Below are 144,179 nucleotides of genomic sequence, written 5' to 3'. Positions count from 1 at the left end.
TGACAAATATACACGTGAAATAAATAATATGGAAATCCAACTCCCACAAAAATATGGTTATGAAATAAATCACACATATTGCTCTAGAATCAACAAGCAGGATTCCAATGTTCTTCTCACTTTCATTCCTCCTATCGCCCTCCCCCTCCCCCCCACCTCATCCTAAGAAACATGTTGGTAGGGAACCTAATCTTGTTGAACAACTTCATGCAATGTCAGCTAATATATCCATTTAAGACTTGATTCAAACTTCACCTTCATACCATGGGTTGATCCAAGAAACCTCACAAAAGGTAGTTTCCCTACTTCTAAACCAAGTGATATGTTACATTCTCACAAGATGAATTGCCTTCTTTAGAGATTGAAAATAGAAATGGTCCTCTCGTGATTACACTTGCATTCATGATCATAAGATAAGTTGTACCTTAATTGATAATGGGTCAACACTTAACATTTGTCGTGTTGACTTATTAGATGAGATAAAATGGGATTATTCTTCCTTTTGACCTAATTCTCTCTATGTTTGTGGCTTTGATAATGTTTATAGATAGTCACTTGGTATATTAATATTACCTATCAAATTAGGACCAGTGACTCTACCTACTCCTAACCATGTCATGCCCAATGATCTCAATTATAACCTTCTTCTAGGTAGACCATGGATTTATGCTAAGAAATAAGTCCCTTCTACTCTTCATCGCATAATCAAATTCATATATAACATTGAACTTCACATAATCAAGGTTAATCCTAAACCTTATGAGGTTCTTCAAGATGAATTAGGATGCATATTCCACTTGAATGATATGATTCCTTCAACAACATAGTCTCCTATCAATGATGTTTTAGAAAAGAATTCCAGGTTACATTAAAATTTACACCTTCCTTCAATGAATATAAGGTTCCTCAATCCAAGTACAAATACTTGAACATAGGGCTTCACTAAATAGGCAATATCATATCACGTGCATTCATATTGGGAGGTTTAATATCCCAAAAATGAGGGTGCAATATTTTGTGCAAATATTGGGGTTTTTAATTTAGGTTGTGTATTGGGAGGGGGTGGAAAAAAAGGAGTTTAGGGCAATATTTTTTAAAAATAGGGGAATTCTTTAGTATGCCATGAATGCAAGTGATATAGCCCAAGTTCACTAAGTGAAGCCCACGTGGCCTTGAAGGAGCATTGTGTGTCATTTATCCAAGCTTCTTTTGAGTCAATTCCCACCTATTCTTCTGAAACATGTCTTGATGATGTTTGGGGCTCTTTAGAAAGTGAACCTTCTCCTCTAGACATCCCAACACACACATTTGATTCTAAACATGGATGCAATGGACATGATTTGGGATGTGTGCAACAATGTTTTGAAAGTCATAAGAAATCACACTTTTCTAAGAAAAGTTTTGGTTTTCAATCTCCTCCTTCATTGTCATCCCCTCCTCCATTATCTAATGCATCCATGTCTTATCACAATTTTTCATTACAACAAGATGGTATTTTGTCTGATCTTCTTCAAGCCAACTTGATTGCCCCTCTTCAACCCAAAAAAAGAAGGAAATGTAGATAAGATCTTTCTTTTTTATATGTATATCATCAACTCCATGACCATTCTAGTAATGCATGTCAAGATTTGGATACTAAATTTCAATAATTAATTGATTATGATGTCATTCATGTAACCAATGACAATAAGTGGTATCTTTGTCAAGTACCAAACCAAATAACATCTTAATTCCTATTATGTTGCTCCTCACTATGTGACACTGGATGCTTACCTCTTGGGGGCTCATTATCATTCATGGTGTTACAATTTTAGGTTCAGTAATACTCAGTGAGTGACATAATAGTCAATTTATTCTTGTTTCCATGCTTGGGAGACAAGAATAATTTTTCAATCATTCCTTCTTTCTAAGGATTTACTCTTTCTTTATTTAGATGCAACCTTCATAAGTGGATATCTTTTCTTACATAGAGATATCCTCTATGCAAGTGCTTGTATGTCCCTTGACTGGACTTATTCTTTGATAGAAATTGTACTTCTTTTATGAATGCTCTCTCCTTAGAAACTATGAATCTTTAAAAATTATCTCTTTACACTTGTTGCAAGATATCTCTTTTCCAACTATTTCTTCCTTGCCCATATATGTATACCTCTTTATCTTGGATTGCACAAACATTGTTGCTCAAAGGATATCTCCTTGATGATGAAGGTGTTTTTCAAATTTATGTTGCAAATTTCCTTACAAATAATGCTTTGTTTAGTTATCCTTTTGCAATCAAATTTTAGGATGGGTTGATTAGCATAACACAAGTTGGTAGACTTTTCAACTAGATCCTTTCCTTTTTCATGGGTCACCTAGCATAACACAATTTACTAGCCTATGGAATCCATATTCCTTTCTCCATCTCCCATGGACCCATAGCATAACACACTTTGTTAGTGTTGGATCATGGTCTTTTCTCCTTTCAATTGGCTCATGTCCTTGTTCTTTCCATAAATCCTCTTTTGTTGTTGCAATAACATATCGGGAATGATATTAGTAGATGATACATTTTGATTATCAAGGTCTCTTCAACTAGTTGATTTGGAATCTTTTGTTTTAGTAATAACGTTGTTTACTTTTATGTATATTTGAAGGTTACTTGCATGGATTGATAAGATCCTATGCTTAGGGGCTTGATCACCCCTCAAATATGTGTTCTGATATCCATAGCTTGTCTTGCTCTCAGATGCTCTATCTCTTCAATTCTACTTTACTGAGAGTATGACCATAAGATCGTACTCTGCTAAAGCGGCAGGTAGATGTAGTGTCGTAAATTGTACACCTTTATTAAGGTACCCAATTTCACATTCTCCTAGCATTCATTTTAGTATTTTACATTCCTCTATGCATTATAGGACCTTTATTGATTTATATTAATATTTAATTCAATATTATGAGTTTTAATACACTTTAATACATCATCACACTCTTATTTGGGCCCTTATTTCTAGGTGTGCCCTTTATCTTTTATTATCCTAATTTATTATAAATGCTACTCCATTTCAAATCTCAAGACACGTTTCCCCCATATAAACATCATATATTTTCATACAAATCTATTTTTGACATTAGGACTCTATTATCTTGCATCCCTAAAAAAGTCAGACTGAAATTGTCAGGACCAGGATGCCTCGGGCATCCCAATCTAATGCTTTTTTTTTTTCAAATTGCGGGAGGATAATGAGGTGGTTCTATCCTATTCAAATATAACTTCCTACAAAAAAATAATAATCCTACATTAGCCTAAAGGTGATTTTATTATAAAATCCCTATATAAGGTATCTCTCTCAATTCATTTCATTATCACATTTGTATCTCATTATTGTATCCCAATTCAAGAGCAATTATTCTTCTTCAAGAGTAGATATAATCCAAGGAGTAGAAAACTTCATCACTTGAGGCATCTTCAATTATGTTCCAATTATGATTTCATGATAAATTTTATGTAATTTATCATGTTATTGCATCACCACATGGAGGACTTATCCTAAGGACATTGCTTCATCAATTAAAATTATAATCATTTCAATTCAAGCATTTCCAATTTAATTCAAGGATTGGTTCCAAACTTGGGGTTTGACTTAAGCAAACCCCTATAAACCACCCAAACACGACTTTTCTCCTCTTATGTGTAGCTATATGTTTTTGGCAGAGAAAAAAAGATCTAGAGACACTCAAGACACAAAGACAGGTCACCATAATAAATTTGGTCTAAAACCTAGGCTAGACCAGGGCACTCTCAGCAACCTTGTTCGGACAAAGACATCTTGGGTGCCCCTATGCTAAAAAATCTGGTTCAAATTTGATAGGAACAAAATATAGTTTCTCAAGAAGCTACATTCGAGTTGGTGTGCATAAGTCAAAAGACCAAGATGCTCTAAGTGACCTAAGCAGTCCAATGGAGTCAACCTCATATTTCAGTCACAAGTGCACCTCTATATTTTCTGCTCACCTCTTTACCTACTATGATGAGGAAATTTTAACAAAATATAAACTGATAGTATGCTACAACAAATTATAAAATCCTACAAAGTATCCAAATAACCAATGAAAGAAATAAAATAGGTAAACTAAACAGTAAACCTTCACATATGTCCCATTGTGTCCTATCAACTTCTGATCTTGTTGGCGTAATTATTTCTCTCAGAATGCACTTGTGTTTTCTTCAAGATGAAAAAATATGAATGGACTATTGTGGTACAAGAAATCCAATGAAACTACAATGCAACTATGGTGAGGATAGTGAAAATGGAATGGATGTGTGATATGGTAATCTGCTATAATGATACTATGCTAAAGTCGAAGGCACACTTTTGAAATGCTCTATTTGCTGGAATGCTAGGATGCCTGAATGCTTGATTTCTCTAAAGGTGACTAGCCTCAAATGTTGGAAAAAGGCTTCCTTTTATAGATTTTCCATGGTTGAAATCCAAGGTGGCAAATATGAATGACTGAGAGTGAATCTTGAGAGAATGAATGGCTGAGAAGAATTGTTGAGATGTGAGAGATAAAGGGGGAAGATTTTCCTCCTACAATGACAAGGTGGACGACAAGGTGGAAAGAGAAGCCACATGGCAACATGGTCACCTTTACCAAGGATGAAGACTCCAAAGATATAGGATAGTTAAAGAGAATATAGGTTTCCTGGAGACATGAAGGAGTCAATAATCTAGGGAGGTTGGATAAGATTTAGGCTTCCTAGGACAAGTGGACAGTGAGTCATTTGACTAGGTTGATGTGGACGAAACCCCCTTCTAGGATGTAGGGATGTGAGAGAGAATATAGGAAATGGGAGAACACAAAAGTCTCCTCATCCTATTTACTAGGGATGATGTTGAGGATAATTGAGTAATTAAATATTAAAACTATTAAATTTGTTTAGCCACATGGAGATGAAATGGCATGATGATATGGAATTAAAATTGAAGACTTAGGTTAGATGATCAATTAAATAATTAAAAATTATTTAATCAAGATAGACTTTAGAAGAATTATGACAAATTATAATTAAATAATAAATATTTATTTAATAAATTGATTTAGAGGAATAAGGCTAGTGAATCAAATAAATTTAAATTATTTAATTTATTTATTAATAGAAGAATAAAGCCATCAAATAAATAATCAATATTTATTTAATTATCTCTAGTCATTTTTAGGTGTATACACCTACTATGAAGTTTCTATTTATACATCAATCTCTTATAATGTTTCAAGGTTTTATTGTCTCACACTTAGATCCTAGTTCAATTTCATTCCAAAGTTATTCACTTTTCAAAGCAGCAAAGGAATAGAAGCCCCTAGCACATTGTTTGAGTCTCTTTGACAAGGGTTAGTCCAACATATTCATCCTTTGGTGACTTCATATTCCAATGTTCAAGTGAAAGTGGGTCTTGGTCCAAGTATCTACTTGTCTCATTTTCATGACAAAACAAGTACCTTTTGAACAATTATGACCTCATCAACATCTTCACCAAGCCCTTTGATTTTATTCACAATCTCCTCAATACGAACCAAATAGGAAGCTATGTTCTTTTCTTGTTTCATCTTTAGGCTTTCAAATTATTTTTGATGAGTTTGAAGCTTCACCTTCATCACCCTAGTATCTCAGGTTTATATATATTCTTCAACTTATCCCACATGTCCTTAGTTTATTTGCAATGCATAGCTTTCACGAACTGAAATTCAAATAATCCACACAAAATTGCATGCTTGGATTTTGCATTGTTCACACATTCCTTCTTTTCAACTTCATCCATCAGGGGAGTTGACGAGGGTGTGTAGTCATTTACCACTTATTTCCAAACATTATATCCTAGGGCATTCAAGTAGATCTCTATCCTTATCCTCTAAAAGACATAGTTTGTCGCATAAAAGAATGGTGCTTTGTTTGGTAAGAAATTGTGTCCAAATTGCCCAATCATTAGTTCTCTTCTAGATCTACGAAGGAATCCCCTTTGATACTAATTGAAGAGCACATGAATATAGTGAAAGGGGGGTAAATTAGTATATAAACATACTTTTACTTTTAAAAACTTGATTAGATGCTATAACAATATTTTAAATCATGACCAGGGAAAACTTTAAGAAACCCCCCCCTTGGACAAGGTGTAAAAACCTGGCGACAGTTGTATAATTCTAAGGAAAATTTTAATTTTACTGGCGAATTTTTGTGGTTTACGGAGAAAAATAATAATCTTCGTTGGTGAATTAGCCGTGATCGCTCAAAGTTTGTGAAAAATCCTAGCGAATTGTACTATTTTTAAAACAAAAAAAATAATTGCATGGGCGAATGGTAATGTTTTTAAAACCAGAAAAATATTTGCATTGGCAATTTCAACCTATTTTCAAACCATAAAAATAAAATATTGGCGATTTCATGCTATTTTCAAACCATAAAAATAAAATATTGGTGATTTCAAGCTATTTTCAAACCATAAAAATAAAATTTTGGCGATTTTAAGATATTAACTTTAAGTAATTAAAACACGTGGCACACAGTCATCAACTCTCTGCCTCTCATAGTCGTCAACTCTCTCTATCTCCAACTCGCAAGCTGAAAATGCTAAGCCTTCTTAACCTCGAGATCTAGTGACTAAGGGAAACTGAACTGGCACTCACCAATTCTCGACCACAAATGTTAAGTCCTCGTCACCGCAGCGACTTGGAGATAGTGGTAACTTAAAAACTTTAACCCTTGTTGCGTACTTGCCAACATAAAACTGTTTATCTCAAACCAACCCGAGACCTCGCGACCAAAGCAATTTCACTAACAATCTCCAGCTTGGTAACATAAAATGCTAACACCCAAAAAGCTAGAGACCTCGCGATGTAAACCCAAACCAACTTGTCGCCAACTCGCGGCTTGATCATGTCTTCAGACATTTTACCTCATGAGCTGGCGATAACCATAAAACTTAACCACAAACTATCTGGTCGCTAGCTCGCAACCTAAAATTTTTAAGGCTTGGATGCTGACTCATTCCTGAGGGACTAGTTTGAAGGTTTCTCTTGAGTCGAGGTTGATTAGACAAGCGAGGATGACAGTTTCAAAGGCATAAAAGGATTTGATAGCTTCTAAGTTAGAGATAGGAGATCACAAATTTCTCTGAGAAATAAGAGCTCAGGTTGCTTGTTGTCAGCGATTTTGAAGCAGAATTTGTCCAATCAAGGAGGAATAAAATTAGAACAAAATCGTTCACAATAGATGAGCCTTAGCGGGATGCAGTGGATTTGATAGGCATGATGATGACTTCTAGGAATCTAGAGTCTACAGTCATGTTGAAAACCACCAACATGATAATTTTTCACGTGAATGCAGAATGAGCATCACCAAATGAAGTGTGAAAATGTTATAAATACAATGGAGTGGTGACTTAATTGGTAGAAGAGAAAATAAACCTTTTTCATTTTCTGAGAGTGGTTTTTTTCCTCAGAAAGGAAGATTATGTTTGAGCAGGATTGTGCATGGAGTTGTACTTGTTGTGTGCTCTGTGATACCGGATGGGTGTTTTTTTGTTTTCTTTTGTGTGAGTTTGTTTATTGTCAGAGGGGTTGTGAAAGTGAGAAGGATTTCCAGAGGGGGTGTGAAAGCCTTTTTTGTCAAGAAGGGCCAAGCATGGTACATCCTCTGCTTCTACTCTGCCATAGGATCGCAAGGGGTTTGAAGAAGGAGCTTGCAGAGGAATGAAAGAAGGATTTGTTTGGGTGGGGAGTGGTAGCCAGTCATCTTTGTGATGAGATGGAAGTTGCAACCCCCCCCCCCCACAATAGATTACATTTACCCTAAAGCTCATGTTTCCACTTTCCCTGATCGTGGGCATGAAGGCGCAAGTTCCTCTTTCCATTTTCTCTGTTCCTAGGCATGAAGGCTTCCTCTTGAATTTGGAAATGATCTGATGGACTTGGACAAAACGTAACATCTCACATTCCATCAGAAATGAAGGCATTGGGGTGATAATGGCATGGCTCAAGCAGTTTTGCAAGTTGTATAGTCATTGGGGTTCCTTTTTTGGTTCTAGTAGTGATTCTAGAGTCTAGGTGAAGGGAGCAAGTTGCATACTATATAGTCATTTACAGAGCAAATGAAAAGCATTTAGTGTCAAGCTTTGTCTATATATAAATTTATTTTTTGTATAATTCTATCTCTTTCAAATGATCAGAATCATGAGATTTAATTTTTTTCATTTGTTGCATTGTTATGGTGTATGTAATTTTTCATTTAATGCTTCCTAATCCTATTATGCCCAGGAATGCAAAATTTCTGTTAGTCTGGAATCATATTAAATAATTAAGGATTCACCTTATTGTAATTGGTGGGCGGATTATAGACAGTCATAGAACACCTCCATATATATTACATAAACATCAATAGCATATAAAATCATAAGAGTATTAAGAATGAAAGTATTAAACACCACAATAGATTATTAGATAGGAATACAATTATACAACATAATTAGTAAAACATCAAGACAGCAGACCAGTGCCTTATCCTAGGGCATGGAGTCACTTACAATTCAAGACAACCTGATAATAAACTTCAATAAGATTCATTTGCAGATAAATAGGAATGAAATTATGAATAATGCCATTACATACAGTTACACAACCTAGATTCATATGTAAACTAAAAAACCCTTGACCATTCAATTCACAATGAAAACATAAATTCAACACAAAGACAATTATGTGAAGATCGCATTGTTCAAACTGCAAATGATATTGATATTATATTCATAATGATATCAGAAAGTAAATTCACAATGCGATTCAACTATGCACTTATCAAATTCTTGAACAGTTGAGCTATTATAACTATATTAATATAAGAGTTTTCAAGTTCAACATCATTGATCAATAAAAGTGGCAACCTCAACCTGAGGATTCAACAAGCTTAGGATTACTATGAGGAATCTTGGGTAGCAACCTCAACCTAAGATTTCTTCTTTGGCTTTAGCATGGCTTGCCACCTGTCCACCTCTTTGTCTGTTGGCCAACTAAATGCCTTTACCTCTTCCAACTTTGCAACTGAATCTGCCCATCTGGCATCTGTAACTGCCCTGGACTCAACAATAAACTTTGCATGGTCAACCTCAACCTTGAACAGTGAATCAAGCAAACCGTTAAGGAAATCAACATCAACCTGTTCATTTACATGCTTGATTATTTCTTCTTTCTCCATAATCAAATCAAATTCGCTGGTCCAATCAGAAACTGATTTCAAATCTCCATTACTACCATAAATTGAAGGCACCAATTTATTATAACCTTCCCCAAATGTCTGCAATTTTTCATTTATAAGCACATCCTTCCCTGTGAAAAATGCATAAGCTGCATTCATTAGCTCCACCATGTCTTTAGTGTCACTGATCTTGGGAGGGAACTCATCACTATACATCATTGCAATATCTAGGTTATCCATTAATCTGCTTCTTCCTGACCAAACATTGAACAAAGGTCCAAGAAAAGTGACAGCCTCAGAGGATGTTTTGCTTGCCTCTTTCAAAGAAATGTGCATATCATGCACAACCATCAATTTGTCTTTCAATACACTAATCCTGTATTTCAGAATTCCTGACACAACGGAGATAGCCTTGACATTTTGTTCCTTTTCAAGCTTTTCAATTTTCCCTGCGTATTCCTCCATTTTTGCTGTCACATCAGCTGGTATTTCTTGTACTTGTTCTATAATCTGTATTGGAGGGGGCTCATTTGCAATTTTTTCTTTCAACTCCACTAACTCTTCCTCAAGAGCACCCTTCTTCATCATTGTCTCTTCATATTTTTTAGACAATGCAATCAATTGGTTATATGTTTCTGTGTATCTTCTTGACAAATCTATGTTTTTGATAAATTCATGAAAGAAACTTGAGTAAAAAATGAGGCAATCTCTGTGTCAGTTGTGTTCTTCAAGTTCCAAATCATTCTATCAGCTTTCTTTTCTACTTGGATATTTAGAAGGTGGGGCTTTTGAGTGGAAGGGGCCAAAGACCAAGCAGCAAGTGTCTTTGACTTAGGATTAAATCCTGATCCTCTTATTACATCTCCAATTTCAAATTAAGTTCTAAACATTGGGTCCTCTTGCTTCCTAATCTGATCAATAATAAAAATAGACTGGATATCCTAGTCAGGCATCATAATCATACCAGTACTCTTTATCAATTGTCTTGCCTGTTCCACAGATATTTCCTCCCTATCAGGATCATATTCCTGCAGTGCCTTGATGATCTCCTCTTTCTTTTCTTCATTTGCTTCCTCTATGATCAGATTTTGTTTTAATTGATTTTGTTTCAACCTTGTCAAAAAACTTTTAAATTCATTTGACTTAATAAAGTCATCATCTTTCATGAACTCATTTGACAACATCACACGCTCATCAAAGCCTTGAGCAAGGGCTTCATTTGTTTCTCCCTGTTCTTCATTCTGCCCTGCTTCTCTAAGATGTGTCCTTATTTGATGAAAGTAGTGTCCTTGTTCTGTAACAATTTCTCTAGCAGGGTCTCTCCTCACAATTGTACCGACCTCAGTGGTTTTTTGTTTCTTTGCAACTGGCACTCGGGTAGATTGAACTTCATCCCCACTCTCTACATCATCAACAGACACACTAAGTGGCCTCTTGCCATGTGAAGAATGTCCATCTTGGGGGTCTTGCTACTGAGCAGTCACTTTTGGAATTTGAGGCATTTGTTCCATCAGAGTTTCATATAAACTCAGCATTTTGTTAATCCTCTCCAGGTACGAGCTATCAGGGCAAAAACCTGAGAAACTAGGGTCAACAGCCAACAATTCTGCTTCAACTCTCATCAAATTTTTCCATTTTCTTCTCCTTTCTTGTACTTCATCTTTTCTCAGCAAATTTCTAACCATGTCTTCATCATCCAATGGTTCATGGTCCTTTATTGTGGCCCAAGGTGTCATTTTTGGCATTGCAACTTTAATAAATTGTTCTGGATCACAGAATCTAGACACAGCATTAACCAACCTATATTGTTTAAGGAAATTGTTTACTTCATCAAAGGAACTCCTACCAATGGTAAAATCAGATGCAACCCAAAGCCTAGGAAGAAAAGAACCCTTCCTATTTTTATCAAGGTATTCTTTTTCAACTAGGGTCAATTGCCAGATAAACTCCATAAAAGCAATCCTAATTGGAACAAATTTTAGTAAAATATGGGGAGGCTGAGGACACCCATAGACTCTCATCACAGTAAAGTTATCAAAAAAATAAAAGTCCCCCCAGTTATGTGAAATAGGCCAGTTTGGAACATACTGGTAAGGTCTCAAAACTCTCCTAACATTAATTGACAATCGTTCCCTATTTATTCCTAGCATTTCCATAATTGGCGAAACAATCAAATTTTCAAAGAAAAGGAAAGAAGAATGGGGAGAACTACTATCCCAAACCTGGGTCCATCTTTGTATTGGCACTAAGACACCGAATTCTTCTGTGAAAAGCTCCAATTCTTTATCCACGAACTCAACATTATAGAACAAGATTAAATGCATCAGCAATGAATAATGCTTGAATGTAGGGTTGGGTGCACCACTCTGAAGTTCAACTAGAGCATTATGAATGTCTTCAACCACATAGCCCACATAATCATAATCTTTGTTAACATATGGGTGTTGAATGTCCATAGCCATCATCAGTAATTCAGCTGACGCTGTTGAATCTCCATCAAAACCCAACACTCCGCATAATCCATAGATTGTACAATGCATATAATGGTGGAAAGGTGTGATGTCAAATGGTGGTTTGATACTCTCTGGAATTATAACCGGCTTCTTATTCACCCTAGGCATGTATCTGGGCATTGCATGCTTCTTGATAACACCTTTGTATTTGTCATAATCCTCTGCAGTTCGCTCCAAATCTATATCTGTACATGCAGCACCAGTAATCTGGAAAGCTTCAACAAATCTAGCTCTGTTAATTGAAACTAGGGCAAACTGGTTCTTTCTTCTGATTACCCTAGATACTGGGCAATAGCGTTTGCCCAACTCTTTGATCAAATCCACATCAACATACACATCTGGCACAATTAACTTTGCCATATTTAAATCCCAAGGGTTTGACATCGGGACACCCTTAACCCTATTTTTCCAGAAATAATGAAATTGAGCAGAACCAGTCATATTAAGCATGGTAGGGTTTCTGCATTGGCTCCATAAATCTCTCCATGCCAAATGATTTGTATTCAAAGCAACGGAAGTCCCTGGCATCAAATCTACAAATTCATCTTTGTATTTCTTAACCATCGTTTCCTCAGTGGCACTGGGCTTGGAACCTCCAGGTCCACCTGCTCCACTTGTCGTGGCCTTGGACTTGGGCTTGGAACCTTCAGCACCACTCATCGCCTGACTCATTTTAGCTGCAAGAGAAAAACTTAACCAATTTTCTGAAATTTTCTCACACCCAACACTCTGAATTCTCCAATGTTGTTGCAGAGCTCAATTCACTGGATTACCTCGAAGATAGAATGCATTAATGCAATTATACAAAACCTCGGCTCAATCATGCAATTTATGGTATTTACTATTTGAATTTTGGGCGCCGTCACTTCTCTCAAGTCTCAAGTCTCATTAATTGCCACACTTGCATGAACTAACTAGTAGCTAATGTGGCATAATGACATTAATTCAAACTTCAAACTGAAGTACTCGAGCGAAATTTGAATTCATGCCCTTCTATTTGATTGGCGATTGGCATTCAAAACTTTTACAGAACCCGGCAAACAAGTCCACATGTTAGCGAGTTAGCAACAATGCTACCAAATCCTCTTAATCGCAAGCTCGCAACCCCTTTTATGAATCCTCAAATAATCTCGCGAGTGAGTGACAACCGTTGATCTAACAAGACAACTTATTTCATCACAAGCTCGCAACTAGAAACTTAACTTGACTTAAACCCTTGCGATCCCGCAACAACAAGACACTTAACCGCCTTCGCATGCTCGCAACACTTTTTGACTTAAGACTTCCAAACCCATGAGCATGCGATGACCACAAAATCGGACCAAAACTTACCTGTCGCCAGATCGCAACTTAAAATGCTAAACAACTTCAAAAACTGCGAGTAAGCGACTTAACCGCATCGCATGATCGCAAATTAAAATGACTTAACCGTGAACACCTCGAGACCTTACGATAACATAAAATCACACCCAGATGCAACCTCGCAACATAAAATGGTATTTGGGCACTGTCACTTCTCTCAAGTGACCAAGTCTCATTAACTGCCACACTTGCATGAACTAGCTAGTGTGGCATTAATTCAATTAAACTGATAGAATGCATTAATGCAATTGTACACAGTACAAATGTCAAAATCTCGGCTCGATCGTGTCAAAACTTTTACAAAACCCGACAAACAAGTCCACGTGTCAATCCCCATCTTTAATCGCACACTCTCAACCGGTTATAACAATCAGGAAAGGAACCGACGAGTTAGCGACAATGCTACCAATCTGCTTAATCGCAAGCTCGCAACCCCTTTTACGAATCCTCATAGAATCTCGCGAGTGCACGACAACCGTTGATCTAACAAAATAACTTATTTCATCGCAACTTGAAACTTAACTTGACTTAAACCCTTGCGATCCCGCGATAATAAGGCACTTAACCGCCATCGCATGCTCGCAACACTTTTTGACTTAAGACCTACAAACCCGCGAGGATGCGATGACCACAAAATCAGACCAAAATTTACCTGTCGCCAGATCGCAACTTAAAATGCTAAACAACTTCAAAACCTGCAAGCAAGCGACGAAACCAACTAAGCTGCGATACCAACTACATCGCATGATCGCAAATTAAAATAACTTAACTATGAACACCTCGCGACCGTGCGACAACATAAAATCACACCCAGTCGCAACCTCGTAACATAAAATGGTCAAGTGCAAAACATCTTGCGAGCTAGAAACAACTAAAATCTCTCAGTACTCGCAAGCTCGTGACTTAAACTGACTTGATGATAAAGGACCTATGAGCTAGCGCTAACCATTAAACATGTCTGACCAACCGTTTGACCACACTTGACGTTGACATGGACAAATAAATAGAGGACAACTTAGATTTTCAATGCATGACAACTTCGGTTTACTAGCCAACTAAGACAAAAAACAAACACAAAACCCTAATCGCCATGAACATCATTTTAAGCATTTAATGTAGAATAGTAGAAAGGTTCTAGGAGTAATAGTTATGCAATATGAATAATTTTATGGATCTTGTGACACAAATTTGTTGCATTTCATGTTCAACATGTTACATAATGTGGAACCAAATACCAATTTACTAATAATTCAATTGTTTAGTAATTATTCAAATTCACAATTAAAAATATGAAATAAGTATCCGTTCTACTTCTGATTGACAAATTCAAGGAATACAATATCAAAAATCATCAATGACAACTATAGTATTGCAATTTTGCAAATTGAAATTGTAATATGACTCAAGAATTGTAGTATAATTATAAATACCTATAAACTGATTGCTAATTCACTTCAATGATTCAGTCCGACTGTTTGAGGCTTCTATATCCCAAATGGACTCAAGATCCGGAAACTGACTAGTACTAACAAGTTCATGTTCATTCTGAGTCGGGTATTCAAAAATGTCTTCATCTTCATGCTGACTCTGAGTCTGCGATCCATCATATTCATTTGTCTCAGCACTAGCAGTAGAAGTAGCACCACCAGCTTTTAAAGTGTTGCACACCCTTCGTCTATCACACATGGAATTCTAGATTGCCAGTGCCCTATCATATGGAAAATCTCTAACATTATACTGGAAACAACCTCAAGCAAGTTTCCAAATTCTTGTCTAATTTGTTTATGATCTTTGATTTCAAAAGCCCTAATGCACTGAAAACTCTCTCATCTTCCACCGACCCCAATATCATTGTTTGACATAAATCAACAAGTTTCAAATATTCTGGTATTGCAATACACAATGCTTCACTTTGATCTATCCTTTTCCAAAGCCTTGTGATTGATCCAGGTTCAAATGGATTCTCCAAGTTAACCAACTGCCATTTCATAACCAATGCAAACTGTTTACATTGTTTTCTAAGATGATCTGAATTTAAAATTCATTCTATTGGTTGTCCATTGCAATATACATCTTTTGAAAATGTCAATATCAATTCCTCTAGTTTTTTATGATACATCTTTGCATCATTTGGATTATCTCCAATTGAATGCCAAAATTGAGGATACACACAACCCATGGCTTCAAGTATTTCTTCTCGAGGGAATCTTTCTTGAATCTCAGTTGAAAGTTCATATGCAATAGAATTCAAATTATCACTAACAGATTTAACAATCCTGTCAAAATCTTCCTTTTTAACTGGTAGTGCTCTGCCTCGCTTGCCTGTCTTAGATTGGTGCATTGGTATCTAAAATCCTTTTACAAAGACACATAACTCATTTTTTGTATTGAAATGTAAAAAAATTTCAGCATGATTCAAATCTGTAATTATCTACCACCTAAAAAAATTTGGGCTTCGCCCTATTAGATCTAAATATAGACCATCCAGGCTCAAGCATGTCATTTTACGTAGAGTGCTATACTCATTGATATACATAGTTCTGTCGGGCTTTCTTAACAAGTTTGTTCATTGAATCCAACATGGGGAGAAGACTAGCTAAAGTTAACAAAGTCTCTATATCACTTAACTTATGTAAGAGATCAGGAGCTTTGTCTACTGTGAGGCGTTGCTCATACATTAGTCCAATCAAGGATTGATATTATGTTATAACTCGTTCCCCTGGTCCATGCAAGGAGGTCCATCTGGTCTCAACATCCCTGAGAAGCTTGTTTCCTTCTGTTACTCCCTCAGCAAAAATCCAAAATTCTACAAAATGTTTAGGACTTCGGCAGAAGTATGAGTGGAGCTCATGGACCAGATCTTCAACTTTTGACACTATAGGGAAATTGCTTACAATTCTATATGCTAAATTCATTCGATGGGCCATACAGTGAATGCCAACCATGTATGGTGCAATACTAGTTTGTAATCTTGTGCAAAGATCGGTCCTTTGACCTTGCATTACTGCAGCTCCATCAGCTCCAACACACACCAACTTCTTGGTAATTGTCAAGTCATCCATACCAGCAATTTCATTCAAAGCTTTCTTAACTTCCAAATATAAATTTTCTGCTATTGAATTGCCCCTCATTTTACGAATACAGAGTAGATGAGCTCGATGGACGTGTTCTTTTACGGTATACACATGCATACAAACCCAAGCAGTGTTATCTACTGCAGTAACTTCATCTATGGATAATGAAATGAAATTTGACTCTTTTACACTCTCTTGTAAATTTTCCTTTTCCACCTCAGCGAGATAGTTTGCCATTTCCCATCCAACGTTTATTGACCAATGTGACATAGGATAGTGAGGAACATTCAAAAAAGATAATAAATTACTAAATTCTGGGAAATCTTTCATAGGACGCCCTCTCGACATAATATGAAAAACAACACTCATCTGAACAGTCTTTGCTAGGTTTGCATCTTTCGCTGCATGTTCAAGCCCAGCCTTGATTGTATTTCCAAATCCACTATTACGAATCAATGTCGTTTTGTGGTTATGCTCTTCATATTCCGCGACATACTTAACATGAAGACATTCTTCCTTTGATTTCCATCTTACTACTCATGTTTCCTTTCCGTCTATGATTTGTTTTTCATAAACCTTACCAATATGCTTTTCTATGGTGTCAAGCTTTAGCTGCATCTTCTTCTCTCTTTTAGTTTTCCAGCTACAAATCTTACACCTGCATTCTGTTGGTTGTTCATCATTGTTTGGGACCGGTTCAACGAATGGGTACTTTGCTACCCAATCAATCTTAAAACTCCTTGTCATCTCCCACTCTCACCCTAGTTTTACTTTCCTTTTTCTTTTCTTCCTACCAACATCATCTTCAGTACTAGCATTTGCATTCGCCAATGGTATCTCATTGTGTGTATCCCTTAGAACATCTTCTGCCGTTTCGGCATTGTCATCCTCATTTGATGCATTTAACTCAATGACAATCCCACCTTGTGGTACTGGTGGTGGTGAGCTACTGTGAATGGGTTCTGCAACTACAGAGGTTGATGGACCAGAAACTTTGCCAATTCCAAAAAAAGACTTTATGGTACTATATTTAAGTTTAAGTTTTGGGCATTTTGATGGCCTCCCAATCCCTTCAGTTTCACTGCCCTGAGGAGTCTTACCCTTGTCTGACATCCCAATCCCTTCACCAGCCTGAGGAGTCTCACCCATGTCTGACTGTGACATCTTGAGTCTTGACCTCTCACTACGAATTAAAAGTTAAAACTAATACTATCAAGTATGAAGAAATGATTACTCACCTTTATGCCTTCTCAATTCTCTAAATCAGGAATCGGGAATGAATGCCTGGGCCTGTGTTGCAGGATTGTAACTCTGGCCCTCCACCCTACAATGAACTTCAACTTTCCAACTCAATTTGCAGAATGCGAATTGAGACTCGAGACTCCGAGAGCTCCCAATTTACTAATCAGATATGAACAAATTGTAAGAAAGAGTGTAAGAAATAGTGTATTTATAGCAATCCATGATTGCATTTTTGGCGAATTACGCGAGCGTGCAATGAACATTTAATTTAAGCGGGGCGAAATGGGTCCTTGAATGCTTATAATGTTTTATTTGATATTGGCGAATTTGGCCGACGCATGCAATGAACATGTAATTTACCATTGGCGAATTAGGTCCTGGGTACGTGGTCGTTTAACTATTGTTGGTGAATAGCGGAGGTGATCTAATACCCACATCCAAGTGATTCCAGGCAAATATTACGGGCATGCACGTCGATGGGGTGTGGTCATTGGTGAAGCCAGTTTCAATAGTGTGTCGTTAACCCCGAAATTCTGGGCGATTTGACCATGATGGTGCCCAAGACTATTCATGCGGAATTCGCCAATTGGCGAAGATTCACCACTAAAAAACTCTCTGATCATGACCAACCACAAACATAATATCTAGCAAGTAGAAACAAAAGAAAACACGACTTATGTGGAAACCCTTATAGGAGGAAACCATGAAAAAATATTATTTTTTTATTGAAAACTTCTTACAAATTTCAATAGGTACCAACCCACTAGAGACAACAATCCCCTTTAGATGATTTCACAGGCACCAATCCCCTAGAGACACCAATTCCCACAATTGAGCAACAATTCAATAAGAGACACCAACCTCCAAAAGAATGAAATGATGAATGTTTGACCTTCTTCTCCAATAAGATCTAAAACCCTTCACAATTTTTCTCAAGAATTTCTTCTTATAGGTAGTATTTACTCTTAAGGTCTACATAAAATGTTCTTCAAATCCGCAATAAATAGTCTCTAAATCTATAACAACTTGCCCTTGAAGTTTGCAATAAAGTTATCCTCAAATTTGCAATAATTATCCCTTGAAGATCTACACTTAGGTCTATTATAATTCGCCATTTAGGTCTGCAAAATTTTTCCTCAATGTCTACTCTTATGTTTGCTCGAACTTGCCATTTAGGTTTGCAAAATTTTTCCTTCAAGACTACTCTTAAAATCACCTTAAATTTGCTTCCAAGGTTTGCTCCAAATTTGATATTGATGGAATGATATTCAATTAATTTCTTGCTTACTAACCCTCAAACCATCCTTCATTTATACCTTACAAGACACCTCTTTACCAAAAGTTACAGCTCCCCCAAAACAAGTTGGCCATCATGCATTTAAATTTTTTTAATTTTTTTTTAGTTACATTGCCCAAAGCACGAGTGCTCAATCCTAGGAGGTCGACTAGAATTCGTATCATTTTTTTAATGCCTTTTAACCTAGGTACCAAATAAGGAGGCATTGGCCCAAAATTATGAACCATGGGTCAGCCCTAAATAGATATTGATGCTCTGCAAAATGGGGAAAGATTAGACTAGAACCTGTGGTGGAATAACACACAAAAACCAAGAAACTGTTAATGTTAATCAACCAAAAACTAATCTAAGCAGACATATCAAAAGAGACACTAAAAACATGAAAGAATATTTAACTAGGAAAGCAAATATAATGAGGCATCTCCAAATGCCTCCTAACATGCTCTTAGCTCCTTCTTCTTTGTTCCTCTCCTCTCCAAGTTCCAAACTAGTGTAGCTCTCAGCAGCTTTTTGCACTATGGATGCTTATGGAGGTTCAAGATTGAAATGTTTTAACTATGCTATGCAAGTGTAAATAAAAGCTAAAATGAGATGCTAGATGCTAAAATGATTTATTTTAGACCAAAATAACAAGATATTAATGGTTTACGCTAAATGCTCTCTAAAATTCTCTATAACTTAGATGCATACAAGTTTTCAAGATCTGGATTATGAAGAAATGGGCTCTATTTATAGAAAAAATGGAGCAATGGATGGTTGAGATTGACTAATCTCAACAAGGGTCAGGATTGAATGATATTCAATCTATGTGATGACTTTCAACCCAATCCCAGGATGACAAGTGTCCATATGAGATAGGTTGAGAGGAGAGGGAATAATCATTAAATGCTTGACATGACCTGAGAGTTAACTTGGGAGTTAAGGTCAAGGTTAGGTTGAATGAATAAATTCTTTATTCAAAGAATAAAGCTTTTATCCAATGGATAAACTCTTGTGCAAAGGCAAAAAAGATAACCATGGTTAAAACAATAAATGCTTGAGGATACACATGAGTGCAAGTTGAATTAACCATAAATGGTTATGTAAGAGCCATTAATGGTCACGCAAGAGCCATTAGTGGTTTTGGAAGACTTTAGAGGTTAGATTGTTGAACACACAAATCATTAAATGTTTTTCAAAGACTTTGAAGTCTTTGAGAAGTGACTCCAAGTTGCTTAGGAATGTGACAATAATTAGGGGATGGATTAGGCTAATTAGGAAGGGTTTAGAAGGATCTAGAAGGGGTTTTAGGAATGCAAGTGGATTTGGTGGGTGAGGGAAAATAGGATTTTAATTAAAATAAAATTCATTTATTTCAATAAATGGGTGCAAGTTGCATTTGTAGGAAAATGCAAGTGGGGGGATAAATGATTTAAATAAATGTTTTATTTAATTTATTTAAAGGAGGAAAAGAGGATTAAATGAAATAAATATGTTTTATTCATTTAATTGATTTGTGAATTTGGTTGAATGAATTAATTAAAAGTAAATTGAATAATTTATTTAATTAATAGGAGAATGTTTGAAGATGAATTAATTAAATATTAATTTAATTAACTGATGGCTAGTGGATTTTTAATCAAATAAATATGAATTATTCATTTAATTAAAATGGACAGATTTACGTGACTACAGATATAATTTTAGTTATTTAAATGTAAGTCAAACTTTTCATTTGAGTGCCAATTTAATTTCTTCTTATCTATTGATGTAGTCGGCTATAATTTGCTTTAATACTTCATCTCCTTGGACATGTGCTTTGACATCAATGACAAAAAATTCTAATAGAAAATAATTGGGTTAATATTCATAGGTTTTTTTAATAATAGAATTATAAAAGATATTAAGAAAATAGGCAATTGAATATTGAACTAGTTGTTGTAATGTTGCAAATAATAATAAGACACTATACAATTAATGAGAGAAGATTGTTACATTTTTTTGATATAATATTTTATGCATAAATTGAAGTGTGAATTTGTTTAGTAATTCAAATATGGATTTTTTATAGATACATATTTTCATATAATGCTCAAGAAGTTACAATTATATTTTGTATGTATAATCAATACGTCAAATTTGTTGCTATCAAAAAAATATTAAAGTTTATGTACGATATGTAAAAGTGGTAGGCTAAACAATTTTATGAGTTAAACATTGTTTTTCATAGGTATTTTATTTCTTAGGATTTATTTATTTATTAAAGTTAAAGCCAGTTTTGAAGGGGACCTTGAAACCCTTTAGAAAACATTTTCTAACAAGATAAGCACAACCAATTAACAACAAACCATTTGCCTACATACTCATCCCATAACTTTAAGTTGATACTCCTCCCAATTTGCTTGTACAAGTGAGGGACAATTATTATGAATGCTTACTAAAGTTGTGGGAGTAGTATGAAGGCAAATAAAGAATTATCTTAGTATTGGAGCGAGGGACATTAATTTCACTAAACAAAGTATTACCTTCATACAATAAGTGAGAAGGCTTTAACAAGGTCCCAATTCTCTTCATCATCTTCTATATTAGCCTGCTCTTATTGAGAATCACTTGAAATTTCAATATCTTTAAGTTTGGGATGTTGCACTCTAGCCAACCTGGTAAATCTTCTGACACTCATTTTGAGTAGGGCCCTAATCATCTCCATCTTCTAAGTTGGTGGTCATTTTCTTTGTAAACAAAGTCATACCCACAAATTGACTTGTTCCCTTTTCACCATATCCACTTATTTATTACTCTCATGGTCACACATATCACCATGCACACACTATCCACTATGTTCTAAACTAGTTCACAATTGTGATGTTGACCTTGCAATCTCACAAACAGATTCTACCTAAATTTAATGTTGTAAAATCAGACATGATTAGCTTCTCATCTTTATCCTTCCTACTTAAGCTTGACTAAACACAAACTTGTGAGCTATGCTATTATGTCCCCATATTTAAAGGTATTCAATGCATTCATCCTAATCATCCATAATTTGAGAGCTAAATTCGATTATCATTCTTACTTACACACTTCAATTTCCAAAGGCATTTGCATGGTTGGAGATTGTTATATTCGTTCATTATTCTATTTCCAAAGATTAATCTAAGCAAACATGTCCTTGTGATACATCAACCCTTTAAGATGTTTAAATGCTCATTTACAATAATAAATAATCAATCAATCTATAAAGGCGCTCTATTGAAAAAAATACTATTATGATAAAATAATTAACATTATTAATCAAATGATAACTTTTTCTAATTCAATATGAATACAAAAAATCAAAACACATTACATTCTTCAATGATAATAATGCATATTTCTTACTTGTTGATAAGGGTGTAATTCAATGGTCATGTTATAACATTGTTGTGGTGCCACCAAGGTTCAAACACGTGCTGAGCCATTGAATTCACATGCCATGTGCCTCCATTAGGCTAACATGCTCACAAGATAGTTGTTAGATTGTTGTGCTCACATATTATAAACCTTCATTGATTTGTGTATTCAAAGATTTAAACAAAAGTGATAATGCCTTAAGATTAAGACTTGCTAATTGTAACCTCAACAATAAAACTATTACAAAGAATAAAACCATTACAAAGAGATCTTCCAAAAGTGATCCTTCTAGATTTGAATTAGTCTAAAAACCCAAATAATCTACATGATAAAAAAAAAACATATTTCTTACTGAAGAAAAGTAAACAAATTCTTCAATGTTTCAGTCCTTGTATATGTCTTGTATATGTTGTTATATATAGCTGGTTATGTTTCAGTTTTTGTATTTTTGGATGAGCTGATTGTGGTCATTTATAGCAGCCCTTATTGCTAAAGTTTAGCTGTAATTGTGTCCCTTCTTTTCTTGCAATCCTATTAGATTACAATTTAATTTTATTGTATTCATTTCTGCATTCCACACGTTAATATTATTAAAGTCGTCTTCAAGCGTGTAAATAGAAAAAAACTTTCTTTTGAAGGGAACATTATCGCGTAAAAAACTACATTAATCAAAGAACAGTTTTCGTACGAGGGTTTTTTTTGGTTAATCTAAGTACAAAATTGAGACAGTTATTTACAAGGATCTGTAAACTCTCGAGTCCTCGAGTCAGCATATTCATCCCTGTTACTATTGTTCGTTCTTTCTTATCGGTTTCGAATTCCGGACTAAATAATTAAATTGCATGCTTTCTCTCAACATATAGAAATTCATTTCACTAAATATGAAGAATAATAGTGAAAATTAGAGCGCATAATCGACCTAAGCCAGAGAATTATTGTGGGCTTATTAGCCATGCTTTCTAAGACTGCTCCCTCTCCATACCGAGATAGGACAGCAGAATTCCATAATGTAGTTGGAAGATTACGGAAATCATCTTCTTATAACCCTTCTTTTTCTCTCGAGAATGGAACCCTTAATAATCCAACAGGGCTTCATGGGGTATCTCTACAATCTGAGTTTAACAAAAGAGCATCCAGGATTGGACTTGGCATTCATCAAACTTCACAAATGCTTTCAAGATTGGCTCAATGTAAGTCAGAATTATTCACATGTGTTCTTTCTTCTCTGGTAATACATTAGGTGAGGTTATGATCCACCTAATTCGGTTTGGAGAAAGCTTGGGTGACAGTGGTTTAGATTTTAAATCTCGGATATGCTCAATTGTATGTATTAATCTTTGTAAGACCATTTTTTTAACATTTTAAATTTATACAAATTTATCCTAGAAAGCAATCTAGGACCAGATTTTGAATCTGGGTCGTGCTCAATTGTATGCATTAAACTAATCATAGACAACATTTTTAATATTTTAAACTGTGGATCATGCTTACTGTACATCATTCAACTAGAATTGGGTCAGATTCTGAAGTTCGGTTATGCACAAATGTACCCTATGAAACAGGGTTTATGAGCCTATTCACCTTATCGAAATGAGTTATTCTCCGATATGCCCTCTTAAACATCGATCATTTCTAAAATGTACCTTATTAAACTTAGGTATTGCTTCAATATTCCTTTGTCATTGCGCTACATTTTTGCCCTAAATTCTTTACGTCCTGCACCAGCTTATTGGTGGTCAGAGGGATTTGAATTGAATGATGTGTTACTGGTCTCCCCCTATACAATTTCGCCACAATTCGGTTGGATTTGTTTTTTTCACACCTTTTGCTTGGAGTACTCATTTAAAAAAAATATATGTTAAACATAGGTTATGACTTCACGACTCAGTATCACACACCATCTTTATAGCGGGATATGTTTGGTTGCTATTTTAATTATATTATTTGTGCTATTTTTATTAGTTAGGCTTGAGTTTGTTCAAGTAGGACTCAATTCAATGGAATTGAGGACTCGCAAGTGGTTATCTTCATCTTATTATTACACAATCCTGAAATACAGACACATGGAAGTCATTAATAATTATATATATTAATCATGTGTAGCATCATTAAACCCATACTGCTCTAACCCATCTGTAAACCCATACATAGATGGCTGGCATTGTGGACTATAAAAGATATTATTATTATTATTTTATCAAGACAAGCTTATAAATTGCTAGTTCAACTTGGTTTTTAAAATTTAAATTTTGTAATTCACTGGGTTGCATCATTAGAAACACTTTATTCTTTATAACAATGGGTCTTAAAATTTTGCTTATGTTAGCACCTCTTTTCTGTCTGTTTAGCACTTCCTCAAGCTTTTTGCTACTTTCTGGGTAACTTTTGACAAGATTAGAGTTCAATTTCCATCTCAAAGCATCATACGGCAATAACTGGCTGGTCAGATATCCATGCTTTGCTTTCGTTGGCAATTCAGACAATTAGCTAAAAGATCTGTGTCTTGTTTCTTCCTCCTGAGCCAAAACTCAACACCTTTTCATTTTGGATGCACCTTGTGGGTTCCAAGGTGAGCTTGCCCCACTTGGAGATCTAAATTGTTTAAATTCTGAAATTTCTTGGTACTATGATTCATTATCCTAGTCACAAAATCCCTTTTTGTAATGGGATAGTTGTGATGGAGAATGATTTATTTTTCTTTGCTTCTCATAATTGCTACAGTGTATGTTAAAAAATTATCTTCCCACTTCCGTATTTAGGGATGCTATTATTTTTAATGGGAGGGGATAATATACAAATATCATGCTACATGTGGTAAAACCATGAAGATCATTATCTCAAGGAGACAATTTTTAGCTACTTACTAAATTGTGACTCAAATCTTCCATTCCAATGATCAAGACTTAGGGTTTAAAATCAACCTGTTTATTACTTAGTAACGGATTTTAACACAAGAATTTTCTTCCCAGTTTTAGTAATTCCACATATTCAGATTACTCATCCTACAACATTGTCAATCGCCCAACAAGTAAATTCTATTTCAAACACCAAGAAAAGAACTACGAATCATTTCTCTTATGTACTCCAATTATCACAATTTGCCAGAAAACCCTCATAATTACAAACCACTATCCTTTCTAGCAAATGGACATTCATAATTATAAACATCTTCCTTTGATGCTATAAGTATACAGTATAGACTATCCTCAATTTCATTACTTTAAAAGAGAAGATATAACTTTTGATAATCATGCAGCAGTCAGCCAAATCAAATTTCAGACATAAATAAAGGAAACCAACATTAAAAACATTGAAGCTCTTTTCATTATTTAAGCAAATCTAGTGAACTGATTTTAAGGATTTGTCTACTTGTAACACCAAATGATGACTCAAGTAAACCTCATTTTTCCCATTGTAGATACTAGAAAACAGCCAGTACTGGTAAGTTAACCAGAAATTTATTTATCTATATGATTTTTACAACACAGAAAATTCAGAATGATATAAGAATTTATTATTATTTAAACTCAAGCTCATAGTTATTGAGAATATTCCTAATCAAGGAAACTTTATCTACTAAAAGGAGGCAAAATACCTTCACATTCTTTTCAAGCAAATTTCTCTTCCAGATTAATAAATCTGCCTTTACATTATTCACCCTTTTCAAGACAAAATAGGAAGTTAAGAAAGGCCATCATTTATCTCAAGATCTAATCAAGAAGTAAAGAAACTCTGCAAGCCCTTCATGTTGTACCTCCATTTTGGATTTTGCCTATTACTAACCTTTAAAATAACCATTTGCACTTAAAAAGATATGCCTTCTACGCTTCAAAGTCCCAAAAGCTACATTCAAAATTATTAACAAAGTTCAAACCAAACACATGACTAAGGTTTCCTTGTATATTTTAAAAATGACACATTAAAAGATAAAAAAATTAGATTAAGGTTTTAGGGGTTCTATTGGGGTCTCATCCCAGCTAAAGCTCAATAAATAATGCTACATAAACATGCTGATATCACACCTACACATTCATAAAAAAGCGCAGCCAGCCAGCCATTACAAGCTTTCCATGATACAAAACTAGGCTATAACACAACTACTAACAACATACCTTTACACTGAACCAAAAATCTTTGAAGCAATTTGGCTTTAAACGACCCTTACATTGGGATGGTTGTTTGTAAAGATTGGTAGCTTTTGCTGACCTTTAGTTGTTTCTCTTGGCTGTCCTATTTTGTTGTGTATTGCTTGTTGCTTAATCTTTCTTTCTGTACAAGGGTCTGGGCCCTTTCAATATCCCTGCTTACCTTATAAAAAACAACATATGTTTACACATCAACAAGGCTGAATATAAAGCATAGCATAAACAAACCACTACAATGCTATTACTCTAATTACATGCTGAGCCATAAAACCCTATACCAACTTAAATGATAAAATTTTAAACCACACCAAAACCAGTGCCAAATCCACTGCTGATGCAGACACTGCAATTCTTTTGCTCCCCAATGCTCCATCCCTGCATGTTAAGGCAAAGACTTCCACTGCTGATTAGTCCTGGAAGAGTTCTTGAGACATTCACCAATTCAGTTGGCAGAATCTGAGGCCCCACCACATTTGCAAGCCCTACAAATTTGATGCCTGTATGAACCCCTGCCCTTTGCAAAGCCCTCATGGTTTTACCATCCTCTAACACTGGTAGCGTGAAACCACTGAAAGTCTACAGAGTTCCTTTATTATGACACAAAACAAGTTGCTTCAGCATCGAATTGATATCTTTCCAAAAAGAATCCAGCTCTTGAACATGCTCCATCATAGCCATTAACCTTGAAAATGTGAGACAAATTTCAACGTTCTTCGACCTCACAATTTTTTATTTTTTATTTTGCTCCTGCCCAACAATCTTGGGCACAACATCCTCATTGCGGTTGTCCATCTCATCTCTAATCAGAAGGAACATTTCCAGTAGAATCTCCTTGATCTCCACTTCGTGCAAAACACCTTTTAGCTTGAGCAGAAGTTATTTTTAATGGATTCTCTACTCCTTATCTCTCTTGTGCAAGCTGCCTGCCCTAAAACCTCTTAAATAGCCTTTAGCATACCCTTTGACCTATAATTGAACATCCTCTTCAACCAGATGCCTTCGACTCTTTTGGCCCCTTCCAACATCGGGACTCAAAAAAGTAATCTTTCATAATACAAATCTCAAACTTAAGCAAAACTTCAGGAAAGATTAGCAACAGTGGCAACTCATCACAACCATGATTAATCCATAAACAAGTTGTTCTTCCTAAATTTCCGTAATCAAATTCATAGCTTTCAAACTCAGGAGCAAGGAAAGAGACAACCTGGTGGTTTTCGTGTGTGGGTGGGAATTCATGTGTGTCATCCACTGCTTCATCAGGAGGTCGAAGCTAGTGATGTATCATCCCACTTGCATCTGAAACATGCAACATAGAATTCCAATCCTCAATAGGAACATGGTGGCGAAATTTAGACTCAAATGGAAACTTGGAAACATGAAGTATTTCAACCTTTAGCTCCCTTTGAATCTTTAGTAATGGGTCTAGCCCCGACCCAAATTGCACATTGTACTCTGGTTCCATCTTGGTGACCCTTTGATCATCAAATATTTCTTCTTGCCTTAAGTTGCTCATCATTTCTTCCATCTTGAGCATGCATGGATGAACTTCTTCATCAAGGACTACTCCTCCTTGAAGTGCACTGGAATCACTTCCCTCTTCATGTTTTCCTCCTTGGATAGATGAACTTTGGAAATCTCTTGCACCATCTCTACTTTGAGCTAAGTCCTCCATTTCTGGTTCTTGATGATCTTCAATAACTTGCAATTTTGTATATTCATTCGCTTCCATATGCTGACAATCGCCTTGGGTTGTTCTCCTTGCTTGGATGTATTACATTGCTTCTTTGATCTTTACTCCAACGGCCTCTCATTCTAGTTTGATGTACGAATAATCTTCATCCACTTGAATGCTTGATTCAATTGTACCATCTTCTTCCAATTTTCTTCCTTCACAACCTGATGATGTTGCAAGGCTTTGTTCTTTTGATGCGGGACTAAGATGCTCGTTTTAGATGCATTTCCTTGGTAATTTTGATAATCCCAACCGACATCTAGCTTGGTTGATGGCCTCTTCACATATTGAACAAGTGAATTTTGAGTGAGGTGCATTGTTTCGGCACCAACAAGGAAGCAACACGCTTTCGAGTCGTTCATTGCCCAACTCTATTTGATTTTGAATTCTCAACCTTAACCTTGAGAAAGGATCATTTCCATTGACCTCATCGTCAAGCTTTATGCACAATTCTAGTTTTGGAACATCCCGTAAGAGGAGTTTCCCTTGTAGAACCAAATCTATCCCTGACAATAATGTCAAGAAATTCATCTCATCATGCTTGGTGGTTTCCCGAATCCAACACCTCCCTAGTAAGGTGAATCGAGACAAATTCTTGGGGTGCAGTTGTGCGTTCAAATCTTCTTGAATCTAAGTGATGTCCGCAAGGAGACTGTCCTGATAGCAAGAAATATGAACAATTGCCCATCCATAAGAAATCGTTTTTTTTTTATTTTTTGTTTTTTGATTATTTTGGATTTTCTACTTTTTACTTTTTTTGGATTTTCTGACATATAAGAGATCTAACATATCTCTGATTTGGCACTTGAAAGCTCATACTAGTTCTAGCCAACTTGAATTTTTGCACTTGTGAAAATGAACAATTTGATGTTCAACCCTCCTTCTAGTGCCAGTTCTGTTGACGTGCGTTTTGTGACCACACCAACACAGAATAAAGTTTTCCAACAGTCACTTCACTCTCTCTTGATCAAAGTTCAATTGTATGCCAAGATTGCAATAAGTTCAAACAATTGACTCCAAGGTTCCGGTTATACAATGGATGTGACTCAGTTGGTTTGATGTGATATGCTGGTAATCCAAGGGGATTTATGCTTGAATCATTCTTTCACTTCTTTGTTGTGGCTGGAACTTCATCATCATATATAACAATCCTATGATGCTTCTGCTTCGAATGAAATGAACTGGAATAAATCAAAATTAAAGGGGAAAAGGTTAGAAGGATCTAAATCTACTCTTAAGGACAATGATATCAATGGATAGAGCTCTAATGGACGAATTCCAAATAAACCAAGTTCTGCTTCGCCAAGATTAACTACAACTCCACAAGAACTGGTGCAATCTTCCAAGGATGTTAAAGGATTTTCACATCAAGAAAGTGCATTTGAATACCCAAAACGGCGCAATCCAAACGGCTATCCACAATTGAACTTAGCACAAATTTGGTGGCTCAAGCTAACTTTACACTGCAACTTATAATCAACAAGATGCAAAAAGTATGAACCATAGAAATTCACCAAACACCATAACATTCTCCATTGAAATCAAAGCACTACCCTACTTCTACTCTAAATGAGGAAGCTGAAACCATGCAAGTTTTGAAAAAATAACTTAAGTGGACACCATTAGAGAACAATGTTTCATTGTTTTATCTCAATAACTTATCACAACAATTTCATACAAATCTATCTGCTTACAAATGAAGGGGTCACCCCCTTATATAGGCCTCCAACCTTGATTACATGCAAACCCTAGTTAGGGTTTGATTTAAAAGATTCCACACACAAGATGCAACAAGGTGGGAATAAACATTAATGACCCATCATGCCCATTATCAATTAATTACATTCCTGCCAAAAATGGCGTCCATTGTGCATTAAATGCACCTCCTCTTTCAAATTCATCCAATGTGCAATAAATGGACCATCACCTCCAAAATTGGTTGCATGCAAAAGATGCTCCACTATCTCATATGACGGCTGCCATGCAATGAATTAGCCGCCACCTTGGTTAAATATTTCTAGTAATGAATGCACCACTATGCCTTCATGTACTCAATAGATTCTTGCCATGCAAATGGACCCCGTTGTCATTTATAATTTTCTTGGTTGTGCTTGATTAATGTGGAATATTCTCTTTGCATGTTGCCAACTCATCTTTTACAAGAATCTTTCCATTCCAGGCTCACAAAAGACATTTCGGAAGATTATCCTGCCTTGGTAAAATTTTAACAAATTTATCCGCTCCCGCAGGAATCCTGCTTGTCTAGAATTTAAGGAGAGAGAAAATTCTTGTCAAGAGAATTTTTTCATCTTGAAGGAATTTTTTCGTTCTTATCTCGTTTTGAAGGAGATTTTTTTATCAATCCATCACTTCCTATTTTTTAGGATTTTTTTTGTTTTGAGCTCCGAAATTCAAGAGAGAATTCTCTCCTGGCCCATTTTTCCTTCATCTTGAAATTTCTTCATCTTGGGCGCATTTCTTTCTTGAGGAAGGAATTTTATGAAATTTTAAAATTTTCCTCCCAAATCATGTTTCTGGATTTTCTACTTTGTCCTGGAGAGCATTTGCTAGGAAGTGGAGGAATTTTGGAAAATTAGACTTTTCTTCCTTGATGTCATTTTGGCGCCCAATCTTGACCTTGATTCTACTTCACCCCTGAGGAAGGAATTTCTTCATGCCTTAGCCAAATTTCACATTTTCCAAGAATTTTGTCCTGAAGGAAGGAATTTCCAACACTTAATCAATTTTTCACATTTTCCAAGAAATCTGTCCCAAAGGAAGGAATTTCCAACACTTACTCAATTTTTCACTTTTTCCAAGAATTTTGTCTTGAAGGAAGGAATTTCCAACATTTAGTCAATTTTTCACTTTCCTAGAATTCTGTCTTGAAGGAAGGAATTTCCAACACTTACTCAATTTTTCACTTTTTCCAAGAATTCTATTGTGAAGGAAGGAATTTCCAACATTTATTCAATTTTTTCACTTTCTTGGAATTTTCTTCACCTTCTGTGAAATCTATCGTTGAGAGAGGAATTTTGACTTTTTCCTTTGCCTTGAATTTCCTTCTCAATTTTATGTTTGGGCAAAATTTCATGTTGAGAGGGAAATTTTGAATTTCTTCCTTTGACTTGATTTCTATGCCTTTCTTCCAATGTCAATTCTATGTCTTGGAGGAATTCTTCATCCGGAAGGAAATTTCTTCCTTACCCCTGTCCAGTGCTTCATCTCCAACTTGGGCACTGAAATGACCTTGTGGGTGGAGAATTTTGGTGTTGAAAAGTTTTTCCTGAATGACCCCATTCTAGCGCTCTTACCAGGACTTGGGAGCCATTTGGGCATGCTATAGGAATTTTGATCATGGAGGAAAAATCCTCCATGACCCCATTTTGGCACTCATTGTCTCTTCTTGGGCGCTGATTTGATAGTGTGCAGGAATTTTGGGTTGGCGGAAAATTCCTCCACACCCCCTATTTGGCACTCCACCCCTATGCTTGAGCGCCAAACTCATGTATTGCAGGATTTTTGGTCATGGAGGAAAATTTCTCCATGACCTCACTTTGGCACCCAATCTCCTTTGGGATTTATTTTCTGGGTGAAGGATTCTTGCTTGACTTTTTCTAGACTTAGCCATTTTTGCACTTTCTAGATTGGGATGTGTTGATGTGTTTTTTATGCACATAACAATACAGAATAAATTACCAAAGTAATTTACCCTCTCTTGAACAAAATCACCTCAGATGCTAAGAATGAAATCAACTAAAATGATTCCAAGGTTTCTACATGTCAGGTCTTGACGAGTGGGTAAGTTCAGTGGTTGATGTGAATTGTCGTGTTTCACTTGGGGGCTTACACAAATGTTTGGATTATCATGAATGATGCGTTATAGGTGTGTTGACAACTTAAGATTTATCGATATGGCTCTGGATTTACTTCTTACTAAAAAAAGGACAAAAGGAATAGGGTTCAGGAAATCTATTCTAAAACTAGGAATGTAGGAAATGATGAATGGATAAAGTGGAATCAAACCAGGCAAGATCTCACAATTAGGTATTGACACAAGCTTAGTGCAATCGTCTAAGGTATACTTAAAGATTTTCAGGCTATCACCATCAAACGTTAACACCATCTAAGTTGATGCTTGTCAACGGATGAGTAATAGTTGAAGTTATGCTTACTCAAATTCCAGTTGACCACACAAGGCGCACTTACTAGCGGCAAGAGGCTAGTGGTATGGATTAAGGATTCCACACAAATGAATTCAACAAATCTTTCACTCAATCTAACATACATGAAAATAAATTCTAATCTAAATTCTAGTCTAACTTGGAGGAATTGAGAACCATGAATGCAAATACAACACTTAAAAAGCAAAATCACCAACAATTGAACAATGATTAGGATTCAAATAGCTGTAGCATATACCGACAATTCTACAAAAACTCTCTCTTACAAATGAGAGACAAGGGGGCATATATAGAGTCTCTTACAAAATAGATGGCCCAGATTGATCTAAGATCAACGACCGAGATCATGCCAACAAAACCCTAGAATTGCCCTAATTAGGGTTACATCAAAAATGGCACCACCAACATATGGCCCAATGAAAAGATACCTAGTCATCATATAGGGAATCTTCTAGAAGATTCCTCCATGCGTCCCTCTCTCTCCTAGCATACTCCAAGAATCTAGCCAATACTTAATCTAACTCCTCCATGGAAATGATCACGTCCAGTGAATTCGAGCAAGCATTCAAAGTATTCTCCCATTCTGGCATAAGCTTCTGCGAATTATGAACATGAATCAACAAAGAGACCAAGTCATCTATCTGACTCTTCTTCAAAGAGTCCAACTGGCAAAAATACATAAGTTTCATCTTGTCTCTTAATTTGGCTAAGTGTAAACCACTAGCATCACTAACATCAACGCTCAATAATTCCTCAATCGAGGCAAGGATCTTCATCTGAATGTCCTGAATTAATCCTTCCATCTCCATACAACTCGACTGGGCGTTATCATAAGTTGATTTCTTCACGGCTAATGCACAATACCAGCCATGGAAATTATCTGTCTCCACTGTGCACAATGTTCTCACTGACCAAGGTGAAACTAGGAATCTTCTTCAATGCCTGGAGGCGTGGAATAGTCTTGTCTTGAATAGGCCGGAATTCTTCCCAAACTCCCTCAAAATACTGGATTTTGAATATAAGCTCTGTTGTCCTATCATATGCATGAACAAACTGAGTAAGGAAATCATCTGCTTGCTTTCTTGTGCTTTCAATCCACTTTTCCACCTCTGAGTGTGTACCTCTCGCTACCTCGTAGTGTGAATGTATTCCATGGTCAACTGCAATAGGGGAAATAAGGGTGGGATCTCCACGCCTTGTCCCTGCAATATACTCTCTAAGTCTAATATTTTTTTCTCTGTACTTTTCATTCTCTGCAACCGCTCTGTCTAACCTTGCATTGATTGCCTGGAGGTTGTCACCAATCTCTTGGAATTCCTGTTCTCTGGATGTACGACCAAGGGTGACTGAAGTGATCTGGAAATCCATAGGAGTAGCAATGTCCGCTGTCACTCCTGCAATAGGAACAACAATTTGCACAATCCGCATTCTTGTCTCATCTCTAGCTATGTGCGACAAAATCTCCGCTCTCTTGGGCTCCTTCCCCTTAGCACTCCTAGCTAGGTAGTCATCAATATCATCAATAGGCTGTACCTCTATCATTTGTTTACTTTTCTCCATACTTCTCCTCAGCCATTCAGGAATAACGGCCATCTCCATACCATCATCAAGACATATTTCTCGATCAAGTCCTTTCAGTGCCGAGATAACATCCTCATTGTCATTAGGATTATCCCTGGTTATCCCTGGTCCAATCATATACTTCATTTCCCAAGCTAACTTCCAAAAGGACAGTAGGGGATTCCGGCTGATCATTATTCTCATCAGGTGGTGCAGATGTCGCTGTGGCATGGAATTCCTGAATATTCTCTGGTAGTATCACTGTGTTGGAACACTGCTGAGTCTCCTTGTTCTGTTCTATTACTTCAATCACTTCGATTGATGAGACATTGGGAGGGGGTGAAGGAATGATAAGTGGAATCATAGTTTTCTGTTTCTTCTTCACCTCCTCAATCTTCTTCCCTCTGGCCTTGACTTCTCCTGGCGTGTTCTTCCTTCTCCTGGGAGCTTGACTCTCTTCGTCTGCATGAATCCTGACATCACTGACAATCCTCTAATCATCCTCGAAAGTAGACTCTTCCGGTTTCATCTTTTCATAAGTGAAGGGAACACCCATGTCAACTAACTTATTCATCTGTATATCCACCCATAGGCGGGAGAAATTCAAGACCTCTCTCATCAATATATTCAGGTCAATCTTTTCTGACTTTGACCAATGAGGCAATAGGATTTCCTTCTTCATTTCACTCTCATACTGTGGATGTGTATGATCTCTATCATCTAATACTTGATCAGGAATGAGGAAAAGTCCACACTTCCTCATGAAATCTATTGACATTCTGGACCACATTCTTCTCTTCACTGCTTGCTCGTCCATCAGGTTAGCCCAATAATCTTCTATGTCAATCTTATGAGTGAACTTCTCTCCTCTGATCCTTCCGACCTCCTTGTCTAGATCAAATCTTTCTCTTTTATATGTAGCAAATCGATAGAATGCAAGTTCCTCACTCGCAGTGCTGGCGGTTATGGCGGATTGGCAAACCTCTGACGTCTTCCCAACTGAAATAGGGAATGTCATTCCTGTCCTGTGCTTCTCTCTCTGGATAACCTCGAACTCTAGAAGCTGTCTCACCACTTCCAACAATATCATTCTGTCGGTAGGATACCTAGGAAGTTTGTAAGGTTCAGATTGAAACCCATGAATCCTGAGGTATGTGAAAGTGGGAAACTGTATATACCACGATCCATAATTTTCTATTAACTCTGTTGCCTCTTTGGACAATTTTCTGTGGAATCCGCCTTGCAGCATCCGTGTGTACATAGTGAATGCATAATTCACTCTCTTATAGTCTTCAATTCTATGCATGCTCAGCTGGGGGTAGCATTCATAACTCTTGAACTGTCCTTGCCCATTCCCGACTTCACCTTTGCATATTAATCCTCTGTATGAAACAAACTGTGCAAGCAGGTACACCAGGCAAGAAGTCATGGCGAATGACTTGGACCGCTCTACATTCCTCAGCTGAAAATCCAGATTGTCACTTATAATCTTGGACCAATTCACTAGTGTTCCTCTAAGACAATCCTGGATGAAGTAGAACATCCATCCATCAAATATTGCTCCCTGCGGCATCCCCATCACTCTGTTGAGTAAGAATATCAAATCACTATATTCCTCCTTAAAATCTATGCACATAAGTGTCTTGGGAGCCTTGGAATGATGAAACCTAGGCTCAATCATCCACTCTTTGTTAATTAAATTCTTGCATACACTCATCTTCTTCGTGTATCTTTCTGCATAATCCTCCTTGGTCACATCCTTCATGTCTGTTCCGCGTGGAATTCCGAACACCTCAGCAATGGCATCTTCAACAAGGTAGGCGATGACAACGCCTTTAGGACTCTTGATCATTTTTGTGAGCGGATCATACCATCGTGCACATTCTAGGATCAACTCACTGCACTGTATGGATTGTGGAAATCCAGCGGCATGGAAAATGCCACTCTTCATAATATTCGTATATGCTGGGGAAGGAACCTGATCTCTGACTCCGAACATCCGACGGTGCATCTGGTTGAAGTCCAAGAAATGCATGTTTTTATCAGCGATCTCCTTCCATCTGGATGAAATCTTAAACTCTGGATAAAATCCAGTCTCCAGCGTCTTCAATAGTTCTTTCCTTTTCTTATATCCTGACTTTGACATCACACTTGTACGAAGCTCGAAGTTAGACTTAGGAAAATATTCGTAATAAAATTCCTGACTTTCTAAAGATTTAGTTAATTTACAGCATGGAGTTAGGAAAATAATCCATACACTCGGTAAATTATAGCAATTAAGTTCAAAGTGTGACAACACTAAGGCATGGAAGCCTTCCATAAAATTCATTTATACCTCCTTATGCTTAGAAAATATGCAAGCTAGAATGCAAAAGAGTATACCGGATTGATGATGACTAAGGAAAGGTGTGAAAGGTTGTGTTTTCACACAATGAATGTTTGAAGACACCTTCCGCAGTCAACAATGGAGGTCAAATTTCTGAAGACAACCTGAAAATCAGACTTTCAAAACATGTTGTAATCAAATGTGCATAATCTTGATAAAAATCAGTTCTAATGATCAAAACAATCATTTTCTGGAATGCAAGTATGGCTGGTAAAAATTTTTATTTCTGAGGACAAGTCTGAAAATCGGATACTTCAGACTTACCAGCACCTTGCAAAGTGGTTTAAATCCCTGAAAATGATGAAAAATGGCTAAGGGAACAACCCCAAGCAAATTCGCCAAAAATGGTTAGGTGGTTGGAAATGAAAATTTCTGAAGACAACCGCCTAACAATGGAGTTTCAGACCTGCAACAGCGATAAAATGGTCTAAAAAATGCACAGAAAACTCCATAAAACACCTCCAAATGCTAAATGCCTAAGTTGGAATTGGCTGGGCAATAAAAACTTAAGTCTGAAAATTAATGGCAGCCATTAATGGAGGTCAAAATCTGAAGCAAACCTCAGATCTGAAGCGAATCAGCAGGATGAAAATGATGGCAGCCAACAAGCATGCACGAAAACCATCAAAATGTGGCACCAAATCACCTCCTTAGCAAAATCGAATTTTCCCAACTATGGCGCCAAACTGAAATCTGAAGATTGATGTCAATGGCAGCCTTGATCTGCAGTAGCAAGGATGGCAGCAATCTAAAAAATCGCTCAAGTTGGGATTGGATACCCCAAACACAAAAAATTGCTTTCCTTAGCAAAAATCGAAATTTTCAGAATTCTGAAAAATGTTGTTAATGGCAGCAATCTGTAGTAATGAAGGTTTGAACAACAAGCAAAAATGGTGGAAGGAAAATCGCCCAAGTCTCCAAACATGAAATTGCCAATTTTCACCAAAAAATGCTAAAGTTTGAAAAAATCGCCAAACTTAGCAAAATCGAAATTCTGAAACTGGTCTTTAATGGCAGCCAAGAGGAATAGATCAGCAAGCTGAAAAAAATGGAGGAAAATAAATCCTCAATCCCTCACTTCACAAAAACGCCTTGCTAAAAAAATTCGCCCAACTTGGAGAAAAATCGCTTTCATGGAGACACCTGATAGAAATAATAATAAAATAATGCTAAGTCTTCTCACATATACTTGCTTTCACCTCTCACTTTCACCACACAAGCAATGTGGGATAAAACACTTGTATAAATACTTGCTTGGTGAAAACCTAACTTGCTTCTAGAAGGTTCAAATATTAAATAATTATTGCAAGTTATTAAATTTTGCTTTTAAAATATTAAATAATCGTTAATAATTATTTAAAAACAATTAAAAATGGGGCTTACTTATTAAAAATATTGCAAATTAAATCCAAAATAAGCCTCTAGGGGAAAATCGATATAGGTTGGGATTGAAAAATCCCTTCAAAAATCATTAAAATGCCAAAATTTACCCCATAAGGAAAATTCGACCCATGCTTGGATAAAAATCCATGCTCCATTTCATCAAAATGCACACAAAACCCCCCCCTAGGGGAAAATCGATATTAGCTTGGACAAAAATCCACACTCAAAACTCACTTAACTTGAAAAAAACCTCCCTGGTGGAATTTCGACCTCAGTCTGGATGAAAATCCGGACTCAAAACTCTTCAAAAATATTCCTAGTGGAAAATCGATCCCTGTCTGGATGAAAATCCGGACAAAAATCCTTACAGATGCTCTCAGGGGAAAATCGATCCCTGTTTGGATGAAAATCCGGACAAAAATCCTCACTTAGTTGTCGCAAAAATTCTGGCGGAAAATCGACCCAGGCATGGAATTATCCTCGCACTCCAGTCTGCACTCTAGTCTGCACTCCTGGTGGAAAATCGATGGCAGTTTGGATAAATCCTGACACTTAGCCAAATTTTAGAACTCCCAGGGGAAATTCGACTTGGGTATGGATAAATAGTGGGGGAAAATAGTAGCCAGTATGGATTTCAGGGGAAACCCATGTGTAGTATGGATTTTGAGTGGGGGAATGGGTTGGGTAGTCTGGAATGTGAGGGGAAAAGCACCTCTAGCATGGATTTTGACCCTTTAACCCTTGGAATATGAATTTCCCTTAGGATTTTATCATTTTAACCACTCAAAATCACTTAGGAACATTAAATTTAAACTGGACTTAGGCTAATTTTCCAAAATATGAGCGAAACGCTAGGAAAATATTGGAATAAAGTGCGAAATCAATTTTAATAATACCTTAGGAGCGAGAAAACAACTCCAAAAGATTTGTGAATATCTTGGCACTTTAAAATCACTAATGCGCGTGTTTAAAAACACGTTAACGTTCAATAGGTTTACACTTAGCAAAAACTTAGGATCATTAAAATATCAACTTTTTGCAACTTGATCCTATAACTTCAAAAACCCTAGACGACACTAGGCATAATCAAAACTCTGAGACTCGGGCACGGGAAACGCAAAATTGCCCACTAAGCAGCCAAAACCCTAACCTAACAACGCAGAAAGCCGACAAAGAGGGGGTCCCCGTTAGCAATGGGGCGATGTGTGAAAAGGTCACAACAGGATGCCATCTTGGATTGAAGTGGATTTTCGTGCCTTAGGAGATTTTTCAATGCCTTTCCACTTCTGGAATGAATTCCACACTTAGCCATTCTTGATCAACTGTTTGCTTTTTCAAACTTTTTGGATTTAGGCAAATATTTAGGAATGTTCAGTCTCCAAAAATAGACTTACTAAAAATGGTAAGTACTTCAAAACATCAAAATTAGGGCAAACTGGGGTAGGATGGCACTTACTAAAAATAGAAACTTGCTAAAAATAGGAACTGCTAAATATAGTAATTTGTTGGCATGATCTCGGTCGTTGATCTTAGATCAATCTGGGCCATCCATTTTGTAAGAGACTCTATATATGCCTCCTTGTCTCTCATTTGTAAGAGAGAGTTTTTGTAGAATTGTTGGTATATGCTACAGCTATTTGAATCCTAATCATTGTTCAATTGTTGGTGATTTTTCTCTTCAAATGTTGTATTTGCATTCATGGTTCTCAATTCCTCCAAGTTAGATTAAAATTTATTTTCATTTATGTTAGATTGAGTGGAAGATTTGTTGAATTCATTTGCGTGGAATCCTTAATCCATACCACTAGCCTCTTGCCCCTGGTAAGTGCGCCTTGTGTGGTCAACTGGAATTTGAGTAAGCATAACTTCAACTATTATGCGTCCGTTGACAAGCATCAACTTGGATGGTGTCAACGTTTGATGGTGATAGCCTGAAAATCTTTAAGCATACCTTAGACGATTGCACTAAGCTTGTGTCAATACCTGATTGTGAGACCTTGCCTGGTTTGATTCCACTAAATCCATTAATCATTTCCTACGTTCTTAGGTTTAATAAGAAGTAAATCCAAAGCCATATTGATAAATCTTAAGTTGTCAGCACACCTATTCCGCATCATTCATGATAATCCAAACATTTGCATAAGTCTCCAAGTGAAACACAACAATTCACATCAACCATTGAGTTACCCACTCGTCAAGACCTGACATGTAGAAACCTTGGAATCATTTTAGTTGATCTCATTCTTAGCATCTGAGGTGATTTTGTTCAAGAGAGGGTAAATTACCTTGGTATTTTATTCTGAAATGTTTTGTGCATAAAAAACACATCAACAAACCCCTAACCCTAATAGAAATAATTGGTCTTGTGGATTATATTTCCAATGTTGTCTAACATGATTGTAGGATCAAATAAGGATTTATCTTGCTTAAGATATTTTAATTGTTAAAGCTATAACCCTAACTATATTACATTTCTTAATTTGATTAAATTTGTGATTTTAGGGCAAGATCCAAGATCATACCAAAAGGGGACATTACACTAATTGCACTTGCACCTCACAAATAACCTCAATAGGTGCCTTATTGCATCCCACAACATCATGGGCGGGTATGTGTGCAAGATGGTATTTCAATCTATTAATGCCTCCATGGCAATTTGTTTTGCAATTTGCACATTTCACCTCTCCTTTTTTTTTACCTAGGAAAAATTTCAGCATGTTTCCAAGCTAGGTCCTTTCTAACTGGGGTTCTAGAAGTAGACATTGTGAAAAAAAATGATTTGAAAAGCTCAAGGCTGCTGCAATAACACAATTACAAAAAATGAACATTTGTGAATTATCATTTATAATTATTAAATTAATACAAAAAAATGTAGGTTTTGTTCTTTCTTTGATCTAGTAAAGCAAAATAGGAAAAATAATTGAAATGTAAAAAAACAATGCAATTTTTGGTTAAAAAAAAGAAAGCTTACCTCTTAAATCAAATTTGAAATCAAATGAAAACTCCTTCCAATCGTTGGTATACACCTCTTGATGCACCAAATGTAAGTATGAAGCTGCCCAAATGCGATTGGATGATGGATTTTTGCTCTACCTCCTTGTTAGTTGCCCCACAATGCACTCTTATTCTTTGTCACATCTCTCTTTTCTCCTCCTATTTTGCCAACAAAATGAAATGACAATCCTTTTAGGGTTGTAGAGCAAAGATAAATGAAAAAAAAAGCAACTTAAAACCTTTTTTTTAATGTCTTTTTTTGACTTTTCATTCTGATTTTGCTGGCTGAGTCCAACTGATAGGAGTCGCTCAAACTCGGCGACTCTCACCTAGATTTGGTTGAGTTCGAGTATGAGCCCTAGTGATTGCTGAGTCTTGTTTCTCGAGTTCTAATATTAAATTAAGTGTTAAATATTTCATAAAGTGAATTTTTCCAAGTTGGATGCCTAGGTTGTGGGGACCGAAGTTGTTTTTAAAAGGTGTTAAGGGGGGCTTTTTTAAGTGAAATAAAATATTGAAAAATTATAATGCTGCAATTTCTCTCCAATTTCTATAGATTGGAGTTTGGACTCTTATTTCACCGTGGACAGTTTGCACCCATAGATTTACTGTTGGAATGAGCTTTTGGAGTTCTTCTAGGAGTTGTTGAGGATGAAAATCCCCTTCAGTCTTATTGGTTTTGGTGGTGAGAGACCCAACCTAGTTGGTCGTATTTGCATGCAAGAAACACAAAGGTGCAATGAACTTTTCAAATTTCCAGGGTTTTATGAGATGAATATTTTTAAGATTAATTGATTTGCAATATTTTCAGTGATTTTTGGTGATGGTTTCTTGGTGATTTTATGGGTTTTGTTTGAAAGAGGGTTGCAGATGTTTGCAGCCTAGCCATGCACTCATATTGTGCAGGTTGAACCCTAATTTCTTGGACACCAGGGTCAGAGGAGATAAAGAAAAATTGTGAGTACTGATTCTTTCCATTGGTGATTGTTTTCATGTGTTTTTGAGGGCATATTTTGAAGAGATTATTTTTCCTAGTGAGATTGAACTTCCGGCAGGTCTGCCCTCTAGCTTCTAGCTTGGTGTTGGCTTGGGGATTGAAGGTTTAAATTGCCTCGACTTTCTGGTGTATTTCCTGGCCATAAGGGGACACCTATTTCTGAAGGAGTATTAGAAGTTGCCATATTTCAGTATGGGAGGCAACAGAAGTAATGAAACCTTTCCATAATTAAATAGCCCTTGTGTTTTGGTGCTACTGTCTGTTGTAGCAGAAATTTCTGAGCATATTTTCTTATCACTAAAGGAGTCTTCTGAGTTGGAGTTGACTGATTTAAGGATATGAGTGAGTTGATTGATTTAAGGATCTGAGTGGTTTAAACTTTAAAGTGCTTAGACATACATTGGAGGTGATTTTGGGCTCTATTTCTGCACTAGGGAGGCCTATCGATGGCTATAGAATGATGTTATCCTGGAGCTGCTGTTGACTGTTTCCATTTTTTACCTGCCGTTCAAGTCTGAATCAATCTGCAGTGCCTTATATTCAAGGTATTTAATATTGTGATTGATAGTTCAACATATTGTAATTTCCTGTTGTAATGCCTCATTGAAATGTCACATTTTTCATGAATAAATGTAAGCACATTGTATGTACATTGAAAGGATTCCAACCAGACTTTCTGTCAGCAAGAAACTATTATTTGTTTGGTCTATGTACTGTTCCATTTAGCAAAAAATTCAAAAAAAGATCAGGGTTGTATGTTACAATCTCGTTTATAAATAGTGTTGGCTCAATATTCTGGAGCACCAACTACAAAGGATTAGATTATTCTCATAGACTATTATCTCATTTATGAGGTTCAATGTGAGTAACTTCTTCAGGTTAGCTCCTTACTAGTGCATTATATGCTATAGATTACTGAAAGATGTCTAGGACTAGGTTTCTGTTAGTTATAAACGAGCAAAGAAAGATTAATACAAAACAGCAGAAAGCTAATAACATAAACGCAAAACACAAGTTTAACGTGGTTCACCACTAAGTGGCTACGTCCACCAGAAATGCAGGGAGTTCTTCTATTAATGAATTATGCAAATACAACACTCTACAATACATGACTGTACACGTCTATATATACATTCACATTCAGGTTTGGAATGAAGAGTTAGAGAAGACGAAAGGTCGTGACCATTGGGCTTCACATCCCAACAATCTCCCACTCGAAGCTCAATCGGCACAGCCATGTCTCAACATTCCCTGCATTTCCAATTCTTCACCTCGCAATCACGCGCATCAAAGACTTCAATTTCGTCAGATTTTGCTCACAGACTGTACGAATTAGTCTTTTCCAAAACAAATCGCAGTCAAAGATATCTCCTCCTACTAAAAACTCAGACACAACTCCACTTTTTGGATGTTCAAAAAACACTCCATCATGATCACCTACTCCTGTGCTCCCCTTCTCTGCAATTTTCACAATTGGCAAGGCTTTTATCACCTCTTCATCTGCCGTGACTCTTTGTCTCCATTTTGAGTCCTGCGTCTCCAGTAACTGTAGTTTGAAGACCAATTCTGGGTCTCTGCATGCAAACAAGACTGCACTTAATTCTCTATATAGAGGAGTAACGATGTCTGCGTTTTCTTCCATCAACAGGTAATCCCTGTCATGAATACCATCATATGCAGTGCGACTATCGCCTGGCATGAGTGAGGGACCATTCTGCGCGCCTTCCTGAATCACTATCAATTTTTGCATATCAACTAACATATGTGTGCCCTTCACTAGTCGAGCGTATCCATTCTCTATTGGGCAATCACTTTCAGTTTTGTTGAATAAAACCGGTCTAGCTAGCCTTCGACTTAGAGCATCTTTTTCACCATTGTATCCAACACACCATGGATCCACCATTACCAGATCCATATCACAGTGAACACAGCCACCACTCCTAGAAAGAATATGACTGTTCTTCTTATCCTTTGCAACATCAAATTCGAAATAGGAAAACATTCTCTCCAATCGATTAACATCGAGCATAACAGTTTTGCTGCCAAACGAAAAAGGTTTTATGGGATAATGCCTGCCCATGGCCTCCGACCACTCCATATGCTCCTCATCATCACTACCGTAACGGTCTGCATCATATTCCTCTGGCGCAAAAAAAACCACATTATTACCCTGCGTGGACTGCTGAGACTCTGCCGCAAGAATGTCTCTGCTCTGGTCCACGGTATCGAACCTAGTATCGGTAGCAGCAACTAAGGCTGGAGGCAAACGCTTCTTTTCAGATTTTTCAATGGAATTCGCCACAACAGTGGGACAATCCTCATCCTCTAGGTTGTCTTCACTCGCCCGTTTCTGCTTAAATAAAAGGGACTCCGCAAGGTTTTTGTAAGGAAGAGGGATATAGCCGATTCTCATGGGTGTTTCAGGCTCAGGAGAGGCTTTAGCAGAAGACTCTTTTTTCTTCTCGCTTTCTCTGATTTGTTTTCCTTCTTTATTGATAATTTGGAAGGGCCTTACATCGCCCAACACAGCCTCCACGACGTTGTCGGTCAGAATCCCCTCTTGGTCCTCCTTCAACCAAGGAATCAGTACAAACCGCGACATGGCATCCATGGGTATCTCCTTATGCCACCAGAAACCTGGCCTCTCATCGTTTTGTTCTCGAGAACCTGAAACATTGTATAATGTGATAAAAATGGTATTGAGGGCAGCCAATTCTTTTTTCAGCTCTTCATTTCTTTTTTCTACAGAAAACTCTCACTCTTTGGTAAATTTCTCTTTCAATTCTGCCATTTCATCTTCCATACGACATATTCGCTTTGCGAGAATAAAATTTTCCTCCTGCAGTTTCTCAATTCGTTCGTATAGGTAATCTTTCGAGCTGTAGGCCTCACCTTCTTCAGGGTCATCTTCATTCCCTAGTTCTGAGACTGCATCCTCCTCACCCCGGGAGGCATCTTCCTCATCTTGGAAGGCAAACAAACCAGTCTCTTCTTCTTCAAACAACGAATACAATAAACCCTCTTCTTCTTTAGATGAAGTCTCCTTTTCCTAGCCATCCCACCAATGTCGTTTGGTTTCAACCTCCACTTGGACATCACTCTCGACCGAGTCTAGACTGCCAAGAAATTTTTCGATGACTGATTCGACTTCATCATCTGAATCGTCTTCATCATCTGAATCTTCAGCCTTTTTGTCGATAACATAAAAGCACCCAGCTCCGGGATCAAACACAAAGTAAGGGCACCCAGATCCGGGATCAACTATCCAATCGAATCCCATCTCTGCTCAACATTTCACCGTAGCTCTGATACCAATTGTTAGTTATAAACGAGCAAAGAAAGATTAATACAAAACAGCAGAAAGCTAATAACATAAATGCAAAACACAAGTTTAACGTGGTTCACCACTAAGTGGCTACGTCCACCAGAAACGTAGGGAGTTCTTCTATTAATGAATAATGCAAATACAACACTCTACAATACATGGCTGTACACGTCTATATATACATTCACATTCAGGTTTGGAATGAAGAGTTGGAGAAGACGAAAGGTTGTGACCATTGCGCTTCACATCCCAATAGTTTTGACAACAATTAGTTGATCTTCTAGTATTCTCAAAGGTATTGGGAATCTCAAGCCTATGTACAGAGGTTGTCTAAGGCTTGGGTATTGGAGCTCAAGGCCTTCTCACTTCATTGGACCCTTTATGGGAAATCTAGCTTGGTGAATGACAACTCATTTGTGGATGTTTGAAAACCCCAACACATGTTTTCCAGCCTAAAAAGAAAAAAATACTTGCAAGGGGAAATTTTATTGGCAAATCTCAGGGAAGATATTTAGCGACTTTCTAATCACCAAGATATTGAGAGGGTAAGGTGAGAACATAAGGTGGACAATTGTTAAATCAACTTTGGAAAGAGCTTTGATAACACTTGTAAGGAAACTACAAGAGAAATAAAGAAAATGCACATACATATAAGCAAAAATAAGAACAACAAATTGCCTAATATTATCTTCTTAGAACCACTTCAAGGGGGAAACCTCTCAATAAAGCATACACTCCAACTACAAATATCCAATATACCTTCCACTTGGGAAGTTGATACAATAAATAGAGTCTTGTTAAAAAAACTACTATTACCCCATACACGTGGGATAAATGATTTTATTCTTATTTACCACATGGATGACTTAAAAAGCACATGCCAAATATAATATAGTTAGTCAATTACTAATACCTATAACAAAATTGGGGTTCATACCATGAATAATTCTGTACAATATTTCATTCCATTCATCTCAAGGATCAAAGATTTATAGACATTTTTCTTTGTATTTTATTTTTCTCTTCATGTGAGCTTTATTGCTTAGGGTGAGTTATACCCAAAATATATAATACCATACATAAATATCCTCCTCAAAAGTAACAACCAAATGAACCGTAAAACAAATCTTTTAAGCTGGCAAACTGGTTATGCAAAGGCAACTTCTACATACCGCTCCGTTTGAGAATCTCTTAAAAAAAGGTTCTTACTACTTCCTATTGCAACTCACACATGCCTTCAACCCTGAAGTAAACTTGGTTCCCTTTTTTTTTGTCATCTCTCCTTATATTGTTCTCTTTTTCTTCTCCTTGATCTCCTTTTCAATAATTTCTTTTATATAACTTTAGGCATACTCCACATCCATCATACTTTTGTCTAATCAATGCTGCCCATTCCTTTATAATGAGTAGTCAATTGAAACTTATAATTATTGTGATCAACTCCTATTAAAATTTTTCCATTAATATTAATTTCTAATGCATATATATTTCAAGGTGCTCAAAAGTGCCTAAATTTCCAAATAGTAGGGTCCAAATTCATGCTGGAGAGTTGAGAGTGCATTCCATAGAGCTTGGAGTGAATGTATGATGCAATACAGAGAGGGAGAATTGTCGAATCGTGGATAAAACCCAAGTTGCCTATTGTCCAATCAGGTTGGATTCATACAACAACATATATGTACAAGAAACAAAAGAATTGCAGAGAAAATGAACCTTCAATAGGATACCAGTGATTGCAAAAATTTGAAACTATGTTACAAAATCAGACTTAGAAATTCAAATTCTCAAAAAAAAATACACTTCCGAATCCGTTTTCTAACGTTGCTATACAATTTATACCAAATTTGTACCTTCCCGCCATGATTGTTGGACTGCATGACTGTTCTGCTACCAGATTTGAAAAATCAAATTTTAACACTGACATCGGAATAACAATTCCGAACTGACAAAACACTACTGGACACCGACGTCGAGATAGCAATCCCGAACTGAAGTCTTTTTTTCACCTATCGGAATAACTACTATCGGCGGGACAACCTTTATGTGCAACTCTGATAGAAGAAACTTATCTTGATGTCCCTCTTTCGGCATAGCTATACCGAACGAGGCAGTTGGACAACTATTGGCATAACCTTCCACAGTCGGTCAATCAATATTTGCCAATCCTGATAGACGAAACTACCCCGATGACCTTTTTATCGGGATACTTATCCCGATGACCACTTTGACAGCTTTTTACGACGACACTTTTATGGGATAACTATCCTGATGACAACATTTGACAATTTTTCAACCTTGCAAATTATGACTCCAACTCTGACATATAGACCTGAAAACATGAAATGACATTACAAATGGTCTCCATAGACCTTATTGAATCAAAATGACATGACACCTAACTCCTAAGACTCAATCATCTAACTTACATAGCAACTAAACTCTAGGTGCTCCTGCACCATACACCCGGAGAGGAAAGATTTCATGCTCCTGATGAAATGAGATTTGCAACTGAGACCCCATGTTGTGCTATATCCTCCTCAGACATCTAGGTGACATCTTCATTTGATAGTCCTAGCCACTTGACTAGGTGCTCCTTATAAACTTTCCTCCTTGTCCTCTTCACTTCTCTTGAGTCCAAAATGGCTTCAAGTCGCATAGGCTGAGCAGGTGGAAGGTTCTTGACCCATTCTATATCAGCATCTTCAGCTCCTCCTTCTCCTTGACCTGCAAAGTCAAATTCCTTATAGGGACACAAATATGCTACATTGAATATAGGTGAGATAGCAACCCTCGATGGGAGTTCAATCTCATAAGCATTAGTGCTATACTTGTGAACCACTTTACATGGCCCTATCTTCTTCATCATCAACTTTGTATACTTGCCTTTGGCAATCTCTCCTTCCTCAAATGTGCCAATACTAGATCACCCATCTCGAATTGTACATCTCTCTTCTTCAAGTCTGCCTTCTTATACTTCTCCACATTCTTCTCAAGTGTCTCCTTGACCTGTTTGTGGATGTCATGCAAGGCTACTGCAAAGTCTTCACCTTGGGCACTCCTCCTTTCCATTCCACTCAAATCTCTTAATTCATAGATACCTTTGGGATGCACTCCATAGACAACTTCAAACGGACTCTTCCCTATGCTCCGGTTGATTGAATCATTGTATGCATACTCTGCCTGCGGTAGGATTAGATCCCATGACTGATTGTGCTCCTTAGTCAGACATCTCAGCAGGTTGCCTAATGACCTATTGACAATCTCAGTCTGCCCATCCGTTTGAGGATGATAGGCAGAACTAAAAGTCAGATTTGTTCCTAGTTTTCTCTACAATGTTCTCCAAAAATGTCCAATAAACTTTGAATCTCTGTCAGACACAATGGATAATGGCAATCCATGGATCCTTACAATCTCCTTAAAGAATAAGTTTGCAATGTGGGAGGCATCATTGGTTGTTTTGCATGCAATGAAATGAGCCATCTTGCTGAACCCGTCCACAACTACATACACACTGTCATATCCCCTCGTGGTCCTCGGTAGACCCAAAACAAAGTCCATACTGATGGCTTCCCATGGTCTATTAGGTATGGGCAGAGCTTGATACAACCCTGGATTAGAACTGGACCCCTTTGCTCTCTGACATATACCACCGCCTTCCACGAACTTCTTCGCATCTAGGTGCATCTTAGGCCAGTAGTAAAACCTTTTGACCTGATCCAATGTCTTATCACATCCAAAATGTCCTCCAAGACTGTCACTATGCTTCTCTCTGATCAAATTTTCCCTCATAGAACACTTTGGAACACATAACTGAGCCCCCTTAAACAAAAGACTACCTTGTATTACATAATCTGCATACTCACTGTGAAAAGAACCCCGTGACTGCTCACAAACAGAAAACACTTCATGAAAGTCTGCATCATTATGATACATACCTCTTAAGGAATCAATTCCTATACTTTGAAGCTGCACCTCTTGTATCATCATTGTCTTCCTGCTCAAAGCATCAACTACCTTGTTAGCCTGCCCTTTCTTCTGCTTTATGGTGAAGGTATAGGACTGCAACTCCTCTGTATATGTCATCACATCCATCTCTTTTTGCTTTAGGTTCTGCAGTCTCCTAAAGATTTGAATCTCATAGTCACACGGTAGAAATTGGGCCTTGACCTTTGCTACCATTCTGTCCCAGGTGTTAATCTTGGGCTTTCCTCTTCTCAACCTTTTTGACTGAGTGTAATTCCACCAAGTCAGTGCTGACCCCTTCAACTTAGTATTGGCCAGCTTCACTTTTTGATCCTCTGGGACCTCCTTGAAGTCAAAGTAGTTATCGAGGGCATCTATCCAATCTAGTACCTCCTCATTATCCATCTTGCCACCATACATTGGCAAATCCAATTTCATTTCAGAATGGTCTCCTTTGACAGCATTGATCACCGCTAGGAACTTTTTCTCTTCCGGCCCCAACTGTTCTTCTTGGGGTACATTTTGGGGAGCTTCATTACCCTGCTCACCTACTTCCTCTTCCTCTGAGTTGCTATCCACATTAGCAACTCCAGTTCTCCTCAAAGTTGCTTCTAGTGCTACTATCCTGACCAACATGCCATCTTGGCCCTGCTTGACTGACCTCACCTCTTTTGTGAGGACTGCACTTCCCTTCGGAGGCATCTTGCCCTTCTCGTTCTATGCAATCACTATTTCCGCTCGGACTTCACACACACAAAACTCCCAATCAGAACCTAAGCTCTGATACCACTTTGATGCAATACAGAGAGGGAGAATTGTCAAATCGTGGATAAAACCCAAGTTGCCTATTGTCCAATCAAGTTGAATTCATACAACAACATATATGTACAGGAAACAAAAGAATTGCAAAGAAAATGAACCTTCAATACGATTACAGAATCAGACTCAGAAATTCAAATTGTCAAAAAAAAATACACTTCCGAATCCGTTTTCCAACGTTGCTATACAATTTATACCAAATTTGTACCTTCCCGTCATGACCGTTGGACTGCATGATTGTTCGACTACCAGATTTGAAAAATCAAATTTTAACATTGACATCGGAATAACAATTCCAAACTGACAAAACACTACTGGACACTGACGTCGGGATAGTAATCCCGAACTGAAGTCTTTTTTTCACCTATCAGAATAACTACTATCGACGGGACTGTAATGTCCCCAATTTTAGCCGCTAGGCTAATACGAGGTATAAGGAGGGATTAATTAAATTAATCTCTTATAAAGTCATTAAAATAAATTATTTATAAAAAAGTGACTTTTTATTTAATTAATTTAATTAAAAGTGACTAGAGTATAAATATAAAATATTAATTAAATAGTCACTTATTAAAATGAATAAAGTGTACCTACCCTCTTCTAGAAGGTATCTCATGACGGGTTGTAAAAAGGATAAATAGAAGAGGGTGATTGAAGGAAGGCAGGCTTGGATTATGAATTGTTGATTGAATTGGTTTTGTATAACCAAGTTGGTGTCTACAGACTAAGGGTCTTTGGGAATGAAAACTCCCAATTGATCGCATAACTGAGAAGGTGAAAGATCTCTCGAGGGATTGCATAGAGGAGGTGACATCTCAGTCATCTCACTTGAGCTCATTGAAGTTTTAAACCAGATTGAAGGTGGATTGCTTCAGATTTTCAGATCTTAACGGTTTGGTTCGTAATTGATGGTGAATGCATTCTACTTGTGTTTAGAAGACAGCGATTTCCTTTTGAGCATTAAGGTGATACATATTGATGATTAATGGAGGCAGATTGAAGTCTATTTTCATCTCAGTTGCAGACTTTGGTTACCCTGATTTTGCTCATACCTTTCCAAAGGTGCATCGATTTTCACAAAAGAAGATTCCTAAAATAAAAGGATGTCAAGGCGATGCATTTGGGGCCATTTGTAGGGTGATTGTGTGTCTACTTTTTATTTCTTCAAGAAGCCGAACTGTAACAGGTCCGCCTCCTTGTCATACCTTGATTTTCATTATTGGATGCATTTAAGTCGATCAATATCGCCTAAGGAGAAGCACTGTCCTTCTTGCTTGGAATCGAATTATTGGGGAAGAGTTTTGAGGCACTTGAGTGCAGATTGAAACATGTTCTCAGATTTATCAATGACAGCTACAGGGGCGGAACCTTAGATGGTTCGTTTTGGCTCATAGATTTGGCGTTTTTCCTCCAATCTCCCCGTAAAGCAAGGCGATATACTTCTACATCTTTGGCGACTATTTTGGGGGCAAGTTTAATGAAGATTCGGCTACTATCATTGGAGATCTCTGTCTGAATATTACAACAGCAAGACGGCTTCAGGAGTAATTCAGATTGGAGGCACATTGGAGGATTATTCACTTTATTCTACACATCGCTGTTATCAGGTTCACTTGCTAGTTAATTCTCTTATGTAATGCATGAGTATAATTGCAGTTTGAATGTCCTCAGAATAACTGAGATTTGATCTTTTATGGTAGCCCATAATGTTCGTGAAATGTTTTGAAAATTGTCCATGAAATTAGTCTATCATATGCAATAAGAATAAGGGAGCCTTTTTTTATTGCATCTCACTATGATATCTTCGTATTATGAGGACGAGTGCCAACTGTTTAACAAAATGTCTACTAACTGTTAGATGTTTGATTTGGATGATGGAACAACATACTCTGGTTATAAAAGCTTGCTTGGCTGTCATACTCCATTGAGGAATCAATTGAAGTTATTCCTTCACATCAAATGTAAGATTGTAGATGTCTTTTAACAATCTGAAAAAAAATCTGAGACACGCATCAGCACTTCACACAGTTTGAAAAAAAATCAGATTGTTAGCAAATATCTCTTGTTTTTTCAGTTATACTAGTACAGGGGATATTTCAGGGACAACCTTTTTGTGCAACTTAGACAGAAGAAACTTATCCCGATGTCCCTCTTTCGGCAAAGCTATACCGAACAAGGCAATTGGACAACTATCGGCATAACCTTCCACAGTCGGTTAAACAATATTTGCCAATACCGATAGACGAAACTACCCCGATGTCCCTTTTATTGGGACACTTATACCGATGACCACTTTGACAGCTTTTTACAACAACAACACTTTATTGGGATAACTATCCCGATGACAACATTTGACAATTTTTCAACCTTGCAAATTATGACTCCAACTCTGACATACAGACCTGAAAACATGAAATGACATTACAAATGGTCTCCATAGACCTTATTGAATCAAAATGACATGACCCCTAACTCCTAAGACTCAAACATCTAACTGACATAGCAACTAAACTCTAGGTGCTCCTGCACCAATGTATACTGTCCATTTAATATAAATTTGAGCCACTTTAGGCTATTCCTTTTAGAATAGGATGTCTCATTGCCCAACCCTTTTGTTATATAGATATAATAAAATTTATCAATTAGCAAATAATGATATCATTCTTATTATTATATATTATATATATATATGTATTGTATATTTATTAAGAATAATTATTTAAGATTTGGATTATTGTAATAATAAATAATATAATCACCGTTTAATGTAAACTGAGAATAATATATTCAAAAAAGACCTTTTGGGTACTGAATATACGTGCCAATAGGACTTTTGGACCATAACCATTAGACGTGATCTATGTGAAAATCCATGAGGGCAAACCAATTACATTTTGGTTGAACCTCTAGTTGTGACAAGACACATACTTAAACAATTTTGGAGTGAAGTTGTTATTTGTTTTAGTATTGGTGATATTAACCTTTCAATCCTAGGATTCTATATCTTAATTTCAATATTTTAATTGTCATTTATTGTTTCATGTGACTCCAAGAATCATTGAAGGGAAAATTGGCCGTCCCACATTAGAAGAAACTTTTTTGTCATTAAATTTTAATTTTTAGATACTTGGAATATTCTTTGGAAGGTATAGCATTGAGGTTGGAGACACCAACCTTGGCCACGTAGATTTCAAAGATTTTAAAAGAAGAATGTGCAAGCAGGATGGACCCTTACCCACATCGATTGCTCGTCGAATGATGAGAAATGGCCTTCTCTAGGTAGTTGGATTTCCACCAGCTATTGAATGTGTTGAGCTAATAGTTGAATGTGCCATACAATATAATGCCCAAGAAAGGCAAATCATTGCGCCAAATGGAAGAGTATTGGCTCATCTCGGAGAGTTGGCCATTTAGGAAGCATTTGGGATCCCAAGTTACTTTCGGACTTCATATAAAACTAAGGAAGAAACCAAAAGACTTTATGAAGACTAGCTTGAGCCCTGCACAACAGATGTCAATAAGCTGTGGCCGGAGAAGCCAAGGCCCACCCTCAAGATAGTGCCAAAGAAATTTCTTCGCATTGACTTCAAGGAAGAGTATGGAGACATCACATTGCTGTTAAATAGAGTAATGGGCAGCCCTCAAGGTTCGCCATTTGAAACGATGGATATACTACTTTATCGACGAGATCACATCTAGAGTCAAGATGTTCAATTGGTCTCGGATAATCAACGACAACCTAGATGAGCAGTTAAGAAATTTGGAAAGGGCAAAGTCCTTTTACATGAGCTCCTACATTATCTACCTATTAGCAAGAAACTACAGATGCATAGGGCTGATTTGCAAAGGCATAGTAGGCAATGGCGACAATGAATTTAAGTCCTATGACTGTTATCCACAGCGACAACTTAGCAAGAAGGCCCACTTCAAATGGGTAAATGATGCATTTCGTTATGTACATCACCAAGACATTGTAGGGAGGAACCCATTAGAGGCTCACTCAGGAGGCCAAGAGATTAATAAGAAAGTATGGATCCTGGTTTATCCAGTATCCAAGATTCACATATATAAGAGTCCAGGGATTTACCGGATATCCTTATTGACTTCCAATTTATTCCACCAACAGAATGATCTTGCTAGAAGTTCTGAGGAAATTAGAATCATACGAGGGCATCCAAAGAGCAAAAAAGAAGGTTGCGATTTCCTTTCCGTTTCTCATTGGAAATATGCTAGTCCTGTCCATCGACACAAGCAGCTGAAAGTGCCAGGCTGGAAATGTAGTGGTATCCATTCATTTTCTGCCAATCCAAGGCTAATTTTGACCCTCATATTCACATTAGATCGGTGAATGGAAAGAAGTACAGGCACAAAGTAGACCTTGAGGACTTTTGGGCAAATGTTGCCGATGAATTTGAAGTCAGGAAAAGACTATGGTCTAGATTGCCAGTGAGTTTGATCAAAATAATTGATCTTTTTCGTGTACCTGACCAGTTGGAGGATGATGGAGAGTACACTCAACCACGCTTTGACGAGAATAGACCTCTTCCTCCTGTGAGATGGTCAGATCTAGAACTCGCAGATTTAACCACCTTGATGCGGCCAGTTGTTAAGTATTCACAGTGGTGGATCGATTAGTAGGTCTAGGAGCTGAAGCGAAATAATATGGCTCTCACATATAACTCAATGGGCATCATGGAATCATACTCTTCCAATGAAGGAGCATCTCAAAGTGTCGGGCCAATTGAAAGCATTAATTCTGGGAAAAGGAAGGAAGCAGTTGATGATTCTACAAGGTCAAAGGGGAAGAAAGTTGAGGAACCTATTGAAAAGAGACATAAATAAGGCCCCTCCCATTCTGCTACATCTAGAAATTTGGAGAGCATAATGATTCTTGAGGATGAATCACTGGCCGAGAGAGTGATCCCTTCTCCAATCCATGAGGAGAATATTGAATCGATGCAGTAGGAGGATCAAGAGCCCCCATCTCCTTCAAACACGAAGATACTTGAGTCAGAAAATGAGATGGATATTCTGGGTGAGGAATTTCAAGAGGGAATGATTTCTGCTCTTTGAGGAGTTCAGGATATTCCATGTGAAGAAAGTAATCAGGAAGAGGAAGGCATTGAACAACCTACAATTCCTGATTGGTTGAAAATAAAAGTGCTTATGGATGTCCACGAAGAAGATGACACGACCGATCTCTTGGCCAGATTAGGAAAGGTGGCAGTAAAGAAGCCAAACAAGAGGATTTCCACAATTCAGAGGGATGAAATAAGATGCCATTTAATGCAAATTGGTGTGCCTAAAGTTGATAAGGCAAAGGAAAACATTACTCCTTAGGAGTATGAAAACACTACTCCTTAGGAGTATGAAAACACCACTGTCAACTTAGGACAAACCACCAAGGGTCAAGAAGTTGAGGACCTGGACAATTCAATCACTACCATCAAGGCGAGACTGGACAAAAAAATAGGAAAGAAAAGAGAATATAAGAAGGAAATTGAGCGTCTAAAGAAGTATGTTCAACATTTAACCAAGCCTCTTAATCAAGGTGATACAGTGGCTACTCCACTTTTGAATCCTTCACAGGAAGCAATTGGAGATTTTGAGGAAGAAAAAGTGACAACCAAAGAGGCCAAGGAGTGGATGGCGAGCAAAAGTGAAGAACTAGCCACTTTTGTGGAAAATTTAATATTGGCATATGGACATGTTGGTATACGCTTATCACTCACCAAACACTTAGAATAAAATGTCAAGGACACTCTACCCTCTCTTGAACAAAATCACTACGTATGCCAAGCTTGCAAAGAAAGACCACTTGGCGACTCCAAGGTTTATATGTTCGAATGGGCGACTTTATGTTGGATAGCTTCCTTGGTGATGTTTGCTGAAATACAAGGGGGACTTACGCTTAACTAATACTGATCACAAGTGAAGACTTAGACAAATTTAACAATGTAGGCTCCCTTTTTTTTTTTTTTTTTTTTTAATTTCGGATTTCAAAAAGAAGGTCAAAAGGAAAGGTTTAGAAGCTCTATACTACTCCTTAGAACTTGGGAGACGGTAAAGATTAGGTGAAACCAATCAACAATACTCTGTTTTGCCACACTATGGACAACTAGACAAAGTAGGTGCAATCCTCTAAGGTTGTGCTTGAGATTTTTAGACTACGAATGATACCATCCAACGAACAATATTCACTCAAAATAGAAGTTAAGCATTCACGATATAAGATTAGGCTAACTTTACACATTGAATAAAATCATCTATTCAAAGAAAGTATGAGCAATAGTTCCACCAATCTGTGCTATCAAATCCTTCATTCATTTAACAACTTTAAAAACAAATTTACTTTAAACAAAACTAATCTATGTTGAAGAAATTATGCAACCATGTGATAATAGTAAAAGGCTTCAAAGCAAGCTGCGAATGAACTTATATTATCAAAATAGCTCTAAGCAACAATTTCATAAATCTCTCCACCACAATGAAATGAGAGAATGAGAGTTTATATAGAGTTTCAAAAACAAATAAAAGGTCGAGATCGATCTAAGATCAATGGCTGAGATTAAGACACAACTCTAGATAGAGTTTCCTAAAATAACACTAGAGACAAATGCATGCTAGAAAAGTGGCATGATGAGCTATTTTCTAGGAAGGCCCATCCTTATCCTCGCGAGTGGCAGTGTGTTGAATGAACCTGGACATGATCGATCCGACCTCTTTCATGGTGACATGTGGTAGCATATTGATCCTGTATTCCCATCCGTCCAAGTCATCTGCACAAGTGACAAAAGATATCTCCCATAATAATTATTTTTTTTGGAAGGCATCCCGGATGGATAAAAATTTCAATGCCTTAGTCAAATTTTGCTTCAGGATTGGTCCAGTGACAAAGAAGAAAATTTCCTGAGTTCTGAGTTTGAGATTTTCCAGCCGCATATCACTTTCTCGAATGGTCTCCTTTTCAAGTAAATCAGCAGTTACAAGGAAAATTTTGCTTCGTATTTCTTTAATCTGCTCTTCTGCCTCAATACTATATGCCTTTACTCTCTCCAAAACTTCACTTTGTGCAACCAATGCCCAATGCTATGCGTTAAAATCATATGCTGCCCCTGCTGCAATTATCTTTCCATCAATCAATTCCTTCTTAGGAGTGCCTTTCAATACTCTAAGGCATGGGATAATTCAGTCCTGAACATCATGAAGGTCTGCCCATGCTTCTGCCATGCTTGCAATTCTGGAGAGTAAAAAGGAAGTTTGTCCATATGTCAGCATCAATTTGTCCATGAATGTGGTTGCCTCTCCCCTTTTGCTTGCCATCCATTCTTTAGCTTCTCTTGTTGTCACCTGTTCTTCCTCAAAATTTTTAGTTGCTTCTTGTGAAGGATTCAAAAGTAGAGTTGTTGCATCGCCTTGGTTCAGTGGCTTGGTCAAGTGCTGAATGTATTCCTTTAGGCACTCAATTTCCTTATATTCTCTTTTCTTTCCAATCTCTTTGTCTAATCTCGCAATCATGGAATCAATTGAATTGTATAAGTCTTCCACCTTTTGACCCTTTGTACTTGGTCCCAAGTCAAAAGTGGTGATCTTGTATTCCTGAGGAGAAATATCCTTCATTGCCTTGTCCACCTTGGGTACATCAATCTGGACTATAAGGCAGCCTGTTTCATCTCTCTAGATTGTGGAAAACTTCCTGGCAGGCTTCTTTGCAGCAACCTGCCCTAGTTTGGCCAAGAAATCCGCTGTGTCATCTTCTTCCTGGACTACTTCCATAGGTACTTCAATGTCTTCCTCTTCCTAATTACTCTCTTCACATGGAATATCCTGACCTCCTCGAAGAGTGGAAATCATTCCCTCTTGAAATTCATTGCCCAGAATATCCATTTCATTATCCGATTTGAGTATCTTCGTGCCTGTAGGGGATGGAGGTTCTTCATCTTCTTGATGGACTAACATCGCATTTCCCTAATGGATTGGAGAAGGAATTTTTATTTCATCAAGTGGTTGATCCTTAATAATCATTAGGCTGTCCAATTTCCTAGTTGTAGCAAAATGGGATGGCTCTAATCTCTATTTCTTTTGAGCAAGTTCCTCATTCACGACTTCCTTCCCCCTTGATCTTGAAGGGTTATCAACTGCTTCCTTCCTTTTTCTTGAATTGCTGCTTTCGACTGTTCTAGCACTTTGAGATGCCCCTTCCTTCCCATTTTTCATAGGGAATATGTTGGAGTCTTGTCCAATGATACAGGCAACTGAGAGTGCCCAGTTGGAAATGCAATGGTATCCGTTCACATTTTATAGAGATAGAGAAAGAAATATTTGCTTTGTTCTTTGGAAGCTCTGATATGTCTCCAATTGTCTAAGGAATTCAAGCAAGATCATTCTATTGGTGGGATAAATCGGAAGCCGATATAGACATTTGGTAAATCCCTGAACTCTTATGTATGTGCATCTAGGAAATTGGATAAACCGGGATCGATACTTGCTTATTAAATTTTTGGCCTTTGGAGTGAGCCTCTGATGGGTTCCTCCTTGTAATGTCACAGTGATATACATTAAGAATGCATCATTTACCCGCTTGAAGTGGGCCTTCTTGCTCAACTATGGCTGTGGATAGTAGTCATAGGACTTGAACTCATTTTTGCCATTGCCTACTGTGCCTCTGCAAATCAGTCTTGTATATTTGTAGTTCCTTGCTAGCAGGTAGACTATGTAGGAGCTCATGTAAAAAGACTTCGTCCTTCCCAAATTCTTCAGCTGTTCGTTCAGGTTGTCGCTGATTATTTGAGACCAATTGAACATTTTAACTCCAAAGGTGATCTCATCAATAAAATAATACATCCATGTTTCGAATGGCGCACCCGGAGGGCTGCCCATTACTCTATTCAGCAATAAAATGATATCACCATAGTCTTCTTTGAAGTCAGCACAAAATAGTTTCTTCAACACCTTCTTGAGACTGGGTCTTGGCTTTTGCAGCCATGACTTATTAACATTTGTCGCACAAAGTTCGGGCTGATCTTCATAAAGTCTTCTGGTTTCCTCAGTTTTATATGAAGTCCTGTTGTAGCTCGGAATCCTGAATGCTTCCTAAATGGCTAATTCTCCAAGATGAGCCAAGACTCTTCCATTTGGCGCAACAATTTCTCTCTCTTGGGCATTGTAGTGTATGGCACATTCAACCATAAGTTCTGCACATTCCATAGATGCTGGAAATCTAGCTGCTTGGACGATGCCATTTCCCATCATCCAGCAAGCAATAGGTGTTGGCAAAAATCCATTTTACCCATACATTCTCCTTCTAAAATCTTTGAAGTCTACGTGCCCGAGGTTGGTATCTGTAATGTTTTTCCATTTGGAATTGATTTTTGATTCCAGCTGCAATCCTTTACTGGTGAACTCCATCTGGGCTTTCCTCGAAGGTCCTCCTTTGGTGGTCATTGACCTGCAATACACATGAAAATTTGACATTATTTTTGAGGAAATTGAAGATTCTAACTCTGATTTTTGGACCTTTTACTTGAAAATTTCACTTTCAGCCTGCCAAAAAGCTAAATTTCTGTGAAAAATCAGACTGAAAATGGACGAATTTGGCTAACTTCTTAGCAGATTTTGAGAAATAAATGATTAAGACAAGAATTCAGTCAAAAACATGGATTTTTGAACTTTTGGAATTTACTTTTGACTGAGTTTGGCAAAAATTTGCCTTCAATTCTGAAAATTCTGTCTTTAAGCACTTTATTCTCTGGAAATTATGTCCTCCACTTAGAAAATTTTACTTATTCTCTGTCTTCCACTTCGAAAATTTACTCTTTCTTCAAAAAAATTTCTTCAAAAATCTATCTTTCATAACCTCGAGAGACAAAGAAAAACCCTTTGCAATCAAACTTTCAACCTTCAAACTTGATAATGAATTGAAAGTGACAGGGTGAATAGATATAGAGTTGAAGAGTTCGAGTTTTTAGAAACTTCATGTTTTTTTGTTTTTTCGTTTTAATGTTTTTCTTAGGTTCATCGAATTTGGCTTTGTTTTATTTCTTCCAAAATGGAAAGTTTTTACTCTTCACGCAAGGTGCCATCTTTAGCGAAAATATGAGTTGGCGAGGAATCTTCTAGACTCTTCTCTCGAAATTCCAAAATTTTCTAAGTGAATTGAATTTTTTGAAATTTTTTCTAATTGTTGGATATTTTAAAAAAATTTCTAACTTTTCCAAACCTTTATCTATGGTGAATTTATCCATGTGCTTGAAACACTTTCCCATGTTTTGGCGGATTTGGCACATCATTTTGCTAATTTGTTCTAGGCGAACTTATTATTTTCCAAGCCATTTGCCATTGGTGGCATGGCGAACTTCATTTGAACATTGTTTTTTTTTTCTACTTCCCTTTGTGAACTTCACCTTGTCTAAGCCAATGCCATGGCAGACTTCATGATTATTTTGCCATCTTTCTCTAGTCATGTCGGACTTGACCATCCAAGGCGGACTTCATTGGTTCATGTGCCATGCCAAATCCTTCAAGTGTTTGGGTGGAGTTTAACATTGTTGTGCCACCTTCCAAATGCTTAGGCGGACCTCATGTTTGATTTACAATTCATTAAGTGTCTAGGGTGGACTTCAAGTACTCTTGGACATGGCCGACTTTGCTCTTTATTTGCCATTTATACCTTGGGCGGACTTCAAACCTTTAGCGCTAGACATTGTCTTCTATATGTTGAGTGGACTTGACACATCTTTATGCCATAACCTTTCCTGACCAAGGTGGACTTGAACATAGCTTGGACATTCTTCTTACCCTTCATGTGCCATACTCTCCTTTGCTCGTGAGCGGACTTTAAGGTTGGCCGGACATTCCTTGCTCTAGGTGGGTGGACTTCAAGATCTCTTGGACACTTAGCCTTGGGCAGACTTTATGAGTCTTGGATATTCAACCTTTGGGCAGAGTTTGCAGTTGCTTCGCCGTTTCTTCTTGCCTCCTTCCTTGGGCGGACTTTGCCTTCCTTGTGTCGTTCTCTTCCAAGTTCTTGGGTGGACTTGATTTCTGTTTGGACACTCTGACCAAGGCGGACTTCACCTTGTGTCGGACGTTGTCATCTTTCATGCCATGGCGGACTTTGCAGTTTGCATGTTGCCTTAAGACAGTCTTTGTCTTTGGTCAGCCATCTTCACATTCCTCTTTTAGCAGATTTGTCTTCACGTTGGACATTTTCTCAACTGCCAGGGCGGACTTGGTGAATGGTTTGGACATTGCACATGCCTTGTCTTAGATCATTGGACATAGCCAACTCCATTTAGAAACCCTTTGTGCCACAAACACGTAGACGAATCTTCTTGATTAACCATTCATGTTTATTCGAAACATCTGGAACAAAGCCCCATTTGGAGATTTTACCCTGCTTTTTAGACTTGGAGACATAAATTTTCATTCTAAGGATGGGAACATTATCGCCATGACCGGAGGGACCTCCAATCCTAGGTCAACTTTCAAAAAAGCTGAAAAAAGCAAAAAGAAAAAAAAGAAAAAAACAGGCCAAAAAAGCTACTTCTCGGATTGGTCCCAAAATGCCAAAAATAAAAAAAGCAAAAAAAGCAAAAAAAAAGCAAAATTCATTAAAAATAGGAAGGTGTCAGAATTGGCCCTAAGCAATCGCGATCTTTGTCCTTTGGGCCTTCTGAGTGCTTCTGTGATATCCAGACATGATTTTGAGCATGATTTCTCCACTTGACCCGGGATGACTCTCAAAAACCTTGACTCCAAACTCTCAAAGAACAATGGGCTTATGGAACTACACAGCTAAGACAAAACCCTAAAAAGAAAACTACTGGGGTTCCCCATTTGCAATGGGGCGATGTGTGAAATAGGTCACAATAGAACATACTTCCTTTTTGCTCTCCAGAATTGCGAGCATGGCAGAAGCATGGGACGACCTTCATGATGTTCAGGACAAAATTATTTTGTGCCTTAGGGTGTTGAAAGAAATTCCTAAGAAGGAATTGATTGATGGAAAGGTAATTGCAGCAGGGGCTGCATATGATTTCAACACATGGTACTGGGCATTGGTTGCACGAAGTGAAGTCCTGGAAAAAGTGAAGGCTGATAGTATTAAGGCTGAGGAGCAGATTAGAGAGATTCAAAACAGGATTTTCCTTGTAACTGTTGGTCTACTTGAGAAGGAGACCACTCAAGAAAATGATATGCAGGTGGAAAATCTAAAGCTCAGTACTTAGGAGATTTTCTTCGCCATCACTAGACCAATCTTGAAACAAGATTTGACTAAGGCATCAAATTTCTTGGCCATTCAGGATTCCTTCCAAAACTAGGAGTTGGAATGGGAGATTGCTTTTGCCACGTGTGTAGATGACTTGCACGGATTGGAATTCAAGGTGAATATGTTGCCACATGTCACGATGGAAGAGGTCAGCCCGATCATGTCCAGGTTCATTGAACATACTATCACTCAAGAGGATAAGGATATACCTTCCTAGGAGATAGCTCCTTACACCACTTGTCCTTCATGCATATGTCCTTGATGCTATTTTGGGAAACCCTAATTAGGGTTGTTATGTAGAAGTTGAGAAAGCCAACTTCACAGACCCCGAAGATCACCTGCATGCAAATAACCTGTCACAGAAAGAAGAGATGGAGACAAACAAGCAAGGGTGCTCTGAAAGCTGAAAAATGTATTCATCCGAGAGAGAGATAAATTACAATGATGAATCCTTATAAAAGGATATTGTGCAACCCTAAAAGAAACCCTAATAGGTAGACATTTAATAATTAATATAATTATTAAATGTCACAAATGCAAACTAAAGTGAAATCTTAAGAGAGGAATAAAGGTAATTTAATCAACATGATTAAATTAAAACCTTTACTCTAACACCCCCCCTTAAGATGAGCAAAAGTGCAGTTACAAACATGTGCAAGAAAGCAAAGGTAACTACAATGCAAGAAAGTAAACTTGGGTCCCGGCAACAAGGCCTGATCAGGTACCCAATTACAACCAAATCTCTGTAAAGTGGAGAAACAGAGAAAACCTCATGGGAAAAACTCTACTCCAAAAAGAGATGAAAGAAATAAATGCACTAATAACATAAGGATAGGAGGTGGCAATGCAAGAAAGTAAACTTGGGTCCCGGCAACAAGGCCTGATCAGGTACCCAATTACAACCAAATCTCTATAAAGTGGAGAAACAGAGAAAACCTCATGGGAAAAACTCTACTCCAAAAAGAGATGAAAGAAATAAATGCACTAATAACATAAGGATAGGAGGTGGATAACATGATACCCCCCATAGACAACTTCTATCATATAAGTACATATACAATGGTCTCCATAGGAGAAAAAGAAAGAGACTAGAAGCCCCCCCCACAATGAAGAAACTCCTGTCGCACATATGGATGCCTGAGGTAGAATCCAAAAAGAGATCCTGAAGCGGCATATAATATTCCTCCCCTTGGGAAGAAATGGATCCAAAGGACGAAGATGAAGAAACCCTGTGAAGAGAGAAGAATCAATCTGTCTCAAGATGTGTGCCATAATAGGATGCTGAAGAATCCCTCTGTCTGAACTGAAACAAAAGATGTCAAATCCAAACTGAACTGAAGACTCAAAAACTGCAACCTCTGAATGCACAGATGATGGTGGGCTAACAGCTGGAATATGGCTGTCAACAAAGAGGAGCTGAAAATCCTCAAAGTAATCCTTCAAGTCTGCAATATAGGACTCTACAAACAAAGACGAAATGCCTGCAAGATAAGAATCCCAAGTAGCCATGTCTGAAAGATGTATGATGTCCTGCTTAGCTGAATCAATAGGAGCCAAAGAAGAGGCAATATCAAACTGATCATGAACAAAAGGAGATGATGTTGATGCATATATAATCTCAGTCTGAAGAGTAGGAACTGTGAGACAATCCTCTGATTCATCGGAATATGTAAGGGTGTCTAAATATTGAAGTTCCTTCAAAGTAGCATGATCAAAAGGTGTGTTATCTCTCCAACCAATGGGTACAAGACAATCTGAAGCAGGATCCTTTGGGAATGGAGAAAGACTGGGGTCTCCATAGATCTCCCAAAGACGTGTCCAAAGTGAGTGAGGACAATCAATGCCCGATATAGCCCACACAGTGTCAGAATCAACACTAGACAAAATAACTCCTACTATGTGATTTCTAATGATATCCCAAGCTAGTTTTCCCTCTAAAGTTGCTGGTTCAGGTATGAGATCATACAAATAAGGCAAAATATTAAGCCACCTACAGTGTGTAAGTATGCCCTTTGCCCATGACTCATAATTACCCCGTTCTAGAAATACAACTGAAGGGTGAGTAGAAAAACCCATGATAACTCTTCAAATTAACAAATCTGAGACTAAATGACTTTAATACTGATAAAGCAGATCAAATGAAGCCATCCCATGCAAACAAATTATTTCCAAGTCTGAAACGTCCAAGTAAGTGACAGATGTGTGAAAACACAAAGTACTGAATAAAATGTACCTGGTGCAGATTCTGGAAAAATACATGATAGATCTGGAAAGAGCACAGAACCACCTTTCCGACGCCTATTCGCTTTCGAAAAACGGAGTCCGTATGCAAAAGATATGGCTCCTGGAGTGCAAAAAACTTGTTCTGACTTCGACTGGCAAAAAACACTACAAAACGGAAAAATCAGAAAAAAAGATCTCCATCTTTCAGATCGGGCTCGGAACCAGCTTTCCAACGCCTATTTTCATTCGAAAATCCGAGCTAAAATGCCCGAGTTATACCCGATTTAGTAAAACTGCTCCAAAAAAGCCCAAATAGGCCCTTTAAGCCCTCAAGGGCTTAAAAAAAATAAGCCCCTGGTCCTCTGGGTGACCAGGGGCAGGCGCAGGAGGCGGCGGCGCGGGGGCGGCGCTGGGGCGGCGCGGCTGGTGGCGGCTGAGCGCGGGGCTGCGCGTGGGCGGGTTACCGCCAGCGGAGGTGGCTGCCGGATGGCCGCTGGGCTGGGCAGTGGCTGCGCCCAAAATTTTTTAAAAAACTGCGTTTTTTTGATTTTTTTGATTTTATTTTTTCGCCTCGGTTTTCGTGCCCTAGGGCCGTACGGCCTTGGGGCCAAAAAAAAATTTGCCTCCTGGTGCAACTGTGTCCAAATCGGACGAATTTTATATGGAAATAGGGGTTTTTGGGCGCTACGAGCTCAACGGTGAGGTCCGTTTCGGCTCAAAGTGCACCGAAAAAAAAATACCCCTATTCCAAAATAAAAAACAGAAGACACACAGATCTGATGCAACCAAAACCTGAAAATCAGATCTAACCCTCGTAGCTCCAAATTCTTCAGAAGACAAACAGGAAGCAGCAGGTCTGGAGCTCTGATACCATGTAGAAGTTGAGAAAGCCAACTTCACAGACCCCGAAGATCACCTGCATGCAAATAACCTGTCACAGAAAGAAGAGATGGAGACAAACAAGCAAGGGTGCTCTGAAAGCTGAAAAATGTATTCATCCGAGAGAGAGATAAATTACAATGATGAATCCTTATAAAAGGATATTGTGCAACCCTAAAAGAAACCCTAATAGGTAGACATTTAATAATTAATATAATTATTAAATGTCACAAATGCAAACTAAAGTGAAATCTTAAGAGAGGAATAAAGGTAATTTAATCAACATGATTAAATTAAAACCTTTACTCTAACATGTTATGTTTTAATCTCGACCGTTGATCTAGATCGATCTCGACATTTCATTTGTTTTCCGGAACTCTATATAAACTCCTATTCTATCATCTTTGAAGCCTTATTGTTATCACGTGGTTGCATGGTTGCATATTTTCTTCAACATAGAATAGATTTGCTTAGAGTAAATTTGCTTTTCAAAGTTTTTAGATGAATGAAGGATTTGATAATATAGATTTGTGAAACAATTGCTCATACTTTCTTTGAATAAATGATTTTTATTCAATGTGTAAAGTTAGCCTGAGCTTATATTGTGGATGCTTTAACTTCTACTTTGGATAAATATTGTTCATTGGACGGTATTGTTCACAATATGAAAATCTCAAGCACAACCTTAGAATATTGCACTTGCTTTGTGTAGCTGTCCTTAGTGTGGTGAAGCGAAGTGTTGTTATTGGTTTCACCTAATCTTTATTGTCTCTTGAGTTCTTAGGAGTAGCATAGAACTTCTAAACCCTTCTCCTTTTATCCTTTTTGAAGTCCAAAATTGAAAATCCAAAAAAAAAAGAGATAGCAGTTATTGTCAAATTCGTCTAATTCCTAACTTGTGATTGGTATTAGTTGAGCGTAAGCCCCCCTTGTATTTCAGCATACATAACCAATGAAGCTATCCAACATAAAGTTGCCCGTTTGCACATATAAACCTTGGAGTCGTCGTGTGGTCTTCTTGCAATCTTGGCACACATAGTGATTTTGTTCAAGAGAGGGTAGAGTGTCCTTGACATTTTATTCTAATGTTTGGTGAATGATAAAATGTATACCAATACCACTTGAAAGGAGATCTATAAGAGCACTTATGGCCAGGCAAGAAGGATACGGATTCTCATCAAACAAGGCACCATTCTTTGATGGAACAAATTATGTCTTTTGCAACATAAGGATTGAAACCTACTTGAATGCCCTAGAATATGATATTTGGCAATCAGTGGTGAATGGCTACACACCCCCGTCAACTCCCCCAATGGATCAAGCCGAGAAGAAAGCAATTGAGAACAATGCAAAAGCCAAGCATACAATTTTGTGTGGATTATCCGATTCTAAGATCATAAAAGTTATGCATTGCAAATCAGCTAAGGACATGTGGAATAAGTTGAAGAATATCTATGAAGGAGATGATAAAGTGAAGAAAGCAAAGTTTCAAACCCATCAAAGACAATTTGAAAGCCTTAAGATGAAAGAAGAGAATATAGCCTTGGTGAAGACAATTTGCTTCATGTTGATGAGATCGTGGACACAATTAGAGGACTTGGTGAAGAAGTTTGAATCCATAATTGTTCAAAAGATACTAAGGTTTTTGCCTTTAAGCTTTGATTCCAAAGTTTTCTCAATTGAAGAAATTATTACGATTAGTAATTGGTAAAATATTGGATAATTTATTTACAAAGATCAAAAGATCTTATAGAGCTTACAAAGACGATGTTTCTAAATAAGAAACAATCGTAAAAATAGAAAGAATCTAATATTACAAGATATTTACATAATTAACCATTAACAATAAGAATATAACATGTTCTAACACCCTCCCTTAATGGTCAATCTGTCAACAACACCAAGCTGCCCCCTGAATTTGGCAAACTTATCTGGGTTGAGAGACTCGGTGAGAATGTCTACAGTAACATACTGCAACTGAACTGATCCGTCTTCAACAAGCTTCCGAATAAAATGACAATGAGTGTTCACATGCTTGGTTCGTTCATGGAAGACGTGATTCTTGGAAAGTTTGAGAACTCCTTGATTATCATAGAACAAGGGAGTCGAACCTGCTTGAGATATTTGCATATCCGCAAGCATCCGACGAAGCCAAACTGCCACACAAGCTGCCTTAACTGCTCCTCGATACTCTGCTTCCGTCGAGGAGAAAGCCACTGCCTGTTGCTTTTTGCTAGTCCATGTGACGACACCAGATCCGAAACTGAACACATACCCAGATGTTGAGTTCCTGTCATCAACCGAACCTGCCCAATCTGAATCTGTGAAACCACTGAGTCTAGGATCGTGACTCCTAGTGTAAAGAAGTCGATAATCAGAAGTGCCCTTCACATAATGCAGCACATGCTTCGTTGCTACCCAACGATCAGCCTTGGGGGCTGTCATGAAATGTGAAATGTAGCTCACTGCAAACCTGAGATCAGGTCTAGTGGTAGTGAGATGGATGAGATTTCCCACTAGTTGCTTGAATGTTGTTTCATCTAGAGGAGGAGAATCGGACTTGGCTGACAACTTTAGTCTTGTCTCCACAGGAGTGGAAGCAGGTTTGCAATCCTGCATTAGAAACCTGTTAAGCAAGTTCCTGGCATACTTAGACTGAGAAATAAAAAATGCTACCATCAGTCTACCAAACCTCAACACCTAAACAATAATGGAGAAGCCCCAAATTTGTCATGTCAAGAGCCTTGCACAGGTCTTGTTTGATTTCTGCAATCAAATGTGTTGAACTGCTAGTAATGATCAAGTCATCAACATAGACAACAAGAAAGAGAACATCATTACCAGAGTGTTTGATATACAGATTAGTGTTAGAAGGGCTATGCTGAAAACCATGAGCAACCAAGTACTAATCAATCTTGATGTACCATGCTCGAGGAGCCTGTTTGAGTCCATAGAGTGCTTTCATGAGTCTACATACTTGATGTTCTTTGTTGGCAACCTTGAAACCAAGAGGCTCCGTCATGTAGACTTCTTCCTGCAACTCACCATTGAGGAAGGCACTCTTAACATCCATCTGATGGACTTTCCATCCAAACTGATGAGCTGCAATAGCGAGAAGAAGACGAATTGTACTCATCTTGGCAGTAGGAGCAAAAGTCTCCTCATAATCAATGCCCTCTCGTTGTGTGAATCCTCGAGCAACCAATCTGGCCTTGTATTTATCCAGGGTACCATCTGCATGATACTTGACCTTATTTGCAACTAATGGGCTTCTTCCCTTGAGGAAGATCAGAGAGAACACAGGTGTTGTTCTTCAAAAGGCTCTGGTATTTTGTGTTCATTGCTTGTTCCCATTCTGGAATCTATTTTGCCTCTGCAGATGTCTAAGGCTCATAAATACTATGAATGTTGGCCATGAGAGCAAAATTGACTGTAGACTATTATTTGCTCTTGTTTCTGGACGATCTACCCTCAATGAGCTCATCAGGACGAAGATCACTGATGGTCTTAGCCCACCATTTAGGTTAGAGAGTAGAAGATCCAACATCAGATGCAGGAGGAATAACTGGAACTGGAGGTGGAACATGATTTGAAATAGGTGGAAGATTAGCGTCATCTGGAGGAAATTCAGGTAGTGCATCATCAAATTCAAAATCTGCATCATCCCTCCCATCAGGGGAGCCAAATGGAAGATGGACACCTAAATCAGAAGCTTTCAAAGGTTGATCCTCAGAATTCTACTTAGACGAGGAAAGTTGAAAAGGTCCTCGTTCTTCATCAAAGACAACATCATGACTGAAGATAAGACGATCAGTGTCTACATCAATCAGTCGGTAAGCCTTGTGGTTGTCACTATACTTGTGAACATAAGCTTTTGACTCCTAGAGACCAACTTGGAGCGCTTGGCATTTGGAATCCATACATATCCTAAAGAGCCAAAAACTTTTAGATGACTGATCCTAGGTTTGCGACCAGTCTAGGCTTCCTCAGGTGTGTTCCCCTTAACGACATATGTAGGAGATCGATTAAGAAGATAGACTGCAGTAAACACTACTTCTGCCCAATATTTCTTAAGAACATTCCTGTATTCCAACATTGACCTAGCCATTTTTGTAATGGTGCGGTTGCGACGTTCTACAATGCCGTTTTGTTGAGGGATGTATGGTGTGGTTAACTGACGTTTTATCTCATGTGTATCACAGAAAGTGGAGAAAGCAGTAGAACAAAATTCCCCCCCATTATTGGACCTAAGAGTAATAATAGAACAACTAGACTCTTTTTCTACCAAGGCCTTAAATTTCTAAAATACAGGAAACATATCTGATTTTTGTCTAAGAAAGTACATCCACATTTTATGACTGAAATCATCAACAAAAAGCAAGAAATACTTGCATCCAGTAACAAAAGGTTTATTCATTGGACCACATACATCAATGTGGACCAACTGTAGTACCTTAGAGGCTCGCCATGAGTCACCATCCTTGAACGATGTTTTGTGCTGCTTCCCAGTCTGACAAGCTTCACAAACTCGCTGATTCTGAGTTTGAATTTCAGGTATGCCTGTTAGTGAAAAATAGGTTAAGATATGCTAGTTTTTTACAAAATGAAACAAGTGTGTACTACTTTATTTTGGTGTTCCAACTGCACTAAGGAATGAGCTAAAGATGGTATTTTTAAATGCTTCTAGTCTGTAACAGCAAAAGAGAGAGACATCTCATCAAAAGGAGAAGTATTTTTATTAATATTCAAACATGTGTCCCACACAAAGAGCTGTGAGACTAGCTACATGCATCAGGTGCAGAAAAGAAATACACAGATATGTATGCATAAGTACAAAAAATGAAGGGAGCATGTTGAGAATGGAACCAGTCATTGCCTGAATGACTGGAACGGTTGGAGTAGACTCGATGTTGCCTTTGTCTTGCTGCTTCACCCTGGTCCGTATCTGCTTTCCTTCTGGTATCTGCAAAAGAGTTAAAATATACAATGTGTTAGAACATTTGTTCTAAGCAATGGCTGACTACATTCCTAATGTAATGTCCCCTTTTTATCAAATGCCCTAGTTTGCCTAAAAGTCAAATTTCCAAGGAAGTAGGAGATGGAGTAGGGTTATGTACCAACTTAGATCACCTCAATTGAGGTCCTGCAAACATGTTAGATAATCATTGAAATATAATTAAACAAAACATTGTTAGATATACTAAGTAAAACATAGATCTCATTACTAGGATTTAGGAACATTAACTTGATTATAAGATAAACAAAACTTAATGATGGATCTCAACCATAGGGAGACTAAGACAAAGGGGTAGGTTAGGGTGCCTGAATGTTCCTCTACCCTAGGCCCAAGAGCAGATCTCTGTCCCTCTTGGCCCCATGGGACCATTCAGTCACTACCATGGGGTGGCGTACCTAGTGAGGAATCCTGTAGCCGTTCCCCTCACCATACTACCTTCATCTTCTGCCCTATAATATGAATTCTTTAACTCCCATAGCCAATCATGATAGGGAAGTTCGGATGACTGCAGTAGGGTGTCCTGAGGATCCTTCCCTCCGAAGCCCAAGGGCAACACTCCTTGTGCCCCCTTGGCCTCATGGAACCATTCAGTCACCACCATGAGGTGGCGTACTTCGGAGAGGACCTCACCACTGTTTCCCCTCCACATTTATTTCTTAATTATGGTTGACAGTATTAAACAACATATACAGATTATGCATTATTGCCTTAATTCAGTATAAGAGATTATATGATCACATATAAAGATTATGCATAGTTGCCCCTATTAATACACTCAAAATTATATGAACATATGATTTCTTAACTAACCCATATGCTGTTCAAAGAGTAATTCAAGTAGTCATTATCATATCGTTAACTGATATTCTTTTCATACCAGATCGCAGATAGATTATTAATATATGTTGGCTCTCGATATCTGAAGTTGTCTGGCTTTTTCCGATGATGATTTGAGTCTGATTTCTTTCATCCCCCCTTTTGAATTGCTAAGACGATCTTTTTATATCCTTTTTCCATGCTAGAGAGTCATGCTCTTTGACCGCTGCCTATTCATAGTTGACTTTTGCTAAGAGATGCCTTGTTTGATTGAATTGTTTCTCTTAATTAACTAATAGTTTGTGAATAGGATCGTTGCACCATAGGAAAGGAAAGGTGGATCCCCTAAGGCTGATGATAATTAACAAACCCTACTGTATGTTATAGGTGATCAAAGCACATTGTTTGATTTTATAAAATTGTTAAGTCTTACTTTGTAAGACAATTTTATATTCAGATTTGCTGATAAGGGATGTCAGATCGGGGGGCATGATACCTAACATGTGTACTAATGCATGCATAAATATATATAATCCCTACATGAATCAGATGCGTATAACTAGCGTCACAGAGGGATCTCAAAAGGCAAATATCAAATCAAAGGAAAATCACCATACATATGCATATTTTTGCTAACATGTTTGCTTCATGTGCAGGATTAGGAAAAAGGACAGCTTGCTGGTCATAAAATTCACAAATGAGTGGGGATAAATGAGGCTCTCACAAGGGTTGAGCCCAGCTCATATGAAACAATAGCAAGGTCTCATACAATTAAGTCATGTCAGAGCTGGTGATAGAGAAAGAGTAACAAAACGCAAGTATGCGATCACATGATCAGCAAATAAGCACGAATGAAGGCTGTCCTTTCTAAAGGACGTGGACAAGGTATTTGCGCATGCTAATGAGATATGCAGTGCATACTTAACGATGTACACTAAGTATAGAAAATGCAACATTCAGTTTTTCAGACTCAGTGGGCAGCGAATAGTAAGGATACAATGCATTTTCAGAATCATAACGAAGACATTTTCTAACGCAATGCAAGATACCATTAAACACAATTATAGAAGGGATGCATATAATCAAAGATAAAATCACAATGATCAATTTTTAGAGGCATGCAATCAGTTTTCAGTAATGATACAGTAAGTCCCTATGACTAGATGCAGTTGTAGGATACAGTCATAAGATTTTTATTTTTGAGATAAATCATGAAAGGAACAGTCACAGCAGATTCAGAGATGGCAAAATCAGTCATGTCAAAAAAGAACATCATAGCAGCAATGAATTTTCAGTGTTCTGGGTTAATACTAGTGGCCGAACAATGATGGAAATACATCAAGCATAAGGTGTTATGACATAAGCAACCATCAACGTTGAAGATATGATAATCAAGGATTTTCAACCATTACAATATAAGCCTTTCAGATATGAGCTGAATGTGTAAAGAATTGCTAAATGCCATTATCTTTTCTTTTTTTGAAATCCAAATGAGATAAAAATGAAGAGAAGCATCATCTGCTTTTACTAGAGCTACTGGAGTTTTCAGAAAATGAATATTTTTGTAACAGTTTCAGGCATAGACCAATTTTCGAAAAGCAAAAGGAGGGTTTATAATGCTTTTTCCACCATTTTCAGTCCATAGAGAAAATCAGAACCAAAACAGAACAGATCGAATTAAATGGAAACAGAGGGAAAATCGCCTGAAGCAGCCATTAATGGCCAGCACACAGCAATATTGTTTTCACATTTTTTTTCAGTATTTTTTTTAGAAAAATTTGATTAAACCATTATTTTCGAAAGGAATTATGCTCAGAAAATTATTTTCAGAATTGAGAAAGATCAAATTGCTAAATGAAGACAGAGGGTTTCCAGTATTTTCTCAGAATAGGTGGAATATGCAGAGATCAAGCCACGGTCAAACATAGTGCCCAGCAAGAAGATCACGTTACAGTAGAGATAAAAAACGAAAATGCCCAACAAATGCAGAAATCCAGGAAAAGCAATCTCACGCATTGCTTTGTCAAACAATGGTCTTTTCATATAAACAACTATAAAGGCATAATTTTCGTATAATGAGAATTCACAGGTGATAAGGCTTACCACGGCAGTCTGAAAGTCTGCATTATTTTTTGCAAAAGGCCCATTCGAATCTTTGAAAGCTGTGAAATACGCCTAGTTTCCCCCCTTTAAAAAGTTTTCAAGAAATCAGACATGGCAGCGCCCAGCAGAGAAATGCCAAGGAGGAATCAAGCCCAGCACACAAGAAATATCATAAATATGCCTTCAAATCTGTCGGATAGTCACAGTTCTTTTCAACCTCCAAACCCCTCATGGCGGCACCCCGACATTTCTCAGAAAATCGTGCACAGCAGCAGAGATAAGTGTCGAATGCCAAGGAGGGGCGAAGAAATTCGCAAGTTTAAACTACCAGCGTCAACAAAATGTGCCCAGAATCAACAAATGCAAAGAAAGGAGATCAGGCTGCAAACGCCCCATAGGCCCAGCACTTAGAATTACGCCCAGCAACAGCAAATGACCAATTTTCCTCCTTTCATGCCCAGTCCAAACCCTAGCGGCGCCCAGCAGAGCTTCCAAGTGAAGTTTCCAAAAAATCGAATGCAAAATGAGGAGTGAAATGAGAGTTTTAGGGTTATATTTCCCCTAAAAATATCATCGAATTGCCTTAAGGCATGTTTGCCTTTGCATTTTTATTTTTCTCCTTTCTATGCCACGTGAAATGCAAGAGACCATCTAATAAGCTATTAGCATGCTTATTAAGTGATTTATAATATCACTTAATACTTTATTTCATCTAATATCTTATTAAGTGATATTATAAATCACTTAAGAAATATGTATTTTTTAAAAAAATAAATGTAAATGAATGCATCTTCATTAAAATGGTCTAAAATACCATTACCCAAATTAAACATCTGTTTTTCCCTTTTTATATTTAAAGTAAAAATGTAATAAATATAATAAAGAAAATTATTTATTAAAGTGAAAAAAAATAGAACACTTTATAAAATATATTTTCTAAATTACATTTATTATTTAATAAATAAAGTTAATAAAATTATCTTATTAAAGTGATTTATTTTATTTATCACTTTAATGAAATAATTTTATTGTTTTTATGTTATTAAAATCTTTACTTTAAATATATAAAAATAAAATCAAACAAATGTTCAATTAGGTAATGATTTTTTTTAAATCACTTTAACAGATATTTATTTTCATTTATTAGGAGGTCAAAGAGAGATATTTTTTGCATTTATGAAGGCTTGCAGGCCTGTCAGGGATATTTCAGAGTCATTTATGATGCATTTAAGGGCTATTATGGTTATAGTATGGGTGGCTTGACTTTTTGGCTCAAGTACATTCCCTTTCAGACATGTTTTGGGCCCTAAAAGTGGGTTTTTTGAGTCTGCTCGACCTAAGAGGAGGAGGTGGAGTCTTTTTGACTGCCTTGGCAAAAGCATATATTCTAGAAGACTTCATTTTTTTAGGGGGTTCTTCTTCATTCATCTTTTTAGCAGACTGTAATTTTTGAGTTCTCTCTGCAGGAAGGAATGTTTTTGTAACACATTTTCAGGAATTATAAAGCTTGGTGATACCTTTTTGGCAGGGATAATAGCTTGGCTTACCTCTCTACTTCTCATCTTTTCTGTTATTGTGTCTTTAGTGTTAGTCAGTTCTTTGTGGTTGGCTTTTTGCCCCCCTTAAAATTGCACTTTCTGTTGATGCCTTATACAGAAATACATATGTTCTTGCAGGTCATAAGCTGTGTTTTTTAGTAATTACCAGTCTTAGGTTGTGAAAGGAGTTTTTCCTCTTAGGACTGTGATTATCCAGCCTTCTTATGAAGTATTGATGCAAAGATCATGGGTTGTTGGTTAGTGTAAAAGAGCTTTATTATCACTGTTATACTGTGTATCTTTTGCTTAGTTGGATTTCAACATATCATCTGGTGCAAATCACCTTAGATTTAGATTTCAGTTTTACATGTTCTCCTCCTTACTCTTTTCCCTGAAGAAACTGTTAGTTTAGGTGCAGAATTTAAAAAGAACCAGCTTACTCTGGAGGTTCACTCCAATTTTTAGGCAACCCGCAGGCCTAGGAGGGTTCCCATGTGTCACAAGCCTGCTGAGTTGATAGCTTAGCAAACAGGGGTGCAGGTTCAAGTGATAACAAGGCCATGTACTAAATCTTCCCGAACAAGCTGAGCAAGGTAGTGAGTGTTTAGGTGACCACATCGCTAAAGCCAGAGACTGTTGATAGAGGAGGATTTAGCTACAAAAGCATGCTCAAGAGAATCACTCGTATCCACAAGTTTGTATAGACCATGATCCTCGATGCCAACAACTATAGTAGTGCGAGATGCACGATCAACAATCGAACACTTGTGTGAACTGAAGATCACATCAAGCTAAGGAGAATGTCGCATGATCTGACTCACTCGGAGTAGGTTTAGTTCCATGCTAGGAATGTAGTATACATTGAGGAATATAAGATTCCTCCCACCAGACTGTATCTGAACGTTGTTCTTGCTGACAATGGTATACTCTTCACCTCCTCCAAAAATGACTAAATCAGTATAGGGAGAGAAATCTGTAAACCAATCACACCGATGAGTGAAATGTCGAGATGCACCAAAATCTATATACCAGGCAAAAGACTTCACATGGTTTGCAGGCCTTTTAGCCATGAAGGCGTAAAAGGCAGACTCTTTCTGCTTTGTGTGCTCAGCGACATTGGCTTTAGGCTGAGACCCTCCTTGCTTTCGTTGTTCAGAAGCCGAACGATTGTGACAATCCTTGATCATTAGTAGTTGCATTGAACCTTCTTCGTCTTCGAACCATCCTGAGACTGACTGGAGCCCTCTTACTGAGATGACTGAGATTTGCCTTTATCCTTGTGAAAGGATTTGGCTACAAAGGCTTGTTCTGAGGAGGACAAAGTGGCACTGCTACCAAACTGTTGTTTCCAACGATCCTGTTGTAGAAGTTTGGTGCATAAATTTGGAAATTTCAGATCAACATTCGTTGAGGTAATGTTGAGAGTTTCTATGAAGTGCTCATAGGATTTAGGCAAACTCTTCAAGGTTATAACTACCATATCCTCTTCCTCCATTTTTGACCAATAGCTTCAAGATGATCTTAAATGTCCTTAATCTTCGTGAGATGCTCTCGTACGGACATACATTGATCCATCATGATAGAGAACAACTGGTTCTTCAAGAAGAACGCTAGACTTTTGTCGGACATCTCATGCAATTCCTTTAGGTGCTTCCAGATATCTGATGCTGACTTGCCAGAGGGAATTTGAGGCAATTGGTCATCTGTGACGGAGAGCTTGAGAAGCATGACGGCTTCCCGATTGCGCTCATCAAACTTATCTTGATCTTTTCTGGTTGTGGTAGGACAAGACTCTTTTCCGAAAACAAGATCATCAAGACAAACATATTAAAAAATAGTAAGCATGCGTTGCTTCCAAGTGTTATAATTCTTGTTGTTGAATCTTTGACTACCTTCCAACATTAAGTTGGTCAATGACTCCATTTTGTACGCTTTTCGAGGCACAAAAAACACGAAATTTTGAAAGGTGAAAAGTTGAAGACAAAATCTGAGGCACGGATCCCAATGCAAAAATAGAGGCAAAATCAGGTACAAACTTTGAAAAATACGAAGTATGGATGGCACGAATTTTGAGAAAAAAATTCGGTTGACCCAGAAATCCTCGCAAAAAACCCACAAAGAATATGTAGGTGAAATTTGATTTCGACTACAAAATCTGAGGATTTTGATAAAACCCTAGTTGGTTGGATCCATGAGCAAGGTTGTGAAAAATCATGGAAAAAAGTAGATCATAAAGAGAAATCCGCAAAACAAAGCCGCCGTCAGAAAACACATGCCGCAATTTTATTTTATTTTTAAATCGCACAGAAAAGAATCGCCCCGAAGAGTAGGAGTGGCGGAAATAAAAAATCGCGAAACGTAGATATTGTTGCATGCAGAGACAAAATGGCATCGTAGAGAAATAAAAAGACGACATGGCCGTTGTGCTGGAGGTCACGTAGGTGGATGGAGCCGCAAAACCACGAAAAATGCCCTAAAACACGAAAAAGGTCAGAAAACCGCTAATTTTTTTTCCTTTTGTGTGTCGTTGCAGAATGCTGACCAAAGAGCCCCACGATTTAAATTGTGTCAAACACAGAGGAAGAAATGGATGCAAAAACCTGAAGATCGTGGGAGATGAAAAAAGAGAGCCAAATTGCGGGCAAACAGATCTAGAAATCACACGATGAGGGCTCTAGTTTGCAAAAATGAAGTCACAAAAAGAGAATGGCATTGTGGCTAGTAGAAGAGAAACCCACGAACTAGAAAAATTCACCCAGAAAAATTTGAAACGCAGAAGAAACTTTTTTAAAATTCCTTTCAAAATTTTTGAATTTTTTTTCTTCTGACAATTGGTAAAATATTGCATAATTTATTTACAAAGATTGAAATATCTTATAGAGCTTACAAAGATGATGTTTCTAAATAAGAAACAATCGTAAAAATAGAAAGAATCTAATATTACAAGATATTTACATAATTTACCATTAACAATAAGAATATAACATATTCTAACAGAAATGAAAGATTTGGATACATTGACAAAGGATGAGTTGCATGGGATTCTTATTGCCTATGAAATGAGGATTGAAGGCAAGCTATCAAAAAGGTAGGCAACTTTCAAAGTGTTAAGGAAAAGAATAAAGCATATGAACCAATTGATAGCTCAAGCAATGAAACAAATGAAGAAGATCACTTCATGAGAAAGCTAGAAAAAGGATTTGGGAAGTATCAAGGTAAGTCACCATTCAAATGTTTTAATTGTGGTAGAATTGGTCATTTTTCTTTTAAGTGTCCATAGGGTAAGAGTGAAAGCAGCAACGATGAAGAGGATCACTACATAAAGAAAGGAAGAAGGTATCAACAAAAGAAGGGCTACAAACAAGGTCGATATGAAAAGAAAAAGAAAGATTTTTGTGATTACAAAAAGAATCTTTATTCAAGGAAAGATAATAGCTCATCGAAGGAAAGTAGTGAAAAATATTCAAGCAGTGATGGTGAAGAAATACTTGGCAATGGAAGTAAAGGATGATAAAGATGAAGAGAAAGAAGAAAAGGAGGCGTGCGATGAAGATGAAGAGGAAGTAGATCTTGAGGAAGAACTCGACTATGCTTACAAAGAAAACGAGAAGCTCAAGTAAAAAAATTCAAAAGTTACAAATTCAAGAGGTTAGTGAAAGTTAAAAAAAGTTGGATAAAATGATTGTAGATATGAAAGTTCAATTAGAAGAGGGAAAATATATTGAGGAGTTTATAAGAGATCAACATAAGGCAAAGACGATTGTGAAAAATTGGAGCTTGAAATTGTCTCCTTAAGAAAGGAATTGGAGAAATCTGTTGAACAATTGAATCAAAGCTTGATGTTTGGCAAAAGCACCAAAATATTGGATGGTATCATCAATTTGCAAAGGTCACCGTTTATTAAGACTGGTCTTGGTTTTGTTGAAGATCAAAAGAAGACAAGCTACATCAAGGCTCTCAAGAGTTCCACCAAAAGGGATGACAACAAGGAGAATAAAGTCCCACAATAGAACAATCTACCTCCAAATGGAAACAAGGACAATTTTAGAAGGCCCTTTCATCAAAGACAGCCACATATAACTAGGCTCTATCATCTCTTTTTTTTTCTTTTCATGCAATCAATTTGGTCACAAGGCAAGAGATTTTGGAGTTGAAATAGCCCAATTCGATCCCTAAAGCAAGTCAACCACGGATGGTGCCATCATCGCAAGGCATGACAAATCATGGACATTACACACATTAAATAGTTTAGATCATAGATGGAAGACTCGTAGAGTACTTGGCAAGTCTTGAAAAACTCGCTAGTTTTTCTACTCGACCAGTATTTACGCCATAAACTCGCACAAAAATTCAGCGAGTCTTTGGCAAAAACTTGGCTGCATAAAAAAAAGAGGCCTAAACATGTCGAAAAATCATCTAATTTTATTTAAAGTCAGTCTCATTTTCTTCATCAGAATATATACATGAAATATAACATTTAAGTATAATGTAAGTTATATTTCGTCTATATATTGGTTGTGTTTGAGAGTGGTTTCAGATCTCTAGGAGTTATAATGCAAATTCTAGGTTTTAAAAGGTCTTTTAAATTTTCAGACAGTCAAATTTCAGTAATTAGTAGGCTCCTATCAGCATTCTCTCGCTCTCTTTGATACCATGTTTTGGTAATTGATTGAATTAGCTATGAACTTGAAATGTACATATAAAGAGATTACAAAACGATGTTTCTAAAAGAAACAATTGTAAACAAAAGTGAGATTAGAAACTAAGAAACCTTAAGATTCCTGAATGACCATCAAATAACTAAATATTACTTTAATAACTTTATCTACCCCTAATTCTAGACTTATCTATCTCCCTATCACTCTTCCTCTATCCCCTCTCTCTACCACTTTCTCTCTCCCTCCTCTCTCCCCCAAGATCTAGACCTCTCTCTCACCCTCAGACCCTTGCAAGGGGTGCTACCCTCAACCTTGTTTTGGCGAGGTGGAGGAGCCACATCGGACTCTTAGGACTAGACCCTCTAGTTCTACCTCTCCCTTAGTTTTCACTAGAGATGGGAAGAGGAAGATGTAAAATGTTCTGATTTAGTATTTACTTTTAGTTTTACAAAAGCAATTTGCTATTTCATTTTGTTTTAGACTATTAGCCATCAACATTCCACATGAGGATGCCATTTTGTACCTAGTTTGCATTTAAATCAACAAATATGTCCATACTCAGCTTGTTTCTTTTATGTACTCATTTATTGACTCATTGGGTGCATCTCCTCATTGAATTTCAAAAAAATGCATTTCTAATTAAATTTAAACAAATTTTTAAGTTGCTGAGTTTTTACTGACTTTTTGCTGAGTTTTTTTTCGGGCCTTGGTGAGTTTTTGTGTTTGGCGAGTAGTTCAACAATGGTTTAGATTAAGGTTATTGCTGTCCAAGAAGAAAGAAACAAGTTTGATCAAGGAATAATTAATTCATTAAATGATGTTGTTACTTGTTAGTAAACAAGTAAGACGTCTGATTAGAGACAACCAATTGAGTGTGGGAAGAGACATGGCTGTTGTGAGATACAACTCCTCACATCATGTCCCTTCAATAGCTATGAGAGGAGAATCATAGCTCACAAAGAGGCATCAAAGAATTATTTTATACATTCAATTCAGATTGAGAAGCGGTCAAGAGAGCCATCAATCTGCCAGGTAAATTGATGGTATATTATCATCATTTCCAGGGCTATAGACACAGGAGTAAAGAGAATAATAATCGGAGACAGCGTTAGAAATCACATGAGTTTGAGAAGTCAGTTCAGGGAGAGCGATCAGATATAGATACTTGTATTCTATATACAATCAGATCCATAAATGTGTGGTTATAAGGATATAATTCAGGAAAAGCAGTCAGATCAGGAACTCAGACCATCAATATCAGTTCTGGTGATAATTGGACAGAATATAATGATCCAGTTAACTCTCAGCAGATTTATATACTTTCTAGAGGTCATATCAGACCTCCTTATATTGGTGGACATCATGCAGTATAACAGAATTTTACTCTTTTATGCATAAGGAAAGTTGTTTAATATTGTCTTCATACTGATACATTCATTTAAGTTTGTTCATATTCTTGTTAATCTAATTAAAGAAGGTTTGTAGATTATATACCAACCAGACTAAATCACAATTGACTAAATAATTGACAAAATTTTAAGAAGATCCACAAGGGCTATTACAGAAGCACATTATGGTTGGAACAAAAATAGAAGTTCTTATGGGTTTTCAAGAAGGAACTATAATTCTTTTGTCCTCTTTGTGGATTATAATGTCATATGTTATAAATGTAACAATTATGGGCACAAAGCACAATATTGTAGAAGTGGTTTTGTGAAACCAACTAAACAGGACACCATGAATAATACCATGGATAAACAAAAGAAGAAAATTATATTAGTATGGAGGACATGAGAAAAATAATGAGAAGAATCCATGCTTGTGCAAACTGCACTTCATGCACTTCATTGAGGAGAAGCATGAATTCAGGGGGAGCTATTCATTTTATTATCTTTCAGCTCCATGGAAAAGACAATTCAAAGATAGATCAGCTAATTCATTGCCATTGATTCTAAGTTGAGAGAGAGTTATTGGAAAAGGGAAAATGATGTCACTAATGTCAAGAGGAAGCATTATAGAAAGAGGGAATTTTTTTGAAGAACATTAATTCTCTATGCTGGCTGACATGTAGACGTTTGGCGCCTCTTTTTGGTGTTTTTGAAAATGAAAATGAAATAAAATGTGTTTAATTCTGATAGCGTCGACCTCCTTGATATGTGTGTCCATCTTGGGAAGTAAATTCAAATAAAATAAAATATTTTTCCATAGTTACAAGCCTCGGACTCAGCAAGCTGATTTTTGACTCGGACTCGGACTCGGCGCCCAGACTCGGCAAATTGAAAAACCCAAGAAATTCAAAGATTTTTAACGATTTTAAACTTCTTTTTGTTGGTGTAAATAAATATTCATTATGGATATTATTACACTTTACTTAAGTTAACTTAGGATAATGCATCTCTTCGTAGTTTGGTTTTGAGACACTTAGGGAAGTGTGCACATAGGGATAGAGCTTGTAGGAGAAATTCCACCTTTTGTGGTCTTATTTTGCTGTTACACTCCACATTCGGTGGATCATCCACCTCATGGAATATTATATTATTTCTCCTACCTACCCCTAGTATTTCTTACCTACCCTTGTTTCTCATTGAGCCACATGTCATAATTGTGTGCTCGTACATCCATATGGCCTTGCCTATATAAGCAGGCCTATATTCATTGTATTGGTTAATCCAGTTGATCATTTGCATATTGATGAGAATACAGTTTTGTTCTTGTCATTCTATTGTCTCTCTTTTTATGCTTTTCATTGTGCCCTTGATCTTGGCAAAATCCTACACTTTCATGCATTTTTTAATAAATAAGCATTAAAGACACAATAATCTCATCAAATAGAAGCACATACACAAGTTTACATTGATCACATAAGCATAAATGCAAATTTTAGGCTCGCGCTGAAGGAAATAAGCTAAACTAAATAACACATTAGAAATATAGATAGTGTCAAATGTCTACAAAATTCATGGAATATGAAATCCATGTCATCAAAAGTTCAAAGCATATATCAAATTCAACATAAAAAGCTAGAGCCTAGAAGTCTAAGGCTCAGAGGAGCCAATATCAGTCGACCCCGCAACTATCTTACGTGTGCGCCTAAGATAGGTCCTGGAACGTTTTGTAGCCATGATCTCTGCCTGTGTCTGAGGCTCAGGCTCACACTCAGTGACATCCATATCCTCATCCACATCATCCTCGAGGTCCTCCAATGGGTCTCCTCATGCTCTAGCCTCCTCCTCTGCCATCGCCACTGCCACTGCCTCTGCCATTGCCACTAATGTCATTTTTTTTTAACTTATTATTTTCTCCCTGCGTGGCAGAGTCTGACCCACGAGACTCGGGGAGTCTGCCGAGTTTGACAGACTCGGCGAGTCTGCCAAAACTTGGCCAGACTTGGCTGAGTTCGAGTCCAGAGGCCATGGGCCTCGGCAAGGGCGACTCGCCTCTGGACTCTGCAAACACTGTATATTTCATGCCCTTTGGGCCAACCTTGTGGAGTTGACCGCCCAGTTTTGGAGGCAAATCAAACTTGAATAAAATATTTATCTTGGCCAGCCCATTCTTGAGAGATGCAACCGTTGGTAAAGAGGTGCATGGGTTGTATATATAAGAGATCATTTGAGGTCTTTCACTTGAATATCATTCCCATTAATAGCAGATCTTGTCCAGGCCTTAGAATCAGATCTAAGGAGCATAGATGAGATGTCATTATTGAAGATTGTTGCAGACATATGAGCAGATTATTGCAGACCTTGTGAGCAGAAATAATTGAAGGACGTGAGAAGATTGTTGCAGACCTTATGAGCAGAAGTTTTTGAAGGATTCAGACTAAAGAGAAGACCCTGAAGGTGAATTGATGTGGATCTTAGAGTGGTTTATTTAAGGAGAATGATTGCAAGATCTTGAGCAGAAATGTTGCAGATTTGTTGATATATTTTGACCAGATTTTTTGAGAGAGTTAAGGCAGATCTTGAAGATATTTGGAGCAGCCATCTAAGGCAGATTTGTAGCAGATTTAATAAGACCTAATTCTTGTCTTTAGAGGTTGGTGCTTCTCATAAAAATATATTGGTGTCTCTTGCTAAGTTGGTTCTCAGTTCTTGGGATTGGTATCTCCAGTGGTTTGGTGCCTACGAATCATCTAAAGGGGTTTGGTGCCTTCGAAGAGAGATTTATATATAAGCAATATTTTGCTGTTGTTTTCTCCTGCAAGAGTCTCCACATAAATTGTGTTCTTAATTGCTTGATCTTACATTTATGTAACTACTGTGAATGAATAAGTTTTGAAGTATTGCATTTGTGACTAATCAATTTTTGAAAATTAAAAGATTGTTATTATATCCTGATTCACATCTCCCCCACACCCCTCTCAGTATAATTGTGTGCTCTTCACTGCAGCTAAGAAATTAATTTCTATATTAAAAAAAAGAATGATTCAAGGGTGCATGTTATGTTTGAGAAGAGTGATTACAAGTAGGGAGAATTTCGTGATAGTTAGAGGCACTAGGAGTGGCACCTTGTTTAGGTTTGATGCATCTACATTCTTTAACTTTGTTAGTGTAACTGATAACTCTATTTTGTGTAAGTTGTGGCACCATAGGATGGATTGCATAGCTGAGAAGGGTCTCAAAACCCTCATGAATAAGATGGTTGATGGTTTCTCTAGTTACTCGATTGATTTTTATTTCTATCAATATTGTTTATGTAAACAACATAGAATATCATATAAATATGGAGTACTAGGGATGAACAAATTTATAAGGTTATTCATTGTAATATTTTTGGTCCTATGAATGTGTTGATTGGAAAGTCTTGCTACTATGTTTCCTTTATTGATGATTATTCTAGATATTCATTGGTTCACTAGACAGAAATAACTCCATATATCCCACAGAAAAATTGAGTGGCAGAGAGGATAATTAGGACTTAAATGGATAGGACTATAAGAATGTTTAGTGTTAAGATTAAACAACATTTTTAGGCTAAAGTAGTTTAGGGAACAGGTCACTACTTCTACTCTTGTTGATAATACTCCCTATAAAGTATGGATAGGTAAATGATCATCAGTTTTAGAGTTTTTGGCAATGAGACATGTTCATTTTGAAGAAAAATGTTCTAAGCTTGATTTCAAGGCCAACCGATGTGTTTTTGTGAGTAATGGTGAGACCAAAGTTCCCAGACTCGGACTCGGCAAGGCCGACTTGACTCGTGACTCGGCTATGACTCGGCAACGACTCAGCAATGACTCGGCAAAATTAAAAAAACCTCAAAATTAAGAGATTTTTAACAATTTAAAACTTGTTTCATGCACCCATTATTGAATAAAGCCCAATTATAATGTGTGCTAGCTTGTTATGCCATGAAAGGCATGCTGGTAGAGTATCTACTTGTTTGGGGCTTTTGTTTAGTATTTTCTTTGGCCAAATTGAAATTTTGGGAGCACCAACATGAGACATCATGAACATCTTCACTTGGAAACTGTAAGGAATGCTTGTGTATGGTAGCATTAAATAGTGTGCTTTTTGAACTTAGGTTTTACCTTGGGACTATAGTTGACCTTGGTCTTTCTTGGACCTCTTAGTTTTTAGGCTATATATATGTTGGATGGAAGGGGGAATTGTGAGGCCAGAAGGGTTTGAAATATGCTCCTCAGAGACATGTCCCTTGCCAAAAATAACCTTGTGCCCCATGGGGGGATTTTTTGGGATGTGGGGATAGGTAGGAAATATCCCCAACTCACCCCCTTTTTTCAAAATTTTAAGAAACATCCCTATTGTGAGGTACTCACACATCGCCCCATTGCAAATGAAGACCCCCACTTTTTGCTTTCTAAGGTTAGCTCTTTTAGTTTTGTTGTTGGTCGTTTTAGTGTCTTAGCCTTTGCATTGAAGGGATTGAGTTTCTCAAAGGTCATCAAATCAGATGGATCTCCTCAAGGTGGAGTGAAGGAGTTTAGGTCAGTTGAGTGATTAGGGGTTATTTAGATCATTCCTAGGGTTTTTGTGTACTATCTGGTCACGCTTCAAGTTGCTAAATCAAACCTTGGTTGAATGCATAGTGTCCTCCTAGGTCCCATCCCTTACATCAAGGTCAGAGTGAACTTGCCTTAAAAGTCTGGAATGTCATCCTGATCCTGAAATGGCCTGAAATTTGACTAAGTCTGGAAATTTGAAGGATCCTCCAAAAACTAGATTTTGCATTATAACTCATGGAGGTCCGAAACCACTCTCAAACATCCTGACAATATATATGGAATATAACTTAAAGTATAAGTGACAAAAGACATAAGGAAATGTCACTTATACTTAAATGTTATATTCCATATATGAATCCTGACGAAGATACTAACTTGTCAAACAAGTCAAAACATTGACTTGTGGTGGCCGAGTTTTGGAGCTTGGACTCGGCGAGTTTTGCCATAACTCGCCTGAATCGCGAGTCAGGCGAGTCCCGAGTCAGCAAAACTCGCCGAGTCCGAGTCCCGAGTCAGCAAAACTCGCCGAGCTTGGCTCGACTCGCCAACTTGGCGAACTCGCCTGACTCGCGGTGAATTTGGGAACTCTGGGTGAGACCATTAAATGTGATAAGCTTTGGGATCTTGTAGTAATAAAAATATTATATTCAAAGGATGTTATTTTCAAGTAGCTGAGGGGATGAACAACCTCGTGTGAAGCCAAACATAATAGTGCATTTTGATATTAAAATCAATAAACATGAAGATGGAAAAATAGAATAACAACATGATGGACATGTTGAGGAAGCAGAAGGTTTAAATTCAAGTTGCAATGACAAACCACAAGAGCCTCTTATTACACCTCTTCAAAGATACACAAGGAAAAGTAATCCGGATGAAAGCTATAGCCCTTGTGATTGTGATTACAGTTGAGTAGTTGTTTATCATGTATTGACAATGAACCTATATCTATGAAAGAAGTTGCCTTCAAATGAGCATCAGTCTTTGTTAGAGGCCATGAAAGATGCAATAAAGACCATCGACAAATGTGACATGTGGGATCTAGCTGAGTTGCTCAAGGAAAGGAAAGCCATTGTATGAAAATGGGTATTTAAAAAAAAAAAAAAGAATATAAAGTAAGTTAGAGTGGTAAAAGGACTACTTAATGGCAAACGGTTAGTCCTAGGTTGAGGGAGTGAATTCTTGATGCAAGCTTTGAATATGCATGACGTTACAATGAACTTTACCAACTTTTGTATGTTCTTTGACATTAACATTTTGCCATCTTGAATTTAAAAGTCTCCCATAGTTGAAGGTGTAACATGTTTGCCACATCATGTTGAGTGGACTGGTTCTATTAGCTTGTTTTTTATTATCATATTTCTAGTTCCACTCTCTTGCTTACATTGTTTGGTTTTGTTTACTTTGGAGTAATACATTCAGAAATTGCTATTCTGCATTTTCTATGCTACTTATATCACATATAAATTTTGCACTCTACTCCCCATTTTATACTTAGATATATATTTCTTCCACTCTAAAGTCGAGAATGTACTAGGTTATTCTGATTGCTTTTCCATAGTAGGCTGTAACACTATTTTTCCATCTTTAGGTTGTGTTGTGTGCACTATTTAACATTTATATGTTTTAGACTTTTAGTTGTAAGTATGGTTTTTCACATGGGCATTAGGGTGAAAATGTAACTTTGATTTTCTGAGAAAATTTGACACTTTGTATGTTATGACTACAGTAGCAAAAAGGACATCCATGTTTGATGATCCAGCCATAGAGATTCAAGAGCTTACAGCAATCATCAAACATGATATTAGTGCTTTAAGCTCTGCCATTGCAGATCTGCAAGTTCTCTGCGATTCTCAAAACGTAAGTGGGAACATCTCAAAACAAACGACAGAGCATTCTATTACAGTTGTAGATAACCTAAAGAATCGCTTGATGAATGCTACTAAAGAGTTCAAGGATGTACTGACCATCCGCACTGAGGTATGACTAACAAATTTCACCTTCAATAAATAAGCTTGACCTTTCTTCAAGCTTTGAACCTTTTCTAGGGACAGATTTGATTCATGTTAACCATATGATTGATAAATCCCTTGATTGGGGACATCTGATGGTTCGGATCTTGTGAGCCTGAAAAATTAGTATTGGATGACACTTGTAGAACTTGAAGGTGCATGAAAATAGAAGACAGCTGTTTACTACTACTGCTTCTAAGGATGTGAAAAATTCTTCTTTACGACAACGATATCTGGGGCTGGGTACTTCTAGCAGATTGAGTGTTAACCCTCCATGGGCAAATGGATCTTCTTCACAGTTTCTGAACCAAAGGTGATAACACATTAAGATCTTCTAGTTCAAAAGATTTCCATTGATTGCTTGTCAATGATTCCAAAACAGTTAACCACTGACTGTTAATCAGAATTAGTATATGAGCATTTCAGGATTATTTACAATTGAAGACATTCTTCTTTGTCATAAACAACAAAATTTCATACATTGCTAAATATTTTTAGAACCTTTCATGGGAATATATTATGCAAGCAATGCATCTCTATTCAGATTGAATCTAGAGCCCATTTGCTGGACTGTCATACGTGGCTGAAATTTGATGAGTAAATATAGAAAGGTATGGAAGCAGTCCTATGAAAAAAATTCTAGCAAACACGTATGGTGGAGTTCAACTGCTATACTTGTTATAAATGGACAATATATTTTTGCAAAGAAGCGAGTTAATCTATAGAACCATGACATAGTTACCGTTTCCTGTTGTCGAGGTAAGATTCTATTTGTCATGTTTTCTGGTAGAAGCAAATTATCCTTTGTTTTGATTTTGGTTAGACTGTCGTTGCGATTATCATGTGGCTTCTAACTAATCTACCTACGACTAAGGGAATCTCCCGAGTAAAGAAGAAAACCACCCCATGAAGGATGAGCCTGATGAATCCCATTTGTGAATGTTTATGTTACGATTATCAACTCACATCTAATATTAGCAAGTTAGTGTTAGCATTTTATGTTAGCTTAGCGTTTAAGACTATGCCATTTTCCCACAAATCCATGGTAACTACAATTTTTGGTGAGACTTATATATGTTTTCACATATCTATTGTGATATATATTTGAAATATGCTAGTTCTGTTTTAAGTGGAAGAATTCAAATTGGGCAGTCTTTACTTTTGTTTTTTCCTTCAAAATTCAGGTTTCAAGTGCAAAACTATCTGTGATTTGTGGTTTAAGAGTACCAATCCAGACGTTATCTATAGAGGCAGTACTTTTCTCTATCTTCTTTTGCATGTTTTTCATTGGACAAATGAGCAGCTCAGAAGACTAATACTTGATTAATAAGAGAACAATGTTAGTGCTTTCCTCTATTTTGTTATTTGGGATCAGATTTTGTTAATACTTAATTCTGAAAGGTGCTTTGCTTTCTTATGAAGGCATCATTCAAGTGGAGAGCCTTCTACATTTCCTAGAACACAAACACAAGTTCAACAAGAAATGGTTCCTGAACAGGGCAACTACATGCAAAGCAGGGCTGAAGCTCTCCAGAATGTGGAATCAACTATTATGGAACTGAGTAACATATTTAAGCAGCTTGCTACTATGGTTGCTCAGCAAGGAGAAATAGCGATCAGGTTTTCAATATACTTACACATGCACATTTTGTTAAACAGTCCAGGGAAGCTTTTGCAAAATTAAATGTTGCAATGGATGTTGCCTCTATTTGCAGGATTGATGAGAATATGGATGAAACTTTAGCAAATGTTGAAGGAGCACAAGGAGCATTACTGAATTACCTTAATTGGATATCATCCAACCGGTGGTTAATGGTCAAGATTTTTTTTGTATTAATTATCTTTTTGACAATATTTGTTATTTTTGTTGCCTGAAAAATATATGAAACTAAGAATGTGAAAATAATACCATACAAGAGGCGGCTGTATCAATACCATACCATTTCAGATATCTTACAAAGGTGGTTTTCTACTTGTAATGTTGGAACATACGAAAGAATTGCTTCAATTATGATTTTTCATATTTTGCGTGTAATATTCGTTTGGGAGAGAGAATGGCAGGGATGCAATTATATGTGAGAAACTTTAATTCCTGTTAAAGTTTGAATTTCTGGCATAAATAATATGGCAAAATTGATTGAATATTTTTTAAAATATGGACCCTTTTGTGAGCCAAGTTTAAAGGTAATCCAGCTTGAATCTACAATTTGAGATCCTATCTCTTCTTTTTTTGTTTTTTTGAATAGCATGTGTCTTATATCATGCTATATGACAGAAGATTACATAAAGATTGGTATAAGGGTGATGCAATTATAGTTGGAGGGTTAAATTAAAAGACTATCTAAACATGGGGTGAAAGATAACATTTAGTATGGAGGTGATGCAATTATAGTTGAAAGGTTTGATAAAGATTATCTAAACATGTAGCAAAAGGCAACTAAAGGCAACTAAAGACCTTTGCATGATATATAATTGAAATTTAAACAATACATCTCATATTATTACTTCAAAACACAAATACTTCATTAACTTTACAATTTTCAATACAATTTAGGGATCACATGGCCATTCAATATAAATCTGCAGGGACTGCAAACTACCATTTACTCTGCTGCTTGCTGAAAGTAACCTGTCTTGTCTTCAAAATGAATTAGACACCTTATAGGTAAGAAAAATATAGAAAGATGGTACTAAGAGAAAAAGTAGTTATCACCCTAGGTACATGTGTTAAGGGTCAATGAGCCCAAGTAGATAATTTCAATTTAAATTTCGCTTTGAAATTGGTGCATCCACTTGAAATGTGGTAGAATAACATTTTTTTTATTTACACTGGTATGCGGATCTCAAGACTAGATGTGGCCTTGTTCAAAATCAAGCCCTAGGGGCAAAGCTAGTATAGAAGATGACTAAGGATCCAACAGCCAGATGGGTTAGACTTATGTATGCCACATATGTTGTGGGTGGTGCGTCAAGCAATTTCATGAGAAATAGCAGTTTGCCTAAAGGATCCAGGATATGGAACTTCATTCTTAAATGCAGACCTCTAGTCGCTGACTACCTTTCTTGGGACATTCATGATGCCTCTTCATCTTTATTCTAGGAAGATTCTTGGGGGTTTTATCCAAGCCTTGATAGTCTGATTTCTATACGATCCACAAGGGATTGGCTTAGATCTAATTGGGTTATATATGTTAAAGATAATGTAGCCTTCTCTGAGGAAGAATCAAAATTCGGGCGGTCATGGAGAAGTTTTGAAGGGTTGTCTCTCCCTCTTAATGAAGTCGACCAACTTCTAAATGCCATCAAGCATAGACAGATGTTTTTTAGAGATGGTAGTGATTCCTTAGTGTGGACTCCATCAAAATCAAGTCAATACAATGTTAAGGAAGGCTACAATCTTCTAGCCAATCAATTTGAGTCTAAAGATCTTGGAATTCCTCAAAAACTCTTTTGGAACAACAAACTCATTCCTAAAGTGGGGGTCTTCGCTTGGTTGGCAACCAAAAAGAAAATTCTAACTGTAGAAAGGTTCAAGAAAATGGGTTTCGAAGGCCCCTCAAGATGCATTCTTTGTAAAGCCCAGGAGGAATCGGTGGACCATCTTCTCCTCAATGTCTAAGTGTTGGAGATGGCTTTGTGCTAGGCTGTGTTGGATCACTGCTCTTCCCAATGACATTGTTTCCCTTTTTCAGGGCTGACCAATCAGACCTAAAGATGAGATCCTTAGCCCCTTATGGGAAATTAGTCCTTCTTGCCTCATATGGGAAATCTGGAAAGAAAGAAATAGGAGGATTTTTTATAATAAAGACAAAAAGGTAGACTCAATTCTCAATTCCATTGAATGTTCAATCGTGGAGAATATCAATTGTAAACTTGCCCTTAACCCCAAATTCCAATAAGGAATTCATAGATTGGGATGGCAAAATCAGACTCAACTGGGATGGCATTATAATTCCCCCCTTTACTAGGAATAAGAACGCTGATAGGTTGATAGAAGCTCTTTCGTTTGGTCTCCTCCAAAGCCAGGAAGGTTAAAGTTTAATTTTGATGGGGCTTCAAAAGACAATCCAGGCCCATCAGGCATAGGCTGTGTAATCAGGGACCATAATGGAATTTTCAAAGGTAAGCTCGCAGTTCCTATTCAACCGGATACTAATAATGTGGCAGAATTTAAAGCTCTCTTTTTGGGTCTCATTGAGTGCTCCAAGAGAGGTATCAAAAACATAGAATTTGAAGGTGATTCTGCAATAGTAATTAATGCAATCAAATTTTCAGCAATTCCAAATTGGTGTTTACAAGCTTTATTGGAGAAGACTGTCTGTTTTGAATGTGTTTGAAAACTTCTCCTGTAAACATATATACAAAGAAGCTAATTCAGAGGCTGGTGTGCTCTCGAAAGTAGGGGCAGATGGTTTAGAATTAAATTGGTGGGAGAATGATCTCAGAATCCAACAGAACGACTAAGTTTTAGTAGATTTGTCTTCCTATTCAATGGCAGGAGGTTTAGGTTCAAGTCCAAGGGGGGAGTGTTTATTGGCTTCTACTTTTCAAATTTTATTTTGTCTGATCCAGCAGGCTTTTCTAGTTCAAATTTTATTTTAGTCCAATATTGATTGAATCAAATGTGCCAACCGTTGTAGCCTTGCTCTCTTCCTTTTGTTTGTTGAGGTGACCAGCGCAAATTCGTATTTGAAAATTGGCTGTTGGTTTTGGCGCCATTTTCCAAAATTGCCCCTTTCTTTTCTCTTCTCCTTTCAACGGCCCCTGGGGTAGTGTTGACGTGTCTGAAATCGCATTGCTGCAAACTCCATACGGCCAACGTAGAATAGAATAACCAGCCGAGTATCCTATTCTCTCTTGAGATAAGGAAATCCCTAATGCTATTTTCTGCGTTTTGATCAAAGGGGATAACCTCAAGGTTTCTTTTGTCAAGTCTTGACTGCGCGATATCTAAGTGGTTTGATGTGTTTATTGCTGGAAACACAAGGGGGACTTACGTTGGATGCGTAATTTATAGACAAGTTCCATGGAACTTTTATAATCTTTCTATCAAATGATTTCGGTTAAGTTGATACTGTTTTAATGGGACTGCAGATTTTCTGGATAAAAAAGGGGAAAAAGGAGGGAAGGATAGGGAGAGAGAGAGAGACATGAAATGTAAATTCTAACTAAAATAGCAAATTTAGTCAAGCAGACAGACACCTCCAAGAAACTAGATTAAACATCACCAGCTACTTAAGCACAATGTTTGCATAAATCCAGTGCAATCTTTAAAGGAAAACAAGATTTTCATGTTATCAAGTACAACATTAGAACTTTTACATTCATAGTGAGTGTTCAATAACCGAAATAAGCATGAAAGGTCCAGATTAACAATGCAGAAAGAAAGACAATTAGCCATTCCCCAATGGTGTGGACTGCAAGGATTCTATCAGATGCTTGCCTGAAAATGCTATGTAAAAGAAATAAACATTTGCATGAAAAATGGAACAAAACCTGTCTGGGCTCTTAGGCATATCATGATAAGTTGGGAAAAGAATGGGCGATGGATTGTCTACCAACCAAGTGGCACCATTTAGAGCGGGTGGATTATGCGCCATCTGTGGCTGATTTGCTTGAGTCAAAATAGGAACCGGAGTTGTAACTGTTGGAACTGTAAAAACTGAACTTGCTGGAACAACAAACTGGTGATTTGCAGAGCTGGACTCACTGGGATCTACAGTCCAGCGATAACTCCTATGTCTGTAGAACTGAAATCCAGCAAATCTTTCCTGCTTTGGGCTTGACCTTAGGACTCTTTCGAATCTCTCCGGAGAGAAAGATCTAATTTGTTCCAGCGTGAGTTGTTTTCAATGTCAAATCTGTTGGTGCGGTGCGGGAGCTAAATTAACCTCCTCTTGATCTCTCTGATTCTATGTGTCAATGCGATCAGCAATATCCTGTTCTTCTTCAAGGATCATGCACATTCGGGACCAATCTGGATAGTTTTTTTTACTAACCAAGCCAAGCTATATAAATCAGTAATAAGGCTTTCTTGCTCGTCGTTGAAATCCAAATCTGGCCGTATCATTGGTTGAGGGTCTCTTTCTGGCTGGGGAGGATTAATGGTTACGCCCATTATTCACCATATTAGTGGACCCGAAAGAGAACTGTCGGATTTCCTTAAGAACTTGCTTGCGAAGGGCAGCAATCCGTTGTCTTTCTAGATTTTTCCTGATCACAACCTCTATTTGCGAACCCTTTTCTTCTTCTTGATTGATAGTGCGACTTACTCGTCTGAAAAGAGGATGATCTGCTTCTGATTTCCAAGCCAGGGATCGTAACTGATCTGCAATATACGACTGGTTTATTCCCTGATCAGGCTATTCAAGGGGAAGGTTGAGCGGGAATTCATGCAGCAATACCATACTGCATCATGAGCCGCCCTCCTAGTGTTGTTTCTGTTGCGCGCGGAAGAGGGTAAAAAGCTATAGGGTTACTCTTTACAAATGCAGGTTGATATGATCTTGATTTAGTAGTTTAAAGATTCATCATGACCCTCCTTCTAGCGCCAATTTTGTTGACGTGTCTGAAATCGCATTGCTGCAAACTCCATACAGCCAACGCATAATAGAATAACCAATTGAGTATCCTATCCTCTCTTGAGATAAGGAAATCCTTAATGCTATTTTCTGCGTTTTGATCAAAGGGGATAACCTCAAGGTTTCTTTTGTCAGGTCTTGACTGCGGGATTTCCTAGTGCTTTGATGTGTTTATTGCTGGAAACACAAGGAGGACTTACGTTGGATGGGTAATTTATAGATAAGTTCCCTGGAACTTTTATAATCTTTCTATCAAATGATTTCGGTTAAGTTGATACTGTTTTAATGGGACTGCAGATTTTCTGGATAAAAAAGGGGAAAAATGAGGGAAGGATAGGGAGAGAGAGAGACATGAAATGTAAATTCTAACTAAGATAGCAAATTCAGTCAAACAGACAAACACCTCCAAGAAACTAGATTAAACATCACCAGCTACTTAAGCACAATGTTTGCATAAATCCAGTGCAATCTTCAAAGGAAAACAAGATTTTCATGTTATCAAGTACAACATTAGAACTTTTACATTCATAGTGAGTGTTCAATAACCGAACTAAGCATGAAAGGTCCAGATTAACCATGCAAAAAGAAAGGCAATCAGTCATTCCGTAATGGTGTGGACTGCAAGGATTCTATCAGATGGTTGCCTGAAAATGCTATGTAAAAGAAATAAACATAACTAAAATATTTCTAAATTAAGTGAAGAAGGAGACCATGCACTCACAAGGAAACTTGAAAACACTCTTAATCTTTGCACTAATTCCTGTAAAATTCCGCCAGAGCTTTTGCAACAAGCCAAGAACTTCTTACAAAATGAGGGAAAACCAGTCCCTTAAATAGACTTCAAAAAAGGATGAATGGCCTAGATTTAATCTAAAGAAGTGGCCTAGATTCATCCATAAAGCATGGCTGCCCATACCCATAAATGGGATGCAAATATCAACAACCACCCCAAAATGGGCAATAACTACCCAAAAAGGGATAATTAAATCAATTTGAAATAATCCAAAAAGGTGTATCAGTAAAATTTTACATTCTGTTGACTAGAAGTCAAATGTCACCTTTTGGTGCAAAAGTGCACTTTTAAGATTTAGAGAGAAAAAGGCACTTTTGAGAAATCACTTTCTCTATTTTAGTTTCACACTCGTTTTCTAGAAATTGATCTTCACCATGCAAATATTCCCGCCATAGATCACGACCTGCTGCCCATTCCTCATGAACATATTCCTAGAACCTGATGCATAACTGGAAAAACAGACTGAATGGAGGCATGGGAGGGTGGCGAATTTTGTATTGCATGCCTTCGAGATATTGGTCTAGGTGCTTTAAACCGTCCCTCCAGCTGGAGCGATTACGCTCAAAGCATAATATGTCTGAATGGAACTGACCAACAAAACTCAAGTCCTTAGTGGAATAGGTAATCCTATCCGTTCCCAATCTTTCTTCCCAGTCTGGCTGGATTGCATCATCAGACAAGTCATTTATCCATCCCGAAACCATTGATCGGAGGATTGTCTTACCTAGTTCTTGCATGTTTCCCAGAATCACCTTACATGCGTGATTCTCTTTGTCAATAATTTCTTTGGTGTCATTTTTCATTGTGATAGTCCAGTACCATTCCTTAAGAGTACCGATGCTATGAGGATCTAGGATGGTAGACAATGTAGGAATCTACGCGTGTCCAGAAAAGAGCTCTCATGAGGGGAAGGGTAGTGTCAGCCACTTCGTGTATGAGAAGGGATTCTCTCTTTACCTCTAATAACTTGACTAGAGTGAGCTCTCGATGGCGGGCCATCTCTTTTACTTCCTTAAGGATTCACTCTCCCCTTTTCTTGACGTCTTGTATCCATTCCCTGACGGCCCTTGCGGTGTCCCGTACTCCTTCAAATTCTGTTGTGGTCCTTTGCGCCAATGTCATCGGGGGAATATGGGATTCGGAGGCATTGTGTAGTGGCCTTAGGAGCTGATCGATGTATCCCTCGGCTTGCTCAACATGAACCCGATACATGTCCTTTTCAGTTGTTATCTCTTCGAGCTGCCTGAGTATATTCTGCACTGAATCCTTGAATTCTTCTTTTTCTTGCTCCTTAGTGGCTCGTCCAATGGGGATAGTTGTGATGCTATAATCTGCTAATGTAATCTGATCTGCTGGCTTGTCTATAGGTGGGGTGGCATTGTGAAGAGTGTGGTTCCTTTGCTCGTCCTTGGTCACTCTAGAATATGCTTTAGGCTTTTTCTTCCCCTTAGCTTTTGTTTGGTTTATGCATGAGAAGATATCCTCTAGATCAATAGGTGGTTTGGTGGCGGCCTTGCGTTGGGCTCTAGCAATCAACCACTCTTGAGGCACTGTCTGGGCTGATAACAAGGTTAAGTCTGCATTCTGTTCTTTGACGTTTTCAGCCGACTCATCACAGATTCGCAACTGCTCTGCTACTAGAGGAGTGGAAGAGGTGCGATGTTCTTTGCTTGCAGCTGAATTTTCTCCTATTTCACTAAATAACTGTCTGGCATCTTCATGTGATGGTTGTTCTTCAGCCCTTTTGAGCTCATGAGTCTCATCTATCCTTTGCTCTCCTTCGACGGCAGAGTCATCTTTGGTTGTATTGTGGAGTAGTAACTCGTGGCAGCTCTATTGAGTGGGTTCATGCACTTTGACCCCCTGGGTGGATGGAATCTCTCCTTCCTCTATTTGGTTGCCCAGTTTGGTCGATTCGAGGGCTCTTAGCTCAACTTCTAGCATGTCAGGCCCGAGAGGATCATCAGTTCCAAACGCATCAATGTCACTCTGAGAAGGCGGAGCAGGTATATAATCTAATTCCACTACATCGTTGGACGAACTGGGGTCCTTTGATGATGACGTGACCTCTGGTCTCCTTAGAGGAATCTTCTCCCTTCTTGTTCTTTTGGACGTCCGAGTCCCTTTGCAAGCCTTAGCCTTCTTTCTTTTCTCTAGTTTCTCAATTTCTTTCGGGGGTGCACTAGACGTTCCCTCATCTTCGGAGGACTGAGAATCAAGGCAACCCATTAGGTGGTGCGTGAATTGGACTCCTTCCTGAATTAGCCTCTCAATCTGTTGATGTAACCATTGATCTGTGTACCTTGCTGGGGCTGCCATGACTGCCTGGAAATCAGTGATTGGGTCTTGGGACTAATCGACGCCTGGCAAGAGATGCCTTACTGCTTCAAATTCTCGAACCTGGAGGCAATTCCCTGAATCTGTGAGCTGATGTGGGACTTGACGGTATTCAAAGAGTCGCATTTGCTGCACACTCAGTCTAGAATATTCCTGCCCCCTGACCTCGTAGTTATCAGAGCAATTCTTCCAATAGTCTTCAACTGATTCCTTTGCTCTATACCGCCTGCCATGGGCTCTTTTTGCCAGATTATCATGATCAAAATATTTTCTTGGAAAATGGTCCTGTAGGCCATAAGAGGCCAGCTCTGCTAGGGTAGGGGTCTTCAAGTGGACATCATGGTTGCCTATGATCATGGGGAATGTGAATCCAACCTGCTTGCTTTCTCTGAGTAAGATGTCGGCCGGACGTGACTGCCTTGCGACCTCCATAAGAATTATTTTGTCGGTTGGGTACCTTGGAAGTCGGAGAGTGGTACCATCAAAGCCCACTATTCGGATATAGGAGAACCTCGGGAACTGAATGAACCAAGCTCCATACCTCTGTACTAGGATAGTAGCTTGCTCTGAGAGCCTTATGTGTAATCCTCCCTGCATTAGCCTGACCAGGCGCATTGTGAAGGCGTCATTGACGCACTCATATTGGCCAATTGCATAAGCTGGGCTGTTCTTTTCCCTCTGAGCTATATCTTAGTAATGCAGCTGCGGGTAACAATCATAGACCTTTACCTGATCAGGCCCATTCCCGATTTCACCTTTCATTATCAAACCTGGCATCGACCGGTTCTTGGTGAACATATAGACGAAATAAGAGGTCATGGTGAAGTATTTCTTCGTTTCATGCTCTATCAGTTGGGTGTGGATGTTGTCGCTTATGATTTGGGCCCAGTCGAATTTAGACTTCTCAGCGAAGACTTGCTCTCTGAAATAGAGCATCCACTCTTCAAAGTAGTTGGATTTAGGGAGTCCCATAACTTGGCTGAGTAATGTGACCATATCCCCACGTTCATTATGAAAATCACTTGTTGGGGTTTTTTTCACAATTCTGGCGCTTGGAAGTCTTTTCTCCTTGTACCACTCTTCGTTGATCAACGCTTTGCATCGAGTCAGATTCATATCATATGCACCTTGTGCTTCATCTATAGTTTTGGCAGTGGGATTGTTTGGGAAAGGAATGTCGAATGCGTCGCCGATGGCCTCCGGAGTGAAGTTGGCGATGGTCATGTTCTCAAGGAGCACCAATCTAGAATTTGGCTGATAGTGTCGGGCGGCCTCTACCACTAACTCATATTTCTGTACTGCTGGAGGAAATCATGCCGCTTGGGCGATGCCACTTTCCACCATCTGTCTAGGCTTGCCATATGCGTTAGGTGAGAAGACTCGATTCCTAAAGTCTTGAATGTCAATATGGCCAAGGTCGGTATCACCGACATTGTCCCAGACGCTCTGCACTTTTGACTCCCTCAATCCTCCTCTCTGATATTGATACTTCATCCTTTCAACCTTGCGCAGGATATTTGATTTGGATGCTCGCGATGTCTCGGCTGCAGCGGGCATCTTTGATGATTTTACCGCCGATTTAGGCATTTATCCTGCACAGCCGGATGCAGATTACGAGGTGATACAAAAGAAGTAAGGCGGGTTAGATAGAGAATACTCCAGCATGTCAGGATTAATTCAAAATTTAGATTGGACATGGAGCAACATTTCTAGCTAAAAGGGGCTTGATCGATTTTAACCACAACATTCATGAAGATTTTTGATCGCGAATTTATATTAAACACTTTCTGGATTTTGGATTAATTTTCAACAGAGACAAAGCATGAAAAATTCTCCTAAGTTTGAAAATGCGATTTCTGGTTAAACCTTAGGAGTGAATTCTAGATTTTGACTGCTTTGAACAACATTTTGCAAGCGAAAGAGATGCGGATTTTGAAAATTTAAGCATTTTAATCAGATTTCGCACATACGTCTGTTTGATTTATAAGCATTTTAGATGATCACGGAAGACAGAGCGTACTTACCTGACGAAAATGGATGGCGAAGAATTGCCCGACCTTGTTGCGTGAAGACGAATGGACGATTCTGCAAAGTTTCGAATTCCAACGGTTATCTCCTTGATTTAAATTTTTTCGTGGTTGTTGGATGAAAGAGAATTTATCATTTTAAATGGTTTTTACCCTGGGTAATTGGCAATCTGAATTTGAATGATTTGGAATAGTTTATGTAGCGTTTACCTTGAATTACTTTGGATCGCATGAAATTAGCTTTCTTTCCCTTTCAAAATCAGACGCGATCTCTTTTACATGAAATGCAACAGCATGGAGGGGGTTTATCAATCTTGAATTTCTACATTTGGGCCTGTGTGTAGCATTTTTGGGAGAAGTAGAGGACTTTAGAGTTTCAAACGTGCTTTACCTTTCAACTTCGGACCCCTTGGCGAATATGCAGGCCCCTCCAAAGCTTTAAACTCTGTTTGTATCTAACCCTAAGGGCGAACTTCGAACCATTCAACGCTTCTTTCTGCGATTTTCAAATGACTTCAGACCATTTATGCCCCTTTGGGATTTCGCAATTTTTAACCTTCTGGCGAATTTCAGAGCACTTGAGGTTTTTGGCGAACTGAAGATTTTCGGAGCACTTAAAATGTTTCGCAATTTTCAAAAATTTCGGACCCTAGGCCCATGCTCGCAAGCTTTCGCCTCTTCAAATTTCGGAGCTTCAACATTTTCAAAAAAAAAACTTAGGAGATTTTGCGATTTTTGCAATTTATTCAAAATTTCGGACCTTTAAACGCGCTTTGCAAATTTTGGGTGTTTTGGCGAGCTGGAGATTTTCGGACCTAAACCCACCTTTTGCAAATTTCAGAGTGTTTGAACTTGTTTGCAACTTTATCGCTTTTTCGATTTCGACTCCAGGGTCCGATTATTGAGGTTTTAAGTGAATTGCGAACTTAAAAACTTCGGACCTAAAGCCACTCTCTGTAAGTTTTTAAAAAAACTTCGAACCTCTTAACACCTTTTGCAAATTTGTCATATCTTGAAATTTTGGCCCTAGGGTCCGAATTTGGAGGTCTAAAGTGAATTTCGGACCTTTGGGGTCTTTTTGCAATATTTCACATGCATTTCACATTTTCTAATTTTTGCCCCATGGTCCAAAAATGGGTGTTTAAGTGAAATTCGGACCATTTGGGTCTTTTTGCAAGATTTCGCCTTATTCAGTTTTCGCCGTAGGGTATGAAATTGGGCATTTTAAGTGAATTTCGGACCTAAGCACACCTTTTGCAACATTTAAAAAGCATTTTCGGACCATTTGGGAAACTTTGAATTTCAAAATTTTCGCCCCAGGGTCTGAAATTCGGCCCCTTGGGCGATTTTAGCTACTTTTTAACCTTGTGAAATTTTAACCTTTTGGCCTCTGGGTCCGAAATTCGGCCCATAAGGCAATTTTGGGAACTTAAGTAAAATTTCAAACTCCAGACCAGTTTTCGCCAGACTCTACAAATTTTGGATTTTAGAGGTGACGGAACTCTAAGGCGTTTGGGCAAGTTTCGCAACTTTAAAAACTTCAGCATTTTGGCTAGGAAATTCGCTCCTTCACCAGCAGGCGAAAGCCATCCTTTACTCAAATCCCACAAACATCGCGAAGACAAACCTTATGCAATCTACTTTGTAGCTCTTGTGCGAAAAGCGGTGACTTTGGTCCTCGTGCAACCTTTAGATGCACTGCTATTGCGTGGCGGGCTTCGCTAATTTCTATTGCCTTAGGCCTATCCAAGGGGATTTTCAAAATTTTGAACAAACTCTTGACGTCGTGCCCGAGGGCTGGACTAGCCTGATGGATTCATTGGCTCATTTCTTTGACATCACCACTTCACGGACCAGTCGCGAACTCGCTCGAAATGACGCGAGACACTTTGCGCAAAACTCAACAAGGCGAGGACGAAAGGCTCAAAAAACAAGAAGGGGGACCCTGTCGGCGAGAGGGAGCGTGTGCAACGCACAACAAATGGCGACTCTACTGGAGAAATGCTCCCAGTCATTTCGGAGACGCAAGTCCAGATTGAACCCAGGATCTCTGGTTAACCACCACGATTCAGATGAGAAAAGGAGAAGAGTCTTTCAAAACAAGATAGTGTTAAGGGTCAAATCGAATCACACGCAAATCGGATTAGCTAGTGGGTGGAAGTGGAGTTTATTCCAGCTTAGAAAAAGTTGAGGCATCAATGTTTCACCGAGTCGAGATGCCCAGCGAGCTGATACTTCAAAAGCAATCTGGATAGAGCCCCACTGCCAACGAGCATTCATAGCCCCGACGGAGTTATCGCCCGTTAGCTCATAGAGATTGCTCTGTTTCTGGCAAGAAAGTTTAACCTTTTTCCTCTATACCGGCAGAGATGCCTGCATTCCCATTTGCCAATCTTATGCTTAGTATCAAATTGATTTCAGAGCGCTTTGCTCTTGATTGTTCTCTTTCTTTTTTTCTTTTTTTTTGGCATAGTAGGCAGTGAAGCCTACATGGGATTGAGCGTAATAGTGGTCGTTGAAGCATAGCTTCGGACCTTTCATCGATATAGTGTCTCTTTGATTAACAACTGATTGTATGCGATTTTAAAATGTGTTTGTGCAGTAATCACGATATCGGAGATAGGTTTTGACAAAAACAAGATCTTGCAGAGAAAGGTCATCTAGATTAAACCGACCTCATCATGGGGCACTCCATCAATCAAGAGTCCTCCCCGAGCTTGGATCCTATAAGTAGAAGGTTACAGGAATCTGGCATCGCACCAAAGTTGTACACGACATAGGCTTCCTTTCAAAATCGATAGGGGTCCCAAAACAAAACAGGAAAACAAGAAACTAAACTAAAACAGGAAACAAAAAACTAAACTATTATATACAGCGGAAAGGTTTCGAGAAACCTAAGGCTGGAAATAATGCTTGAGGAATTGACCATTCACAAGCAAGGGGACGTCCTCACCTGTTAGGGTCCTGAGTCGGAATGCATTCTCTCCCAAAATTTCAAAAATCTGGAAAGGACCGAGCCACAGATTATCAAACTTGTCATGCTCTCCTTTCTATTCATGAACTTTGTCCCAACAAAGGACGAGATTGGAAATGTGGAAGGCTTTTACTTTCGCCCTTCTGTCGAACCAGCGCTTGACCACTTCTTGGTGTTTGGCAAAATTATCTATGGCGTTGTCTCTCTTTTCTTCTAAGTATAACAGCTGGGACAACTTAGCCTCCACGATGTTGTCGATTCCTAGATATTCGCTCATGAATTGCAAAGTTGGTATTCTTAATTGTATAGGAAAGATGGGGTTGAGACCATACACCAAATGGTACGGTGAAGTTCCAATGGTAGCCTTGCATCTAGTGCGGTCTGCCCAAAAGGCAAATCGGAGTTGGGTGTGCGAATCTTTCGGATTCTTGTCTAGGAGTTTTTTAATCACTTGCAACAGATTCTTGTTAGTGGATTATGCTAAACCATTACCTTGGGGATAGTAGTTAGATGAAAATTTTAAGGTAATCCCATAATAAAAGGCCCAATTTGAAAATTTCAATGAGGCAAAAGCGGAACCATTATCACAGACTAAAGCATGAGGACAGCCAAAACGTGTAATAATGTTCTCTTCTAAAAATTTAATAATGGCATCAGCATTGTATTGTTTCAACGATTGAGCTTCAGACCACCTCGTGTAATAATCATAAGCAGTTAGAATGTACCTGTGTTGCGCGGAGGAGGGTGGGTTGATCGTACCTATGAAGTCAAGCGCCCACTAGCCAAACGGTTTTACCTCTATGACTGGTCGGAGTGGCATGGCTGGGGTTCGCTCCTTAGTTGCGGATACTTGGCAAATATGGCAGATCCTCACATGTTCATGGGTGTCCCGAAATAAAGTAGGCCAATAATAGCCTGCCTTGAGGATCTAGTGGGCTGTTGCTAAGCTTGACCCATGACCTATTCCAAACTTAGTATGGAACTGTTCTATAATTTGGCGTGCTTCATCTCTGTTCACGCATCTTAGGTAGATGCCCTCATGGTTCCTTCGATACAGGACAACGCCTTGCAGCATGAAACTACTGCTCTTCATTCTTAGTGCCCTCTTTTGCATTGGATTAAGGCGTGATGGACATTTTTTATTAAGAAGATAGAAGGTTATGTCATCATACCACTCGTCTGGCGAGACTTGCTCAATCAGGTACTGCTGATGCACGATTCCTGAGCATTCAGACGCAAGGGTCTGCGTCAAAGCTTGACCTCGTACTAGCTTCATGGGCTAGATCTCAATGTCATACTCCTGGATGATGGTCACCCATTTGCCTCTCCTTTCACCTAGCTCATTCTGCATCAACAATGTCTTTACGCAACATCTGACACTATGGCATGTATCTTACTCCTGAGTATATAGTGTCGGAATTTCCTGATGGCTTTGACTAGCGCATAAGCTTGCTTTTCAATATTCGGGTATCTTAGTTCAGCCTCCATCAACGGAGTGCTCATGAATGCTATCGGGTGTTCTTCCTCTTCTTCCTTTCGCTGAGTCAAAATTGCCACACAGGTGTGTTCAGAAGCGAAGGAATATATGTAAAATGACCTTAAGTAGTCTGGGCTTACCAAAATTGGCGCCTGGATGATAGCTTGTTTGATCTTTTCGAATGCCTTCTTGGTCACTGGGGTCCACTCTATCTTGGCATCTTTCTTTAGCATATCATTGAGAGGGCAAACTATTTCAGCAAATCCAGTTATAAACTTCCTGACAAAATTTATCTTTCTGAAATATGACTTAAGTTCTTTTTTGCTTGCGGGGAGATTGATCTGCAGTATGGCTTTGATTCTATCAGGATCGATTGATATCCCCCTTTTTGAAATAACATGACCGAGGAGCTTACCTTCGGTCATGCCAAACATACACTTCTTGGGATTTAGAGATATCCAGAATTGACGACAGCGCTGAAAAACTTTCTGCATATCAGTCACATGATCCGCCCTTTGCTTGGAGAAACTGGTCAAGTTGTCCATATAGATAATGATGCGTTGAAATGTAGCTCCTGCGTTGATCAAACCAAAAGGCATTCTTCTATAAGCAAATATTCCCCACTTAGTGGTGAATGCAGTTTTGAGTCGGTCTTCATACTCGACCATTACTTGGTTGTACCCGAAATAACCATCTAGGAAAGACATCATCTAGGATCCATTGACCATTTGCAGGACTTCATCAAGGGAGGGCAGCGGGTAGTTATCTTTTTCTGATGTTTTATTTAGATTGCGGAAATCGATACACAATCTGATTTCACCGCTCTTCTTCCTTACGGGAACTAGGTTAGCGACCCAGGTAGAATGGCGTACTGGAAAGATGATGCGAGCAACCAGTAATTTCTTTACTTCTTGATAGATTAAAGGCTCGAGGAGGGTGTTCACTGGCCGCTGCCTCTGTCTGAAAGGTTTTGAGTCTGGCTTAAGGGGTATGGTATGAGTTATCACTGAAGTGTCATAAGTTTTGAGATCCTCATACCCCCAAGCGATGATATCTGGGAATTCTCTCATGTTTTTGAGGATTTTGTCTCTTTCCTGAGATGTACATACCTTGCCAATCAGCACGTTCTTTTGATTTTCTTGTGTGCCGACATTGATTTTATCGCAGGCGCCTCCTTCAAAAGCACCTTCCTTGCGAGACTTGAGCTGGTCCCAGTCGAAAATCCTCTCCAACTGTACCATACCTCTAGGAATGGTATTTGTCCTGAGATTCAGGACTCCTATGTCAATCTCAGCTTCTTGAGGTTCTTCCTCATCAATAATCTGTGTTGCAAACACATCTGAGCTTGTAATGAAGTCGATGATGTGCTTATCATCATCGAACACCTGGAAATTACTAACATTGTCCAAGACCAATGGGACTGATGTTAACTCCACTGTAAATTTCTTTAAACTTTGCATTGATAGAGGCTCGAGCATACTTGCGGCCTGTGCCAATGAATCAACAACCTGGTTCTGTGATCTAAATATGGTCTTGTTGAAAGCATCAAAACTTTCCATTATATCCCACACATGGTTGCGGTAGACACTGAGTCTCTTGTCATGGCAGGTATATTATTTTCGTACTTGTTGGACTACCACTTCGGAATCTCCAAAACAATGCAAGATCTGAGCTCCTTTTTTGATGGCTAGCAACAAACCATGAATCAAAGATTCATAATCTGCTATATTATTGGTACAGTGAAACTGCAGTCGGTAGGAGGCCAAATAGGTCTCACCGGTGGGGCTTATCAGTTCTACCCCTGCTCTAGCTCCTTGCTTGGACTTTGAACCATCAAACCTTAGAGTCCAAGTCTGATTTGGGCTGGCAACCTTATTCGTTGCGGTTGTTGGGCCTATTATTTTATACTTTTCTTGCTCAGGAGGTCTCCTTTTAGGGAGCTCTGGGAAAGCGGTGTCTTCTGGCCTGAGAGTGTGGGTTTGCAACACCTTTGAATGTCTCTTCCATGCCTAATTTAAGGCTGTTCTGCATAATGAATATGTTATTTATGAATGGGCGACATTGTGAACTCTGCACCAGCAGGTTAGGAGCAAATTTTTAATAGAATCTCGACGGTTGAGATGGGACACCTACTCTTTGTATTTGCAGAAAAACTCCTTAAGGCTGCTGAATAGCTCACTTTCTTCTGGTGACGGGATCACTTTATCATAACTCTCTGCAATCCCTTCTAGATTTTAGACTGGATTTGAGAATTGTACCAATAAAACTTCATTTGTTGAGCTTATGTCAGCCCTGTATGTGCCCATGTCTGACTCTAGAAACAAGGTCTCATTGGCCTGATTATATTCCGTAATCATCAATTTGAGCTGAGGTTCGGACTCGATCCGGATCTGATTTGCTACCCCTCTCCATGGTAGCCACATATGAGTGAAACTAGAATGCAGCCAGCCGTTAAGGACGCAGGTCCAATCTCGACTAAGCAGCATGCCATAGGCTCCCGAGATGTCCACTACTTGGATATCGATGTACATCTAGATACACGGATCTGTTGTCAATTGCATGTGTATATTGTTCAACTCTCCCACTACCATCACTTCAGATTTATCTAATTGAGTAACCTTTCGGTTAGTCTTGGTGGGGGTTAGGCCTAGAGCACTGCACACTAATAGAGGCATGACATTAGTTGAAGCTCCTAAGCCTATTAGATAGTTGTGCAAGTTCTTACCAAAGATTCTGAGAGTTAATAGGAAAGGTGGGGGTTCTAACTTTTCGGTGAACAAACTAATAGTAGGCTTTGATGGCAGGGTGTCATTATTCATGATTGAGATGTCTTGAGTTCTTCCTCGTGCATGTACTCCAAAACCAGTCTCCATAGGCTGATCATTTGAGAACTCAGGCGGTGCAACATAATTTACTGTTGCACCCCTAGGATTTGTTAGGGCTCTTACCTCATTGCTGGCCTTCTGGGGTTGTACTGGCGGTACTCGCTGTCCGGAGTTCTCATATGTTCCTTTGGGTTGAACTGGCGAGGGTTCCTTAAGGCTACTCAAGACCACGTCCCTAACTTCAGAGACTTTCATCAATTCAGTGAGGGATAAGCTGACTTTGATCTTCTTGAACTCATCTGCCACCAACTGGCCTAATTTGGTAATCTCTATATTGCTAGATGGCTTATCACTCGAGCCGTGATTTGTGGCAGCAGTCAGTTGATTCTTTGGAGTAAGTATTTTCAGAGGGGCTTGTGTCTTTTGCGGCTGACCTTGGCTTGCATACTGCTACAATGCCTTAGGATAATTCAGGTTGTTGTTGGTGTTCTAGTTTGGAGGAACTTGGATGTCCTTGGGAGGTGTGGAAGTAGTGTAAGGACCACTATTGTTGTTCTAGTTATTATTGTTGTAATATCCTCGATTGTCGTGCTGGTATTGCTAAAATGCATTCACATCAGTAGGCTGGTTTGGGTCTGCCACCTCATTTTCATCCTGGTTAGGGAAGAAGAATGGGGGAATGTAAGTCTCTAAGACAAGTGTTGTATTGTACCTTGGTGATGACACTATTTCAAATCCGGAGGGAGGAAGCACTGGCTGAGGCATTATGTTCTCAACTTCCTGCTGGAATATATTGGCTGCAACATGAAATTCGTCGCATTGCAACTCTGAGTGCTGGTTAGTATTATGCAACCTGCACCAATTAGAAAGTGCTGCTTCTGCCAAAAATACTCTATCTGCTGGCCTGTTTTCTGATGCTGGCGGATTATCAAGTGGAGTGGGTACCCCTTCGTTGTTGGGACGGGTGTTCCATGTCCTCGTGGGTCTTTGATATCCTTGGTTTTGGTACTGACCTTGGTGTTGACCTTGGCTCACATACTACTGATTCCTCTGACTATTCTGCAATTGATTATTTTGATTTCGCAGATAAGTGTCCTCAGAGGAAAGCTTCTTCATTTGTTCAGTCAGTTCCCGCATCTTGTCCTTTTCCTCTTGGGTTCTAGATGACACTGTGGTATTTTGCAGAATATATGGGCTGTTTAGGAGGGATCTGGGATATAGGTGGTCCTGGATGAAGTACCAACTGATTGGTAGATTGCTAAGGCTGATATGCCAGTTGCGGAATTAGATTCAGAACAGTCATTTGGTAAGCCAAAACCTGGCTGATTTCTTGAACTTGATTGGGCATAGCAGGAGGTCCTAAAAGCACCAATGGTCCGACGATGTTTTCGCCTAGTCCCTTATTGATCTCCATAGCCTTGGCATAGGCTTCAGTTAATGTGGTCGGTGCGGGGTGTGACTGTCGGACAAACATAGCTGTTAGGTAGTCCAGAGTTGAATAGTAGATTTCCTTTGTTGAAGCATCACTTACCACATACGGATCTTGCAATCGAGTAAAGACTTTATGGAACCTGTTATTGAAGGAACTGATCGGCTCATGTTCTTGTCTCTTGACTTCTACAAATTGCCTGTATAGCTTTGTCGGGGTTATAGGGATACCATACTTTCCCGTAAAAGCTACTTTCAGCTTCTCCCAAGAGTCAATAGAGGATACTAGCAAATGGATAAACCAGTAAATTGCCTCTTCCCCCAATGAATAAGAGAAAAGTCTACATGCAACATCTGCATACTCAGTTTGTCTATTGTGTAACGCATCCTCAAATATCTTGATACGTTCTTCTGTTGTTCTATTCGGATCATTTGCATGAAAAATGGAACAAAACTTGTCTGGGCTCTTAGGCATATCATGATAAGTTGGGAAAAGGATGGGCGATGGATTGTCTACCAACCAAGTGGCACCATTTGGAGCGGGTGCATTATGCGCCATCTGTGGCTGATTTGCTTGAGTCAAAATAGGAACCGGAGTTGTACCTGCTGGAACTATAAAAACTGAACTTGCTGGAACAACAAACTGCTGATTTGCAGAGTTGGACTCACTGGGATTTGCAATCCGGCGATAACTCCTACGTCTGTAGAACTGAAATCCAGCAAATCGTTCCCGCTTTGGGCTTGACCTTAGGACTCTTTCGAATCTCTTCGGAGAGAAAGATCCAATTCGTTCCAGCGTGAGTTGTTTTCAATGTCAAATCTGTTGGTGCGGTGCGGGAGTTAGATTAGCCTCCTCTTGATCTCTCTGATTTTGTGTGTCGATGCGATCAGCAATATCCTGTTCTTCTTCAAGGATCATGCACATTCAGGACCAATCTAGATAGTTTCTTTTTACTGACCAAGCCAAGCTATATAATTCAGTAATAAGGCTTTCTTGCTTGTCGCTGAAATCCAAATCTGGCTGTATCACTGGTTGAGGGTCTTTTGCTGGCTGGGGAGGATTAATGGTTAGGCCCATTATTCACCATATTAGCAGACCCGAAAGAGAACTGTTAGATTTCCTTAAGAACTTTCTTGCGAAGGACAGCAATCTGTTGTCTTTCTAGATTTTCCCTGATCACAACCTCTATTTGCGAACCCTTTTCTTTTTCTTGATTGATAGTGCGACTTACTCGTCTGAAAAGAGGATGATCTGCTTCTGATTTCCAAGCCACGGATCGTAACTGATTTGCAATATACGACTGGTTTAGTCCCTGATCAGGCTGTTCAAGGGGAAGGTTGAGTGGGAATTCATGCAACAATACCATACTACATTATGAGCTGCCCTCCTAGTGTCGTTTTTACTGCGCGTGGAAGAGGGTAAAAAGCTATAGGGTTACTCTTTACAAATGCAGGCTGATATGATCTTGATTTAGTAGTTTAAAGATTCATCATGGCCCTCCTTCTAGTGCCAATTCTGTTGACATGTCTGAAATCGCATTGCTGCAAACTCCATACAGCCAACGCAGAATAGAATAACCAGCTGAGTATCCTATCCTCTCTTGAGATAAGTAAATCCCTAATGCTATTTTCTGCGTTTTGATCAAAGGGGATAACCTCAAGGTTTCTTTTGTTAGGTCTTGACTGCGGGATTTCCTAGTGCTTTGATGTGTTTATTGCTGGAAACACAAGGGGGACTTACGTTGGATGGGTAATTTATAGATAAGTTCCCTGGAACTTTTATAATCTTTCTATCAAATGATTTCGGTTAAGTTGATACTGTTTTAATGGGACTGCAGATTTTCTGGATAAAAAAGGGGAAAAAGGAGGGAAGGATAGGGAGAGAGAGAGACATGAAAAGTAAATTTTAACTAAGATAGCAAATTCAGTCAAGCAGACAAACACCTCCAAGAAACTAGATTAAACATCACCAGCTACTTAAGCACAATGTTTGCATAAATCCAGTGCAATCTTCAAAGGAAAACAAGATTTTCATGTTATCAAGTACAACATTAGAACTTTTACATTCATAGTGAGTGTTTAATAACCGAACTAAGCATGAAAGGTCCAAATTAACCATGCAGAAAGAAAGGCAATCAGTTGTTCCGTAATGGTGTGGACTGCAACGATTCTATCAGATGGTTGCCTGAAAATGCTATGTAAACGAAATAAATTTAACTGAAAGATTTCTAAATTAAGTGAAGAAGGAGACCATGCACTCACAAGGAAACTTGAAAACAATCTTAATCTTTGTATTAATTCCTGTAAAATTTCGCCAGAGTTTTGGCAACAAGCCAAGAACTTCTTACAAAATGAGGGAAAACCAGTCCCTTAAATAGACTTCAAAAAAGGATGAATGGCCTAGATTTAATCTAAAGAAGTGGCCCAGATTCATCCATAAAGCATGCCTGCCCATACCCATAAATGGGATGCAAATATCAACAACCACCCCAAAATGGGCAATAACTACCCAAAAAGGGATAATTAAATCAATTTGAAATAATCCAAAAAGGTGTATCAGTAAAGTTTTACATTTTGTTGACTAGAAGTCAAACGTCACCTTTTGGTGCAAAAGTGCACTTTTAAGATTTAGAGAGAAAAAGGCACTTTTGAGAAATCACTTTCTCTATTTCAGTGTCACACTCGTTTTCTAGAAATTGATCTTCGCCATGCAAATATTCCTGCCATAGATCACGACCTACTGCCCGTTCCTCACGAACATATTCCTGGAACATGATGCATAACTAGAAAAGCAGACTGAATGGAGGCATGGGAGGATGGCGAATTTTGTATTGCATGCTCTCGAGATACTGGTCCATGTGCTTTAAACCGTCCTTCCAGCTGGAGCGATTACGCTCAAAGCATAATATGTCTGAATGGAACTGACCAGCAGAACTCAAGTCCTTAGCGAAATAGGTAATCCTATCCGTTCCCAATCTTTCTTCCCAGTTTGGCTAGATTGCATCATCGGACAAGTCGTTTATCCATCCCGAAACCATTGATCGGAGGATTGTCTTACCTAGTTCTTGCATGTTTCCTAGAATCACCTCACATGTGTCATTCTCTTTGTCAATAATTTCTTTGGTGTCATTTTTCATGGTAATAGTCCAGTACCATTCCTTAAGAGTATCGATGCTATGAGGATCTAGGATGGTGAACAATGTAGGAATCTACGCGTGTGTCGAGAAAAGAGCTCTCATGAGGGGAAGGGTAGTGGCAGCCACTTCGTGCATGTGAAGGGATTCCCTCTTTACCTCTAATAAATTGACTAGAGTGAGCTCTCGATGGTGGGCCATCTCTTTTACTTCCTTAAGGATTCGCTCTCCCCTTTTCTTGATGTCTTGTATCCATTCCCTGACGGCCCTTGCGCTGTTCCGTACTCCTTCAAATTTTGTTGTGTCCTTTACGCCAATGCCGTCGAGGGAATATGGGATTCGAAGGCATTGTGTAGTGGGCTTAGGAGCTGATCGATGTATCCCTCGGCTTGCTCAGCATGAGCCCGATACATGTCCTTTTCAGCTGTTATCTCTTCGAGTTGCTTGAGTATATTCTGCATTGAATCCTTGAATTCTTCTTTTTCTTGCTCCTTAGTGGCTCATCCAATGGGGACAGTTGTGATGCTATAATCTGCCAGTGTAATCTGATCTGCTAGCTTGTCTACAGGCGGGGTGGCAATGTGAAGAGTGCGGTTCCTTTGCTCGTCCTTGGTCACTCTAGAATATGCTTTGGGCTTTTTCTTCCCCTTAGCTTTTGTTTGGTCTATGTGCGAGAAGATATCCTCTAGATCAATAAGTGGTTTGGTGGCGGCCTTGCGCTGGGCTCTCGCAATCAACCACTCTTGATGCATTGTCTGGGCTGATAACAAGGTTAAGTCTGCATTCTGTTCTTTGACATTTTTAGTCGACTCATCACAGATTTGCAGCTACTCTGCTACCGGAGGAGTGGAAGAGGTGCGGTGTTCTTTGCTTGCAGCCGAATTTTCTCCTATTTCATTGAACAACTGTCTGACATCTTCATGTGATGATTGTTCTTTAGCCCTTTCAAGCTCATGAGTCTCATCTATCCTTTGCTCTCCTTCGACAGTAGAGTCATCTTTGGTTGTATTGTGGAGTAGTAACTTGTGGCGGCTCTGTTGAGTGGGTTCATGCACTTTGACCCCCTGGGTGGATGGAATCTCTCCTTCCTCTATTTGGTTGCCCAGTTCGGTCGATTCGAGGGCTCTTAGCTCAGCTTCTAGCATGTCAGGCGCGGGAGGATCATCAGTTCCAAACGCATCAATGTCACTTTGAGAAGGCGAAGCAGGTATAAAATCTAATTCCACTACATCGTCGGACGAACTGGGGTCCTTTGACGATGACGTGACCTCTGGTCTCCTTATAGGAATCTTCTCCCTTCTTGTTCTTTTGGACGTCCAAGTCCCTTAGCCTTCTTTCTTTTCTCTGGTTTCTCAATTTCTTCCCGGGGTGCACTAGACGTTCCCTCATCTTCGGAGGACTGAGAATCAAGGCTACCCATTAGGTGGTAGGTGAATTGGACTCCTTCGTGAATTAGCCTCTCAATTTGTTGATGTAACCATTGATCTGTGTACCTTGCTGGGGCTGCCATGACTGCCTGGAAGTCAGTGATTGCGTTCTGGGACCAATCGACGCCTGGCAAGAGATGCCTTACTACTTCAAATTCTCGGACCTGGAGGCAATTCCTTGAATTTGTGAGCTGATCTGGGACCCGACGGTATTCAAAGAGTCGCATTTACTGCACACTTAGTCTAGAATATTCCCGCCTCCTGACCTCATAGTCATCAGAGCAATTCTTCCAATAGTCTTCAACTGATTCATTTGCTCTATACCGCTTGCCATGGGCTCTTTTTGCCAGATTATCATGATCAAAATATTTTCTTGGAAAATGGTCCTATAGGCCATAAGAGGCCAGCTCTGCTAGGGTAGGGGTCTTCAGGTGGACATCATGGTTGCCTATGATCATGGGGAATGTGAATCCAGCCTGCTTGCTTTCTCTGAGTAAGATGCCGACCACACGTGACTGCCTTGCGACCTCCATAAGAATTATTTTGTCGGTTGGGTACCATGGAAGTCGGAGAGGGGCACCATCAAAGCCCGCTATTCGGATATAGGAGAACCTCGAGAACTGAATGAACCAGGCTCCATACCTCTATACTAGGATAGTAGCTTGCTCTGAGAGCCTTATGTATAATCCTCCCTACATCAGCCTGACCAGGCACATTGTGAAGGCGTCATTGACGCGCTCATATTGGCCAATTGCATAAGCTGGGCTGTTATTTTCCCTCTGAGCTATATCTTGGTAATGCAGCTGCAGGTAACAATCATAGACCTTTACCTAATCAGGCCAATTCTCGATTTCATCTTTCATTATCAAACCTGGCAGCGGCTGATTCTTGGCAAACATATAGACCAAATAAGAGGTCATGGTGAAGTATTTCTTCGTTTCAAGCTCTATCAGCTGGGTGTGGATGTTGTCGCTTATGATCTGGGCCCATTCGAATTTAGATTTCCCAGCGAAGACTTGTTCTGTGAAATAGAGCATCCACTCTTCAAAGTAGTTGGATTTAGGGAGTCCCATAACATAGCTGAGTAATGTGACCATATCCCCACGTTCATTATGAAAATCACTTCTTGGGGTTTTTTTCACAATTTTGGCGCTTGGAAGTCTTTTCTCCTTGTACCACTCTTCGTTGATCAGCGCTTTGCATCGGGCTAGATTCATATCTTATGCCCCTTGTGCTTCATCTATAGTTGTGGCTGTGGGATTGTTTGGGAAAGGAATGTCGAATGCGTTGTCGATGGCCTCCGGAGTGAAGTTGGTGATGGTCATGTTCTCAAGGAGCAGTAATCTGGAATTTGGCTGATAATGTCGGGTGGCCTTTACCACTAACTCATAGTTCTGTACTGCTGAAGGAAATCTTGCCGCTTGGGCGATGCCACTTTCCACCATCTGTCTAGGCTTGCCATATGCATTAGGTGAGAAGACCCGATTTCTGAAGTCTTGAATGTCAATATGGCCAAGGTCGGTATCACCGACATTGTCCCAAATGCTCTGCACTTTTGACTCCCTCAATCCTCCTCTCTGATATTGATACTTCATCCTTTCAACCTTGCGCGAGATATCTGATTTGGATGCTCGCGATGTCTCGACTGCAGCGAGCGTCTTTGATGATTCTACTGTCGATTTAGGCATTTATCCTGCATAGCCGGACACGGATTACAAGGTGATACAAAAGAAGTAAGGCGGGTTAGATAGAGAATACTCCAGCATGCTAGGATTAATTCAAAATTTAGATTGGACATGGAGCGACATTTCTAGCTAAAAGGGGCTTGATCGATTTTAACCACAACATTCATGAAGATTTTTGATCGCAAATTTATACTTAACACCTTCTGGATTTTGGATTAATTTTCAACAAAGACAAAGCATGAAAAATTCTCCTAAGTTTGAAAATGCGATTTTTGGTTAAACCTTAGGAGTGAATTCTAGATTTTGATTGCTTTGAACAACATTTTACAAGCGAAAGAGATGCAGATTTAAAAAATTTAAGCATTTTAATCAGATTTCGCACATACGTCTGTTTGATTTATAAGCATTTCAGATGATCAAGGAAGACAGAGCGTACTTACTTGACGAAAACGGATGGCGAAGAATTGCCCGACCTTGCTGCGTGAAGACGAATGGACGATTCTGCAAAGTTTCGAATTCCAACGGTTATCTCCTTGATTTAAATTTTTCGCGGTTGTTGGATGAAAGAGAATTTATCATTTTAAATGGTTTTTACCTTGGGTAATTGGCAATCTGAATTTGAATGATTTGGAATAGTTTATGCAGCATTTACCTTGAATTACTTTGGATCGCGCGAAATTAGCTTTATTTCCCTTTCAAAATCGGACGTGATCTCTTTTACATGAAACACAACAGCATGGAGGGGGTTTATCAATCTTGAATTTCTACATCTGGGCCTGTGCGCAGCGTTTTTCGGAGAAGTAGAGGACTTTAGAGTTTCAAACGTGCTTTACCTTTCAACTCGGACCCCTTGGCGAATATGGAGGCCCCTCCAAAGCTTTAAACTCTTTTTGTATCTAACCCTAAGGGTGAACTTCAGACCATTCAACGCTTCTTTCTGCGATTTTCAAATGACTTCAGACCATTTACGCCCATTTGGGATTTCGCGATTTTTTAACCTTCTGCCGAATTTCGGAGCACTTGGGGTTTTTGGCAAACTGAAGATTTTCGGAGCACTTAACATGTTTCACAATTTTCAAAAACTTCGGACCCTACGCCCATGTTCGCAAGCTTTCGCCTCTTCGAATTTCGGAGCTTCAACGTTTTCCAAAAACAAATTTCGGAGATTTCGCGATTTTTGCAATTCATTCAAAATTCCGGACCTTTAAACGCGCTTTGCAAATTTTGGGTGTTTTGGCGAGCTGGAGATTTTCGGACCTAAACCCACCTTTTGCAAATTTCGGAGTGTTTGAACTTTTTTGCAACTTTATTGCTTTTTTGATTTTGGCTCCAAGGTCCGAATATTGAGGTTTTAAGTGAATTGCGAACTTAAAAACTTCGGACCTAAAGCCACTCTTTGCAAGTTTTTAAAAAAACTTCGGACCTCTTAACACCTTTTGCAAATTTGTCATATCTTGAAATTTCGGCCCCAAGGTCCGAATTTGGAGGTCTAAAGTGAATTTCGGACCTCTGGGGTCTTTTTGCAATATTTCACATGCATTTCACATTTTCTAATTTTCGCCCCATGGTCCGAAAATGGGCGTTTAAGTGAAATTCGGACCATTTGGGTCTTTTTGCAAGATTTCGCTTTATTCAGTTTTCGCCCCAGGGTCCGAAATTGGGCATTTTAAATGAATTTCGGACCTACACACACCTTTTGCAACATTTAAAAAGCATTTTCGAACCATTTGGGAAACTTTGAATTTCAAAATTTTCGCCCCAGGGTCCGAAATTCGGCCCCCTGGGCGATTTTAGCAACTTTTTAACCTTATGAAATTTTAACCTTTTGGCCTCTGGGTCCGAAATTCGGCCCATAAGGCAATTTTGGGAACTTAAGTAAAATTTCGGACTCCAGACCAGTTTTCGCCAGACTCTACAAATTTTGGATTTTAGAGGTTACAGAACTCTAAGGCGTTTGGGCAAGTTTCGAAACTTTAAAAACTTTGGCATTTTGGCTAGGAAATTCGCTCCTTCACCAGCAAGCGAAAGCCATCCTTTACTCAAATCCCACAAACATCGCGGAGACAAACCTTATGCAATCTACTTCGTAGCTCTTGTGCGAAAAGCAGTGACTTCGATCCTCGTGCAACCTTTAGACGCACTGCTCTTGTTTGGCGGGCTTCGCCAATTTCTACTGCCTTAGGCCTATCCAAGGCGATTTTCAAAATTTCGAACAAACTCTTGACGTCCTGTCTGAGGGTTGGACTAGCTTGATGGATTCATCGGCTCATTTCTTTGACATCACCACTTCATGGACCTGTCGCGGACTCGCTCGAAACGACATGAGACACTCTGCGCGAAACTCAACAGGGTGAGGACGAAAGGCTCAAAAAACAGGAAGGGGGACCCTGTCGGCGACAGGGAGCGTGTGCAACGTACAACAGGTAGTTGAGTTGTGTTGATGTGTATTTTGTACACGACCAAACACAGAATAAAATACCTAAAGGTACCTTATCCTCTCTTGAGTAAAGTCTCCGAATGCTGAAGATGTCGCGAAAAGGATCAATCCGGATGACTTCAAGGTTCTTCGTTGTAGGATCTCTACGTGTGGATAAGCTCTCTGTGGTATGATGTGATTTGCTGGAATCACAAGGGGACTTACACTTGATGACCTGAACGTCTGATTTGCTGGAATCACAAGATTTTACTAGCTTTGATTTGAAAAAAGGAAAAAGATGAGGGTGAAGAAAGGATCTAATTCTGATACTAAGGATGTAGGAGTAATGAATGATCTTTGATGAAATTCTAACTAAGTCTTGTTTTGACATCACAGGACCATCTCCACAAGGTTAGTGCGATCTTCGAAGGAAAGCTTTATGATGTTCAAATCATCACTACAGACATAGACACCATCAGGCTAATGCATATTAATGAAGAAGCGACAATTGAAGTTAAGCTTAAGCTGAATGATTCTAGTTCACTACACAAGGCAAGTCTGCAATCAACAAATTGCTAGTAGTATGGATATACGAATTTCACCATCAATCAAGCACATTTTTTCCACTCATCTAATAACATGAAGTCAAATATGAGAAGTATAGAGATCATGCAAATTGTTGAATCGACCCATAAATTTCACCATTTCTTCAATGAAGTTTTACAAGTCTTTTACAACAACATCTTTGCAACAATATTTGCCTTCTCTCTCTACTCTACTCTAATTGCTATTCTATCAACTGACTAATCACCTTCTAACTGTTCACTCCCTACCTTCTAACTCCTCTCTAACTGCTTCCTAACTGCCTTTACAAAATGAAGAGTCGGGGCTTATAGAGTGCCCACAATACAATTCGATGGCTAAGATCAATTTGAGATCAATGGCCGGGATTCAACAATGAAAACCCTAATTAGGGTTTGTTACTACCATTACATAACATTTAATGCTTGACCAATGATAAAATTACATTTTAAGGACACATGTCTTCTCTGAAAAATTCGACCAATGGATAGTTGGGGTAGGTACATCGAAGTTTGTGCCACCTTCCATGAGTTAGGTACATTGAGTCTGGACATGTTGAGGTGGACCAATTCGACTAGAGGAGTGAGCGCCTCCTCTAGCCTCAAAAAGAATAGACTCCACCCTCTTTGATCTTCAACACTTAGTAGAAATTTGCTGCACTCTAGCTAGACTTTGCTCCTCCAAATTGCACTTCAATTTCGCACTTAGGAAAGGATGAATGAATGATTAAACTTGAACAAAGCATCACCCATATATAGAGCGCTCACCTTAATTCCCTCCAAGGCCGACTTGCCAAAAGGGAAATGAAAATAAAATCCCCCTCAAAAGAAGGTCGACTTGCTTGTAAAAGCAAATAAATGTATTTGAGCGCTCACCTTCATTTAAAATTTGAAAATTAATTTTAATGCCTCCAAAGTGGATTTTTGATTATTTCAAAGCCTAAAAATTAATTTATTAAATTAAAATGCCTTTAATTTAATGCGAATTTGATTTAGCCCTTCCAAAGGCCTCAAAGTTAGCAACTTGGTGAATCAACGCTCAATAATGTAAAAATGAAGGATATCACCAATTTCGCCCTGGACCTTCAGTGAAGGTCAGGAGCGATTTTTCAATCTTGCTCTTAATCCTTCATCTTTTGGATTCCAAATTGCTTCTAAGACATAAAATATCATCTCTTCTTCCTATCCACACAAGATTTGGTCTCAATTCCTAAAACAAAAGAGAGGATCCTGAAAAATCGCTATGGGCCCTCTCTGAGGGTCAGGAGTGACTTTTTGATTTTAGGCTTGATTCTTCATCATTTTTCATTGAAACTTCATTCATCATTAAGCAACATCCTTCCTTTATCTACTCCATCCAGATTCACTTTGTTGTTGCAAGGTAAAATGAGGATTTTCAACAATATCGCTATGGGCCCTCTCTGAGGGTCCGAAGCGATTTTTCGCTGTGGGCTCTCTCTAAGGGTCAGGAGTGATTTTTCATTTTCTGACCAAAATCATCAAGTTTCAAAGGCAAAATAATATTCATCATGTTCTTGGAGGTCTCTTCTCCTTGTCCTAACCTTAGCTTTCCTCAAACTTGGATGAAAAGTTCCCATATTAGGTTTCTCGCTGTGGACCCTCTCCGAGGGTTCGGAGCGATTTTTTGTTGTGGGCCTTCATTGAGGGTCAGGAGCGATTTTTTTGATTTTGGGTTGATTTCTCATGTTGATCCTCCAAATTATATTCAACGGATAGAACATGCTTTCCTTCATCCCTTCCAATCATAAAACATACTTTGATCTTGCAAGAATAATGCTTTTTTGAAAATCTCGCTGTGGGCCCTCTCTGAGGGTCAGGAGCGATTTTTCATGTTTTTGAACTCTTCGTCGGGGTAATTTTATGGAATATAACATTTAAGTATAGATAGAAGGAAATGTCACTTATACTTTAAGTTATATTCCATATATACTTTCAGGATGTTTGAGAGTGGTTTCAGACCTCCAGGAGTTATATTGCAAAATCTAGTTTTTGGAGGTTTTTTAGTTTTCAGACTTAGTCAAATTTCAGGATCAGGACATTCCAGACTTAGCCAAATTTCAGGATCAAGACATCACTCCAGCAGGCCCTGCTATCCAGGTGATCCCCTTGACGACACTCAAAATGCAAAGGCTAACTAACAAAACCCTAAAAGACCTAAAAACAAACCCTAGAAAGCAAAAAAAAAACAGGGGTCCCCATTTGCAATGGGGCGATGTGTGAAAACGTCACAACAAATTGGTACTTGAAAAATAAAATTTATTGAGCCAGACTTTATCGTTGGAACAATTAGGGGAAAGGATCCAGTAGTCGTGCACCCTAACTTCGCGCTTCTCAAAATCCTACTTGGAAATTTCAAATCACTCCGATTTTTTTACAGCAGCTTACTTGGCAAGTCCCCTGCTAATAACTAAGGTTTCAGGGCCACGTCATCAAATATGATGCCACATCAGCATGCTTTTTGCCAAGGTGTCCAAAACAGCCCCAAAAAAAAGTGAGACCAATAGGCGTGCAAAAGAGACCCCAATAGTTGTGCAGCTGACATGGCATCACCTGATTGGTTACTTTTTACAATATTAGTACATTTCTTAACAACTATTGGTACATTTCCTAACAACTGTTGGTACATTTCCTAACAAAAATTGATATTTTTTGTTTCAAACAATAGGTTTTATTTGTTCAATTTTTGGAACAAAAGGTATCAACCACCCTCACAACAATTGGTACATGCTCAACTACTGGGTCCTTTCCCCTATCTGGCTTCATTCTCTTTGAAATCTTTTCTTGGATTCACTAGCTTTGTCAGCCGCCCTTTCTATTCGTGAGTGGCGGAAGTGGTCGTTAAGTTGGCATTTCATCATGCCGGAAGCAGGTCATATCGCGTCATCGAATGACATCTGCTTATCCTCATTATGGAAATCTTTTATCGGTCTCTTCCAGGATTTTAATGGCTTTGTTATCAAGAATATGGTACCATTCTCATTAATCCTGCTATACTTGCAATTAAGGCATGTACGGGTGCCTCTCTCGGCATTTCTTCATCGCCAAAATGTCTTGTTTCTGCTCTCGACTTAAGTGGAGCCCTAAGCTACTCAAACCTGCCATCTCCCTAGGCTTGCGGTTGGACATTTATTCTTTTGGCTCTTGCTGTTCCTTCCCGCTTTGCTTCCTTCTTGTCCTTCAGAGTCTTTGTTTGCAATGGCGGCTCCTACTAAATTCATCATTAGAGAATTCTCAGAATCTGTTTCCTGCTTTGGGGTCGAGACTCTGGTGTCTCTACAATGTTCCCGGAGACAAGCCAACTTCATGGAGATTACGGACCAAAGACTGAAAAGAATTCTTCTTTCGGAAGACGATTTAGTAATCTTAGCGGTGAAAATGACTTTGGGTAGAAGCCACCTGGAAAGGAAGGAATACTACAGGGACAACACCCAAATCTCTTCCAGATTTGTGGCGTCCCTCCTGGATGTCCAAGTGCAAAATGGTGAGGTAAGAGATCTAGCTAGGAGTCTTTTTCGCCTGGAACTTTTGGGTGGATTGGGAAAGGTCTTGGGCTATGCAGTCTTGGGGGTTGGTATTCCCAGGCCGGGAGATCTCGCCTCCGTCTTAGAGGATGAAGAAACTCTTACTTTTTGCCCTTTCCTCTTAGACCTCAAGGGTCCGGCTTTGTTGAGACATAGACAGTTTCCTGGCATGGCGCACTCTTTCTTGAAGTGGAAATTCTTAATTGACCAGAGTGTAGAGCTGGAGAAAGAAGAGGAATTCAGAGAATTCAGAATTCTCTATCCTGAATGGATGGCTTCATTCGCAAGACAACTTAGAGGCTCCCAGCCATAATGGTGGCAATACTTCTCAACAGCAGATTGATCAAACCCCTGGTAGCAGGTTGGGAAGCCAAGGTGGAGGTCGTGATTATGGCCGTTGTAGTGGGTGTGGGGTGCGTGGTCGAGGTGGCAGTCGTGAGGGTCGTGGTCGTTGGCGTGGACATGGTAGGGGTCGTGGTGGCGGCAGGAATCCTGAGAGCTCTGCTGGGCCTTCCCCATCCTCTCCTCCTGGGCCTTCGGCATAGCCACATTTTCAAATTCTGAGATATGATCTTTTTTCTGTGTTGAACTCTTTGTTTATAATCTCTGGTTTCATATATGTTATGTTCTCCTGGACTCTACGGAACCTTTATTTTTTGCCGAAGTCCCGTTTTTTCTTGGTGATTAAAGATGGAAAATGTACTTTTAAATTTATGACAGATCATGCAGGATCTGTAGGCTCTTTCATATGTAATTAAACCTTTTACAGCAATATAATTCTCTGGCTCTACCGTTTGCTTACAAAAAAAAAAAATAGTTAACCTCCTTATTTGGTGGAAGATTAAATATTTTAGTGCACGGTATCAAGGTACCATTTAACAACGAAAACAAGATGTGGCCCACAAGAAAGCTTCGAGGTATTATTTGAGTGAAAACTATGGGACCTGTCTTTTTTTGGAAGACCATAGATGAACATACCAGCTAACAAAATATGGTGTCCTTAAAAGCTACTGTTGATTCTGATTGTCTTGATAATTCTGCAATCACCGTGGATTAATAATAGAAAAGCTATTTACCACAATTCCATTTGCAGCTCATCATATAGATTGGCAAGCAATCGATTGTAAATAAATCGTTGGCTAATTTGCAGGCTTCTTGGAAGTTGCGTTTGTCCAAAGGTGGGATCCACTTATGACAGGGAATGTACAAGGCTGTTATACAGTAATCTTTTCAAATGCATCTATTGGATGTGAGTGAAAACTTTTGCATCATTTGCTTTTAGAAGAATTATGGAGGTTAAATTAATTGGCAGACAAGACCATTACTTCAACGGCTCTTTAGATCTTCAGTTGCATTATTAAAGGGCAAATGTGTGTTGTTGCAAACAACTTTCATAAAATTTTAAATAAGTGCTTCAATAAAGCTAGATTTGATTTGATATTTATACAGCCAATATCCATTTGGGAGTTATTTCTATTCCAGATTAGCATGCCATTTAAGTTCAACCTTTTGATGCACAGATTGGAATTGTATGCTTAATTGCATGCATACCAACCCAATAATTTTGTATAGTGTTTGAGAAAAGATTGTAGCATGAGATACTCATTCATGGACTGACATCCAAAAATTGGTTGGAAGAAAACCTCCTACTTATCTTTATTAGTCTTAATGATACAATCCATGTTGGTCACTTAAAGGGATTTGTACTTGGGCAACATCCGTCAGATTGGAGCCAATTAATCCTTCGGCCAATTGAAAGAGTGGAACATTGACTCAAAGAGTATAGTCTTTAGTGCACACATTGTTATTCAAAAATATTTGTCAGTCAAAGGATTACAGTCCTTTGAAAGTCATCGAGAAAGAAAATTCTATGAAGGTGGTTTCTTGAAGTTCGAGGATAAATTCACTGCCCTGTTTTTGAAATATGGTTCAATTCCAATTGACACGGAGTTTTTGATCAATGTTTCCTATTAAATCTTGGTAGTCAGCTTCAACCAAGAGACCCACAATGCCACAAGAAAATTTAATAGTCACCTTCAACTAAGTTACCCACAATGACACGAGCATTAGTTGAATTAGACATCTTTCTACTACTCTTACACTTGCTTCATCATTAGTTCTTATCAGAATCTCGATAGATATTTCTTTAATTAAGGAAGCATAATAACATTGAATGACATAGTTTGGTCCTATCTGTTATGGCCCCAATAGAGTTAAGCTTGAACTATTTGAATAGCATAAATAAATTTAATACCATATCAAGATTTATCATTTGCATTCAATTTCTTTTTAAATAAACTAAGTTTTTTAAAATTATTATATATTAAAGTTTTTATTATTTTATTGCAATGTCCCCAATTTTAGCCTTTTGGCTAATAAGAGTGATAAGGAGAAATTAATTAAGTTAATTTCTTATAAAGTCATTAAAATAAATTAATTAAAAAGTGACTTTATATTTAATTAATTTAATTAAAAGTGACTAAAGTATAAAAATAAAATAATAATAAAGTCATTTAATAAAATAAATAAAGTGTACCTACCCTCTTCTAGAAGGAATCTCATGACGGGTTATGAAAAAAGATAAATAGAAGACTGTGATTGAAGGAAGGCAGACTTGAATTGTGAATTGTTGATTGAATTGGTTTTGTGGAACCAAGTTGGTGTCTGTAGACTAAGGGTCTTTGGGAACGGAAACTCCCATTGATCGCATAATTGAGAGGGTGAAAGATCTCTCGAGGGGTTGCTATAGAAAATATACATCAGATTGTGTGTACTTTAGATTACCAAGGTTTTCAGATTTGAAGGAGATTGCTAGTGGAGGCATACCCTTGAGCTAGGAAGACAACGATATCCTCTTGGCAATAAGGCGACTTAATTTTGGTAATTGGAGGCAGATCGAAGACTTTTCACCTTGCTATGAATAGTGGTCATGAACAATGCCGTCGCTACAGTGTCGTGAACAGTAGCAGACCCACATTATGACTCATATCTCTCCATTTGTGCATCGAAATTGCTTGATAATGAATGCAGATTAAAGTGGAGACTAAGGTGATATCATTGGGGGTATTTATTGGAAGTTAAAGTGTTGATGTTAATTTATGGGGGAGGCCGAACTTGGTCTGGTCCGCCACCTCCATGTGTCTTCGATTTCACCTTTAGACATTGGTTGTTGCCCAAACATCATCAAAAGAATCAAGTATTGCCATTAGTAAGGAGTTCAATCAGGTTAGAGGCAATTTGGGAGACATCAAAGTACAATGACATTGACATCTCTGAGGCATTCACTTACAACAGTTAAGGTGACATCTCTTGTGGCATGATTTGACATTGGGAAGGCTAGAATACAATCGATTTTGCTCCCTCCATCATTGTCGTTATCTCAGGTTCCTTATTGTCCATTTTACATTGCATTTTCAGTGATTATAATAATTATATCAGTCAAATGTCTTCAGACAGATCTGAAAATGTCTCAGAATGGATGCATAGATGTAATCAGCTTATGTAGTAAAGCCTTTTGTCATGAAATAACAATTAGAAGGCTAGTATACTTGGTGTCAACATCTGAAGATGTTTGCCAACTGTTCGTAATTATGGCAGTCTGTTGTTCCATTAATTTGTGAACACTTTTAATGCCATATGATCATATATTAGGAAGGAAGTGTTGTTTGGTCATCATATATTATTCATATTATGTTTCATTAGCCCTCTTAATGTTGAAAACAAGAATTCTTCAGTGCCCATTGAAGAATGAAGTGTTTTAATCAGTCATATGCGAAGTGTTTGACGATATTCCTAGTGTCTCATAAGCACATTTTTAGACATACAAGACCAAGGGATATTATAGTGGTATCAGAGCCAAGGTCTTGCCATCTTGTGTGGGAAGGCTTCTAAATTTGTTGAAGAAGCAATGATTTCTTATGAGGAGTATAAAGCACTTCCAGAAAAGACCAAAAGTCTTCTAGGTTTTGATTCCTATTTGGAATATTGGATGGATTATGGCAAGCACAAAAGGAGAACAAAGAATAGAGATATCTCACCCACGATAGTCAAGAATTTATTTGATGACTTTGTTAGACATGTGGATTCAACTCAAGAGTTCATGAAGACAACCATTAGGAATGAGTTGTCTACATCATCTGTATAGGAAATTTCACTTGAAACTTCTACATTGGAGGCTAGCAGAGAGCATGTTAATGACATGGGTGGCAATGGTTTGGATAATCATATTTCTTCTTCACGTTCACATGATGAAAAATCAGACTATGGTAGCCAAGGATAGTTAGAAAATCATTTCCTTGTAGCAGTTTATCCTAAAGAAGAAGAGGCGACAAAACAAGATTTGATGGTAGTAAGTGTTAAGGGTGAGAATTCCTATGGAGATGCACTTGTGTAGCTTGAAGACTGTGACAATTTTATTGATGACAGCGGACGCATTTCTTCACTCCATCATGAGAATGAAGATACCTTGGAATCATCTTTAGATGATACTCAAGCATTGGGTGTTAAAGATGGGTTTTGTAGAATGAACTCAAATCATGAGCATTTTGATTTTCTATATCAGACTTGGGAAAAAATGGAAATTGAACCTCTTCTTAGTGGATCAACCACTAGTGTTTTGACTACACATGACGAAGGAGACACATTGCAATGGCATGATAGCATCATTGATTTAATTGAGAACAACAACATTATGTTCCATGATATTCATGAGATTTCAACCTTTACACATGCAAGAGTTTGTGAAGATGGGTCTACAATTATTGAGAATGAAGAAGAAGTCTTTATGGAAGTTGAAGGCATAACACAAGTGCACAACAAAAGTGCTAATAGTTATAACAACATTGTTATACTTCTTCATCCTCAGGGTAATGCAACTCATAATCAGGGAGAAGACAATGACATAGAGCTCCCTAGTGTTGGCATTTAAGTTTGGGAAGGTAGTCATGAGACATGGGTTGCTGATGTTAATAATAAGAGGTATGATTTTGTGCATCACAACATAGAATATGTAGAAAGGACTCAAAGCTTGTGTGAAGTGTGGTTAAGGAAAGTTAGGCAAGCTAACTTGCTAGTTGCCCAAACAAAGCAACACCTACAAAAGGTAAAGGAACGGGACAACCACATAGAACATGAGCATAGTGACTTGTTGTGACCTTTTCACACATCGCCCCATTGCTAACGAGGACCCCCTCTTTTCCTGCTTTCTGCATTGTTAGGTTAGGGTTTTGGTTGCTTAGTGGGCAATTTTGTGTTTCCCATGCCCGAGCCTCGCAGTTTTTGATCATGCCTAGTGTCGTTTAGGGTTTTTTGAAGTTATAGGATCAAGTTGCAAACGTTGATATTTTAATGATCCTAATTTTTGTCTAAGTGTTGACCTTCTTGAGCATTAACGTGTTTTTAAACATGTGCATCAGTGATTTTAAAGTGCCAAGATATTTTCAAACCTTTTGGAGTTGTTTTCTCGCTCCTAGGTGTTATTCAAGTTGATTTCACACTTTATCCCGATAAATTTCCTTGTGTTTCGCTCATTTTTTTGGAAAATTTATTGAAGTCCAGTTGAGTTTTATCAAGTTTTAAAGTTTTCTAGCGATTTTGAGTGGTTAAAATGTCAAATTCCTAAGGGAAGTTCATATTCCAAGGGCTGGAAGGTCAAATTCCATGCTAGAGGTGTTTTTCCCCTCATATTCCGGACTACCCATCCTTTTCCCCCACTCAAAATCCACACTACACATGGGTTTCCCCTGAAATCCATACTGGCTATGATTTTCCACCATTGTTTATCCATGACTGGGTTGTTTTTCCCCTGGAAGCATCAAATTTGACTAAGTGTCGGGATTTTGTCCCGACTACCTTCGTTTTTCCACCAGGGGTGCGGACTATAGTGCGGATGAAGTTGAGGATGATTCCATGCTTGGGTTGATTTTCCACCAGGCTGTTTTGTGACAAGTTAATGTGTATTTTTGTGCAGACTCTTAGTCAATACCCAAGTCGATTTTCCACTAAGAGTAATATGATGAATTTTGAGTCCGGATTTTCAACCAAACTGGGGTCGAAATTCCACCAAGGAGTATTTTTTGTAAATGAGGTGAATTTTTTGTATGGATTTTTATCCATGCACATATCGATTTTCCCTTGGCTTGTTTTGTATGCATTTTGATGAGTTTTAGCATGGATTTTTGTCCATACTGAGATCAATTTTCCCTTGGGAATATTTTGACGTTTTAAATGATTTTTAATGGGATTTCTTAATCCCTACCTATATCGATTTTCCCCTAGAGGCTCAATTTTGACTTAAAATTGAAATATTTAATAAATGAGCCCCATCTTAAATGTTTTTTTTAATGATGATTGACGATTATTTAAAATGTTAAAACAAAATTAAATAACTTGCAATGAGCATTTAATGTTTTTACCCTTCTAGAAGCAAGTTAGTATTACCAAACAAGTATATAAGCAAGTGTTTTATCCAACATTGCTTGTGTGGTGAAAGCGAGAGGCAAAATAAAGTAGAAGAGAGGCGTCTCCAACAATATTTTATTATTAAATTTTTCAGGTGTCTCCATGTTTGGCGATTTTTCTCTCTTATTGGCGAATTTTGGTGAATTGTTGAAGTGAAGTGTTTGATTGAAGGTCTCCATTTTTTCCATATTGGCAATCCTTTCCATTGCTTCTGTTGAGGTTTATTGCCTCCATTTCCAGATTTTTGATTTTTTGGTGAAGTTCGCCATTTTGGTGGAAATTGGCGATTTTTAGTGTTTGATGACTTTGGCGATTTTCTCCACCATTATTGCTTGTTGTCTTGGACCTTCATTGCAGACCGTGTTGCATATTTGAGCTTGATTGATGACATTTTCAGAATTTTCAAAATGGCGCCATAGCTGGAAATTTCAATTTTATTTTGGCAAGTGTTTGTGCCATTGTTTGGGGTGAATTCCTTCATAGTTGGTGGCTGCCATCATTCCCAGCTTGCTGATATGTTGCAGATTTGAGTTTGTCCTCTATTATTGCCGCTTGTTTGAAACCTCCATAGCTGGCTGGAAAATCAATTTTCAGACTTATACCTTGTTCCCAACTATTTTGTGCCTTAAGAGATTTTATCCAAGGAGTTGATTGGAGGCATTTTCAATCAATTTTCAAAGTTGTCTTCCATTGTTGTAGACCTGAAAATCCATTGTAGGGGTGTTGTCGTCAGAAAACAATTTTTTCCAGCCACCTACCTACCTTGCAATTTCACTTGGGAAGCGTTTTTGCTTCATTCCAGAGTTTATTTCTGAGTATTTTATCATTCCTAAGGGTGTTGGTAAGTCTAAAAACTTCATTTCCAGATTTGTCTTCAGGCTAAGTTTTCATTTCCAGCCCTACATACATGCTCAAATTTTCTTGTGTTTGCCTTGGAAGGTTGATTCTCATCAATCAATTTATGCATATGTAGATGATTACAACATATTTTAAATGTCTAATTTTCAGGTTGTCTTCAGATTTTCTTGACCTCCATTGTTGACTACGGAAGGTGTTCTCAGACATACTTTGTGTGAAAACACAACCTTTCACACCTTTCCTTAGTTATCGTTGATCCGGTATACTCCTTTGCATTTTAGTTTGCATAATTTCTAAGTATAAGGAGGTATTAATGAATTTTATAGAGGGTTTCCATGCCCTAGTGTTGTCACATTTTGAATCTAATTGTCAAGATCTACCAAGAGTGTGGATTATTTTCCTGACTTTATGCTCTAATTAGCCTAAAATATTTAGAAAGTCGGGAACTTTATTTATTTTCCTAAGTTTTAACTTCAAGCTTCGTACAGGTGCGATGTCGAAATTTAGATTTAAGGAAAGGAAAGAACTATTGAAGATACTGTAGATTGGATTTTATCTAGAGCTCAAGATTTCATCTAGATGTAAGGAGATCACAGATACAAACATGCATTCCCTAGACATGAACCAGATGCGACAGTGGATGTTCGGAGTCAAAAATCAGATTCTTTTCCTGACATATGTGAACATTATGAAGAGTGGCATTTTCCATGCCGCTGGATTTCTATAGTCCATGCAATGCAATGAGCTTATCCTAGAGTGTGCATGATGTTATGATCCTCTCACGCAAATGATCAAAACTCCTAAGGGCATTGTCATTGCCTACTTTGCTGAGGATGCTATTGCTAAGGTGTTCTGAATTCCATGCAGAACAGATATGAAGAATGCGACCAAGGATGAATATAAAGAGCGGTACACGGAGATTATGGGTGCTTGCAAGAATATGATAAACAAAGAGTGGATGATTGAGCCTAGGCTTCATCATTCCAAGGCTCCCAAGGTAGTTATGTGCACAAACTTCAAAGAGGAGTATAGTGACTTAATATTCCTATTCAACATAGTGATGGGGATGTCGCAAGGAGCAATATTCGATGGATGGATGTTCTATTTCATCCAGGATTGTCTTAGAGGAACATTGGTAAATTGGTCTAAGATTATAAGTGACAATCTTGACTTTCAGTTGAGGAATGTAGAGCGGTCCAAGTCATTCACCATGACTTCCTACTTGCTATACCTGCTTGCACGGTTTGTTTCATACAGAGGATTGATATGAAAAGGTGAAGTCGGGAATGGGCAAGGACAATTCATGAGTCATGAATGCTACCCACAACTGAGCATGTATAGGATTGAAGACTATAAGAGAGTGAATGATGTATTCACTGTGTACATCACGCGGATGCTGCAAGGCGGAATCCATAAAAGATTATCCAAGGAGGCAACATAGCTGATAGAGAAATATGGATCATGGTATATTCAGTTTCCCACTTTCACATACCTTAGGATTCATGGGTTTCAATCCGAACCCTCCAGGCTTCCTAGGTATCCATCTGACAGAATGATCTTGTTGGAAGTGGTGAGACAACTTCTAGAGTTTGATCTCATTCAAAGAGAGAAGCATAGGACAGGAATGACATTCCCTATTTCAGTTGGGAAGACACCAGAGGTTCGCCAGTCTGCCTTAGCCGCCAGCACTGCGAGTGAGGAGCTTGCATTCTATCGATTTGCAACCTTCAAGAAAAGAGAAATATTTGATCCAGAACGTCAGTGGATTTCATGAGGAAGTGTGGACTTTTCCTCATTCTTGATCAAGTGTTAAATGACAGGGATCATACGCATCCACAGTATGAGAATGAAATGAAGAAGACAATCTTATTGCCTAATTGGTCAGAGTCAGAAGAGATTGGCCTGAATGTATTGATGAGAGAGGTCTTGAGTTTTTCCCATGCATGGGTAGATATATAGATGAATAAGTTAGTTGATATGGGTGTTCCTTTCACTTATGAAAAGATGAAGCCAAAAGAATCTACTTCCGAAGATGATCAGAGGACTATCAGTGATGTCAAGATTTATGCAGACGAAGAGAGTCAAGCTCACAAGAGAAGGAAGAACAAGTCAGGAGAAGTCAAAGCCAGAGGGAAGAAGATTGAGGAGGTGAAGAAGAAGAAACAAAAGATTATCATTCCTCCACCTATCACTCCTTCACCACCTCTCAGTGTCTCATCAATTAAGGTGATTGAAATAACAAAACAAAACAAGGAAACCCCACAATGTTCCAACACAATGATACTACCAGAGAATATTCAGGAGTTACATGCCACAACGACATCTGCACCTCCAAATGAGAATGATGATCAGCCAGGATCTCCTACTGTCCTTTTGGAAGTTAGTTTGGGAAATGAGATATACGATTTGACCAGGAATAATGATGATGATGATGATGATGATGATGTTATCTCGGCATCGAGAGGACTTGATCAAGAAATGTGTCTCGATGATGGTATGGAGATGGCCGCTATTCCTAATTGGCTGATGAGAAGTATGGAGAAAACTAAGAAAATGGTCAAGGTACAACCTATTGATGACATTGATGACTACCTAGCTAGGAGTGCTAAGGAGAAGGAACCCAAGAGAGCAGAGATTTTGTCGCACATAGCTAGAGATGACACAGGAATGCAGACTGTGAAGGTTGTTGTTCCTATTGCAGGCGTGACAAAGGACATTGCTACTCCTATGGATTTTCAGATCACTTCAGTTGCCCTTGGTCGTACATCAAGAGAGCAAGAGTTTCAGGAGGATGGTGAAAACCTCAAGGTAATCGACGCAAGGTTAGACAAAGAGATTGCAGAGAAAGAAAGGTACAGAGAAGAGAATATCAGACTTAGAGAGTATACTGTAAGGATAAGCCGTGAAAATCCCACCCTTATTTCCCCTATTGCAGTTGACCATGGAATACATTCACACTATAAGGTAGCAAGGGATACACTCTCAGAGGTGGAAAAGTGGATTGAGAGTACAAGAAAGTAGAAGGCAAATGATTTCCTTACTCAGTTTGTCCAGGCCTATAATAATATTACAAGACTCGTATTTAGAATCCAGTATTTGGAGGGACTTTGGGAAGAATTCTGGCCTATTTTGGAGAAGACTATTCCACGCCTCCAGGCTTTGAAGAAGATTCCTAATTCCACCTTGGTCAGCGAGAACATTGTGCACAGTGGAGACATATACAATTTCCATGGCTGCTATTGTTCATTAGCCATGAAGAGATCAACTTATGAGAACGCCCAATCAAGTTGTATGGATATGGAGGGATTGATTCAGGACATTGAAATGAAGATCCTTGCCTCAATTGAGGAATTATTAGGTGTTGATGTTAGTGATGCTAGTGGTTTACACTTAGCTGAATTAAGAGACAAGATGAAATTTATATATTTTTGCTAGTTGGACTCTTTGAAAAAGAGTTAGATAGACGACTTGGTCTCTTTGTTGATTCATATTCATATTTCACAGAAGCTCATGCTAGATTGGGAGAACACTTTGGACGCTTGCTCGAATTCACTGGACGTGATTGATTTGCAACAAGATACCTTGCCTAGCTTTTCCATGGAGGAGTTAGATTCAGTATTGGCTAGATTCTTGGAGTATGCTAGGAGAGAAAAAGAGATGCAGGGAGAAATCTTCTAGAAGATTCCCTATTTGATGACTAGGTATCTTTTTATTGGACCATATGTAGGTGGTGCCATTTTTATGTAAACCCTAATTAGGGCAATTCTAGGGTTTTGTTGGCATGATCTTGGCCATTGATCTTGTATCAAATATTGGCCATCCATTTTGTAAGAGACTCTATATATACCTCCTTGTATCTCGTTTGTAAGGGAGAATTTTTGTAGAAGTGTTGGTATATGCTGCAGCTATTTGAATCTAAATCATTGTTCAATTGTTGGTGATTTTGCTCTTCAAATGTTGTCTTTGCATTCATGGTTCTTAATTCCTCCAAGTTAGAATTTAGATTATAATTTATTTTCATGTATGTTAGATTGAGTGAAAGATTTGTTGAATATATTTGTGTGGAATCCTTTATCCATACCATTAGCCTCTTGCCGCTAGTAAGTGTGCCTTGTGTGGTCAACTGGAAATTTGAGTAAGCTTAACTTCAACTATTACACGCCCCTTGACAAGAATCAACTTGGATGGTGTCAACGTTTGATGGTGATATCCTCAAAATCCTTAAGTATACCTTAGACAATTGCACTAAGCTTGTGTCAATATTTGTTTGTGAGACCCCACCTAGTTTGATTCCACTAGATTTGTTCATCATTTCCTACATTCCTAGGCCTATAATAGATTTCCTGAACCCTATTCCTTTTGCCCATTTTTTTAGTAAGAATTAAATCCAGAGCTTCATTGATAAACCTAAGTTATCAGTACAGCTATTTTGCATTTTCATGATCGAAGAAGACAATCCTAGCATTTGCGTAAGTTCCCAAGTGAACACTACAATTCACATCGATCATTTTAGTTGATCTTATCCTTAGCATCTGAGGTGATTTTGTTCAAGAGAGGGTAAATTACCTTGGTATTTTATTCTGAAATGTTATGTGCATAAAACACACATCAACATTCTTTTGGTGCTAGAAGGAGGGTCAAACATTATCATGTCGTGAATAGATGAACTATAGATCCTATCAATTCATATTTGCAAGGAGTTCTTCACGCTCAACATTCTTTTGGAGGGCTTGATTTGCGATCATCTTTGAAGATTATGTTCCAGAATGGTGTTGCCTGAGGAAGAACTTATCCAAGGTGAACAAAGAGATATCATTTCACAATTCAATACTCTTGCTTGGAGAAACCAAAGTAGTCACGCTAAATTCAGACAAGTGAGAAAAGTGATAGACAAATAAGAGCGGTTGGGAAACTTGCCTCCGATTATCATTGTTCCTGTAGCAGTTGATCGTGAGAACCGGTCTACCAATCAACCTGAAAGAAATTGAACCAGTTGAAGATTTCAAGTTAGTATGAGATATAATGGTGTTGCCTGATCCTGATAGAACAAACGAGTTTGAATTGGATGAACTTGAGTTCAAGCAACCGAACTTGGGAGACAAAAGAAAGATTATATCCAGTTTGAACAACCTTGCTTGGGAAGTGAAAACAAATGCACCACAATACATTAGAGTTTCTTTTGTCTTGGACGAAGACAAAGAGATAGCTAAACAAATTGACGAACAAATTGAGGAGCAGATTGAAAGAGATTTACTTGCTCAAAGATAACAACATGTCCAGATTGATCCTAGATAGATCACGCTGGATTGCATCAATTCCTTTTCACCCGAGAGACTTTAGAGAATTCTGAGATCAACTCCTCGAGAACGAAGACATTGTGAGTTGAGGACTCCTCACAGATCCGGACTTGGAAGGCGAGAAGCTTCACCAAGTTCAGATATAGTAGATAGAGATAGATTATTCAGTCAAAGGTACATGCTGACAGAAGACAATAGTTTTCCAGATCCTCCATTTCAGGATCAAGATCCAAATCAAGAGGAAGCTCAATAGTTTCAACAAGAAGACCAAGAGATGGCCGAGAATCGAGGACCACCTCCAAACGGTGCTACCTGGTTGGTTACCAACCCGTCACTGCTCGCTTTCAATGACATTCATGAGATGTCGAAAAATCTAGAGAATTTATGTTCGAAGTACAATGCTAGTGACTCAAGTCGGACGACGGAAGATCACATCAAGATGTTTGAAGACCATTTGAGAAATAGACCAATTGAGTATGGAGATGTGGCTTGTAGAATTTTTTCCTATTCCCTGGGAGAAGAAGCGTACATTGGGTCATCCATTTACCTGTAAGATCCATCACCTCATGGGAAAAATTGAAGGAGACATTCATTGGAAAGTTTGGAATCCAAATTTCCCCATCGGAGTTGCATAGACAGTTTGTTGAGTGTAAAAGACAAGAGAATGAACCTATCAATTCATTCAATAACCGATTCCAGAAGGCTTATACAAGGTTGCAGACTCCTTATCTCACTTCAGATGCTCGAGAGATATACTACCATGCTCTATATCCCCTTACAACTATGTTTGTGCGAACTCATCCCTCTCCAACAAATTTGAATGAAGCGTATGCAAAGGCAATAGAAGTTAGTAAAATATTGCATCAAAATCTTAGTGGACCTTTGCTCAATTTGGGGTCACCTACGACCGCAAAACAAATTCAAAATTTAAGCCAAACTTTGGTGCATCATACATTGATAATGAATCAAGTTCCACAACCGATGTATCCAGTTGCTTCGCCATCAAATCAGTTGGTACTCCATCCTGGGGCACCCATTTCTCAAGCTTCGCAGATGCATCCGGTGTACCTGCAAAATGTCGTGACATACACAAGGATGTAGGAGGAGAAAGAAGAAATGAAAGAGTTAATAGACCAAGTAAAGAAATTATCCACAGAGGTTACTCATTTGAGGAACTAGAACAATCAGCTCTACAGTATGCATAGAAATTATCAAGGTGGTAATCAAAACAACAATGAAGATTACCAAAGTAACAATCAAAATTATCAGAACAACAATCAGAACAACCAAGGATATCATGGCAATAATCAGAACTATCAGAAGAGAACGTGGAATACTGCACCCAACAATGGAAATGTGTCATCACCTTTTGACAATCTGCCAGCTTCAGAAAGTCGACCTGCTGACAGAGTCTTCCTTGCGGAGGCTACCTTATCAAATTGGTGTTGATTACACAACACTAGTCAACATTCGAAATTGCATTGTCCTGACTTCAAGGTTGTTGTTGATATTTTCTAGTTGGAAGTGCGAAATAATGAAGCATCAGAAAGTACTCCAACAACGGGATATGAAATTGTTCCCACTAAAGATATGACCAAGCATTAATTGTCAAGGATTTCAGGTTTCTTCCAGTTTATGAAGAAAGTTTAGTGTGCGAACAAAGTAGGAGATTTCCTCCTGAATCGGCAAATGGACCTATGGTTCCGCCTAATCCTTAGTTCCCACCTTCTTCAGTGAATGGGCCTATTGAAGATCCAAACTACTATTTCCCACCATTGAATAACATTGTTTTGGTTGAAGGAATTAAAGAGGTATTTCATCAGTCATCAGGAAACACTGGACCAAGAGTTTATCATAGGAATCAAAGGAATCAAGAGCCTTTAACTAATTCTATTCCTTCGAATAATTTTGCTACGCCACCAAATCCAAGTGCTAGCAATACACCAAGCTATCCACAAGATTCACCTAAGTATAGATAGAAGAACATTCCCCCTCTAGGAGAGGAGTTGAAGCAGCTGAGTCTATGTGTGTTAGAAGAATTCAAGAAAGTCAAGGTAAGCCTACCATTGTTTGAACTAATGAAGGCACATGATAGAAGAGATACATTAATGAATGAACTAAATGAGAATACTGTTGGGAGAGCTACATCTCAAACTAGTTCCAACATTCAAAGAAGTACAAATATTACTCAAGCAAGCATAAATGTGGTTCAGGATGAACCAAATATTCAACAGTCATCAGAAGAGGCATATGCAATTCAAGATTCATCTAATATGCCCAATAAAGAAGAATTAATGAAGACAACAAATGTGCCAAAGAAAGAAGATATGCTAGAAGGCAAAGCTTTTCTCACAAGAGATATGTCAAGAGAGTCAAGGATTCACCAGTTCTGATTGAAAAACCTACCAAGGGTGAAATCCTTCCTAAGAGTGAGGTTGCTTCTTTCGAAAACATGGTTAAAAAAGATGAAGTTTCCAAAGAAAGTGTGAAAAAAGAAGAGAGCTTGCAAGTCCATAGGGATAAGCCAGGAGTGAATTATCAAGATGAACCAGCCCCATTCTTGCTTTCAGTAAGGATATTTGGAAAACTTTTGCATAATTGTCCGGTAGATTCAGGAGCTTCAAGTAATGTAATGCCAAAGGCTATATGCGATAAATTGGGTCCCGTTCCCATACAGACTAGTAAAAGAGTCACACAATTAGATAAAATAGAGGTACCTATGATTAGAGAGTTGAACAATATTCATATGCAGTTGGCTGCGGATCCAAGAGTCTAGCACTTCATAGATATATCAGTTGTAGGCATTCCAGATAGATATGGCATGCTCCTGAGTTGACATTGGTCAAGGAGATTGAATGGTTACTTTTTGACCGATTTCTCTCACATGTGGCTGCCATGGAGAGGTGTACCAAACCAGATCAGGATATATAATACCCCAAGATTAAGATTGATGATAACAATGAAATTCTTTTCCTAGAAACAGATCTAGGGAATTACAGACCAAAAGCTACAAAGGTTTTGATGCTTCAAAACCGAGTTGAAAAAATGGAACGAAATCATGAGATTGTGAATTCCATGAAAGTTGTAGTAGAGAGTGATCATGATACAGATGACAAAATTGATATGCTTGAATTCCATGAAATTCTGACACTTGAAGAAATTAGAGAGGCCTCTCCTAGGCCAGATGAAGAAATTACAGATAAAACCAGAGAAGAAATACATGACTAAGATCAAGTTTGGACATTGAGATTTGATGGTTCAAAGTCAAAGAAAGGATCAGGAGCCGGATTTGAAATAATCAGTCCCTCAAGGGAAACTTATTTGGCCTCCTATAGATTACAGTTTCCATGTACGAACAATGTTGTTGAGTATGAATCCTTAGTTCAAGGGTTGTTATTGGCCATTCAGATGAAAGTAAAGATTATACATGTGTTTGGAGATTTAGAAATTGTAGTAAGACAAGTGCGAAAGAAATATGCCTGCCACAACAAAAGATTGACAAAATACCACAATATGATATGAGATCTCATCGAAATCTTTGATGCTTTCAATATCAAGTCAATATATACAGATTACAGAACCAAGTGACAAATGCACTTGCAGAAGTTGCCAGTTCTTTGGCACCCATCACCATGGAAGGATTAAAGAAGTTTACAGTGGAACTCACATCAGTTCCATCCGTACCAGATAATGTCACCAATTTCCAAGTTTTTGAAGACGATAAGCATATATTAGATTTTCTGACAAATACAGATATTTTCCTGAGTCAGGTTATTGATGAAGAGGAAGCCGAAGTAGCAGAATATGATTCAGATGGTATCCTATATTTGAAGACACACTTCATTCCTAAGGGAATGATAGAGCTAGAAATAATATTTGATCGAGATAAACTAAAGGTAGAAAGATTGCATGACTCAAGTGGAAGTGCCTGTGAAACGGTGAATTTGGGAAATGACAAAGAAGTTAAGAATGTATTCATAGGGAAAGCATGCATACCCAGTGAAAGGGAAGGCATATTGAAGAACATGAGAGTTTTTCCTGATGTGATTGCATGGGGGTATGATGATTTGAAGACATATGATACATCAATCATTACACATATTATTCCCTTGAAACCAGATACTAAGACATTTACGCAGAGATAGAGGCTAGTGAACCCTTTGTTGGAGCCTCTCATATATCAAGAAGTGAATAAATTGTTATCAACAAGGATTATCTTTCTCGTGCGACACTCGACGTGGGTCGCCAATTTGGTCCCAGTTAGAAAGAAGAGTGGAGAGATAAGGTTTTGTGTTGATTTCAAAAATTTAAATTAAGCATCGGAGAAAGACAACTACCCGCTCCCATCATTGGATGAGTTTTTACAGATTGTGAATGGATCGCATATAATGTCCTTTTTGGATGGATATTCAGGATACAATCAGGTGATGGTAGAATATTAAGATAGATTAAAGACAACCTTCACCATGAAGTGGGGTACGTTTGCATATAGAAGGATGCCATTTGGCTTAATCAATGTTGGAGCCACGTTCCAGAAAGCTATGGATATTGCATTTGAATATTTGATTGGAAAATGTATCATTATTTACATGGATGACATTATAATTTTCTCAAGGAAAAGAGAAGATCACATTGAAGATTTGAGAAAGGTGTTTCAAAGATGCGGAAAATACGAAATATCTCTTAATCCCAAGAAATGCATATTTGGGGTTACAGAAGGTAAATTGTTAGGACATATTATCTCAGAGAAAAGAATCTCCATTGATCCAGAAAGAGTTGAATCTATATCCAAGATAAACCTCTCGAACAGTAAGAAAGAACTGAAGTCCTTCTTTGGTAAGATCAATTTTGTGAGGAAATTTATCATTGGATTTGTTGAGATAATATGGCCATTGAATGAAATGTTGAAGAATGGTGCTAAGATGGAATGGACTACAGAAGAAAATAAAGCATTTGAAGAAAGTCCACCATCGTTGAGGCTCCTATTTTGGTCAGTCCTGATTATGAGAGACCTTTTTATGTGTATTCATTCGCCTTAGAACATACTTGTGTTGCAATCCTTACACAGAAGAACGAAGATAAAGATGAACATCCCATAGCATTTATGAGTGTACCGTTGAAAGATGCGGAGCTGAGATATCCAAACGTAGAGAAACAAGCTTATGCTTTGGTGAAAGCAATAAAGAAATTCAGACATTACATTTTGAGGGAAAAAGTTCATGCCATTGTCCTAGATGCAACAGTTAAGACACTCCTTATGCAAAATGAATTAGGAGAAAGGAGAGGAAAGTGGATTGCCACTATCCAGGAGTATGACATTGAGATCCAACCAATGAGACTTGTTTGAGGTCAAGCCTTAGTGCAGACTTTAGCAGTTGATGGACCCAAATTAGTCCAACAAGTCTATGCAATTGAGGACGTCACTCCAGATGAATGGTATAGAGATATTGCTTGTTATTTATTGAACCATAAATGCCTCACGCATATGAGCCTTGCTCAGAAAAGAGATTTAAGATTAAAGTGTCAACATTTTATGTTACAAGGTTCAGTTTAATACCGAAGAAATCATGAAGGAATATATTGAAGATGTGTTGGAAAGAATGAAGCTAAACAGATTGCGGAGCATTTTCACAACAAATTTGGGATAGGTCGTGGTGCAAGCTTGGCTACTGCGCACCAAATTTTGAGATCGGGCAATTATTGGCCTACCTTGTTTTGAGATACTCATGAACATGTGAAGATGTTTCACACATGCCAGGTTGTTGTCATTCGAGAGAAGAATCCAGCTATGTTGTTGCAGCCCATGATTGAGTCCAGACCTTTCGCTATGTGAAGTATCGACTTCATTGGTATGATCAATCCGCCTTCCTCTGTGCAACACAGGTGCATTCTAACCGCGACTGATTACTGTACTTAGTGGTCAGAAGCTCAAGTTTTGAAGTTATGTACAACTGACGTTGTGATTAAATTCTTAGAGGAGAACATCATTACTAGGTTTGGTTGTCCACATGCTATTGTTTGTGATAATGGTTATGTCTTTACATCATTGAAATTTTTGAATTGGGCTTTTGAATATGTTATAACCCTTAAGTTTTCATCGAATTATTATCCTCAGGGTAATGGGTTGGCTGAATCAATGAATAAGAATTTGCTGAGTGTGATTAAGAAATTGTTAGAGAAAAATCCAAAAGATTGGCACACACAATTGAGATTCTCCCTTTGGGTAGATAGAACGAGAATGAAGAATTCATTGGGGACATCCCCATATTTTCTAGTATATGGCCAAGAGCCTATCTTCCTTGTACAACTGAGAATTCCTACATTGAGATTCATACAAAATTACATGGAAGGCGAAGACAGAGTGCAAATGACTGACACAGTTGATAAACTTAGAAGAAAAAAGAGATAAAGCATTAAAGAATTTCGCCAAACATCAGGCCATAGTTAAGAGATGGTTTGATAGACAAGCATGGGTAAAAGCCTTTAGGATTTCTGACCTAGTGCTATATTGGGATAAATCCCACGAAAGAAGGGGAGATCATGACAAATTTGACAAACTATGGAAAGGCCCCTATCAGATTGTTGAGATACTTGGAGAGAATGCATTCAAGCTGAGAACCTTAACTGGTGAGGATGTTTTGTTTCCCACCAATGGACAATTCCTCAAGCATTACTTCCAACCTTAGGTTTCTTTTGAAGCCTACCCCTTGTATCATAGTTAGAATAGGTCTTCTTTGGTTTGCCTTAGTTTAGGTTTGCTTTTGGTTTTAGGTTGGTTTTGCTTTAGGTTTTAGGTCGGCTTTGCTTAGGTGTTAGTTCTGAGGGATATCCGCTTGTGATGTGGAAGTTGTTGTCAAGACACACTCTGGGTTCCACCAGGTTTTGTTTAGTCCATTTCTTGAGCGATACCTCATGAATTTCTTTGAATTAGAGATTGTTTTTATATAGTGTATCATAGGTTGAACCCGTATTTGATAATATTGGAAAACTTTTATTGTATTTTGATGCTAACATCATTTGATTATTATATTTTATACATATTAATTTTATCCGAGTTATTATAGATTCTCAGGTGAAGCTGTGACTAGTGAAAAATCCTATATCCTACTTCAATGTCATTGTAATTCTCGAACCCTAGTAAGTTCATTACTTACGAGGCAAAGGAATTGACGGAATTTGAAAGTACGTGAAAAGGAAATATCAAAAAAGAAAAAAAGAAAGAAAAAAATGTAATGCAAAGAAATGAAATATCTAAATTGGCTAATGGGAATATACGAGTAACTCCATTGGGGCTATAGATGCCTGAGTGGCAGTGGAGCAATATTCGTGAGATTATAATTGATTGCTTGAGAAGTATGGACATCTTATGTAGCTAGTCTCACTGGATCCTTTGACTTTACAATATTCTTGTGAAGGTAACAAATGCAATTACACACACTTGGATAATCAATGACTAAGTAACTTGATACGATTCTTGGATTCCATCTTTTCAAATGTGTTTTCTAACCTTTTGCTATGTTATACAATGATTAATTGAAGATTCTAAGAGTCGGATTGAGCTTTGTTCTTAGAAATGTTCTGGAACATTTCCTTAGTGGAGTTGCCAGATGTTGTGACCTTTTCACACATCACCCCATTGCTAATAGGGACCCCCTCTTTTCTTGCTTTCTACACTGTTAGGTCAGGGTTTTGGTTGCTTAGTGGGCAATTTTGTGTTTCCCATGCCCGAGCCTCAAAGTTTTTGATCATGCCTAGTGTCGTTTAGGGTTTTTTGAAGTTATATGATCAAGTTGCAAATGTTGATATTTTAATGATCCTAATTTTTGTCGAAGGGTTGACCTTATTGAGCGTTAATGTGTTTTTAAACACGTACATCGGTGATTTTAAAGTGCCAAGGTATTTTTAGACCTTTTGGAGTTTTTTTCTCGCTCCTAGGTATTATTCAAGTTGATTTCGCACTTTATCCCAATAAATTTCATTGTGTTTCGCTCATTTTTTTGGAAAATTTGCCTAAGTCCAATTGAGTTTTATCAAGTTTTAAAGTTTTCTAGTGATTTTGAGAGGTTAAAATGTCAAATTCCTAAGGGAAATCCATATTCCAAGGGTTGGAAGGTCAAATTCCATGCTAGAGGTGCTTTTCCCCTCATATTCCAGACTACCCATCTTTTTCCCCCACTCAAAATCCACACTACACATGGGTTTCCCCTAAAATCCATATTGGTTATGATTTTCCACCACTGTTTATCCATGCATGGTTCCTTTTTCCCTTGGAAGCATCAAATTTGACTAAGTGTCAGGATTTTGTCCTGTCTGCCTTCGTTTTTCCACTGGGAGTGCAGACTATAGTGCGGATGAAGTTGAGGATGATTCCATACCTGGGTCAATTTTCCACCAGGCTGTTTGTGACAAGTTAATGCGGATTTTTGTGCAAACTCTTAGTCCATACTCAAGTCGATTTTTCACTGAGAGTAATATGATGAATTTTGAGTCCGGATTTTCATCCAGACTGGGGTCGAAATTCCACCAGGGAGTATTTTTTGCAAATGAGGTGATTTTTTTGTATGGATTTTTATCCATGCACGTATCGATTTTCCCTTGGCTTGTTTTGTATGCATTTTGATGAGTTTTAGGATGGATTTTTGTCCATACTGAGATTGATTTTCCCTTGTGGGGAATATTTTGACGTTTTAAATGATTTTCAATGGGATTTCTTAATCCCTACCTATATCGATTTTCCCCTAGAGGCTCAATTTTGACTTAAAATTAAAATATTTAATAAATGAGCCCCATTTTAATTGGTTTTTAATGATGATTGACGATTATTTATAATTTTAAAAAACAAAATTAAATAACTTGCAATGAGCATTTAATGTTTTTACTCTCCAAGAAGCAACTTAGTGTTGAAGTGAAGTGTTGAAGTGAAGTGTTTGATTGAAGGCCTCCATGTTTTCTAGCTTAGCAATCCTTTCCATTGCTGCCATTGAGGTTTATTGCGTCCATTTCTAGATTTTTGATTTTTTGGTGTGTTGGCATTCTACACTCAGATGAGGATGGTTGATGTTGTCATTGATGGCAACCAACCGGTAACAGGATTCTACAGGTTCACCGGCAACGTAGACATCATTCATCGACACTAGTAGGCACAACAAAGTTCATTCACCGGCAACGAAGCATACTAGCATCCATGCCGACATAAGACGAGTTTTGTTTATTGTATTGCAATGTAATTATTTGTAAGCCGACATGATGTATTGTAAAGACTCATATATGTATGAGATCTTATAGGTCATTTTTGATATAGCATGAAGAGGAAATTATGTAATGGGATTATGTAGAAGATAGCGAAAAGATTTTATAATAAGGCAGATAGGTTATGTGAGTGAATATCATTCACCAGAAGGTTTTTGGTTAAGGTTTTTGAATGAGCTTAAACCAGTACTGAATCAAGCATTGCAGATGCTATTTTGAGCAGTACATTGTCTTGGATTTAATTATCCATTTTGTAGTAAGTGAGACTCTTTCATTGAGCAGTGAGCTCTAGGATGTTGGCCTTCCTGCATGTGCAACCCCCTATTGTAAGTAATATTTATTCATATTGGCCAGTGAGTAAATATTGTGGGTCACAAATCCCACCGAGGTTTTTCCCTTACCGGGTTTCCTCGCCAAATATCTTGTGTTATGGTTTGCATTTATGTTGTCTTTGTTATTTCTATTTGCTACATTATTACTTGTTTACCGATACATTAATTTGAGTTGCAAAGTTATAAATAAGTTCAAATATTCCATTAACCAGTTAGACACTGATTCATCTCCCCCCTCTCAGTGTCTTCGGGACTGTCATTGCATCTAACAAGTGGTATCAGAGCTCAGTCCTCTATTTACAAAAACCTAACAGCTTGAGGAAGATTATGAAACTGGTACTAATGGAGAGTTTGAGAAAACAGTTGGAAGGAGCTCTTGAAGAATTTGATGCAGAAAAATTGAAGAATATCAAACTTGAAGATAATCTGAGGACTTCCTAGGAATTCATTAAAGGACTTCAAGAGAACCTAGTTATAGCACAAAACAAGAGGAAGGAACTTCATGAGCGAATGCGGAAACATGATGATGAAAAGGAAACTCTTAGAGATATTGTAGAGAAGTTGAGGCAAGAGAACACTAACATGAGGAATGAAATGCAAGATTTAACCATGAAGCTATGTAAGGATATTGAAGACAAGAAGAAGAATGAAAACGACTTGACTAGTAGACTTAATGATGGAGCAAATGAAAATTTGAGACTTTGTCATGAGAATGATATGCTAAAGATAGATCTGATTCACATGCAACATGATAAAGAGGAGCTTAGGAGACAAATTGGCATTCTGGAAAATGAGTTGATCATTGCAAATGATCACAAAGACAAATTCAAGAAAAGTCCAGAAAGGCTCGATGACATGCTGAAAAGATAAAAACTTGATGGAGATACAATTGGACTTGGATTTGAACATGGAGAAAGTTCCAGGACTACAAATAATCAAGATCACAACAAACCGGTAAGACAACCTAATGCTTATAAATTTAATGGGAAATGTTTTAATTGCAACAAATTCGGTCATAGAGCAAATCAGTGCAAATTTAGAAATAATCAAAATACAAATTTACCCACCGGCCAATGTTCCAAATGCAATAAAGTTGGTCATAACTTAGAAAATTACAGAATGAATGTGAAATGCTATGTTTGTGGTAGATTTGGACATTTATCTAATTAATGCAGAACACAAACCGGTCAAGGATATGGAAAGGCTATTCAGAGGAATAATGTAACTTGTTATGCATGTAATAAGATTGGACATATTACAAAATTTTGTAGAAGCAAGACTATACCGACGAACAATAAAGGATCCAATGAGAAAGGAAAGGAAAAAGTAAATGAAATAAAGCAAGAATTTTCAAAACAATGGATCAAGAAGAGAGATCGAAGGGTTGATGAATATGTTTCTACACCAGTAGAACAAAGTAACCCTCCACCAGTAGGAGATTCTTCATCTAACTAAGGAATAATCCTTAGAGGGTATGGCACAAAATTGAAAACCATGCATTCTACCCTTGGTTGATGGTAAGAAGTTACATTTCTTCTTTACCGGCAGATGTGTTAAGATTTCACTTAGCCGGCAAGCATTTAATGCGGTTTTTGAAGAAATTTTTGGTTATAAAACACCGGAAACCCCTCATTTCAATCCACCAAGCATCCAAGCATTCGAAGAGCACAAAGAGAGAGCAAAGGCATTCTAAAGGCGAAG

General features: G+C 38.3%; 2 protein-coding genes across 2 annotated transcripts; both read left to right on the top strand.

Moving 5' to 3' along the window:
• The first annotated feature begins 22,751 nt into the window (after positions 1-22,751).
• LOC131030598 (syntaxin-32) lies at positions 22,752-89,244 on the top strand. The gene is made up of 5 exons (XM_057961468.2): positions 22,752-23,273; positions 86,774-87,024; positions 87,203-87,369; positions 88,479-88,676; positions 88,772-89,244. The coding sequence occupies exons 1-5, from the start codon at positions 23,036-23,038 to the stop codon at positions 88,929-88,931; spliced, it is 1,014 nt and encodes a 337-aa protein (XP_057817451.2). The 5' UTR covers positions 22,752-23,035; the 3' UTR covers positions 88,932-89,244.
• A 30,326-nt stretch (positions 89,245-119,570) lies between these two features.
• Positions 119,571-121,079, top strand: LOC131030597 (uncharacterized). The gene has a single exon (XM_057961467.2). The coding sequence runs from the start codon at positions 119,958-119,960 to the stop codon at positions 120,594-120,596; it is 639 nt and encodes a 212-aa protein (XP_057817450.2). The 5' UTR covers positions 119,571-119,957; the 3' UTR covers positions 120,597-121,079.
• The last annotated feature ends 23,100 nt before the right edge of the window (positions 121,080-144,179 follow it).

This window comes from Cryptomeria japonica, chromosome 8 (genome assembly GCF_030272615.1).
Source record: "Cryptomeria japonica chromosome 8, Sugi_1.0, whole genome shotgun sequence".
NCBI classification, from domain to species: domain Eukaryota; kingdom Viridiplantae; phylum Streptophyta; class Pinopsida; order Cupressales; family Cupressaceae; genus Cryptomeria; species Cryptomeria japonica.
The sequence above is the reverse complement of the archived record's forward strand: the minus strand, read 5'-3'. Positions and strand labels throughout refer to the sequence as shown.

What these genes read in the sequence shown, in the direction of transcription:
- LOC131030598 (XM_057961468.2), top strand. Translation starts at nt 23,036, where the DNA reads ATGCTTTCTAAGACTGCTCCCTCTCCATACCGAGATAGGACAGCAGAA. An exon ending in GCTTTCAAGATTGGCTCAAT is followed by an intron (nt 23,274 to 86,773) that starts GTAAGTCAGAAT and finishes TTATGACTACAG; the next exon opens with TAGCAAAAAGGACATCCATG. An exon ending in CAAGGAGAAATAGCGATCAG is followed by an intron (nt 88,677 to 88,771) that starts GTTTTCAATATA and finishes CTCTATTTGCAG; the next exon opens with GATTGATGAGAATATGGATG.
- LOC131030597 (XM_057961467.2), top strand. Translation starts at nt 119,958, where the DNA reads ATGGCGGCTCCTACTAAATTCATCATTAGAGAATTCTCAGAATCTGTT.